At 42.3% G+C, this 110,185-nt stretch overlaps 3 protein-coding genes across 15 annotated transcripts; 1 reads left to right on the top strand and 2 right to left on the bottom strand.

The window, feature by feature from the left end:
• Nucleotides 1-2,245: 2,245 nt before the first annotated feature.
• On the bottom strand, nt 2,246-79,373 carry LOC120405725 (alcohol dehydrogenase 1A-like). 7 transcript variants are annotated; one of them, XM_039539435.1, is made up of 12 exons: nt 70,896-71,015; nt 68,562-68,610; nt 43,880-44,041; nt 35,908-35,992; nt 24,854-24,955; nt 24,195-24,333; nt 11,237-11,324; nt 10,430-10,649; nt 9,229-9,492; nt 7,974-8,109; nt 5,398-5,536; nt 2,246-2,879 (listed from the first exon to the last, which is right to left on the bottom strand). In XM_039539435.1, exons 3-12 carry the CDS (start codon nt 44,023-44,025, stop codon nt 2,855-2,857), a joined length of 1,344 nt encoding a protein of 447 aa, XP_039395369.1. In that variant the 5' UTR covers nt 44,026-44,041; nt 68,562-68,610; nt 70,896-71,015; the 3' UTR covers nt 2,246-2,854. The 7 variants fall into 7 exon arrangements, with proteins under 7 accessions (XP_039395369.1, XP_039395368.1, XP_039395371.1 ...); XM_039539434.1 differs by lacking the exon at nt 70,896-71,015 and adding an exon at nt 70,646-70,889; XM_039539437.1 differs by lacking the exon at nt 70,896-71,015 and adding an exon at nt 70,646-70,889 and having other exon boundaries at nt 35,908-35,989.
• C5H4orf17 (chromosome 5 C4orf17 homolog) lies at nt 61,878-103,361 on the top strand. Of its 3 annotated transcripts, XR_005598810.1 has the most exons (12): nt 61,878-62,188; nt 72,498-72,730; nt 83,477-83,689; nt 84,237-84,304; nt 85,443-85,607; nt 86,846-86,927; nt 89,367-89,538; nt 90,789-90,832; nt 98,914-99,033; nt 101,554-101,603; nt 102,694-102,795; nt 103,154-103,361. XR_005598810.1 is itself a non-coding variant. In XM_039539442.1 (9 exons), the coding sequence occupies exons 2-9, from the start codon at nt 72,577-72,579 to the stop codon at nt 92,105-92,107; spliced, it is 1,071 nt and encodes a 356-aa protein (XP_039395376.1). In that variant the 5' UTR covers nt 61,881-62,188; nt 72,498-72,576; the 3' UTR covers nt 92,108-93,981. The 3 variants fall into 3 exon arrangements, 1 of the variants encoding a protein (XP_039395376.1); XR_005598811.1 differs by lacking the exons at nt 98,914-99,033; nt 101,554-101,603; nt 102,694-102,795; nt 103,154-103,361 and adding exons at nt 90,281-90,337; nt 91,935-91,991 and having other exon boundaries at nt 61,880-62,188; XM_039539442.1 differs by lacking the exons at nt 98,914-99,033; nt 101,554-101,603; nt 102,694-102,795; nt 103,154-103,361 and adding an exon at nt 91,935-93,981 and having other exon boundaries at nt 61,881-62,188.
• TRMT10A (tRNA methyltransferase 10A) lies at nt 95,872-108,956 on the bottom strand. Of its 5 annotated transcripts, none has more exons than XM_039539444.1 (8): nt 108,825-108,956; nt 106,761-107,040; nt 105,493-105,655; nt 103,052-103,123; nt 102,483-102,557; nt 100,933-101,082; nt 100,123-100,228; nt 95,872-97,757 (listed from the first exon to the last, which is right to left on the bottom strand). In XM_039539444.1, the coding sequence occupies exons 2-8, from the start codon at nt 106,958-106,960 to the stop codon at nt 97,588-97,590; spliced, it is 936 nt and encodes a 311-aa protein (XP_039395378.1). In that variant the 5' UTR covers nt 106,961-107,040; nt 108,825-108,956; the 3' UTR covers nt 95,872-97,587. The 5 variants fall into 5 exon arrangements, with proteins under 5 accessions (XP_039395378.1, XP_039395379.1, XP_039395377.1 ...); XM_039539445.1 differs by having other exon boundaries at nt 108,707-108,841; XM_039539443.1 differs by lacking the exon at nt 108,825-108,956 and adding an exon at nt 108,321-108,535.
• Between the last annotated feature and the right edge of the window lie 1,229 nt (nt 108,957-110,185).

The raw sequence follows: 110,185 nt of genomic DNA, 5'->3' as shown, positions 1-110,185 counted from the left end.
ACACTAAATATGGTGAGCTCACAAAATTTTTTTTGCAAGAGTTGAATAGTGCTGTGAAAGCTGTTGTGCAACCCTTGCAAATAATCTTTTGGAACACTGACAATTTGTGATAAATGGCTGGAATGCCATAATTGTTTACAGACCAGTCTAAACAATTCTGGTTCTTGTCTGAAATGGCTTCTCAGTTATGTTTCTCCTTTCAAGAAAATATTTACCAGGTTACCTGAATCTGGTTTCTTCCTGTTGGGATGCATGCACCTGGCCCAAGGTTACGATTCAGGCTTTTCTTATTGCATTACTTTTACAACACTAAAAATGTGGTAGGTGGTTGAGCGCATTAGAAAGTCACAATCTCTGCTCGGGAGAGCTCACTCTTATTTTAGACATAATAAACATGATGTATCCATTATTGCCAGCTTTCACAATTTTGAGTCTCATCATATTTGGTGTTTTTCCTTGAAGCTCTCATTTCTGGAGTCGTGTGTTTATGTGAAAATCACAGCTTTCATTAATTTTTTTTAAAAGTACATTTCTAGCCCGAATGTTGTGGAGAAAAGCTTTAAAAGGTGATCAAATGTACCCTAAAAGGTTCAGAAAACAAGAAGTTTCACGACCCATAGAATAATTAGGTACACTTTCTGAGCAAAGTGCACAGTAAGCCTGAATAGCGATATGGTGGTAAACAAGTAAAGTCTAATTCTTCAATCTCAGAATAAGCTGGTTTTAATAAACCGTTACTGTTTAAAAATGTGAAATGTGTATATATTAACTCACCCACAAAAAATCATTAACTGAGAGTTGTCATTTCTCAAGGACATTTCGTATTGATAGAATCAATACAGATCAAGGACGTCATCAGTTAAGGCTAAATTAATATCCAGAGCAACCTCGGTTCACATGCTTTACAACTCAAATATCATAACATCCATTCTTAATGTGATCATTTTGAACGTCTACTTGCTTAAATAAGAAACAAAAATTCTTACAGATATTGACTGAAATTGAGTTCTCCTCTCATTGTTGCAAGTGGTAACAGATAATCCCATCCTTTCCAAGCTGCACAATCTCTTAGACTTCAGCCATATTCCACTGTCTGTTTTCCCTTTTTTCCCCTTTTTCCCCTTTTTTATTTTTTATAAAAAGGAGTAAAAATTCTCACACAATGCTGTATTTAAACAGTGCAAATAACTTTGCAGGGTTTGATAAAAACATTGTAATAATGCTAAATGATAACAATTTTCATGTAATTGCTTTAATTAATTTCCAAAGCTCTGGGCCCATGTACAAGTTTTCTGGATAAAAACAAACTGGAACAATGTCCAAAACTACATTCCTCCCAGATCAGCCCAACAACTAATTTAAACAAGCAGGAGTACAAGAGGCATATATATAGTCCTGATTTTTTTTTAAACATACATTGATTTCAGAGTTATGAAAGTTGAAAGTGCAAAATGAGCAATATATGCAATGGCATGAGCACCCTCATGTATCTAGATTTGTGACTTGGTTACATGTCATCTATTGGAGTTAACAATTCAAGCATTCGGTGTTTGGTTGTTGGCATTCTCAGTCATTACAAACCTCGCTACCTGAGTGACCATAGACAGATGGAGAGGGTTGGGAGTTCAAAGGAAGAAAAACAGAGAAATTAAAACACTTGTATTTGAACAAGCTTGGAAAGATTTTAGGACTCCAGTTGAGGGCACTGAGCATCTTGCAGGTTCAAGAGAATTTAAAAAGGCAAATGACAAGATATAATGACTGATGTTTAAAATATTATATACTTGAATCAGAAGTAGTAAATAAAAGAGTTCTCTAATATCCTGCTAACTAATGCCATATATTGCAATTTCTTTCACTATACCATTGAGTATTATGTAACATATTTAAAGATTTAAACACTAAAACAAGGGTTCTCAAATTTCATTGCACTGTGACTCCCTTTTGACAACAAAAATTACTACATGTCCCCAAGGGGGGGAACCCCAAAGACTGAGCCCACCCAAGCCCTGCTGCCCCCGACAGGGAGGCCATAGCCACTCCAGGGAGGGAAGCCCACAGGCTTTGATCCCAGGTGGTGGGGATTGGGCTTCAGCTTCGGACCCAGGCAGTGGGGCTCAAGCTTTGGCCACAGCAAATTTAATGCCAGCCCTGGTGACCCCATGAAAACGGAGTTATGACCCACTTTGGGGTCCCGACCCACAGTTTGAGAACTGCTGCACTGGAGTTACCAGTTCCTGGATTCTTTTTTTTTAAACCACCAATAACTTTCTTCTCTTGGGTATTCAGAAAACCAAATTATTTCAAGATGGATAAAGGACCATAATTGAGGAAAAATTAACACCTCACAGGATGCTAGACAAAGACCTAAAGAAACATCTCTCTCTCACCTCAGGTAGTACAGCAATTAAAAAAAAAGAATCAAGGCATTTCACAACATACTGGTTGTCAAGTACCGTAGATTTCATATGCTTATAATTGTACTAATTACACAGCGAGGATTCAGCACAGAAAGGGGCAACAGGGTAAAGGATTTAAAGAAATCACCAATAGAGGGTCCTTTGTAGGATACCCTGGTAGGAAGCAGATTCATTTCCTTCTTATATGCCTCTATTTAAAAGACCTCCAAACAACAGTTTGTATTTCAAATTCTGTGCTTAGAAAGATTCTTCCTTATTAATCAAAATCTGTCCAGATGACTCCAGCTTTTGTTTGGCCCATTTTACTCAGCTATTAGTTGCAAAGAACCATCCAAGACTTTCCACACTTTGTTTTATGATTTCACGATATAGATATTGCAGGGAGGAGATTTTGGAAGAGATGTGTCATGCTGTTGATAACCCCCATGCCGATCCTAAAACACCAGAACAGTGCGGATACTGAAATAGAAAAAAAGTCAGGTTAATGACTGATGTTCCAAACATCAGTATGTAACTGCTAACATTTCACAAGATTCAGGATAACCTCATCCTCTGTTATACCCCTACCAACACGCTATTGGCTGAACTATAAAATAAGTGATTGCAAATTTAGCTGAATAGAAATGCATAAGGAAACACTCCTTTCTCACGTAACATTTGTGTCCTTCAGATATTGTTGTGCCATATAGTTCACTCATGAGCCCATCTCTGCTTTGGCCATTAATCACAGAATTTAGAGATGGAAAAGCCCCATGGGGTCATTTAGTCATTCCCTTTCCAGTTCACGACAGTTCCCAAGAGTAAATTTCTTAGTGCTGCAGCCCTTATGCATACCTTATTTTGAATATGTGGCTTCCTTTAAGAGGAACTGTTTTGTCATTATTGAAGACCTCCCTAACGAAATCCTGAGATGCAATCCTCTTGTTTTCATGTCAGGAATGTATATTATCCTACCATGTAAACATTTCACTAGATTACTGAAAGGTTCTCTCCCTTCCAGAGAGGGTAAGTTTTAATTTCTCTATCACTTATCAAATTGAAATCCAGCTTCTGCTGGTTCTACACTACATGCTTTCTGTAAAGCAGGCTCTCCCAAACTGTGGGGCACATCCCCCTGGGAGAGCCTGCTCTTCCGTCTCAGCTTTCATTTAGAAACAGTGAGTCTCTAGCTGTTACGGTTGTGAAGTACACCTTCAAAACATGAGCATAACCAATGCAGAGATGCCTGCCTGAGTTTGCAGAGAGCCAAAAACAGTAGCTCTGAGGTTTGAGCTGCTCTGTTCATTTCAACAGATGGTAACTATTTCACTGATCCCCAAAAGACGTAAGAAAGGAGGAGAAGAATCATATTATGAAGGGATGCAGCAGTATCTCCTAAAGGGTGAGGAGGGGGCATGGAAGACGTACAGATTAAGATATATAGGCATTTAACAACAACATAGTTGTTGGCAGGCATGAGAGATGCAGGCACAATTGGTTTCATTTTCCTGAAGCAGGGCTCAGCTTTCAAAAGTGTGGGAAGCACTACAATAAGAGCAAGGGACATTTCTAGTGGTGGGAAAAGAATACCCAGACGGGTGCAGCGAGATACGGAAAGAATTCCAATTAGTAGGTGAAGATAAGATTATCATTCTAATTGAACTTTGGCAAAAATAGCCCTAACACATTTGGGGAAGGAACAATATAGCCAGTGTTAGGACTATTATCCTGTTTCTGGCTCCCATTTATGTTTTGTAAAGATAAGTTGCTCACTGTAATAATTCAGCATCCTGTTAATAACTAACAATTTGAACATAATTTAATAACTACTCAGCTGAACCACACCGCTTTCTGAAAATGCCTGTCAAAATTCAGTGAGCCTAACTTTATTATTAACGCGTCACTCTTATTTCTCCCACCACACTAGGATGTAGAATTTGAAAACAAGCACAAAAATGAGAGCCTGCCTCAGCCCCACTGAGCCATGGGGCTTGCAATCCTGCGGGCTGGATCCAAAGCCCTGACGGGCTGGATCCAACTTGTAGTTTGCCCACCCCGAACTAGAAGCTCCTTTGAATAAAGCTAAAATGTGAAAGGGACAAATTCTTTTTCTCTGTTACACAGGTGTAAGTCCAGAGTAACTCCACGCACTTCAGTGGAGCTAGAAGGGACTCGCATCACATATGAGCAGAATTTAGACCTAATTCTCGAAATGTGTATGATTTGCAGACATACCTTAATGCTTGAAAAAGGGGAGGCTCCACTCATATTAAAATGTGAATGTTACCAAGTTTGTTCCTCTCCCCCCTACCAATGGTTATTTCCATCAGGTGCAGCTCACCAAAGCCAGTGATTCTGATTACATCTCCCATGAAAACACAGCCTGAGTTTACATTAACTATATTAGAACCCATAAAGTCTCACTTTGGAAATAAAAAAAAAAAAAGAGGTTTTGTTGCTGCTGTTCTTCTTTCCAAGACCCCTTGAAGCCAGCAGGAGCCTCATATATGCTTACAAGGACAGAATTTTAAATGAATACAGTGATTTAAATTCTCTTCCAGGGAAAGAGTTTTGTTTGTTACTTTGTAATGTTAAGGAACAAAGATGGATCATGACCTCTTCTTTTGGAGAACATAAAATACTTGCTGGAACATCATAAGTCACTTACCAAAAAATTGAGGGCCTCCAATAATACAGCATGATTTAAAAAGTTAAAATGACCTCTGATGAGCATTTTTTGCCATGAATGGAAATGTACAGAATACGGAAGACAACTTGAGGTGCAATTCCAGGATCAAGAACCTGGGATTAGCATTTGTCTTTTGACTGTACAGTACAGTGGTGCTAACCTCAATTTTTGGGGGTGGAGGAATGTAATGGAGCAGGGTTAAATTCTTAGAGTCCACTCTTGTCAGTGCTCGGTTTTTTATTGCATTGTGTTATAGTGAATTTTTCACTGAAATGGTATTTACAAGATGAATAAATAAATGACTCTCACCTCTTCCCTGCCCGCAGTAGTTCAAATCCTTCGTTGATTTTATCGAAAGGCATAGTGTGGGTTATTAATGCATCCAGGTTGAATTTTTTCCCCATGTAGTCTGCAACTAGTTTAGGGACAGAATCTTTGCTCTTCCAGCCTGAAAGACAGAAGATGATCCATTATCTAGCAACATACTGTCACTGAAATAATAAATGTGAAAAATAATTAAATGTTGGTGAATATTATAGCCCTGAAGACTTAAATTAAGAGGTAAGCTCTTTGGCAGAGCAATGCATCAATCGAGACTTTGTTGGGACTTATCAATGTATATGTATTTACCCATAGAACACCATGTGCAAACAAAAAACATTGTTAAAAAGGAGTCCTACTAAGATATTAAGTTGAAAGTATGTTTCAGTGGAATCAAGCTGGCACCCTAAAAACAATTTAAACACTTTCTTTATAAGAATTCTACAGTTTTTAAACAAATTCAAAATTTCAAATGTCTGCAAATTAAACTTTATAGAATCCAGCCAGTTTCTTTCCTGCCGTACAATCCTTTCCCACTCAATATCACTCCATTTGACTTACACTGGCTACGCAAACTAACCGTGTACCCCTAACATTTGCAAGCATACAGACAAAGCTCAGTGTGGAAGTGATTCCTTAAACAGAAAACTGGATTTTATAATTTCCTACAGGCATCACTGAAGTGGGATGTATCAGAGCTACAGGGCCCCCATCAAGAGGCACCAAATAACCTATGGACTCTAACGTATTTCAGAACCTCAGAGTGTACTTAGAATTCACAGCGTGCCATTTAGTTACAAATTCTTTTTTCACATATCTTTTAAATACGCTGGAAGAAATGGAAGATGGGGGGAAAAGCCAGTGTTGTCATTTGAAATTGGTGATAAAAGTTCTAACAATTTACTCTACACTTCAATTCATTTTAACCTGGGTCACTCCAAATAGGTTATTTTTTTCTGATAACTTAGAACTAATGTTTAATTTTCTAAATTACTTTCTATAAGAGTTATTTCAATCATGGAGGCCTAAATTAGGGACCCAACACCCAGATCCTCAAGGTATTTAGGTGCCTAATTTCCACTGGGGATCTGGGCTCAACTCAGTATTTAGGCAACCTGAATCTTATTTCCATTGGTATGATTTTTAGATGTACCAAAAAAATCTCATGGTCAGAAGTGTTTTGAAATAAATAACCAAGTTATAAAATGAGAATTAGAGTCTGGTGGCTCCCTCTGATGTTTGACTGTAAACAGACAATAAAACTGTTACTTCAGGGTTTGAGAGAGAACAAACTATGAGCCTGGTGGAAAACACATGCCAAAAAGAAGACTAAGAAAGTGTGTTCCAATGGATCACAACTAAATGAGTGGTTTGGATGAGTTCATTGTTATCTGGGGATGGGTGGGCTGGACGAAGCAAGCTTTACCATGACGACTGGTACTCCCCCCACATCTCCTGGGGCCCTGGGCTCCACCGTGACACTGTTGGGCCTTCATATCCTGATCTGATAAGGCCAGGCCAGGCCAGGCCAGAGAGAAGGAACCAGATGACATTGCCACCTTCACAGTCTTCAGCTAAATCCTGAAGAACACCTGGAATGTGAGCCAGGGGTTCTTGCATTGACCCCCTCCCTTATCTTTTGTTTTCATTCCCCACCTTATTTCTCCTCTTTCCTAGCTCTCCGATTTTGCTTCCTGTCCAGTAAGTCTGGCTTATCTACCACCTTAACTCCACCTTAGCGCAGCTGTGATCCTGTGACCAGAGGCAAATAAAAGCAACACCTTTTAATAGCCTGACGCTGGTAAAACTTTGCCAGGTCTTAAAACAGCTCATAAACAATGTGTGTTGCAGACTTTTTCTCCGGCAGCAAGACAACACATGAAAGACAGCACCAGCCCACCAAAGCTACATTAAAAAAAAAAAAAAAAAAGCTTTGCTAGCCTTTTCTTCCCCCATTTTGTGTGTGTGTCTTGTTTTGTCTTAAGAAAAAAGGATTGGACTTCAACAGCATCTCTAGACCATATAACATTCCCCTCCCCACCCCCCCAAAAAAAGGACAGTTAATACCACGTTTAATGCTATCAGAAAGACTATTAAGCAGGGTTTCTACCTATAAAAGCCAGCTACACAGAGAGGGAATAAGGGACATTGTTCAAATGAAAGCTTTACTTAATACTTTATCTTTCAAAAGCTTTAATAGTTTTTCCTTTCTCTTCTGTGTGTCTTTAATAAAAGTGTAAAAGGTTTTTAACAGTGGTTGTTACAGTGGGAGTAAGCCAGTGATAACTTGACATGAAACCTCAAATCACATTTACATAACTGCTTAATGCGGTAAAAATGAACAAGGGTTTCATTAACATCTTTATCCCGTCTTGGGCCCAAGATACTCTCTGATCAGCAGAACAGTGCTCAACATCTCTGAAAAGCCAGACCCTTTAGTCGGGAGTCTAAATACGGATTTAGACACCTAATTATGGCACCCAAATTTGAAAATAATTGGTCCAAGAATCTGTGAATTTCATAAGCACACAACAGTGTTTAGTCACTTCTTCTCATGTGCATACCTCCAAAAATAGACCCCTTCCAGGTGCGTCCAGTGAAGAGAAGCATAGCAGGGTAGGTGATCTGTGACGCTGATGGAGGCACTCCTACAATCACACTCATTCCGTAATTCATGTGGCAGGATGCCAGGGCAGCTGTCTGATTTAAAACAAAGGAACACTCTATAATCAGATAAAGGCAGTTATCTACTAGCAACATTATGAAATCATCTTCCACTCCAGGCTGCTTATTGGTTGTGTGACTGAAAATATAAAGTCCTTTTGATATCAACAAGAAATAAAATAAATATTGTGGCCCGTATCGGCCCATCTGCCATTGTGAGGTGAGGAGGGACAAAAAGCCTGATATTGAACCAAATATTGATAGGTGAGGGGAGCCAAAGAGGGTAGTGCTGCCTCCTTAGCATCATTCCTCACCATTACCACCCAACCTGCAAAGGCCTCTCCATGAAGGATCTGGGTGGACTGGGATCCACGGGTAGGCAGGAGTCTATCTACCTGCTCTTTGAGGCACTGTCCCCTCCTCAAAGTTTTGGGGGCTGTAAAGGGTAAGTTAATGCTGACACTGATCCTTTCAGCATTATTCTACCTACTTTAATGCTCTGTGCTCCTGAACCCCTTCTGTAAGGGGGTTTCTGGATAACAAGGGCTTTCTCTGGCAGCATGGCTCCTGGCTTCCAGGTGCCACTGTGGTGGTACAGGGTTTTTGTGCAGATGTTTTCATGTTTCTGCAGATTGGAAAGAGTTGCTGGATTGGGGATGAACCCCAATGCTGCTGCCTTGGGTAAGGGGGAAAACCACTGCACTCATACCAAACAGAGGAAAGCAAAGGAATCTCTGTAAATGCAATCCTCCACTCAGTTATACCAGTTTTATACTAGTGTAACTCAATTAATTTCAGTAGAGATCAATGGAGTTACATGCCATAAAACTGGAGTCATAAGGCCCTCAGAGTTTTCTGCCTCCTTGCTGAACATGGCCAGCATAGGGGATGGTATAATTTCTTTTTCAAAGTTTCTACAAAGTTCCCCCTCCCCACCTTGCTCCTGCCATTCCAGAATATCAGTGTGAGGGCGAGGCATGTGGATTCCATGATTTTGAATTTCCACTTAACGCCTTGCAGGAGGCACTCAGCACCTCAGACTGGGTCCTTAGTGCATCAAGACACAAGATACGCAACTCTTAGCTGATTAATTTTGCATTAGCCTCTGGACAAAAGTTGATGAACATCATTATTGTACATCTTTTGAACACATACCATGGTATCAGTGCGTCCAATGACTTCAAAGGAATAGTCCACACCATTACCACCAGTCAGCTCCTTCAGCACATCTTCAACGGGCTTTGTGAAGTCCTGAGGGTTGATGCACTCGGTGGCTCCTAACTCTTTAGCCTTGGCAAATTTGTCTTTGTTGATGTCAACCCCAATGATCCGGGAAGCACCAGCAGCTTTACAGCCCATAACAACAGAGAGGCCAACTCCTCCCAGACCAAAGACAGCACAGGTAGAACCACGTTCCACCTGCATAATCATAAAAACATCAGACTCTTAGAACACAAGTGATGTATAGTGATTCCACTGCATGAGTTATCTCGCAAATCTCTTCATTTTAGGCTCCGTTTGTATTGGATACTACACTTGTAAATGGGATGAAAGCATTTTTGCTATTCAAAGTACAGGTTCCCATTATTGGATTACAACGGGATAAAACCTACCACAGCATACATTTGAGAATAGGTTTGTATTAGAGATGTTCCCAAGTCACAAACTGTGCTTTTAGATCCAGATTTCTCATGCCCTCCTGTGTTTGGGGGTGTTCAGGTTAGGGCTTTGGGCTCAGCCCATTCTGGAGATGAGGCCAGCTGTAAAATCAGATACTCATGTGGATTTGGATTCGTAACCCTCCATATAAACGTGGGGCTCTTCACATCTATGGCATTGGTTGGAGCCTCTTTCTACTTTTCATTAAGTATAGCCAAAAAAGAAACCTGAACTGGGCCAATTTTGCAGCATGAAAGCTGTTGCCACAGAAAAAACTGTCAAGCCCTGAAGAACTCCATGCTTACAGGGAACCAGTGATTTCATAGAAGGGCTTTATTTATTTAATATACATTAAAGGAAACCTTTCTGCAATTCAGTAAATGCAAGATTATTTACTCCTAAAAATGAGCCATAAGATAAATAAATAAAAACTAACATACTAACAGAGAAAACCCTACATGCTATAATAATACTTAGCTTTTGTATGTGGCTTTTCATCTGTAGAACTCAAAGAGTCTCACAGATGGGGAAAGTGAGGGAGGCACAAAGAGGTGATATTTCTTGGCCACGGTCAAACAGCAGCAAAGCCAGTTCTCCTGACTCATCAGGCTGATGCCCTCTTTACTAGACCCACACAAACAATCAGCACTATCCCAACAACAGAGCTTGTCCTTTAAATGCACATGCTAATCCTCACCTTGGCAGTATTGAGGGCAGCCCCATAACCAGTGGAAAATCCACAGCCGATCAGACAGACTTTTTCTAGAGGAGCACCTGCATCAATCTTGACAACTGCTGTCTCATGCACCACTGTATATTCAGTGAAGGTGCTTGTACTAACAAACTGATGAATCTGTTTTCCTTTGCAGGTAAACCTAGTGGTGCCATCCTTCATTAAGCCGCGAACTGCACCAAGGCTATTCAAAAAGACAACCAAAAATAAGGGTAAATTCGATATTTTAAAGGTGGGTCAGTTTTGCATGAATGATATCAAATTACTTAGGATAATTAAGGCTGCAAGTCTTCCATGGAAGCATGGAGCAGCTGGGCACCGGCCAGTGCTCGTGTAGCCCCGGGGCCAGGCGCACCAGCCGCTGCGCAGCCGGTCTGAGGCTGCCCCGGAGCAGCGGAGGAGCACCAAGCTGCCACCCCCCAGCAGTGTTGGCAGGGCCCCGGGCCACCCCCTGCCTGGAGCAGCAGTGGTAGTGAGGCCCCGGGCCACCCCCTACCCCGAGCATCAGCATGGGCCTGGAGCTCCCCCTCCCCTTCCTACCCCCCCATCATCATCGGGGCTCCGGAGCACCCCCCACACCCCCAGGAACAGCAACATCTGCGGGAGTGCCCTAGCCAGCACCTAAGATTTAGTTGGGGGTATTTTTAGTAGAAGTCATGGACAGGTCAGGGATGTGACTTTTTGTTTATTGCCCGTGACCTATCCATGACTTCTACTAAAAATACCCGTGACTAAATCATAGCCTGAATAATAATAATCAATGAAACTCACTCATTTGTAGCGCACAGATTGCCCTTGGAGCTTACACAAGAGCTACACTCTCCACACTGTGGAACAAAGAGCGGGATGACTTTGTCTCCTAGAAATCGAGCAGAGCAGTTATGAAAATTTCAGTCAAGCAGATAGATAACACTGAAGAGCACACATGTAAAAGATTGTAGTGGGTACAGTTATTACACAAACACATTTGCAGGAAGAGTACAATGCAGACTTGAGTTCTCACCACAACCATTTCAAACAGAGTAGCTAGTAAGTACCTAAATGTTTTTGCTCACCAAGACTCAAAATTCACTGCAAAAATATATTAGTACCAAGTTCTGACTGGGAATTCTAACACAAAAAATCATTAGGAAATTCAAACAGATGGTATCTATCAGCTGCTGTGGATGTGCTGGAGAGATGGTATGTGACAAAGCTTTGTTGCCTGTTCATAATTTGTGATGCTGTTTCTGAAAAATTTAATGACTCATCTACCACACTTCTCCTTTCTCATGGGGCAGAGGGAGGAAAGGGGGAAATGAAGAACTGTTAGCGTGAAGCATGAATTTAAAACCTGGGAGTGACAAAAAGGTTTTCAGTGGGTCATAACCATCCTTCCTTTCTTTACCGATAGATAGTAGGACGATCACAAAACTTTTTGTTGTTGTTGAAAACCGTTTTATTAAGGCAAAGTTACAACAGAACATTAACATACATCACACACTGAATATTGATGCTAAACAAGTAAAGAATCCGGCTAAAGATTCTGGCTGGCTGGCTGGGGAGCCCTCCTCCTCTGAGTACACTAGGAAGAGCGACCACATTTCTAAATATCTATCTTCTTTGTGTCTCTACTCTTGTGTACATATGTGGTGCGAAAGCTTTTCCATTACAAAGACAGTCCATATTTTACTATGCCAAAATTCCAGAGAAGGAGTCACATATCCAATAATGTGCAATATAAAGTCCAGCTGCTAACACATAAAAAAATAATTTGTTGTTTTTGTTTAAAATGAAAACCCTTTACTGGAGCACTAAACACACGTTAGGGGATATCCAGAAAGCCAACATTTTGTCATCAGATGAATCTTTATTAATTCCCTCCCAAAACTGTTTAATTCCTATATGCAACCATTACATTCTGTTGTAACATGAGTCATGGTATGGAAAAGGTTGAGAACTACTTGTTGGGGACTTAGAGGTGCTAAATTAAATAGGCCTTATAGGTTCTTTTGTAACTCCATATGAAAGACCTGCATTAACAGGAAACAAAGCATTCATTGACCGTCACTCTTGTGCCTTGAGTCTCTGTCCCATATCTAGTCATGCTGCTGCAACATGGGGATGCAGACAGGTAAGCAACTCCCCAGAAGATCACAGGAGGAGAATTTGCATGTGAGTGAGTTTACCAGCTCTTTGATTCTCTCTGCCTTCTCCCATGCAGTCCACTACATTTGAAACCGATTCTCCCTAACCCAATATGATTTCTTCCCTCCAGACTCTGCTTCAGGCACTTCCTACATAAGCGTCTAGTCTCTCCTCATTGAGGAGTTAGCAAGCCAGATGGTGTAAACTCTTCTTTTTAAAAAACAGTAACGCTCACAAGAAGTGCAGAACTTCAGTGCTCAAAACACATTGATTTCTGTCCAATCCTCATCTCCTTCTTGCATTATTTCTTTGTGTATAGTCTGTAAATTCTTCAGGGCAAGACCCTGGTCTTCATACCTATAGAACAGGGGTAGGCAATCTATGGCCTTCAGCACACGAGCTGATTTTCAGTGGCACTCACACTGCCTGGGTCCTGGCCAATGGTCCGGGGGGCTCTGCATTTTAATTTAATTTTAAATGAAGCTTAAATGAAGCTTCTTAAACATTTTAAAAACCTTATTTATTTTACATACAACAATAGTTTAGTTATATGTTATAGACTTATAGAAAGAGATCTTCTAAAAATGTTAAAATGTATTACTGGCACGCAAAACCTTAAATCAGAGTGACTAAAAGAAGACTGGGCACACCACTTCTGAAAGGTTGCCGACCCCTGCTAAAGAATGTACAGAACCTAGCACAATGTTGGTATTTTATAAATAATATCAACTGTTCCACCATTACTGCAACCAAGAATAGATGGGGCAACAGGCCCTTTGGACATTCTCTGAAGCTCTGGGACAGCCAGGGTTGGATGATATACAAGTACATACATACAGGGCTGTCCCTAGATGGGGTGCAGGGCGAGGGACATAGGCGCCGAGTTCCTAATCTGCCAGGTGATGCTCCCCCCGGCTCTGCCCCCACTCCACCCCTTCCCCCAAGGCCCCACCTTGCCATGCTTCTTCCCCCCCGTTCCACCCCAGCCATCCCCCTTCTTGTCATACCTCTTCCCTGCCCAGTTCCACCCCCTCCCCTGAGCATGCTGCACCCTCGCTCTTCTCCCCTCCCCACCCCCCATCGCCTCCTGACGCCATGAAATATCTGATCCGTGGGAGGCGGGAGGCGCTGAGAGGGAGATGTTGGTAGGGGAGCTGCTGGTGAACGCTGCTCACCTTCTAAACCCCCTGCCCACCTGCTGCTCTCCTCCTTGCTGTCTGCCCACCCCTTCACCCCTCTCCCCCTGCCTGATGCTCACCTTCTCACCCCGCTCATCCACCCGCCTCACCTCCCCACCCCCTCATGATTTTATCAAAGCGCTGGGCGCCCCAAAGCACAAGGCCCGGGGTGGTCACCCCAATTCGCCATACCCAAGGGACGGCTCTGGATACATATATACACATACCAATCAGTTGCACACATAAAAATAGGAAATGACTGCCTAGGAAGGAGTACTGCAGAAAGGGATCTGGGGGTCATAGTCGATCCCAAGCTAAATATGAGTCAACAGTGTAACACTATTGTAAAAAAAGTGAACACTATTCTGGAATGTATTAGCAGGAGTGTTGTAAGCAAGATTCAAGAAGTAATTCTTTCGCTCTACTCCGCACTGATTAGGCCTCAACTGGAGTATTGTGTCCTGTTTTGGGCGCCACATTTCAGGAAAGATGTGGACAAAAATTGGAGAAAGTCCAGAGAAGAGCAAAAAAAAAAAAAAAACCATTTAAAGGTCTAGAAAACATGATCTATGAGGGAAGATTGGGAAAAAAATTGGGTTTGTTTAGTCTAGAGAAGAGAAGACTGAGAGGGGACAAGATAACAGTTTTCAAGTACATAAAAGGTTGTTACAAGGAGGAGGGAGAAAAAATGTTTTCGTTAACCTCTGAGGATAGGACAAGAAGCAATGGGCTTAAATTGCATCAAGGGGGGTTCAGGTTGGACATTAGGAAAAATTTTGTGTCATTATGGCTAAGCACTGGAATAAATTCCCTAGGGAGGTTGTGGAATCTCCATCATTGTCTAACTTGCTCTTAAAAATCTCCAAACACCTGTCAGGAACGGTCTAGCTAATACTTAGTCCTGCCTTGAGTGCAGGGAACTGGACTACAAAACCTCCTGAGGTCCCTTCCAGTTCTACGATTCTATGATAATCCAATTTGGAAGTACAGCTATTTCCTCTTAACTAGGCCCTCCACATCCAACTATTATACATATCAGATTAATGGACTATTTGCCCATCACTACCACCCAATGTACAGGGAGTTGATGGAATCAAGATGAACATACCCACACAGATCAGCCCCTAGACCAATACTCCCTTTTGATAGCCGTTCTCTAACATTCCCTACCCATTTCCTGTTCCATCTTTAGTTTGTCTCATTACTTTGGTCAGACACATGGCAGTATATTCCAAAATTTCTAAAGGTAATCGACCTCCTCTTTTACCAAATTTCTGTAAGGCAAACTTCTTTAGATCATTTAATCACTCATCCTTTCTGCACCAGCTTTTGGGTATTTAAGCCAATTCATTTATTTACAGTTTATCTCCACTAAATATATATATTCACCAGACAATCTCAATTAGCAACCAAACAATTCACTCTCATATTATGTTTAAGTCAAAAGTTCTTGGGCAAACACCAGCAAAGAATATCTTAAATCTTACTGTGGTATTATTGAAGAAAAAGCATTCTGGACAATATTAGCTGCCTTTCCAGTAAGTCAGGAGGAAAGGCACTATCTTTAGATGAGCTAATTGATGAGCTGCTGCTACAGACAGCAAATATTCCATTATCATGCCACTTTTGTCAAAGGGGGGCCTTTAAAATGCATGAGATATATATGTGCCCATATTAAAAGTTAGCCTACCCAAGACCATGAACTGCACTTCCTGATCTAATCATTAACATTAATTTTACTTTTACATCTTAAAAAGTGCAATGCAAATGTTAACTAATCTTTGTGAGCAGCTGTCATTCAATTGCCAAAGAAGAATTAATTTTTAGCACCTATGGAGGTATGAAATTCAAATATTTTTCATGTTTCTAGTCTATATCATGGAACCCGTTACAAGAGCTTAATCTGACGATTCAAAAACAGGAGCACCTGCTACTTTGCGGGGATGTCTGCAGACCCACTCGAGAGTACATGAAAAGGGGAAAATCTACATGTGTCTCTCTGTAATTTTTAACATATAAAAACCTAATGCCTTAAAATTTTGGAAATATGTAATGAAGGCATTTTTAAATGGGCTACTTTCAATATAATCAAATGTTACCATCTTTTCCAGCAGCTCTACTTTTGCCAACTTTAATTCTGACTTATTATTGTTGAGCTATCTCTGTATAAAGACATTAATCATTTCTATTACCTTTGATAATTGATGAGTGATAGGTAAACAGTTTTTATATTCCACGGAATTGATTACAGTCTGTTTTGCCAAAACAAACTTTACAGGCCTGTTAAATTGTCTTGTAGTTATGTAATATGCTTACAAAGGAAAAAAAAACCACCCACCGCACAAAGAAAGCAGACCACTAGATAGATAGTGAAGACACTGCCAGAAAGAAATGCCCAAACACCCATTTTAACATATTATACACTTCTCAGAACTTCAGATTCAACAACCAATACAAACAATCCAAGATAAAACTAAGATTCTACTCCATTTTTCATTTTACTGAAACTTATTCCAGAACAAAAGATAACATGAATCTATCCCTGTCACAGTTAAAGTTCTTAATATCACCTTATCTATGCTACCATAGCACTGTAATAAGGGTAGTTAATTACATGTGGATTAGAACTCCTGGTTTCTTCTTTTTCCAGCTCAGGGAACCTTCTGTTATGCTTCAGGGATATTTGATGAGGGCATCTGTTTGTCTTTCTGATCAAACTAAATTCAGCAGCTTCAGAATGACCCACAAATTTGCCTTCAATACTTAAAAATGTTCTGCGGGTCTTTCTTAACTGTCTGGTAGGTTAGGAGCTCATGGTCTTAGTCATCAATAAGGGTAGTTAATTACATGAGGATCTGAATTCTTCGTCTTCTCTTTCCCAACCCAGTAAACATTCCCTTGAACAACAGAAATACTTGAAGGGTCTCTGTGTCATGTCACTATAATTCAACAGCTTCAGACCGGTGCACAAATTTGCCTTTGTCAATTAATAAAACCCTGTGCTATGCATTTACTTGTGCAATACATTTACTAGGAATCCTTGTTATGGAAGCAATGATATGTGCAAGTTTGGACATCAGTTATAATCATATCTTCATACTAAAGAAATGTGAGACCTCTGCAGAATAAAACCTTAACTTCTTAATGCACCTGTTAACTGCCACGGTACTATAATCCTGGCAAAGTCAAGTCAGAACCAGTAGCTGAATTGCTGACCTGGAGTGGCATGGGAATTCTTAAAAAAAAAATCTGCTAATTTTCTTTAATAAGGTAACACAAATCTAACTCAGTGGTGGAGAAATACACAATGGAACCCCAGCAAATAACATTAGGATAAGACACTATTTTACTGCAATGTCTGACAAAAGAATAAAAACTTTACCCCAGAATGACGGATTTTGGAAGACCACGGCTACCTTTCCTAGCCCAGTCTCAACGGGCAAACATCAAACGATTTCAGAGGATTATCTGGATAAACACATGCCGCACAATGCCTAACTTTAAATGGAAGCTGTCGGGGCTTTCTAGTGCCAGATTATCTAGGGCAGGGGTTCTCACGACAAATTTTTTGGTGGTCTCAGTGTGCGGCCATCAACTCTTACTGGTGGCTGCTCTGACAATTTTTTCCTAAAATATATAATTAACTTTAGGAGCAGGCTAGATGGAAAGAATGGAATGTGTGGCAACTAGTTATCAGTACCAATGATCTAACCTGGACATGCTAGCTAAGATCATGTATAAAGACAGAGAGCTGCTTGTCTGGGGTGTGCTGAGATCTCAAATAAACCCTGGTGTGTCTAATTTCACTGTTGCTGTAGCCTCAGGCCTTTTGTGTCGGCAACAGGAGAAACAAATAAATATGTATGTCAAAATCCTTGTAATTTATTTATTGCTAGCTAATAAGTCTGCTGCTGTGAAAAGTGATTTTTGTATGTTTGTTACTATCACTTTTCACAGCCTCCCAGCTAGCTAACAAGTTTCTGCTGTGAAAAGGGATATTAACACTTTTCACTGCAGACATACTCAGCCCTGGCAATCCTGGGGACAAATTAAGCCCTGGATGGGGAGGTGGATGGATAGGCAGCAGGAGCCAGGGGCGATGAGGGGTGGCAGTGGGGAGCCAGAGCCTGAAGCCTGAGGGATGGGGCATCAGGAAGGAGCTTGAAGCTCTGGGGCTGTAGCCTGAAGCCCTGCAGCCAGGAGATGGGGCCTTGCAGCCAGGGGTCAGGGCCAGAGCCTGAAGCCCCATGGCCGGAGCCTACCACTCCACCATCCCAGGGTGGAAGCCCAAGCCCCACCACCCCTGGGAAGGTGGGGAACTCACAGGCTGCCGCTCCTCTGTGGTTCTGCCCCAGGTGTCTCCGGGGGGGCCCAACCAGGGCTGGCTCCAGACCCCAGCGCGCCAAGCGTGCGCTTGGGGCGGCGTCCCGCGGGAGGGCGGCAGGCGGCTCCGGTGGACCTCCCGCAGGCATGGCTGCGGAGGGTCCGCTGGTCCTGCGGCTCCGGTGGAGCATCTGCAGGCATGGCTGTGGGAGGTCCACCGGAGCCGCGGGACCAGCGGACCCTCTGCAGGCACGTCTGCAGGAGGTCCACCGGAGCCGCGGGACCGGCGACCTAGAGCCGCCCCTGGGCCCAACCCCTGCTGGCAGCCCCAGCAACCAACACCAAGATGGCATATCCAGAAGCAACAGGGAGGGGCAGCTGCTTTGCCCTCACCAGTCACTGCTCAGGAGGCTGTGGCCACAAGAAAATCCCCCAGTGGCCACACTTGAGAAATGCTGATTTAGGGAAATAAATCATAGGGAATTAGAAGCTGGAGAAGACAGAAAGCAACCAATTTTAGATAACTGTGACCTGGACTTAGTAATAAGGCTGCTGAAAGAAACCTTCCAGTTTTTGTTGTTACAACCTGATGGAACAGGAGATTGATAGATCTCATTGCCAACTGCCCTCTGAACTGCAGTTAGCACAGACACTTCCCTTCTTCCTTTGTCTCACGGGCCACACCAAAGGTCTGTGCGCCCAAAGCAACAACAGAATTCCAAAGTAAAAAGCTGTTCCGATGATTTGCCCAAAAGTACAGCCTGACCCCACTGAAATTACATGGTAGTTACTTTTAATTCTATTATGTTTATATCAGTTCTCTGGACCAAATGATTGTCACACACTCTATGCCAGGCTCAAAAGAAAAAGTGTTTCTTTGCAGCCAAAACTTGTCCAACAGTTTGCATGCTTATCTGAAGCTTATCCAATGCAATTTGATCTGGAAATCTGACGGGAATAAGCTCTCTCCGAAGATTTCCAGTCCTTTCTAATTCCAGTAAGAATAGAATAGATGCTTTTACATTACTGAAGCACTTACATTGCCAGAATAGCCAGGAGGTAGAGAGACATGGGGGGGGGGGGGGAGTAGCTAAATATTTTAATCTTTAAAAAATGGTTTGGATTCAGTTCAAGATTCAGATACCGATTTGGTTCATTTAATATTTCACCTTAAACACTCTGCGCAGCCCTCCTCATAGTTCAGAGTTACCGGGAAAAGAGTACAGGCATTGGTGTCCCATCTTGCAGTGTGCAGAGGAAGATGAAAACTTCCTCCTGGGGCTTGATATTTACCAGCTCTATTGCACAGAGAATATGGTCCAGAAAGAAGCAATAAACAACGAAACGGTGTTCTCTGAGAGAACAGGCACAGGAACAAAATCTTTTGTCTGGCAGATGAATTAAGTACATGAATTAAGATACTTTCTGTGCTAGTGTCACTTGAATGCTAAGCGTGAAACTGAGGCCTGGTCTACACTAGTCTGTTATTTCAGAATTAGCTGAGTTAATTCGGAAAAAAAAATGATTCCGTCCACATGACCAAACTGGCTTTTTCAATTTAAAGAGCTCTTTAAATCGATTTCTGTACTCCACCTCGGCAAGTTCAGTAGTGCTTAAATCGAGATCGCAATCCCGGGTTAAAGGTATTGTGGCCTCCAGGAGCTATCCCAGAATGCTCCCTTGTGACTGCTCTGGACAACACTCAACTCTGATGCACTAGCCAGGTGGGCAGGAAAAGCCCTGGGAACTTCTGAATTTCATTTCCTGTTTGGTCACCATCAGCACAGGTCACCGTCAGCACAGTGCACCATCATAGGCGACCATGCAGAGTCCACCATCACAAGAGATCACACAGTCCCGGATTTGCAGAGGAGCTTCAGCATGGTCTGAACGGGAGGTACTGGATCTCATCGCATGTTGGGGAGACGAGTCTGTTATGGCAGAACTACGTTCCAAAAAAAGGAACGCAAATACGCACGCTAAAGTCTCCAGGGCCATGACGGAAAGAGGCTACTCCAGGGACACAGAGCAGTGTCATACAAAAATCAAGGAGCTCAGGCAAGCATACCAAAAAGTCAGGGAGGCAAACAGGTGCTCTGGGTCACAGACCCATACATTCCACTTCTACCCTGAACTCCATGCAATTATGGGGGGGTGACACCACCACTACCCCACCACTGTCCATGGACACCTGCAAGGGGGGAGTTGCACGGAGCGAGGAGGAAGAGTCATTGGAGGACGAAGAGGAGAAGGAGAGGGACGGTGCACAGATGGCAAGTGAGGAATCCGTTTTCCCCCCTGGCCAGGAACTATTCTTGATGCTGTAGCCAATAGCCTCCCCCCACTCCCAGTGGGGGCTCCCGGACCATGACCCTGGAGAAGGTACTTCCGGTGAGTGAGAGCCTGATCGGAGCCATGCAGTGGTGGGCGGTGGGGAACCCAGCCGTGCTGGGCTGTTTGCTTTAGTTTAAAGGGCTCATCCCTGCTCAGAGCCTCATTGGAGCCACGTGGTGGGTGCGAAGTGGGGGAGGGGGTGTTGTGTGAAGTGATCATCCCAGAGAGCCCGCAGGCCCTCCTTTATGGCAAACCCGCCAGGCATTGCTTGCTATGGGAAAGGGGGCCCAGCAGTCTGAAAGCATTGAAATGAATGTAAAAGAAGCAGAACCCTGTGTGCCCCTAGGCTGCCTGCAAGCTGAATTCTGTTGCCTGGCTGTGTGTGTGATGGCTTACTCACACCAAAGTGTCCCCTTTGTTCTCTGAAATCTATCTTTTAAAATAGTATTCTCCCTTTTTCTCCTACTGCAGGTGCAAATGTTTCAACACGGCCCCTACCTACTCTGTCCCAGAGGCTGGTCCAGATTAGAAGGCAGAAAACACAAACTCGGGATGACATGTTCGCCTAGCTCATGCAGTCCTCCTGCACTGATAGGGCCCAGCTGAATGCATGGAGGCAAACAATTGCGGAGTCCCGTAAAGCAGTACAGGAACATGAAGAGAGGAGGGACGCGCGCAGTGAGAGCAGGCAGGACGCTATGGTCCTCATGGGGGAGCAAACTGACATGCTCCGCTGTATGGTGGATCTAATGCGGGAAAGGCAGCAAGACCACAGACTGCTGCTGCAGCCCCTGTATAACCGCCCTCCCTCCTCCCCAAGTTCCACAGCCTCCTCACCCAGACGCCCAAGAACACGAGAGGGGAGGCTATGGGGACCCACACACTCAACCCCAGAGGATCGCCCAAGCAGCAGAAAGCTGGCATATGCAAACTTTTGATTTGGTTTCTTGACTTGTCCTTCCCTCCTCCTCCACTTTCCTAACCCAAGCCCCCAACCCGGTCTGCCTTCTGATTTCTCTCAATGTGTTGTGCAACAAATAACAAAGAACAGCTTTTAAACAATTTAGACCTTATTTCCTTTCATATATAAAGGGGGTGGGTAACTTCAAGAGAAACAAACACAACTGTCACGAAACTGGCTTTCAAAGCTTCTCTGATGCGCAGCACGCCCTGCTGTGCTCTTCTAATCGCCCTGTTGTGTGGCTGTGCGAAATTGGCCGCCAGGCGAGTTGTCTCAACCTCCCACCCTGCCATAAATGTCTCCCCGTTACTCTCACAGAGATTGTGGAGCACACAACAAGCAGTAATTACAGTTGGAATATTGGTTGTGCTGAGATCTAACTGAGGCAGTAAACTGTGCCAGCGCACTTTCAAACATCCAAAAGCACATTCTACCACCATTCTGCTCTTGCTCAGCCTATAGTTGAACTGCTCCTTACTACTGTCCAGGCTGCCTGTGTACGGCTTCATGAGCCATGGCATTAAGGGGTAGGCTGGGTCCCCGAGGATAACTATAGGCGTTTCCACATCCCCAACAGTAATTTTCTGGTCTGGGAAGTAAGTCCCTTCCTGCAGCTGTTCAAACAGACCAGAGTTCCTGAAGATGCGAGCGTCATGCACCTTTCCCGGCCATCCCACGCTGATGTCGGTGAAACGTCCCTTGTGATCCACCAGTGCTTGCAGCATCATGGAAAAGTACCCCTTGCGGTTTATGTACTGGCCGCCCCGGTGTGCCGGGGCCAAGATAGGGATATACGTTCCATCTATCGCCCCGCCGCAGTTAGGGAACCCCAGCACATTAAAGCCATCCACAATGGTCTGCAGACCAGCACATTAAAGCCATCCCAGAGTCTACCCTTGATAGCAGCTGGTCAATAATTGCATTGGCTACTTGCAGCACAGCAGCCCCCACAGTAGATTTGCCCACTCCAAACTGATTCCCAACTGACCGGTAGCTGTCCAGCGTTGCAAGCTTCCACAGGGCTATGGCCACTCACGTCTCAACTTTGAGGGCTGCTCTCATTTTGGTGCCTTTGCGCTTCAGGGCAGGGGACAGCAAGTCACAAAGTTCTATCAAAGTGGCCCTACGCATATGAAAGTTTCGCAACCACTAGGAATCATCCCAGACCTGCAACACTTATGTGGTCCCACCAGTCTGTGCTTGTTTCCCGGGCCCAGGATCGGCGTTCCACAGCATGAACCAGGCCCAATGCCACCATGATCTCCCAATGGCCACATGCTGTGCTTCTAGGAATGTCTGTGTCCATGTCCTCATCAGTATAGTAATCGCATTGTTGTCGCTTCCTCACCTGGTTTTGCAGATACTGCACATAGTGCTGGATAATGCGTGAGGTATTTACAATGTTCAAAACTGCAGTGGAGATCTGAGAGGGCTCCATGCTTGCTACGCTATGGCACCTGCACGGGTAATCCTGGAAAAAGGGTGTGAAACGAGCTGTTCGGTTCAAGATGGCCGATAGAAGGCGGTAAATGGTTGTCTTCTGTAGCTTTCACGGAGTCGGGATGCTCATTAGAGCTGCAAGAGTGGGAGAGCGGAGTTTGCGGCAGAAACGTGAGCAGAGTTTGCGGCGGAAACTGCGGCTCTGCTCACGATGGCCAAAAAATGGCGGGGACTTGTTGCCTTCTGTAGCTTCCAAGGGATCCCATGACCAACAACATGGAAAAAGCAGCGGAAGCTGTGTGGCTCTGTTCATGGTAGCCAAAAAAAGGCAGGAAATAGTCAGATGAAAGAGTAGACAGAAAGATGAGAGGACATGCGAGATGGATTCATAGTACCAGGAGACAGGTGGTGCACCGTGCTGCACTATCTGCTGGTAGTATGGCATCTGCTGTAGCTTTCACAGAGGGAGGAGTGAGTGACGGCACACAACCAGAAACACCTGCGAGAATGTTTTTTTCCCCCCCATCATGCACTGGGAGCTTAATCCACAATTCCAATGGGCGGCAGAGACTGCGGGAACTTGGGATAGCTACCACAGTGTACCGCTCCGACATTCGATGCTAGTCTCGGTTCTGTGGATGCACTCCACCGAATTCACGCGCTTTAGTGGGGAACACAACACCCAATGTATAAAATCGCTTCCGAAAACTCAAATAAAATAAGTTCGAATTAATTTTGTACTGTAGACATACCCAAAGTGTGAATTTCAGTACCATCAAAGTCTGATGACCTGGGCCCTGATTTAGCAAGGTATCTGAGCACATGCCTAACAAAGTAGTCACATTGAAGTAAATGGGACTATTTATATGCACAAAGCTAGGCACATATTCAAATTCCTTGCTGAACGGAAACCATAACGAGGGTCTGAACTCAAGATGGTAGCTCACCTTTGGTTCCCTTTGAGTGAAATACAAATAAGCACCTCTTTTGACTGCTGGGGAAGGGGAGAGCACTTTACAGTCACATAAAACTAGAAGAGCAGCAAAGAGTCCTGTGACATCTTATAAACTAACAGATGTATTGGAGCATGAGCTTTCGTGGGTGAATACCCACTTCGTCGGATGCATGAACAGGCAAAAACTTTTGAAATATGAAAGATCACTTGGGAGTATAGCAAGAAAGACAAACAACATATTTCTGCTCCAAAATATCCTTGACAAGGCCCTGTGAAGATTGAATGTTGGATTACTTGTTTCCTCTGCAATAAAGGAGTTCATACATGTAGGTTTTTTGATATTGGAACAGGGTATGTGAATGCTAGGTGAGAACTACTTATCATTGGTTAGAGCTTGATGCTTTCTTATACCTGGTTTCACACAAGTCACCCCTTCTCCAACGCTCTCTACAATACCAGCTGCTTCGTGGCCAAGAATTATTGGAAAAGGCACAGTTAATGCACCACTCATAACATGGTCATCCGAGCGACAGATCCCTGTGGCCAAAATCTGTAGGGAAAGCAAAGAATATTTCAATATGTAAGGAACCAATTTTTCAGATTTTACCTGTCTGATATGATATAGAAGTGAAGATGTATTTTGTATCCAGAGAAGCGAGCATAACCATAATAAACCTAAGACATGATCCCTAAGACTGCTTATTTATCACAGCCATGACTCATGACAGAGACATAACTTTTAGTGTTTTTGCAAAGCAAGTTATGGCCTTTGTCATCTGCCACACAAGACACTTCCATAAATGTTTACTCTTTCTCAGGTCCGTGTAGCTTGAAAGCTTGTGTCTTTCACCAACAGAAGTTGGTCCAATAGATATATTACCTCACCCAGCTTCTCTAATATTCTGGAACCAACACAGCAGTTTTAAATAGCTTGCGTAATTCAATACGAGTTCATCCAATAGTAACCACTCTGGTGGCAATATTTGTAAGATCGAGCCCTACATTTCTAGAGCACGAACATAACTGGCACCACTATAGTATGCAATTTACAAAGTTCATCTTTTTCCTACCTTAATGCGAACTTCGTGTGCCTTTGGGGGGGCAACTTCCACCTCCTCAATGGAAAATGGTTTCTTAGGCTCCCAGGCAATAGCTGCTTTGCATTTAATGACCTATGAAAACAGCAAGGAAAACAAAATGGCATTTGTGTATGTAGCACCTTCCCCAAGGTGTGGCGCAAGCCTCCTCCCTGGTGCTTTGTACTTAAGATTTGCTTCTCCCCTCTATTCACCAGGGTTGGGTCTTGGGTTCTTTTTCTGACACCTGGTGCCTTCACCCAAGGTGACTCTTCACCTTGTCCCTTGGGAAAATGAATTATGCTAACTCTGCTGGTAAGCAGTATAAAACCTATGTAACCCCTTCGGATTTAGAGAGTGTGGCTGCTTTAAAACCTTGTCCTGAGGCAGAGGAAGTGCTATTGTTCCAAGAAGAGGAAGTGCTGATTGTCCAAGGGAGAGGGGATTGAAAGAGAGGACAGGGACGTGTGGGTATCTGTACAGCAAGCAGACCCCCACATAACGAAGCAGCTGAGAACCAGCCTGACGCCTGCGAGAGACACAACTGCTGACTTGGGACACCCCAGAATAGGAGCCAGGAGGAGCACCATGCCAGTAAGGAATCACCTCAGAAGGACAAAACAAAGCTGTACCTAGTATCACTGTCACTCAGACAGATTGTATAGGACCGTGAGAACTGAGGCGTATGATTACACTGAGAATATGGAGAAAGGTTGTAACCAGTTAAGTGGGAGGGTTGTCACTCTGTGGAGAGAGGGAGAAAAGGACACTGGAGGGGTTGTTGGGGAAAGTTTACTGGTGCTGAAGATGACCAGGAACACTCAAGATTCACTGCTGGACTGGAACTCTGCCAAGTATTCTTGAGCCCTGAGTCTGGATGCAGTGCTCAGCATCTGTCCTTTTTACTGTAATAGCACCGGGCTCCTGGATTTTTGCATTGGATGTAATCATTTTACTTCTCCCCCTATATTTTCCTTTGTTTTTCCTCCATTTATCCTTCTGTAAATAAATTTGCCTTTCCTATATTCATTGTACTATTCCACTGTGTGTGCACGCGTGTGTTTAGTGCATGTAGGGGGAGGGGAGAGAGGAGAAGGGTAGAACAAGTATTTCTGGGGTGGAAGGGAGTTTCCCTGCTGCATTCCTGCAAGGGCCTGTTCTTGGCCAGAGCCTGCCCCACAAAGCAGACTCTGTCTGCGCCTCGAGGACACTACAGTTATGCCCAGTACGCAATAAACAACACATTTCAGGAAAGGAATGACACACCCAAAAACAACAATACAAAAGGGGACTTTATTTGGAGCTGGAAAATAGGATCTGGGGAAGAAAAAAAGTTAGGGTTAACTAAGTATTAAAACATAGCAAATCAACCAATTCTCCACCTACCAACACTCAAATCTTCACCATCCCTAACTCCCTTCCTGGCACCTTCCCCAGCAGATGGTATGCTAGAGACGAGTCTGGGGAAATGTGCAGCAGCACTGTGAACATTGGCTGGCTGAAACAAAAAGGGTCCTCTTGTGTCTTCATGCTGGGTCAGGCAGGCTCCTCGGTCAGAGTCCTACACTATCACACTGTCTTTTAAGTTCAGTACAGTTAAGGGTCTCTGAATCATGCTGGTTTTCTAAATTATATGACCCAAAGGCATAACTACTTTGTCATCTGTCTGTCCATTAGTTGCAATGAGTAGCTGTGGTGGGTTTGGAATTTTTGAGTCATCTTCTGCATCCACCATCTGTAGAGTTCTCTCTGTTGATTGTTCTTTCTGAGGAACAAACTGCAGACGTTGATGGGTTATGCTGAACTCTCCCCTGTCAGTCTTGATCACATATGATCTTGGTACTGAATTCCTTTTCTTTAGGACAGCTGCAGTTGTCCATCCTTTTTCTCCATCCAATTTGATATAAACATAGTCACCAAGTTCTAGACCCAGCAATTTTCTAATTGAGCGACATTTGTTCTAGCAATGTTCATAAGCTCTTTTGGCCTTTTCATCCAATCTGGCTACTCTCGAGCGAGGAATGGCTCTTCCTGCTGTAGGATTTTCTTGGCTGTCTACACAGATCTCTCAGTCTTTCTATCTGCTTGTGGATAATGCAGGCTGCTAGTAATAGGATCAAAATTATATTTTGTTTGGAACAACTTAAATTCTGCTGCAGTGAATTGTGGTTTGTTGTCCATCACTAGTTGCCCTGGAATAACAAAGTGAGCAAAAGTGAACTTCAGTTTCTCGATAACACTGTGACGTGATATATATGTCTTTCAAGTACATTATTTCTATATACATGGAAAAAATAGTCCACGATGACCAGGTAATGTCGTCCTCTGAATTTGCATAAAACTGCAGCTTGTCTCTTCCAACATCTGCCTGGTAAAGGTCGTGTTATTAAAGGTTCTTTGTCTCATGTTGGTCTGTTAGTTCTGCAGTGTTCACATACAGATGCTTTATTCTTTAAGTCCTTGCTGATGCCCAGCCGTCACACTGACTGGTTGGCCAGTTCACAACATTTAGTTATTCCTTGATGTCCTTCATGGATGAGGTTTAGGATTTCTCCTTTCATTTCATTTGGAATTGCAATTCCCTTTAATTTTCAGTCCACTTGACTCACTTACTTATACATGCACCGCAAAGTAGTCTCCTGTTACTTCCCCAGTGTCCTTTAGATACTTGAGTCAGTTGCCCCTAATGTAACTTAGAACTTCCTGAAGTTGTGCGTCTGTCGAGATTGCTTTTTGTAGCTTGAGTAGTCTCTCTTCTGACACTGGCCTATGTGTGTCCACAGCATCCACGAATGCTTCTACATCATCTTCGAGCTCATAGGCAGTCGAATGTGACTCCATGGGCTCCATGACTTAGTGTCTGCTGCTACCAAATTTTTCCCAGAAAACACTTAGCTATTAGGTTAAATCTCATTAACCTTAGCAACAGATGGCATTTCAGCAGTGCTTGATCCAGGTATTTTCCATTAACGAGTGTTATAAGTGGTTTATTGTCTTATCAGCATAAAGAAATCATGTTTGTACAGAGATCTGTAAAAGTTCTCATATGCTTGCGCATATCAATCTGCACATATCATTTTTCTGCTTCTGTGAGTGTGCAAGAGCAAAATGCAACTGGTTTCCACTCAGAGCCATGTTGTTGCAACAATTCACCACCTAGGCCATAGCTGCTTGTATACACACTGAACACTGTGGGTTTGTTAACACTGTTGTACTTGAGAATGGGAGCTGTTGAAGTCTTTTTTTTCTTTTTGAAGGCTTTTTCTCGATTTGGCCCCGTGATGGGGAATACCTGCCCCACTGGAGGGGGTTAATCCCATGCTATGGGCTGAGGTAGCCATGACCCTTCACACCTGTTGGTCATGCTCTGACTGGAACCTCAGTATAAGAGGGAGCAGCTCAGCTCAGTCTGGGCTGACTGCTGATGAGGGTAGAAGTGCACTACAGGCTCCTTCTGGGAGAGTGCCAGAGCCAACAGACGCCAATGCCAGCCAAGTTGGTGCCTCTACTGAACCCCAGTTGACTGCTGAGGTTGATAGAGAGAAGGTAGTTATTGCCGAGGGATCCCCCTGCACTGGGAGAAGGGGTAAGAAGCAACCTAGGGAATGGGATGGTAGGAACAGGTGACCAACACTGAGCAGCGAGGTATCAGTTCCCTAAGGCCCTGGTTTGGATGGAACCCGGTGGAGAAGGGAAGGTCCCGGTCTCCCTCCCCATCTAACACACCACGGACACCACCACCATACAGGGAGGTGAATTGGGCCAGTGAAGGCCATTACTTAGACTTTGGCCACGAGACCTTACTTCCTGAACCCCGGGACAGCCCTATTGACTCTGGCCATTGGGTCATGCTGTCCTGGGAAGGAGAGCAGCTACCTAGACATTAGCCACCAAGCCTATGGTCCTGAAGCCCAGGCCTGCCTTAAGGAACTGGGGCCACAGGGCCATACTGCCCTAAGGGGCTGATGGGGTATATCTGCCCCTTAACAGGCCACCATAGCCAATTTCAGTGGTTTTGTCACTGTAGAAAGGTTTTGTAGGTATTGACCAAGGTAATTTACCATCCCCAATACACTCTCAGTTCTGGTATATTAGTTGGTGCATTCAATTCTCTAATTGCTTGTACTTTCTCAGGGCTAGGACTGATTTCATCTTTTTTTGTCTGTCCCAAAAAACTTGATTTGGGGTAGGTGAAAAATGCATTTTTCACTGTTGAGTTTTAATCCAGACAGACTGATCAGGCTTAGGACTTTGAGGGTTTTGTGTTCTTCCATCGAAGATCCATGCGTTGTCCATGAAAACTACAACCCTATTTGTGTTAGTTACCAATTCTGCCATCTTTCTTTGGAAATGTTCAGGTGCACTGGTGATCCCAAAAGGTAATCTTTGGAAGTAAAGTCTCCCAAAGGATGTGATAAAGAGAGTCAGTTTAGCATTTTCTTGGCTAAAGGAATTTGCCAGAATCTGCTCAAAGTATCCAGCTTGGAGAATTCTGTAGCTCCCTTCACTTTGGGGAGGAAGTCATCCAGTGGTGGGAGGATACATTTTTTTTTCTTGCAGCTGCTTCATTAAGTCATTTATTTTAATAACTGGTATTATTGGAACACAATATGCTGTTGGCTCAGAGATTTTCCCAATTATGCCAATCCATTCCATTCTCTTTAATTCAGTTTCCACTTTATGGTGTGGTGAGGCATGTGCATGCTGCATGGGTCAGCACTGGCTCTTGAGGTTATTTGTACTGGAGATCCTTTCTAAAGTCCAATATTTCCAAATATTCCATCGAGTTCCTGCACCTGTCTCACTTGGCCCATCATGGCTGCTGGCACGCAACCTGTGGATCACATACATTCTGAATGCATAACTTTTGTCTTGGGGCTAGTCAGAGCTGGGTCAGGTGACTTCAGCTCTGGGAGGGGTTGAAGGTGATTGGTTCAAGAGAAACAGAAGGAAAGAACAAAAACAATTGAGGATAATGGCAACCAATCTACCAAGTGGCACCTAGAAGGGGGGAATAATTAATTAATACCCTGCCCCTCCCTCCACTCTTTGCAGAGATGTGGGATGGCACATCCCAAGATTACAGCATCCTGGCTCAATCTTTCAGGGAGGGTTCATGTTTCTCTTGCACTGTGCTGAGTGGCAGCTGGCACATGCCAAGCACTGCCTACTCAGCAGCTGAGCTCAGAGGCTGGAAGCAGCAGCACAATGAAAGGTATCTTTGTATTCACTCCTAATGATTCTCATGAACTTTCTGCAGACACTTATTGCATAGGCTTTAATGAAGGGATTTAAAAGGAATAAGATTTCTCCTCCCACACCCTTCCACCCCAGCTAGAGCACAACTTTCTGCATAAATGGAACGTGCCACTGGTGGCAAGTAGCAGAGCAGGGAGGAAAGGTATCCCTGAAGAAGGGCTTCTTCTGTTCTGGGCACCTACAGTTGTAACCTGTGGATTCCTTTTGTGAAATGCAAGAAATACCCAAGTTACTAGGGCATTGAAGTACTGTGCAAAAGGATGCCTCAGGGCTGCTCTCAAACTTCATACATGAAGTAGGACTTTAGTGCACAGAATCACTGTTTATTTTCATTATAGAAAGTTCCAGGCTATTTTAAATAAAACTTAATGTCCCTTATAGTGTTCCTCATTTCAAGGTGTGTTGTCCCTCATTTTGAAGGTCACTGTCCCTCATTTTAGAGTCTGCAGCTTCAGAGGCAAGAGTTTGGCACCCCAGGAGCTGGCAAACTCCAGTCTGGGTTTACAAGTGTGTACAATTATTGACACTGGGTCAGATCCTGAATTCCCTTTTTTGCAATCAAATCTCCCAGTGAAGTCTTGAGTGTATTGGTTTTGGGATTACTACCAGGAACTCAGGATCGAGTCATTCTGCATAAGTGAGAGGCTACACTGAAAGAAGATATCGTATAACAATTTTTCTAGCTTATAGTGCTCCTTTTTTTTAAGCAGCTTTTTGTCTCAGCCTTCATAAAGAAGATTTCTGAACATCTCCCAGTTTTATAGCGTACACAAGATAGCGATTTTTCTCTCACCTCCCCCTAGTAAGTAGTCTGATATATGGTATCTTGTTTGGCGGGAGGTATTTTCCCCACGACTGTGATGTCATGGTGGGCAGGCAAGGTCAAAATGCAGTAGCTTTTGCATTTTGTGACAAAGATGCTGAGGTCATCAGGGTATCACCAAAGAATGAATTCCAGATTCAGAGTCAGTTGCTGAGAAAGCTTTGTCTTCTGTACAGACATATTTCATGCTTGAGGCTTTGCTCTATTCCTCCAATATCCATATTCATGCAGCCTACAAATCCCACTCTTCTCTCTAAAAAATTGTATCCAAAAATACACACACACCCCTACCTAACAAAACCCATGGTAAGTATAACTACATACAATTAAATACATACAATTAAATTGTATGTTGCCCTCCTTTCTCCCATATTTTGTTTATATTTTAATTCTTTGGAAGGGACCTTGCAAAACATATTTGCAAAATACTATGCAAGTAAGTTAAAAACAAATTTAGAACAAATTTTGTTGGCAAAATTATTCAGTAGGAGAAATTCAGATACAGTTTCAGGATTCTAACTGTTGAACCCAGCCAAAATACCCCATTTTTAGAGCCTATCCCTCTACTCCTTTTCATCATTTAAGAAATCAGGAACTTTATCCCCTGTTTGGGAGGAGGCTCTGCCTCCAGCCCCTTATTTATAATAGGAGGATGTTAAAGGTTTTGATTTCTAATCCCTGATTGTGGCTCATTGGTATACAATATGCATGCACTTGAGCTAGTCCTTTGCAAATGCAAATATTTGCACCCACATTAGAGCAATTACAACACCTGGATCAGCAAACCAGGAACCAAATTCAGCCCCTAAATGTAGATCAATTGATGCAAAACCATTGTTGCAACTCCCTCAGGCCTTGTTCTTGTGGTTTCTTCTCTCTCACTGAGGGGGGCTCTTCCTCACTTCTGTACTCCTAGTTTTTTGTTTGCTCACTATCTTCCCCACTTTTTTCTGTGTGTGTTGTTCTATCCTACCCTCTTAAAAGGCCACACCTCTGCTGCTGCTCTGCACATAGACCAGGGACTAGAAACTAGAGCAAAAGGGGTTAACTCTGCTCCTGGCTGCTCTTGCAGGACAAGAACACTGAGCAAGGGCAGCATCTAGCTCCTCCCCTTGTGCTTGGGAGGATTTGTCCTTAGGGGAATTTCTAAAATGAAAAGTGGCATGAGAAAAATATGGAATTCTTCCATCAACTTCCGACCTTTATTAAATGAGGGGCAGACAGAAAAATCTTGAAGTTAAATCCAGGATTCTTGCTGCATGAAATATATTTAAATATTTTAAATTAACTGCACTGAAAGGGGTCAATGAGTTACTTCTCTGCTGGCATTTCCAGAATCACATTTCTGTAAATGATGAAAATTCATTTGAAAGAGAGTAGACTTGACAAAAAAAAAAAACCCAAAACTTTTTTAAAATTTAAATACCATTGTCTCTTGTTGGACTTTTAAAGTGTGACTACTCCACTTTTAAAAGTTCATTCCACTGTAAAAGATTCTACTTGTAGGCGTGACTTTTAAAATGGGAAATGCCACTGGAACCAAGCATCTCTCTCAAAATATTAGCTGGTTAAAAAAGGAAAAAAAAACTAGTTTAATTAACATTTTCAAAGTTTCAAACCTGTTTTAATTTGAAAGGTTTGGAAATGGATTCTTTGTTTTTAATAATCTGTCAATTTTTTTAAAATTTCTGAAGTGTTTATGTAAAGCATTATTCAAATCATCAAAAAGGTTATGGACATTTATTGTTTACTGAAATTGTTTTCAGCAAATGAAAATTTTTGACTATTTTGACACTTTCTATTAAAAATTCTAAATATTAGAAAGACATGACATTTTTAGTGAAAAAAGAACATCTGTCAAAAGATTGCATGGCATTTTTTTTAAAAAACCTTTTCAATGAAAAACTTGGTTACTAGCGCCACTAAAATTAAAATGGACGTTTTAAGCATGGCCACTATAAAAGCTAGCTAGCGTAATTATAGAAAACACCACAACATTCAAAAATAAGCAACTTCAGCCTTGATCGCGCAAAGATTTAAGCACGTGCTTAACTTTACACACTGTGACTGGTCTCATTGAGTGCACTAGGATGACTCACATGGCACAATATTGCCATTGACATCAGTGGCAGCAGGATCAAGCCCACAGTCCACCAAGTTAAGCACATGTATGTGTTTTTGCAGGACTGGGCCTTTATATATAATGCTGCCAAGCTCATGCCAAGGCCTCTAGGCCTCCCCCAACCCTCACAAATGCACAGCTGAAAACCAGGCTGGCTCAGCTGTGTGTTAGTGTTGTTAAAAGAGATGGTAAATTTATAAGAATGTCTTTAGACCTGATGAAATGTTTGTAGGATGAACTGATCTCACTTATAACCTCCATATCCCATGGCATAAAGTTATATTGAGTGTTTACATGTAAATCTCTAACTGCATAACTCAAACAGGAACGAAGCATCAATTAACGTAAAGTGCTGGTCCTTCACACAAGAAGGGCCATTAAAACCAAATAAGCCACTGTGAATCATTAAAAGGCCAGAGACTTTGTTGATTGTGTTCCCCCCTCTCAAACGCCCACCCATGAAGAAGAGATGGACACAAACACTTGTCCCATGAGTTTGAACTCAGGGAGAAAGATATAAAAATCCCTGATCAGAAGGAACTGCATCACTATGGTACTTGGCATTCAGAGAGGGCAATATTTCTTAACATAAGCAAGGGATCCTCAGGCTGCTTAGCTCGGATTAGCTCTTAAGAACATGGAATGCTTGCATATCGCAGCAGCGTCTATTACCTTTTGGAACCTAAGATGGTAACTCATTTGTTCACCTGCTTTAACCTTGTAAATAACTTTTTTTTTTAGTTAATAAACCTTTAGTTCATTTATTATAGGATTGGCTACAAGTATTGTCTTTTGGTGCGAGATCGAAGGTGCAATTGACCTGGGGTAAGTGACTGGTCCTTTGGGACTGGGAGTACCCTGAATATTGCTTGTGATTTTTTTTTTTTTAGTGTAAGGGACCATCTATCACAAAAGGCAAGTTTGCCCGAGTGGCAATACAGACTGGGTTACGCCAGGAGACTATCTGTAACTCCATGGTTAGGTTGCTATAGCGCTTGGAGTTCACACTTCTTGGTTGGTGAAATCTAAGTGTAGAACTCCCAACCAATTTGGGGTTTGAGCCCTGCTTCATCACAGTCTGCCCTGAGGTTGTCACTCATGCTTGTCAGCTACTCCAGACAGCTTCACAAATGCAAAAGGATTTTATCATCAGAGCGGTGAGAAAATACCAATTTTTGTTTAACAAAAATACAGAATAAGAAACATTTCCAATTAGTAATAAATCCTATTATCTGAACAAAAAAAATTGAGTTCTACAAAATAATAGCAGAGTGCAACAAAATAGTACAGCCCCAGCACACTGACTCAAGATGGGAATGACTGTAATCCGTGAGAGAGACAGACCTAATAAAAATGCTCCATGAGGTCTGCAAGTTCACATGTCAGATGTAAGGACGTCCAACATCAATTTACAGCTGAGGTCAAAGATCACATTTTAAATAGAGATATAGGGTACAAGTGGCGGGGGAAAAAAAGCTTGTACACTTTGGTCTTGCATAATATTTCATTTACCAAGTGGCGATGTGGATTTCACAACCTGCAAAGGGCAAAGTTCCTGCACAGTTTATGAATAGAAGTGTAGCCAAAACCTCCAAACTCTGAATTACAAATTCCTAACACAAACAAATATATTTGAACCCAATTCTTTCTGAATAAGTACATAAGGCTCCCTCTGAAGAAGTCCCACTGAGTTCAGAGGGAGCCCTAGGCATGTGTTCACCCATTGGATTATTGTAGGAACCATTAGTGTCTGGCAGCATGAGTTGGGGGTCACACAGTCAGAGGCTTCAGAACATCTCTGACTTTCTGCAACAGAAATTTAGCCCCAAGACTTGTAATGTAGTAACCCTTCTTTATACACAATCTGACTGTATGTACAACAAACAATATAGTCTCAACAGAACTTTCTTAATGAGTCTTTCAGTGATGTATCTTCTTCCTTTAGGTGTTCCATCTGGCAGGGCCCATGTTCATCTATCAAAATCCATTATTCTTATATCAAGGTTTTTTAGTACCTTTTACTAAATGTAGGAAACCAAATCTATCAATGCCATCTACAGCAGCATGGAAACTACAGAGCCTAGTAGAGGTTTAAATACTCATTCATTTATCTTTGGTGAAATTATAAATTTTACAAATTTAATATTGAACAGGAAAATATTCAATAAATGATTTTGATCAGTAGATAATATTTACACATTAAGTTTCTCAAAGCAACCATAATTTAGCCCTATTTTGCAGTAGTTGTTCATTGTTTATTTAAGATCGTATTCAACATGGTTAAGTTACAAGTGCTGTGTGAACTTTGGTTCTGAATGGACATTTCTACAGTTACATTTGCAAACTTAAGACTATATAAACTTAGTCTTGATTTTTTTGTATTTAATTATTTTTAAAGGAAGATAAAATAGAAAAACACTATCCCTATGCCCACAGCTTAAAGCGCGTTCTGATCTTTCAGGACAAAGGTGCTACACTGCATAAATGTATAATTTAATTAGGGCTTAATAAAAAATGAACCTGAAATGTATTCAGCTAAACAATCAGATATGAAAATAAATGCACAAACAACAGGGTTTCATTTTGATTTTGCTGCTATGTCTTGACAGGGTGTGTTTGAAAAGCAAAGTTCTGCATTTAAACTTTGTTGCTCATTCTCAGCATAGTGCTTATTTTCTTGGGCAGCGCAGCAAACGCTCCATACCATGTTTATTCCAACCATTATTTAAGAGTTTTCTAAATTATTAAAATATTAAGAGTCACAAATTTAAAAACAACAATTCTGTACCAGTTTCTTTATCACCTGCAATGAGGAGAACTTTCTTAAATGAATTGCTTACTTACTTTGCCTGAAGTGCTCATGCTGTCTGTCTCTTTCTTGCTAACTCTGGTTTCTTGCTTGCTCTGATTTCTCTTGCTGATTGTCCTGCTGGATAAATAGATTCGAAGCTGTTCCTGCAATTTGCTGCTATGAATACGTGACTTGGGGCCTTTTAACCAAGCCTATTTGTTCCTTAACCCCACCCCTCAAACATCCAATGCACTGAACAGAAAAACTAAACCACTCCTCCACTGAACTTTTGTAACATTAAACAATTAGAATTGGCCTGAAACGGTGTCTACTGTATTATTACAGTGCATTTATACAGTGCCACAAACATACATGGCATTATACAATAAATAGGGTATGCCAGATAAAGCACAGTGTGCTTGTCCTTATGAGTGGGAGGCAGATGTAAGCCCAGTGAAGTACAAGGTGTACAGCTCCACAGGGGAATTCAGACCTCTAGCACCTCTCTCAGCCCCTGGTCTAGCAAAGGATTTGATGGGCGCCAATGAGGCAACACACATCTCCTTACAGAGATGCAGTGAACTGGGAAAAGGAAAGCAGGGATTGCTCTGAGGCAACCCAGTCTGACTCTCAGGATGATACTGAGAAGTACCAAAGGGATCATCACCAGCCCTTCTCAGCCAGGAGGGGGACACACCAGTATTGCAAGTGGCTGATAAAGGGGATCAATTTGGGGAAGGCTTAGAATTCCTCCTCAGCAGCCTCAGAGAGGCACATATCCTCCAGGCCAGGAGGTTTGTTTGCTCATTTTGTTTTGACGTGAGCTATTTTATTGTCGGGGTTCGGAAGTCAGGAGCTGAGTGAGAGAAGATGCCTAGATGGAATTTTCTCAGAAAAAGAGCTGTCTGCAGGTAGGAATATCTTGCTGATGCTTATTAGGTGGCAATTCAGTTTAGAGGAATTCTTCCTGGAGACATCTGTGCTGGACGGAGATCCTGCCCTGTCGAAATTGTGCCATTTAGTAAAATTGTATTGAGTCAGTTTTTCTTTACCACTTGCCTTGGACGAGTTTGACCTGACCTGCAGAAGTCAAGTCCTGTGGAGAAAAGTGTAGCCCTGAGGATTAATCTGTTGGTCTGTATAAAATGTCTTTTTGATAAAAGTGTGTAGGCTGCATAGATTAATAGAATTTGCAATAAGCTGTAATGCAAGATACCTAGAAGCTTCTAGGCCAGACATCCTGGCCTATTTCCTCTGTGATGCTGAAAGCAACCTTTAAGACCCTTACTCAGAAAAGTAACAATAGGAGACAAACCTACGCAAATTGTCTAGGGACTTTTGAATATCTGCTAACCTTTCACCTAGTTAGGTGCAAAGTGGGGGTTTTTTGCCCACAAATTTCACACATATACCCGCAGATGCGTCATTTAATACGTACACAAAAGGTCAGCCTATGAAAACAGGTACCCTCACCTTTCCATGGGGGAAAGACAAATTTGGGCATAGGAGGAAGGATTTCTCCCTATAAAAAGGGTGACAATCCTCCATTAGGGCAGGCGATACATCCAGCTATCTTCCATCGTCTCACCCCGTCTCCCCTTTGAAGGCTGTCAACTATTGATGGTATTTCTTTTCACAGCTGTAAGTATAAAGTTCTAAGTTCTGCTTTGCCTTTGAAGCATCTAATTTTATAGACTTATACTCAGTCTTTTTATTATTTCCTTTTAAAATAACACCTACATTCAGAGTGAATTAGAACTGTGTATTATCATAGATTTATATCTCTTAAAGAACTGTGATATTTTGTAACTTTGTAATCTCATACTGCTTTTAACATTTTACATTTACTTCTTGTTTCATTGATTTTAAATAGAAGGTCTTGTTTGACTAATTCTGTCTCAGTATAGTTTTTCTGTCACATACCCCAATCTCCTTGTATAAATTCTGTGAAGCCTGATTCAAGACGAACTTTATCTTCTGATCACACATATTGGCGAGCCATATCCATATTATTAATATTTATCAATTATTATTAACATTCTTAATTAATTAGAAAATTAATTATTAAATAAAACTAAATTAAGTGGATAAATTCCACTGTCCCTACTAACCCTCCCCAAATCAGGCTACAGGCTGGTGAGCCGGCAGGAGGAGATTTAAGGAGTGTGTGACAGGAATCCAGGGAATTTCAGACATTTCTGGACCCTTTAGAGAATTTTTCTTTGAACCGTAAGTAAATGGTTAAAATTTCAGTAAAACTCTGAAATCTCTCTCTTAAAGCTAGTCAGAACTTCCTGTGATTATTGCTGCTGGCAGTACGCCCAGTATTTCCGTTTTGTATTGTGGTTAAGCATCCTAAGGTTTTTTCTACTTTCACTTTAGCCTAGGACTAGTTTTATATTGATAACTGAATATTAAAGTAATAAAGTTTAAAAGTGATATATGCGCACAGAAAGGGGTTTTTTATATGTTGAAGAAGTTAATGAATGGTACCAATAAAATATTTGCAGTAGCACGGAATTCAGTGACCCACACTAGTGGTGGCGGGGAGTTAATAAAGCAAGGTATTCATAGCCGCCAGAAAGGCCGCAATCAGTCAGAACTTGAACAGTTCAAAGATACCTTATCTTAGTCCCATTAACTCTTCCGGACTGCACCTCTGATCCGTCTGCCTCAGTATTCCCCCAATATTTGGCAGGTCCCGACAGAGGGGAAAGACCTCTCGATCTGCTATAAGCCATCGAGAGAAGAGAGGGAACGTATCCCCACTCCCTCTATTTACTTGGGACTTTTATGATATAGTGTTAAAACCGGTTAAGGGGTATTATCCTGTTGTTTCTGTAAAAGGGACGCCTTTTTGGATCAGAATTAAATCAACAGAGGATTGATTCTAGTGAATATACTAGACTATACTAGATTCTAGTGAATATACTAGAAGAAGAAAGAGATGAATTCTCTATTTCGTATTAAGAGTGTTAAAAGTGAAGATAGAACAGGAGTGGAGTGTGTTGGAATTTCTAGCAGTCTGGCTTTGGAAAACTTTGCTAGGAAATATATTCAGGAACATGGTGGAGGTTTGGAGCAGCTGAGAAATAGTGGAATGATTTCTGAGCAGAGAAACCCCTGGGGTTTTGTGAGTAATGTATTTGAGGAAGAAACAGAGCAGAAAAAGAAAAGAGCAAAAGTGGTGAAGGGAATAGCTGTTGAATGCTTGCTTGTAGCTTGTAGTTCATTGGGAAAGAAATTGGATAAAAAGATGGAGTTACTCAGGGAAGTTCAGCAGATGCTGGTAACCTATAGAGTAGACTGTGGTCGGTTGTTGGAAAAGATTAAAGAACTAGAAAAGGAAGAAAATATAGCAGAGGAGGTTGAAGAATTGATTCCCATCCCTATTGGTATGGTGGAACCGACAGAGGTAGAAAATCCTATTGGACCAGTGACTAGAAGTAAAACAAGAGAATTAGCTCAAGCAAACACAGTACCTTCAGAAGCAGAGTTGCAGATTGAATCTGTGGAGTCAGAGGAGGAAATTGGCAGTGCAGAAGTAACTGACAGTCTGCCGATAAGAGACGGAAGTTCTGAAGTGACAGTTCAGGAGGCGGAGACAAGTGTCACAGTCAGTGAAGCAGTTAGTGACACAAACAGAGAAGCAGGGAAAGAGGAAAAGATCTCTACTTCTGTAGAGACAGCTTCTGTGAGTGAAGAAGCAGTGCCTTTAGAATCGGTCATTGTTCAAGGATTAGAAGAGGCCGTATCACAGGTAACACTTGTGGCTAATGCATGTGATGTAGTGATCTCTAAGTTACAAAGAGAGCTACAACAACAAGCAGAAAATAGAATTCCTGCTCCTCCACCCAATTTTACATTAGCACCATATAGAGTAGAAGATCCAGTCCCTTTGGGTGGACATTTATTAGCATTCGGGCAATCAACATTGCCTAGACCCCAGGAATTTTGTGGGTCCTCTACACCCCCATGGTATATGCTGGTATCACCTAGTATATCGGTAGAACGCCCTACCACACCAGATTTCAGTGGACTAAGGGATGTCCTGCATCAGTGTGGAGATGCTTTGAATGTAAGCCATAGACATTTCATGGAAAATTATCCTAGATACCCAGGATTATCTCCAGTGGAAAGTTTTGATGGTTCAGATGAGGAAAATGTGAATCCAGGTAGAAGGAGGCAAGGAATAGAAATTGTGGATTTAAGCTCAAATGAAAGCTCAGATTCAGATCCAGAAGAAGGAATTGCAGGTTCCAATTCTGATTGTCCTGTAGCAGTTGTTACAGATATTAAAACCTTAGACCTGGTAGCTAAGCAAGTAGGAATGATGGAGGATTCTTCAGTTGCTATGCATGCATGCACAACGTGTGCAGGAGACAGCAAAAGTGTTTGGCTTACCAAGGGAAGATTGGGTTAAAATCTTACAACTCACAGTGAATCGAGCATTGTGGAGTACTTTGCCACTTAAGTTTAGGGTAGGAGAGAAAACTTTTGAAGAGACAGTAGCCCTATTGGAACATAACCAGCACCCAGGGCAAGCTGGAGTAGCAATTCTGTCTAACTTAAAGCAGAAACCTAATGAAACTCCACATCAGTTTCATTTGCGGTTAAGTGCAGCTTGGCGGAGTCATATCAAAGAAGAAACAGATGAACTGCCATACATCAGTTTGCTTGTTAATAATTCCCTTCCTCAGTTAAGAGAAATGGTTAATATGCATATCACTGATGATATTTCTTTAAAAAGAACATTAGCCTTATTGGCTAAAGCATATGCACAGGGAGGCTCCAAATTAGGTCGGCGTGGAGCCCCGGCTGCAGTACTTCAGAAACCACAAACTAATCCTACGGTGAGGATTGAGGGACCTCGACCTCAGCCAGGATTAGGACGAGGAGTTCCTAAATTCCCTAAGTATCAACGTTGGCAAAATGACCCTAACCCACGTAATAACCCTGGACCTTCGAGTGGCCAGGCCCCTCGACAAGGTTATGCGTTTGGATCCTATGCAGGAGCCCGGGATCGTGTTCCTTTCTTTTCAGATGCTGCACAGAACAGTTCACGTCTGCAGAGACCTAAATCACCGCCTTTGCAAAAAAACTGAGGACTCAGTTGTGAAAATGTTTAGGACAGTGCAACAGACGCTTGAAGCTCAACGACGGGATATCCGAGAACTTCATGCCCGTGTGAATGAGCTGATGATGATGGAAGGCCAAGGCTCAGCAACCTTGAACCGTCCAGTGGCCTCCGTCGATCCATCCCCTTTTCCCCAGTGGACAGCCACTCCTCCAGAATTGGCTGCCTCTGAGGAGATAGAGGAAGAACCCCTTGATTATCTGACAGCATATGCTGCATGACTACAAACAACCCTGAGTGTAGTCATAACCCCTTTAGGCAGAGATACAAGTGGAAGACCCACAATATCTGCAGTGATAGAGGGACTAGACAGGAATCTCATTATAGATACTGGAGCAGCAATCAGTATTCTTCATGTCGAGGATCCTAGATCCTCTCCTCTATCATCAGGATGTACCAAGACACTTGCAACCTTTGCAAATAATCAGGTTACTACCACACTTTCTACACCCCTTGAAGTACAAATAGGTCACCTAAGAAAGAATCATACTTTTGCATTAATGAAGTTAGCAGACCCAAAGAATTCCTTATTGGGAACTGATTTCTTATACAAACAGGGATGTGTTCTTGATTTGTGTAACCAATTATTGTGTCTTTCAGTAGAACAGGAAAAGGATGACTCTCCAGTAGTCATACCTGAGTGTGGCATGGTATCTCCAGTGGAGGACTTTGAACCTGAAGGGTATGATTTGGACGAAATAGTGGCTAAACATGCAGACCAACCTGAGTTACAGGCATTACTGTACAAACATGCAGATGCCTTTGCTAAACACAAACATGACTGTGGATGCATGGCCGGCACTATTGTTGTGGAAGGAGGAGAAATTTCAGCCCCAAAACAGTATCCTTACCCAGAACAAGCAAATCCATATATAGAAAAGACTATTAAGTCTTTACTGTCCAATAGGGTAAAAGATGGGCAAGTTTCAAATGCTCGCCTTGCTCACTGGGCATTATTACTGCAAGGAAAAGATATTGCAGTCAAACCTATTAGGACACCATCCTTGTTACCAACCGCTCTATTGTATCAGGGAGAGCCACACAAGTGTCCCAACTTTGATCAATTGGATCTAAGGGGGGAGGAAAAACAAAAGCTCTTTCAACCTTTAATCCAGGAGACAGATCCCATTAATAGGTATAAATTCTTTGTTGATGGTTCTAGTTATTACCATCAAGGCAAACCCTATACTGGGTTCGGAATCTATGCAGTTCCCCCTGAGGGGAAAGGAGAGCCTTGGGAAAAGGCATATTCATGCACTCCACATTCGGCTCAATATGCAGAATTAGCTGCAGTGGCTTGTGTGTTGGAATACTGTGTGCAGTTCTCCATCACCACCACATACCAAGATATCTGTCTGTTTTCAGACTCTGCATGGATATGCAATTCTCTCACAGAGTTCCTACCATATTGGGAAACGAATGGTTTTACATCTTCTGATGGCACACCTATTAGGTATGCATCATTGATGAGATATATCCATTGGTTAACAGTAATAGTTACTGTTTCAGAGCGGCCAATCAAAATTAAAAAAGTAAAAGCTCACTGGAAATTAGACCCCTATGCTATGGATGCATGCACAACGTGTATTGCAAGTGGCTGATAAAGGGGATCAATTTGGGGAAGGCTTAGAATTCCTCCTCAGCAGCCTCAGAGAGGCACATATCCTCCAGGCCAGGAGGTTTGTTTGCTCATTTTGTTTTGACGTGAGCTATTTTATTGTCGGGGTTCGGAAGTCAGGAGCTGAGTGAGAGAAGATGCCTAGATGGAATTTTCTCAGAAAAAGAGCTGTCTGCAGGTAGGAATATCTTGCTGATGCTTATTAGGTGGCAATTCAGTTTAGAGGAATTCTTCCTGGAGACATCTGTGCTGGACAGAGATCCTGCCCTGTCGAAATTGTGCCATTTAGTAAAATTGTATTGAGTCAGTTTTTCTTTACCACTTGCCTTGGACGAGTTTGACCTGACCTGCAGAAGTCAAGTCCTGTGGAGAAAAGGGATGTCTACAAAACTCTAGATAATGGCTAAAGCAGCAGTCGTAGCACTCCTGCTGCCATTACAAAATATCATCTGATTGTTTCACTGTTATCTTGTTCTCCCTCTTGCTGTCTCATGTCATATGCAAATCCCATATGATCTTTGGGGCAGGAACTGTCTATCACGTATGTATGCTTCTTAACACAATGGGGCTCTGATCCCTGATTGGGGCCTGTCGGTACCATTGTGACACCAACAATAATCCTTCACTATACATGTGGTGGGTCCCTTACCGGAGCAGACCTACTCCCTGCTTTGTAAACCATAGTTGCTGTTGCTGTCCAGCAGCAGAAAGTGGACTTCTTAAAGTCCAAACTGAAAGTTATCAAATTACCCAGGGTTTAAAGTGTTCCTACCCCTAAAGGCTCCTGGCCAACCCACTAAGATGTCAGTTAGTTGTGATATTTGTCATAGATTGCTGTCTACCTTCTACGAAGAGAGTGCTGTGTATAAAGGATATGGGGGCAGAATTAAGATTGTTTGGAGTTCCTTAATGAAGCTGTGTGAATAACAGATTTTTTGGTTTACTGACAATTTCTCAGGTTGAACAAATTCTGTTTGAACCAAAAAAAAAGTGTTTTGTTTTCAGTTTTGACCATTTTTAAAATAAAAGGAAATTTCAAAACAAAAAAGTTATTTCAAGCCAAATATTGAAATGTTTACATATTTGGATGTTTGTTTGGGTTATTTTATGTGAACAATTTGGCATTAATTTGTAAAGTGTTTCAGTGTCACTAAATCTGCATTTTTCCTGGAAAAAAAAAATCCGCCAAAAAATTTCACCGAGCACTACTCCTTAACTCTGCATTTACTTAATCATACACACCAGTAGCTACATAATCAGTCCTCCTCACCTGTTTTTGTGGGTGTGCCCCTTGGCATGAGTATACCTGTGTCCCCAGCTGCCATCGTCTTTCTTGTCTTGTTGTTTACTTCCTGTGTATTTCTGTCTCTCTTTTGATTCCCCCTCACCATATTTTTCTTCCTTCTCCTCCTGCATTCATGGCTGATCTGAACTTCATAGAAAACAGAGAAAAAAAATTGGCTTTCAGAATATAAAATCTGAGCCCAACAACTATGTCCTTGTAAACTTGCTCATGGGGCTTACATTATGGGGCCCAAGAGAAGCCAGGAAGAAAGAAGGTTTCAAGAGATTAGCTGCTGCTTCAATCCACAGCGGTAGAGGCATGCTCAGGATAGGAGCAGGCTGGACCTGGGTTCATGCAACTTTCCCTGTCCTGAATGTGCCTTTTTCCTGCCCCGTGGCTTCATTCAGCTGTTCTGATGCCTCACTGAGGTCCCATGCCGTAAATTAGGATAGACTGGCTTATGGGCTACTTAATGCATACCTATTGTTGGCCTACTAAAGTCAAACCGTGCCCTCTGCTGTCTCTCTGACATTCATTAACTTATGGAATGGCCTCTGAGTAAACAGCAGCAAAGTTCATTATCATGACGATAAACATAAGTCAATGATTTAGCCAAAAGTGCCTTGAACTGGTTGGACTTGCTAAACTACCCAAAAGTAATTCATAACGCTCAATAACTCTGTTCAGTAATCCCATAGTTTCTATCTTCACATTTCAGGAATAAACTTTGTGATACAAGTGAACAAGTGGAAAAGTTGGTTCCCTAATTTTTTAAAAAAAATATAGTCTAATCATACCCCAATGAGTTTGTGACAGAAGAAGTGGAGCTGCTTTGTAATATCTAAGAAGAACGAGCTGCAATAATCATAATCAATAACGCAACCTGATCAATGAAGGAAAGTAACTGTCTAATTATGACAGGTTTCAGAGTGGTAGCCGTGTTAGTCTGTATCAGAAAAAAAAAGGAGTCCTTTTGGCACCTCAAGACTAACAAATATATTAATTTGTCCACAAGGAAGCCTTGTTGTTTTTGTCTAATTATGGTGGTTTATTAGCATTTCCGATACACTACATCAGCCTAACTTAATAGTGGGCTATGGAAAGAGCAAACAAGAAAGCAACACAATAGGCCTAGATAAGAAGCGTCAAGCACAGACCGCTCCAGCATGTTGCAAGAACAGTTAAATACTCCTCAGGAGAAGAAGGGGAAGGTCACTCATCAGAAGCTGCCTAGGGAAACAGACTGACACAGAGAGACTCTGTGGAAGAAGCATAAAGAAGTTTGGCCTTCCCAGATCCAGACAATGGCTTAGAGAAAAATCTAGATATGTGTATAGTCTGTTTTATTGTTTTCAGATAAGTTCTCTTTTAAATATGTTTGTTCTAAATAAATAATACTTTGCTTTAAGAAAGCTGTTTGGTCACTGTATTGACCATTGTCATTACTCCTGGGGAGAACAGAACTGCAGGCAACAAAGATAAAATCAGGCCTGAGGAGCTAATCATGGGTTATTACAATGGAATGCAACCTAGGCCTGGTCTCAGTGAGAGAATCATGGGATTCCATCCCAAGAGATGTGACAGCCCAAAACCTGGGCCTGAAGGGAGGAGATTTTAAGAGACCAGGAGGGATGAGGGGCAGCAGTTAACCCAGCAGTGCTGTTAGTGCAGGGGTTCTCAGACTCAGGGGCGGCTCTAGGAATTTCGCCGCCCCAAACACGGTGGCACACCGCGGGGGGCGCTCTGGCGGTCGCCGGTCCCGCGGCTCCGGTGGACCTCCTGCAGGCGTGCCTGCGGGAGGTCCACCGGAGCTGCGGGACCAGCGGACCCTCCGCAGGCATGCCTGCGGGAGGTCCACCGGAGCTGCCTGCCGCCCTCACGCAGGACGCCACCCCAAGCACGCGCTTGGCGCGCTGGGGTCTGGAGCCGGCCCTGATTAAAAAGAAAGATAATCTGTAATGCACAGAGGTAAAGACCTGAGTGAACATGGACCCAAACTGGAGAAGACACTGGACCTGAAACTAAAGGACAGGACTAGAGCACCAGATCAAGGGATCAGATGAGGTCACAACTATCATGGAAGGACTTCCCAGTGCTTCAGAACATAGTAACTTGGGCCCATTTACCAGTTCCATCTTGTCTGTTAATGTCTGGAAGAAATTTGTGTCCAGCTGCTATCAGTGACAATAGTGGTCTGAAATTGTCTCAATTTTGGGTGAATCTTCACCTTATTTTAGTTCCCAGTTTTTACAGCCAACAGCATTGAGCCAAATCACTCATGAAAATGGCTTGTACAAATAAAGTTATTCAGTTGCATCTCATCGGTGCATGCTGTAGGTCCTGTGATCCCTTGGTTATTGTGGAGTTTTTTCTCTTGGGAGTACACCTGGCGAGTGATGGTTCCTGACACAGCCTTTTTCTATACATTAAATGTATAATTTGGGGGTGAAAGTTTGTTATCCAAGTCCCTTCTCTGCATTCATTTCCTGCAACATTTGTTTTGCACCTAGCCTGCCGGAGTTATCTTTAGCATAATATTGTAACCAGAGCTAAAAAGACTTAATTCTTTGTTGGTGAGAGTGTTATGTTCAGAAGCACAATTATGCACCACATTTTTTTAAAATGACAGATCATTCAAATATGCAAATATTAAAATATACATGGGACTCAGCCTCCAATCTGAGTAGGTTTTATTGTATTTTAGAATGTTTACTGGTTTCTCAGTGGTTTACCCACTTCCTGGGTTTATGCAGTTTACGTTTAATAAACTTGCATATTTCTTCCAAGACAGAAATTCTTGTGGCTCACTAAAGGTTAGCTCTTCAGTAATGGTTTTACGGATTTTTTTTTTTAAATCTGAGGAACAATGACCACACTCTACAAGGCAAGGACAGGAATCCTCAGACACGGGATGAGCCATAAATTGAAAGTGTGGCCTCTGTTCTTAAAGTCGGGTACTAACTTTCAATTATCTTCTCCTAAAACTTACTTAGGCCCAAAAAGTTCAGGTTTGGGTTCCCAAAGACAGTGATGGATAGATAAAACTCCAACAACTCTGAAGTTGACTGTAATGGGGCAAGACTCACCCCTGCAGCGTCCCCTGTTGGTCATCCTGGGAATTAGCTCTTTTGACCCAGAGCACCTCTGCAGGCTGGTGCCTCGCTGCCGCTGGCCCCCCATGTCCCTCCTGGACCCCGGTGCCCTTTCTGCCGGGGTTCTGCCCCCTGCAGCATCCCACGGTCTCTCTGGGTCTCCCCTCCCCAAAGAACCCCAAACCCCACCTCACCTCAGTGGCTACTGCTAGTCACCATCTAGCCCCCTTTCACTCGGGCTGACCGCGGTCTGTATAAGCCAATCATCACAGGCAAAGGGGGTGGGGGTTTGGACCAGCTGCCTGCGTCTACCCTGGGCTGCACCCTTGCATCTTTCTGACCTTTGACAAGGCCACAGCCTGGTGCTTTTCCAGGCGGGAGCCCCCAGCTCCCTTGCCCTGCTCCCCTCAGGTACTCTGTTCAGCTTCCCAGCAGCCAGGCCATTCTCCCTCTAGAGACAGGGTGAGGGACTGTCTGCTCCTAGCCCACTGCCATCATATAAGGGCCAGCTGGGCCCTGATTGGGGCATGGCCACAGCTGAGGCTGTTTCCCCAATCAGCCTTTCTCCAGCCACAGCCCTCCCCAGGGCTGCTTTTTAACCCCTCCGGACAAGAGCAGGGTGACTACCCCGCTACATTGACCCATGCTTAGTTTGAGGTTGTACATATGCTGGCTCCTTCCTACCTTTCACCTCTAATTGCACATGGCAATATGTTTGCTTATTAGAACGAAGCTCAGGGAAGAAATTAAGCAGAAGGTAGGCTTCAGGGCTTAAGCTGAACCCATGCCCAATTTAAGATTTTGTTTAAAATATGACAGGTTGAGTATGACAGATTATGCAAGTTTTGACAAGACAGTAGAGCTGAATTAAATAAACACGGAATGGTGAGCATTTACTTTGCGAACACAAACAAAATAGTAAACAATGTCTTAAAAAAGCCCAACTGTTCCTCTATGTACTATATACTTTATTAGCAGGTGGGAAGTTTATGACGGAAGCATTTTACTGCTTGTGAACTCCAAAAATCCGTTTTGTATTTTCCAAGTGAATCATTTTATTTTAAGAGGTCAGCTAATCAGAGGCAGGAACAAAGCGGATTGTACAAAAATAGCCACATTTATTTATATATCTATATATATATATATATATATATAGACACACAAAATAATTGAAATCATCTGGAGTGCATTGGACAGACAAACCACAGAAGGAAAACAAAGACTCTAAAGAGGGAAAGCAGTGATGAACGAAGCATGAAAGCCTTTAACTGAAGAATACTGTTGTGATGCTGGCAGGCCAGGTGTCAGCTCATGCAAGGTCCCTTGTCTCAACTGGACACTAACAGATATATAGCTGGACTCTGTTTGGGTCACTTGGTGGTTAATTAATAAAATGGGTATTAGAATTCTAAGAAATTGCTTAGAGTCTAGTGAAGGCTGGTGAGTTGCTACATGCATTGATTGTACTTGTAATATCGGTGTTCCATACTGCACTGTTATATTTGAATGGTTGTAGTATGAGCCTCTGTGATGGTATGAATCGCCATAGAAGTGAGGGACATTAGTGTGAAGAGCTGCTCTTCTGCAGAAATTGTTATGCCCCTCCCTCCCAAAAGAAGAGATCCATTGGTTCCATGTGGCTATGGTTGGATTTTACAATGGGAAACGCCCTACCTCTGCATGGAGAAACTGTCAACAAAAGAACTAAAGACTCATTAGTCTACTCTCCTCTTTGTGAAGATGAGTCATGCAAGAGGACTCCTCCCAGCAGCTGAATTTACAGCTCACAGCACATGGCAGGAGTGAGATAAAAATCCCAAACCAAAGGAACTAAGGATCATTTTGCTGCTTGGATTCGGGACAGAAAAGCAGCAAGATGTTTCAAGACATAAACAAGAGCCCCAGCGGCTTAGCCCTAGAGGACAATAGAGCTTGCTGATTGTAGAAGCCTATTTTACCTGTTGAAACTTAAGACTGTAACTTATTCAAGTGGCTATGTTTGCTTGCTTAAATCTTGTAAACAACATTCTAATTTCCTTTTCCTATTTAATAAATCTTCATAGAGATTACTATAGTATGAAACCTAAAGCCAAATTGACCTGGGGTAAGTGACTGATCTTTTGGGATTAGGAAAAACCTGAATATTGCTGTGATTCTTGATGCCAGGGGCCATCTATCACAGAGATATACTCACCGAGGTGAGAAGTCAGGCCTGGTTTACACTACGCATTTATACCGAATTTAGCAGTGTTAAACCGAATTAACCCTGCACCCATCCACACAACGAAACCCTTTATATTGATATAAAGGGCTCTTAATACCGATATCTGTAATCCTCCCCGACGAGGGGAGTAGTGCTGAAATCAGTTTTGCCATGTCAGATTAGGGTTAGTGTGGTCGCAATTCAACAATATTGGCCTCCGGGTGCTATCCCACAGTGCACCATTGTGATCGCTCTGGAAAGCCATCTGAACTCACATGCACTGGCCAGGTAGACAGGAAAAGCCCCGTGAACTTTTGAATTTCATTTCCTGTTTGCCCAGCATGGAGAGCTGATCAGCACAGGTGACCACGCACAGCTCATCAGCACAGGTAAGCATGCAGTCTGAGAATCGAAAAAGAGCTCCAGCATGGACCTTACGGGAGGTACTGGATCTGATCGCTATATGGGGAGATGATTGCGTGCTAACAGAACTCCATTCCAAAAGACAAAATGAAAAAACATTTGAAAAAATCTCCAAGGCCATGATGGAGAGAGGCCACACCAGGGACTCAGTACAGTGCCATGTGAAAGTTAAGGAGCTCAGACAAGCCTACCAGAAAACCAAAGAAGCAAACGGAAGGTCCGGGGAAAGGCCGCAAACATGCCACTTCTTCGCTGAGCTGCATGCAATTCTAGGGGGGTCTGCCACCACTACCCCACCCCTGTGGATTCTGAGGCGGGGGTGGTAATCTCAGCCATGCCTGAGGATTCTGCGGACGGGGAAGATGAGGAGGAGGAAGAGCTTGCAGAGAGCACACTGCACTCCGTTCTCCCCAACAGTCAGGAGCTTTTTCTGACCCAGACGGAATTACCCTCCCAGCCCTCCCAAGCCACTATCCCAGACAATGAAGCCATGGAAGGGACCTCTGGTGATTGTACCTTTGTAAATATAAAACATGGTTTAAAAGCAAGCATTTTTTAATGATTAATATGCCCTGAGGACTTGGGATGCATTCACGGCCAGTACAGTTACTGGAAGTCTGTTAACATGTCTGGGGATGGAGCAGAAATCCTCCAGGGACATCTCCATGAAGCTCTCCTGGAGGTACTCCAAAAGCCTTTGCAGAAGGTTTCTGGGCAGCACGGCCTTATTTCGTCCTCCATGGTAGGACACTTGACGACGCCATGCATGTAGCAAGTAATCTGGTATCATCGCATGACAAAGCCTAGCAGCATATGGTCCTGGTGTTTGCTGGCATTCAAGCAACATCCATTCTTTATCTCACTGTGTTAGCCTCAGGAGAGTGATATCATTCATGGTAACCTGGTTGAAATACGGGAATTTAATTAAGGGGACAGAGGTGGCCATTCTTACTAGGCTGTTTGCCTGTGGCTGAAAAAAAATCCTTCTCTGCAGTTAGCCAAGCAAGGGTGGTGGGGGTGATTGGTGCTGAGTGTTTTCACATTTGGCTAGCAGGGATCTTCCCTGATACCAGCCCCGCGGTGGTCGTGGGGGCAGCTAGCAGGGATCTTCCATACCACCAGCCCCGTGGGGGTAAAGCGATCATCCCAGAAAATTGGATGGGGGAGGGGAGTTTGGTTTCTGCTGCTGCACGTTAACAGGAAAGACACAGCGCTCAACGGGCTTTGCTTGGTATTTGGGAAAGGAGGACGCTGGATATATGAAGGCTGCAGAAACCGAAAGACAATGGCTTACCATGGCCGCATGCAAGCCGAATTCTGTTGCCCGGACCTGCGTCTGTGATCTCTCACACCAAAGCTGCAGGCACTCAATATTAAGATGCAAAATGCAACCTTGTACTGAAATCACATGTGCTATGTAAGGTGAATAGTGTTGTTCACTGTGAAAGAGTGTAACCATTGTTCTGTAAAATGTATTTTTTAAAATACTGCTCTCCCTTTTTTCCCCTCCCTCCTGCAGCTGCAAATTTTTCAAGCCTCCCTACTCCGTCCCGAAGGCTCTCTCAGATAAGGCGGTGGAAAAAAAAAAAAATGACATGAGACGAAATGTTCTCGGAAATCGTGGAAGTGACCCGCAGTGAAAGAGCTCATCTGAATGAGTGGAAGGACGTGGTATCGAAATACAGGAAAGATGCCAGTGACCGTGAGGACAGGAGGGACGAATGTGAGGAGAAGAGACGCTCGAGATGAGAGGTGGCGGCAGGAAGATCAGCGGTGGCGGGATGCAAGTCTGGGGCTGCTGCGTGATCAAACTGACATGCTCCGGCATCTGGTGGAGCTTCAGGAATGGCAGCAGGATCACAGAGTGCCGCTGCAGCCCCTGTGTAACCACCCTCCTCACCCACCAGAGGTGTAAGAACGCATTGGGGGAGGCTCCGTGCACCTGCCCACTCCACCCCAGTGGACAGCCCAACCAAAAGGCTGCCATTATTTTGAAATTTTTTTAGTGGCCTTTTCCTTCCCTCCTATCCTCCTCCCAAACCCCACCCGGGCTACCTTCTCAGTTTTTTCCCTCTTTTTATAATTAATTAATAAAGAACACATGATTTTTAAACAATAGTGACTTTATTTCCTTAGAAAGCAAGCTGCAATAGAAGGGGGAGGGTAGGTTGCTTACAGGGAATGAGTCAATCAGTGGGGTGGGTTTTCATCAAGGAGAAACACACAGTCACACCGTACCCTGGCCAGTGATTAAACTGGTTTTCAAAGCTTCTCTGATGCGCACCACTTCCTGGTGTGCTCTTCTAATCGCCCTGGTGTCTGGCTGAGCGTAATCAGTGGCAAGGTGATTTGCCTCAGCCTCCCACCCCGCCATAAAGGTCTCCCCCTTACTCTCACAGAGATTATGGAGCACACAGCAAGCAGCAATAACAATGGGCATATTGGTTTGGCTGAGGTCTAAGCGAGTCAGTAATGTGCGCCAGCGTCCCTTTAAACATCCAAATGCACATTCTATTACCATTCTGCACTTGCTCAGCCTGTAGTTGAACAGCTCCTGACCACTGTCCAGGCTGCCTGTGTATGGCTTCATGAGCCATGGCATCAAGGGGTAGGCTGGGTCCCCCAGGATAACTACAGGCATTTCAACATCCCCAACTGTTATTTTCTGGTCTGGGAAGTAATTCCGTTGCTGCAGCCGTTTAAACAGAGTAGTGTTCCTGAAGACGCGAGCGTCATGAACCCTTCCCGGCCATCCCACGTTGATGTTGGTGAAACGTCCCTTGTGATCCACCAGTGCTTGCAGCACCATTGAAAAGTACCCCTTGCGGTTTATGTAGTGGGTGCCCTGGTGCTCCGGTGCCAAGATAGGGATATGGGTTCCATCTATTGCCCCACCACAGTTAGGCAATACCATTGCAGCAAAGCCATCCACTATGACCTGCACATTTCCCAGAGTCACAACCTTTTGCAGCAGCAGCTCAGTGATTGCTTTGGCTACTTGTATCACAGCAGCCCCCACAGCAGATTTGCCCACTCCAAATTGATTCCTGACTGACCGGTAGCTGTCTGGCGTTGCAAGCTTCCAGAGGGCTATTGCCACTCGCTTCTCAACTGTGAGGGCTGCTCTCATCTTGGTATTCTGGCATTTCAGGGCAGGGGAAAGCAAGTCAAAGTTCCATGAAAGTGCCCTTACGCATGCGAAAGTTTCGCAGCCACTGGGAATCGTCCCACACCTGCAACACTATGTGGTCCCACCAGTCTGTTCAATGGCTAGAACCTGCCCCATTACCAGCATGATCTCCAATATGCCAGGGCCCATGGTTTGAGAGAATTCTGTGTCCATGTCCTCATCACTCTCGTCGCCACTCTGCCGTAGCCGCCTCCTCCTCCCCTGGTTTTGCAGGTCCTGGTTCAGCATAGACTGCACGAGAATGCGCGAGGTGTTTACAACATCCATGATTGCTGTCTTGAGCTGAGCAGGCTCCATGCTTGCCATGCTATGGCGTCTGCACAGTTCATCCAGGAAAAAAGGTGTGAAACGGTTGTCTGCCACTGCTTTCACGGAGGGAGGGGTGAGGCTGTACCTAGAACCACCAGCGACAATGTTTTTTGCCCCATCAGGCACGGGGGAGACTGTGGGAACTATGGGATAGCTACCCACAGTGCAACACTCCAGAAATCAACGCTAGCCTCGGTACATGGACGCACACCACCGAATTAATGTGCTTAGTGTGGCCGCGTGGTCTCGACCTTAAACAATTTGTTTTAAAAAATTGGTTTCTGTAAAATCGGAATAATCCTGGAGTGTAGACATACCCACAGATGTGAGTATTGGGACTCTGTGTTAACACTGTTAAAATACTTGAAGAGTTTGCCCTTGGTTGTGTGACAGATCAAAACCAGTACAGGAGTCTGGTAGAGGGCAAATATACTGGTCACTGGATGAGCAGTTTTCTGTTCCCTGAGTGACCAGAGCAGGGGCTGCACTAGAGTAATCAGGAACCTGCTAGAACCAATTAAGGCAGACAGGCTGATTAGAATAGCCTGCCTTGATTGGCTACAGGTGATCAGGGCACCTGGGTTTAAAAAGGAGCTCACTCCAGTCAGATGAGGGGGAACCAGAGGAGAGGAAGTGCGTGTGAGGAGCTGGGAGCAAGAGGCACAAGGAGCAGAGAGTGAGAGGCTGTGCTGCTGGAGGACTAAGGAATACAAGCATTATCAGACACCAGGAGGAAGGTCCTGCGGTGAGGATAAAGAAGGTGTTTGGAGGAGGCCATGAGGAAGTAGCCCAGGGAGTTGTAGCCGTCATGCAGCTGCTACAGGAGGCACTATAGGCAGCTGCAATCCACAGGGCCCTGGGCTGGAACCCAGAGTAGGCAGCGGGCCCGGGTTCCCCCCCAAACCTCCCAACTCCTGATCAGACACAGGAGAAGTTGACCCAGACTGTGGGGAAGATCACTGAGGTGAGCAAATCTGCCAATAAGCACAGGACCCACCAAGGTAGAGGAGGAACTTTGTCACAGTTGATAAAATTTACGTTTCAACACAACCCATTTGGGATTTGTGCCCTGGTTTTTAATTATGGTTGGAATTTCCTTCAAGACTTCTTTCCACTTGGCTTCCCAAGAACTCAGTTTGACTCCAGCCTTCCCTTACTTTGGTATTTTTATTTGGCAAGCTACAAAAATTGAACAAACAAACACAGGGAGAATGAACTCAGGGGACATCACAACTCCAAAGTTACACAGAATCCCTCTCCCTTTATATACATCTCATTGCATTTACTATGCATTGCGTCACACGTTTTTGGCTTGGCAACTTTGCAGGAACCAATCCCTATGCAGCATGCACTGTCCATAGTTTGACTTACTCTCTACCTCATCTCTACATTCCTAACTTATTTTGTCCCTTGGTATCTAGTTAAGTGGTTTTCAACTTGTTGTCTGCAGACCATGTCTCAGCTTTCCAAGAGGTCCCGCACCTCCATTTGAAATGTTTTAGGAATCTGAAAATGAAAAAAAGGTTGAAAGCCACTGGTCTAGTTCATAATAAATAGTTCCTTAGGTCTTCTCCCTCTTATGTTAGTTGACATTCTGTCCCTTTAGCCTACTGACCTTAGCACAAACTTTGTTTACCTCCCTATCGTCCAAGAAATGAGGCCTCCCTCCACATGTTAATTTTTCACGTCAGGCCAGGCCACAGCTACAACAGCCTTGAGGTTGGTACTTGTGCTCCAGCATCACCATTGGGAGCATCAATTATATTTATTTTACTTTAAGGGCTCTTAGCAACTTTCAGTGTCAGCCACAACATCCACAAGGAAAAAAAAAAGTCTAACTTACATTCTTTGAGATGAGAAGATGATGGAAAGGGATAGAAGTATGAGCTGGTATTTTTATTTGTTTCCAGTAGTGCCCACAGTGTGCTAGGTGCTATACTTTCAGAAGTTTCATTTTGCTACTATCCAGCTTCTTAGAGATATGAAGTTTATGGCTTGACCCTAGCAGGATTGTTTGGGGGCGGGGGGAGGATGGATTTGTTTAAAGTTTATCTCTACATTCCAATCGCTGTATAGTCCCCCACAAAAACACATGTACTTAACTCTAATTTGTCTAAAGATTCCCCTGTGGACATAAGCTGAGAATTTCTAGTAGTACAAGCCAACATCAAACTGAACAATAGAATCACATGATTTTAGTAAGGTTACCTAATGAGTTGCAGATTGGAGCTACCGCAAATCCCCAAGCGAAAAGCTTTGGTCATGAGGAGTTCAACAAGATTTTATCACTTCAGCCAAAAAATAAATTAAGAGGATGTTATAATTTTCTGAACACCCTCACAAATATTAAAACTTCCAAGGTAAGGTTGCACGTAACAAAAATCCCAATATATGTAAAAGCACCTTTAAAGGTCACCCATATCATCTTAACTCAGTCACCTATGTAGGACAAACCTGAGAACCAGAGCCTCTGAGACAACCTTATGTACCATCATTCAAGTTTCTCTCTCTCGATTAGAAAAATGAGAATATTACATTTTTAATCATGATGAATGTATGTGATAGCTACCAGAAACCTACCTCTTTGTGCATCCGGTCATGCACTCAACTAATGATGTTTATGATATACTTAATTTTACAATATGTGCATAATCATCCATCTAATGATATTTGCCTAATAACACCTTTAAGTAATTGCTACCTGATCTTCCTCAAAACCAGTGAAAGACATTTCTATTTGTTAAGCACTACAGGAGAGGTGACAGTCATAGGCTAAAGCTCTTTCAAAGAGGTGACAATGCCAATAAGTATTAGGAAAGTCTTTGAAAAAGTGAACAGGGATGTTTCTAAACCCAATGTCTGAGTTTTTGTAAAATTCTGCACACATTTTCCAGAAAAAAACCCTACCCTGGAAAGAGATGCTAGATGGCTAGGGAAATTTGAGGTAAGTTAGTTTGTGTTTAGAGAAGTTAAAAAGCAAGAGGTTGAAAAACAGCCTTACATTGCATCCCTGTGCCAATACTTCCACCACTCAATCACCCAAAACATCTGTTGCTCTTCTAGTCAATTGGAATGACAGATGCTCAGCACCTCCCAGAATCATGCTCAAGTTTTTTTTCCTGTTTCTCAGATTATAAACTTTCCCCTGCAGTTTATAGGTCTTTTTCCTGTACAGCACAGAGCACACCGTCAGCACTCAGCAAATACATACGTGCATATATAAAGGGCCTATGCTGTTATGCTATATATTTTATGCAGTTTCTTGAATATATAAAAATAAACTGTAAAGAATCTTCTAGAAACTGCGCTGAGAACTGCAGTCAGCTCATGTTGTTGATTAGCCTTTCAACTTGTAACTCAAGAGAGATTCTCCTGCTTTGGCCAAACCAAGGGGGATGGGAGTTTGAGGCTCTATTCTGCTATCACTATGAACGTAAATTCCTGGTAAATATTACCGTGAGCATCTACAGACTACCAGAGAAAACCCAATTATGTAATACCTCACAGAAAAAATTACAGTAAAAAAATGTCAAAAGAGTGAGCAAACGTATAGCACTTGCCCTAGATAGCTTTTGGAATAGGTTACAGCAGGGGTAGGCAACCTATGGCACATGTGCCAAAGGTGGCACGCAAGCTGATTTTCAGTGGCACTCACACTGCTCAGGTCCTGGCCATTGGTCCGGGGGGCTCTGCATTTTAAATTTAATTTTAAATGAAGCTTCTTAAACATTTAAAAAAATTTACTTTACATACAATAGTTTAGTTATATATTATAGAAAGAGATCTTCTAAAAACGTTAATGTATTACTGGTACGCAAAACCTTACATTAGAGTGACTAAATGAAGACTTGGCACACCACTTCTGAAAGGTTGCCGACCCCTGGGTTACAGTATTGTACAAACTGATTTATATAACCTTGCTAAAAACTAAGTGGGCAAGATCTTCATCCCCACTCCAGCTCTTTACACAGAGTAAAAAGGCTGGAGTATAGTACAGGAGCCCTAAAAACACATTTCCAGTCCTCTGAGATGTCTAAATTATGCCAGGAACCTCTCCAGCTCCTGGAGTAGCCCAGGATCAGAAGGGCTCAAAGGTGGCTTAAAGGTAGGGTGACCAGACAGCAAATGTGAAAAATCAGGAGGGGGGGGGGGAAATTGGATCCTATATAAGTAAAAGATCCAAAAATCAGGACTATCCCTATAAAATCGGGACATCTAGTCACCCTACTTAAAGCCTCCACCTTTTGAGCTAAGTCCCAACAAGTTCAACACATTCAAACAAGGAAGGGTTATAGATTTTTCCTCAAATGGCTTTTATCCATCATCTCTATTTGCTTTGTCATTGTGTGTACAGTGTACATATTTGTCAATTCGGTTACATAGCCGCTTACGTACACATAACATGCTTTAAGTCAGCAAACCATGAAAGTGATCCAGAAACAAGATATTTCCTTGAATGTGTAAAAGTAGTACGATTTTTGCTCCTTGGACTAGAGCCAGATGTTCTCTCTTTAACTCCCCTCGTGCATCTTTGTTCATGAACAGCCTCTCTCTCTGCCTAAGGGGTAAGGAGCAGGCTGTGCAGGGGCACACTCTACTGTCGGCATGGCTTGGAGCTCTGCTCACTGTGCCTCTCTCTACAGCACTAGTGACATAGGTCGGGGGTTATGGGGACCTTATGGACTCATCCATTTGTAGATCCAAAGGCCAATAGCCCCTGCACTGCATTCATGCTAGGGTTCTATTTAGCCCTATGACAATTCCATTTTTGTCCCTTTTTACTATGCTAACTTGGAACTGAAACAGTCTGCCTTCACCTATCATATCAGGCAAGAAACTTTTGGTCCCAACAGAACAATGAATTTGACTGCACCACATAATTAAAAAAAAAAAAAAGATCTGATCTTATAATGCTAAGTGTAGTGTACTTAAAATTTTTGCCAGGTTCATTTCCTATGACAAAAAAGCAAAAAGAGTTACTTAAAAAAATCCTTTTGGGGGGGGCATTAATGTGGTTGCAACAAAAATAGAGTTCAGTTTTTTCACTTGATAACCTATGATTTATTATAACAGCTTTACAGCAAACTAAGCAATAGCCAAGCTGAAGCTACAAAAGAGTTATAGTGGCCACCACTAAAAGCTTATATAGTATACTGTGTATATATATTGGAGCAAGACTGCAGTAAGATATTTTGTTGCAATTGTTTCCCTGAAGATTATATAGTATGTTGAAGAAATTTGAACCGAATAGTAATAAGGAATCATGCCACCTATTTGCCAGCCCATTGAACTATACTTTAATTCCTAGAATTTACTTGTAATGAAGATGTACATTCCTTGAGCCTACTCATTCATGTTCTCAGACACAGAGTTTATTTAAGTGAAAACCTACATTCTCATACCAATGTTGAAGCCTTTACCAAAAAAGATGAATAAAGTGTACATCCATAACATGCAGTACAGAAGATCTGCCTTTGAATCTCCTGGTGTAGTGACAATCTTAAGTAAGTCTACGCTACAGTGCTACACTGGTGCAGCTTCATGGTGCTACAGGACAGGGAGCCCTCTCCCATTGGCATCATTACTCCACTTCCACAAGAGGCAGAAACTACTGTTAGTGGGAGAGCATCTCCTGCTGACATAGCACTGATGTGAACAGTGCTTAAGTTGATGTAACATGCATCACTAAGGGGTGTGTGTGGGGGGGGTGTCTTTTTCACACCCCTGAGCAACGTAAGTTGGCATCAACTTAAACCACAATTCATCATCAGCCCATACCTCACATTTCCCACTTCCTTCCTCACAGCAGTCTCTTGCCTCAGAAGGCTTTTTCTGTGTAGAGAGGAACCCAGTGGAGATACTACCAATTCCCACCGATTTCTCTGTGACCACATTTGCTCTCACTCATGATGGTTCACTTTCATGTAGCTCTTGTTCTGTGGCACTGGTCACATATTAGTTCAGCTCTCCTCTGTCACATTTCTGAGGGGAGTTACTCAGCACTGTTGCTTAACACCAGGCAGTCTGTTCCATGTAGCCAACCTGCATCGATATATGATGGGTTCTTCCTGAAGAAGTGCAGTGATAAGTGAAGGGGAGGGAGGGTGGCTCCCTTTTATGGGCACCCAGCCAGCCAGCTAGCTATAAAATCCCTGTTAGTAGCTGTTCTCTACTTGCTTTACCTGTAAAGGGTTAAAAAGTCCATTGGTAAAAGGAAGGGAGCGGGCACCTGACTAAAAGAGCTAATGGGAAGGCTAGAACTTTTTAAAATTGGGGAAAAAAACCTTCCCTTTTGTCTGTCTGTGTTGTTCTCCCAGAGAGTAAAGACAGGGTTGGAACTACGCTGTAAAAAGCTTTGGGGCATGTATGAAAAATCATGAGATCACACCTAGAAACTACTCATTTAAAACCCCAGATATGTAAGTAGACTAGGAAGTGTCTAGGAAGACACAATTAGGTTTATTTCTTTATGGCTTGTGGATTCCTCTATGCTAATCCCAAATGCTTTTGTTTTGCTTGTAACCTTTAAGCTGGACCTCAAGAAAACCATTCTTGATAATTATTGTATTTGCTCTTCTTAAAATCTAGCAACAGCCTAACTTTTCAGATTTTTTTTTGTTTTTAATAAAATTTACCTCTAAGAGGTTTGTGCACATATTTAATTAGCTAGTGGCAACAGCTGAGTTCCTTTGTTTTCTTTCTCAGCTCAGAGGGGGTAAAAGGACTTGAGGGTACCCCATGGGAAGGAATTCCCAAGTGCACCTTTCTGTGTTCCCAAGTGTTTTTTTCACTTGGGTGGTGGCAGCATCTACCCATCCAAGGTCAGAGAGAAGCTGTAACCTTGAGAGTTTAATACAAGCCTGGAGTGGCCAATGTTAATTTTTAGAATCCTTGCGGGCCCTCACCTTCTGCACTCAAACTGCCAGAATGGGCAATCAGCCTAGACAAGTACTGTGGCTTATAACGGCCTTATAGGGAAATAGTAAGAGGCACTTTTGGGTAGCAGCAGGATACCCTTGAGCTCTCTTGGACAGCAATAGCACCAGCTCTAGTAAGTTCTATCCAGCCCTTTTCTTAGAGCTCATAGCTCACTGACTGACAAAAATCACAGTAAAAAGCCAGCATGGCTCTTGGTTTCTCCAGGAACAGTCTTTAAAAACAAAAAAAAAATCTTTAAGTCTTCTTTCCTCATTTCCTTCTCGGTTCTGGCATTCTTTATTATGTGTGTAGTATATAGGGTAACCAGACAGCAAGGATGAAAAACGAGAATGTGGGGGGGGGGCACAATAGGTGCCTATAGAAGAAAATGCCACAAATATCAGGACTGCTCCTATAAAATAGGGACATCTGGTACCCTAGTAGTATAGGAGCTATTTTCCAGGGAAGAAAGTATTGCAGAAAGATGAATTTCACTGCATTCAAGAATGAAAGAACCCATGTTTAATCTCCCCTGGAAGGGAGTTCTGCAGCTGTAAGCCAACTGCTGACAATCTGCCCTCAGGAGCCTCACTCTGTTTGCAGGCAATTCCACCAATCTATGTTCCCGATGAGCATAATTGTCACATCATAAAGAAAAGACAGGGAGATACAGAGAGGGAAAAGGGTGCTTGAGAGATACTGGATCCTTCCTGCTGAGGGCCTTGAAAATCAGTATAAGACCACTGAATCCAATCTAGTATTGGCTAGGGAGCCAATGCATTGGGCTGGTGTGTTCCTATCAAACAGAGTTCCTTAGGATGTGCAATGAACAATGATGAACCAGTTGGAGCTCCTTTAAGGCTGCTTTGATCATTCATAGGTACAATGCATCACAACAGTTGAGCCTGGATATCCCAAATGTATGTCATTGTGGTCAGTTCTATATCCAACAGAAGAGATCTCTTGGCTCACCGTAGACTAATAAAAGGTATTTCTAGCAGCCATTGCTATCTAGAAGTCTAACAGCAACAAGGAGTCAGACTTGGAGGTTGAGAGGACTATGAAAACCTCTAGAACCAAAGGCCTGTGACATCACTTTCTCACTGAAGTTTAAGGCGATTTGGAGTCATACATTAGGTATAGTAGTCAAGGAAACAGAAGACTTATTTTTTAAATCAGCAAAGTATCTCTGGAGACAGCCCAGGTAACAATCAATCAATCAATCACCACCTTCTATTATATCAATCCATTTTCTAGACACTTCTGTTCAGTAGTAATAACTATATTCCAGATGCCAATCCCCCAACTATATTTAAATGCCTAACTGGTCAATGCCCGGAAACATTTTATACCTGACCACCCCCATTAATTTCCCCTGGTGTTTCTGTGACATTTTTATGTCTAACAATTTAGATTCTACAAACAAATTTGTTGAAATTAACTGTGTAGCTAGGTCACTTGTGCTGTCACAACTGTCACGAGGGCATCTCTGATTTTATTTGTTTCCCATAACATTCACTTTGCATGCACATCATGAAATCACGGGGCTTTGAAAATCTAGCCCAAAGATATTGCTATGCATCATAACATGCTACGTTTCCAGTCTCTAAAGAAATCAGCTATTTCTGATTCAGAAGTAGGGTATGTCATTTCCCCCCCCCAATGGAAAAGATATAGCATAATGCTATATAATAGAAAAAGGACTTCCGAAGCACAGTAGCTTTCATCTCTGCTAATAGAAGGTACAGAATAACCACCTGGTGTATTCCTTACTTAGGGGACATTACAGCTGTGTGCAACTAGAAGATGTCATAAAAGATATACAGAACACTAGAGAGAAAAGATTCTAGAACTCAGACTTTCAGCAGGTCACAGGACACTTTTCCGCCTGTTACTAAGATGTTCAATGTACCATAACCACCAAGGAGCCAGGAAGGATAAAAGAGCAAAAGGAATAACAAGTTTGAGAGAATCAACTCAGATAAAAGGAACTATTTAAAAAAGATTGTACTGTCCGTTCAATTAAAATATTTAACCTAGAAAGGCAAAAATATCTAATACAACAGAAGAAAGCTTCACCTGCTGTAGAATAAAGGCAGGCTCTACTGACCTGGCATTTTGCTGAAAAAGCCATCTTCTTGCAAGATTTTGCTTGTCAGGTATTTTGAATTTCTTTATATTAAACCATTTTAGAAAATTTCAGATGTAGATGGTAAGTGTTTATTTAAAAAAAAAAGAAGTGATTTTAAATAAATGTCACTGACAAAGTACAGACATCAGAAACTTGTCCATGAAAACCTGTTGTTCTGAGAGGCATCCAGACAGAAAGTTACTGTTGGAGTAAATGTTATACATATGTACCCACTGTCACACCCAGTTCTCTCTAGACAAAGCTAGCTTTAAACATTGCAAAATATAAATAAAAGTTTGCAAACATTTATTTATGTAAAATAATTAATACTGAAGATTTTAATTATAAGATGTGATTTTAGGCTTCTTTTTGGGGGTGGGGGGTGTCTTTTGTTTGCCTCATCAAAAGAAAATATATATATTAAATGGCATCAAAAAACCTCTACATTACCCAGGGGTGGCCCTAGACTATCTGCCAGCACTTGGCACCCTAGGTGAACCATGCAATTGGTGCCCCCACCCCCAAACCCCAAGGGCAGATCTAGGCTGAGGTTTTTGGTAAACTGGGAAACATTCTGCCCCTTTTCTCTTTGAATGTTTAAGTGTTGTTTTTTTTAAAAAAACAAAACAAAACAGAGGCTTAATTATTTGGTTTGTCAGTCTGTCCGTCCAACCAATGTTTCTGAGATCAGAAAAACAGAGACACGAAATTTTCAGAATAGATTTGTACATGACAGCTAGATGATATTTCAGTCAGATTTCAAATAAAAATGCATTAAAAAAGTGTTATAATTTTTATTACTACAAATCCAAAAATCATCCATTACGCTATCCTGCTTTAACTGCCATTACCACCACATCCAATATAGAACAAAATAAGAAAACTCTTCAATGAACTTTAACCTGTATTTACAAAACACTCCAAATAAAAAACCACTCTGTGCTCTTAAAACATGACTTTTCTTGCTTTAAGTTTTGAAAATTCAGTCACTAGTTCTTTTAGATCCAGTTTTCCAGCTATTTCATGCTCTATTGACATTGTGGCAAGTCCAACAATTCTCTCTTGCACCATTGTTGAACGCAGATATGTTATCAATTTTAACTTTAAGCTACGTTCCCCACTAGCTACAGAAATTGGCAAAGTTAAAAGAATGCGTAGAGCTATAAAAATGTTTGTTTGAAAATAAACTCTCCAACAGTTTTCCAAACAAACTTCAGTACTTCTTCAGGAGTGGAATGTTTTTTAACCTCTTTGGCCCTATGTCAGTAAGTCTGTTAAACAAAAAGCAAGGTCCAAAAGTCCACTAGCTGAGGCAGCAAGCCACTTTTCTAACAAGTTTAAATATCCTTACTATAGAATAGGGCCTCCTTTATATTTAGCATATCTAAGAATGGTTCAGTTTGCTATGAGAGCAAAGAACTATTGGGCACCTTCCTGGTATCTCCCGAAATATTTCTGTACAGAAGCTTGTCAAATCTTCCAGGAGCACATCCTTTATGTTGGCAGAATTGTCACAAAGATTATTAGGATAACTCAACTATACATACTCAATTGCTGGAAAGAGTCCCATGTGCATAGCATAGTACAAACATTACTTAAGCACTCTAAATGCAGACCCAAGAGGACTTGTTTGATGCTCTAAATCTCTAGGACTGGCCAAGTATGCTTCAAAATCTTAGGGCCCCTTGTCTACTTCAGTGCCAGGGAATGTAACTAGAATGTGTAATCACAAATATTAAACATATTTGATCCCTGGCAATTAGCCATATTCCTGACATCCTGCAAGATCACAACTAGTCTTGCTTTAACACTTACTGAAGTCAGTCAGCTAGAGAATGACTTGGCATTGTGGCTCACCACACTAGCTTATGTTCTGGCGTTGGAACACAACTGCTGCTGTCTTGTTGCTTCTCCACTAAATGGAGTGGATAATGGCGACAGCCAAAGCAAGGCAAAAATATGCCCATGCACCTCTCTGTAGGACTGTATCTGGCACATGCTTGCTTAAAATCACAGATGGGAAGAAGCATCTACAGAGGATGTGGAAAAAGCTAATGTACTTAATGCTTTTTTGCCCCTGCATTCACGAACAAGGTCAGCTCCCAGACTACTGCACTGGGCAGCACAGCATGGGGAGGAAGTGACCAGCCCTCTGTGGAGAAAGAAGTGGTTCAGGACTATTTAGAAAAGCTGGACGAGCACAAGTCCATGGGGCCAGATGCACTGCAGCCAAGGGTGCTAAAGGAGTTGGTGGATGTGATTGCAGAGCCATTGGCCATTATCTTTGAAAACTCATGGCAATTGGGGGAGGTCCCGAATGACTGGAAAAAGGCTAATGTAGTGCCCATCTTTAAAAAAGGGAGGAGGATCTGGGGAATTACAGCCTCACCTCAGTCCCTGGAAAAAAAAATCATGGAACAGGTCCTCAAGGAATCAATTCTGAAGCACTTAGAGGAGAGGAAAGTGATCAAGACCAATCAGCATGGATTCACCAAGGCCAAGTCATGCCTGACTAACCTAATTGCCTTCTGTGATGAGATAACTGGCTCTGTGGATGAGGGGAAAGCAGTGGATGTGTTACTCCTTGACTTTAGCAAAACTTTTGATACGGTATCCCACAGTATTCTTGCCAGCAAGTTAAAGTAGTACAGGCTGGATAAATGGACTATAAGGTAGATAGAAAGCTGGGTAGATCGTCGGGCTCAGCGGGTAGTGATCAATGGCTCCATGTCTAGTTGGCAGCCTGTATCAAGTGGAGTGCCCCAAGGGTCAGTCTTGGGGCTGGATTTGTTCAATATCTTCATTAATGATCTGGAGGATGGTGTGGTTTGCACCCTCAGCAAGTTTGCAGATGACACTAAACTGGGAGGAGTGGTAGATACACTGGAGGGTAGGGACAGGATACAGAAGGACCTAGATAAATTAGAGGATTAGAGAATTCTTTCCTGGGTGCTGTCTAGTGAGTCTTGCCCACATACTCAGGGTTTAACTGATCGCCATATTTGGGGTCGGGAAGGAATTTTCCTCCAGGGAAGATTGGCAGAGGCCCTGGAGGTTTTTCGCCTTCCTCTGCAGCGTGGGGCATGGGTCACTTGCTGGAGGATTCTCTGCACCTTGAGGTCTTTAAACCACGATTTGAGGACTTCAATAACTCAGACATAGGTTAGGGGTTTGTTACAGGAGTGGGTGGGTGAGATTCTGTGGCCTGCATTGTGCAGGAGGTCAGACTAGATGACTATAGTGGTCCCTTCTGACCTTAAGTCTATGAAACTATGATTGGGCCAAAAGAAATCTGATGAGGTTCAACAAGGACAGGTGCAGAATCCTGCACTTAGGATGGAAGAATCCCATGCACTTCTACAGACTAGGGACCAAATGGCTAGGCAGCAGTTCTGCAGAAAAGGACCTAGGGGTTACAGTGGACGAGAAACTGGATATGAGTCGACAGTGTGCCCTTGTTGCCAAGAAGGCTAATGGCATTTTAGACTGTATAAGTAGGATCATTGCCAGCAGATTGAGGGAATGTGATCATTCCCTCTATTCAGCATTGGTGAGGCTTCATCTGGAGTACTGTGTCCAGTTTTGGGCCCCAAACACTACAAGAAGGATGTGGAAAAATTGGAAAGAGTCCAGTGGAGGGCAACAAAAATTATTAGGGAGCTGGAGCTCATGACTTGTGAGGAGAGGCTGAGGGAATTGGGATTGTTTAGTCTGCAGAAGAGAAGAATGAGGGGGGATTTGATAGCTGCTTTCAACTACCTGAAAGGGGGTTCCAAAGAAGATGGATCTAGACTGTTCTCAGTGGTAGCAGATGACAGAACAAGGAGTAATGGTCTCAACTTGCAGAGGGGGAGGTTTAGGTTGGATATTAGGAAAAACTTTTTCACTAGGAGGGTGGTGAAACACTGGAATGGGTTACCTAGAGAAGTGGTGGAATCTACTTCCTTAGAGGTTTAAGGTCATGCTTAACAAAGCCCTGGCTGGGATGATTTAGTAGGGGATTGGACTAGATGACCTCCTGAGGTCCCTTCCAACCCTGATATTCTAGGATTCTTAAGTTGTCTTGAAAAAGCCTGAAGCTCACTACACAAATCTGTAGCATCAATGTCTTTTGAATTTTCATGAGTCAGTGCTGACTCCAGCTTTATACAAAAATTCTCTTATCATATAGAAAGCCAAATACTGACTCTACTGGCTGCATCTGTTTGAAATCTTTCATCAACCGAGTGACTAGCAGGATCAAGGACTGCAAAGTAAAAATTCACTTTGAACCTTTGTTTTGGGTTCTGAATGGGTGTGTCTCATCCTTCATATGAAAACTGCTGTTTCTTTTGCCAAATGTGAACTGACTCTGGTTCAAATTCTGTCGGAATTTCAGGAAAAAAATACAAATAAAATAACAAAGATGTCATTATTTCAATTCCTGTGTGCGTACAGAGGGAATAGGAATTATAATTCATTTCTCTACATTTCTGAGAATTTATTAATGTCACATATTTTATTTACTGCAAAAATAAATAATATTTTAGTGAATTTTTTTCAATTTGCAACGTAGGGTCAAGATGACCCACTCCGCAATTTTGATAAGCAATAACTCATCCACAATGAAACAAATCTGCCAGCAGCAAATGCTGCAATACTAGTGACACACAAGGTCACGTAGCTGGAAATTCATGTAGAGCGGAGATATTGCGAGTTGATACCTGTCAAACAGTCATTTAACACACATCACGGGTAGATGGTTAAGAATCGAGCGAATACTGTGGAAAATTGTTTCTTGGTGCCAAAGAATAACGTCTTTCAGCATTACTCACGTGGGCTGTGGAGTTTTTATAGCATGGGTGGAGGGGAACCTTATAAAGCTTTCGGATTAAAAAGAAAGTCTAACGCAAAGTTACTAATTAATAAAACAACATTTCATTGACTAAAACGAAAGTACTCAATGCATTACAGTAATAAGATATTTGCATGATTTAAACCAGGCGTTCTCAACCTTTTTCTTTCTGAGGTTCCCCTCCACCCATGCTATAAAAACTCCACAGCCCACGTGTGCCACAACAACTAGTTTCCTGCATAGAAGTGACAGGGCCAGTGTTAGGGGGTAGCAAGCAGGGCAGTTGTCTGGGACCCCACGCTGTAGGTGTCCCCGCAATACGACATTGCTCAGGCTTCAGCACCTTCTGGGTGGCAGGGCTCCGGGCCCCAGGCTTCAGCCACATGCTGTGGGGCTTTGGCTTTCTACCCTGAGCCCCAGCAAGGGTAACGCTGGCCCTGCTTGGCGTCCCCCGTGAAAACAGCTCATGGCTCCCCATGGGGCCCCAGACCTCTGGCTGAGAATCACTGATTTAAGCTATTCTTCCCCTAGACTACTAAGAATTCATGATCCAAAATGATCAATCCATTCTACAAATCAAATCTTCAGGATTTTGAATAGATTACTTTATGATGAGAGAAAAAAGTCTTAAACTCCAGGAGCAGAGGAGGATGACTGTTGTAAAGCCTGTGCCAGAGCCACTGGACATTATTCTTTATCTATACTGGTAGGAAAAAATCCATAACTAGGCACTTCTGTAGTTCTAATGACTACTTTCCAGTTTGGTCATGGTATCTAATGGTCTCATTTTTAAATATATAGAACAATTAACTTTTCTGCTGCCCTATTGTGTTACCTGATTGCATTTAAAGTCAGAGGAGTTGAAAGCTAGGATGACACGCTATTATGATGTAGCCATGTGAACAAGCTCATTGGTATTTACAGAAGCCTTGTTCCCTTCTTGACAAAAGTTATTGGATAACAATATGCTTGGACAGATTACGTTCCAGTTGAGAAGGGCTTGTGTGGATTAGTATGCACTTAAGATAGAAAAATGCTCCATAGGGCATGCACGTTTGTATTTTTGTTCTTTTTATGATTTACTTGAGCAAAGAATTCAGTCACTAAGCCCTCACCCTATTATGGGAGAAGGGAAAACTGGACTTGGAAACCATTTCTAGCTCTGGAAAAAATACATATCAGATTAAGAACATGTGTAATCGTGTACTTGCATTATAGGATTCAGAGTAAAAGAAAAATCTTCCTTGGAATATATAAATTAGTAAACCACGAGGCTGCTTTGAATTGGTGCTATGCTACTAGATGTGCCATCACACAATTTTTCTGCAACTGGATTGCGTTTTTTTTAAATCTTCACATGGACATTAGCATCAAATCATACACTTAGACAAGTATAGTAAGCTATTCATCAGAGAGGACACTATGCATCACAGTGCAACACAGAAGGCTGCAGCTTCATATTTTATATAGTAATTTGAGGAAAAGCATTTCTTTAAAAATAGTGTGCAATTTTATAATTTTATAAATTATAATTTTTGCAAGAATAAAAATCATAGGGTCTACTTACCTCATTTAGATCAGGAGTAAATTAGTGGAATTACACCCGTGTGAAACTGCTGTAAAAGAAGATGAAAATCAGGCCCACAAAAGCTACATTAAAAGATTTCCGTGTTAATCTCAGCTGTTGGAGAAGATCACCATGGATCAGATATCTGTACAGTCAAATCTAAAAGAACACATTTTCAGTAATGCAATAATGAAGTTGATTTTAGGCCTGTGGATATGTGATGATAATCTGGATATGCGACTGATGTTAATTCACTGATAAATACTAGATTTTATTCCATTTATTCCATTATCCTTTTCCCCTCCCCTTTCTGCTTTTCTGTTATTTCTCTCCTTCACTTATTAGTTGTGGTCTCTACTGAGGCATTTTAGATAATTTTAGACATTTTACATGAAGAAAAATGTAAGTCATTTATGCATTTATAAAAATTATGCAGGGGTTTCTGCCCTGCATAATTTTAAAGATGGCATCTTTCCTAGCGCACCAACCTGGTAGTTCAGATCAGCTGGGACACTCAAGCTAACAATCCCTAGATTTGTTTGTCTGGGGAACAGGATGACCACCTTAGAAGGCCTTCAACTCTGGAATTCACTTTCCCTTGTTATCAGGCAGAACCCTGAGTTTGTTAATCCTCTGGGCATGTTGCAAAATCTATTTATTCACTCATTCTTTCCCCAAGAAGATAGGTAGAGTAGGAAAGCAACATTTCAACTGTTTAACGACTGCAGTTCAGCTGAGGGTGACCAGTGCTTAATTTGTAATGAAAGAGGTGCCAGGGTTCTAGCAAGTTTTTAATTTCATAACTTATTTGGCAAGCCCAGAAGTCCCGGGGCTATGAACTGCTAAGCCTAGGTGTGCCGGACTCAGCCCTGACACAAAAAAGCAGTGAGGGTGACCCCCTAAATCAGCACAAGCTAAGTACAGTTCTGATGCCCTTTACTCATACAATAAGGATACAACATTTAATTACCCCCAAAATAAATAATGTTTTCACCCTTCTAGCCAGGAGGCTGAGAAGTGCTTTGTAACCCAACATCAGCCAAAATTGATCATTTGGGCAACACATACGGTTGCTAACCCTCCAGGGGTGTCCTGGAGTCTCCAGGAATTAAAGAGTAATCTTTAATTAAAGACTATGTTATGTGATGAAACCTCCAGGAATACATCCAAACAAAATTGGCAACCCTAGCAACACAGTTCTGTTTGCTGGATACTGAGGCAGAGTAGGTGTGTTTAGGAAAATACAGTCTGGTCCTAAAGCCTTCCCCTGCCCTCCAATCTTCCCAGCTCTTGGGGGACAGCTCATTCAGATCTTCCTTACAAATCTGAATTTGAAATTATTAGGTTGGCCAACATCACGAAAATGACATTGTCATAAAAAGTAACAGCTGTGAAAGGAAGCTAGTTTTTGCTCATACTTCTCAAACCTATTATGCTTTTTCAGGTACAAGTATTTGATCATACACTGTATGTGCTTTTAAAGTGTGTATTAATGTTTCAATTTCAATTCAAATTTTCAACTGACTAAATCGGCAACAATGTTAAAAAACTAGTTTATTTGACCACTGTGTTCGGGGGCGACGGGGAAATTCAGGAGGGGTGTGTAGGTAAATCCCTGGCCAATTTGTTTTTCCCTTGCCTACCTCCCCTTCTCTGTGCTTAGTTTGTGAGTATTTTGTAGTGGGGACTGTGCCTTCTCATATATCTGGAAAATATTTACCCCACTGTAGTAGCACTGTGGGTGCTACTAGAAACAAATAGTTGTTGAAAGCAATGGGATTCCTGTGCTCAGAGGAGACACAAAGGTAAATAACCCATGCTTTAGTATGGGTAAGTAAAAACATTAATCCTTCCTTGAGGCAGTTTAATTAAAATGTAATTATTTTAAGTATCTTCCAGGGAACCCATCAAAAACCACCCTTCTACCGTACTAATCTGGATTAGCTATGAACTAGCCAACAGTTCATAATCCATAAATGGCAGCAGTGCTTTTTGTTTTACTTACTCAGTTAGCTGCTGACTAATTGGCAGGGCTGCCAGATCATGCCAAATTCTAATTAGGAAAGTACTTTTGTGCAACTTACCAGAGAACAGGTTTGACTAGCAAAGCCCACTGTAAACTGCTGCCCGGCCTCCACAGCCCAGGAAAGAACCAGTGACACCCCTGGGATCTTCAGACACTTTCTTCAGGGCACCACTTATTGGTGGCACCCAGAATCTCCAGTAACACCCCTTCCCACAAACAAAACCATTCAACATATAGCCAACAGCTGAACAACTCCCCTAACCCAGGCACTTCCTTGCTAAACCCTCCCTGCCCCTGGCAGCTCTTACCCCATCCTCCATAAGCAGTCAGCCAGCTTCCTCCAGCTGCTCTCTTCAACTGAGCTGTGTCAGCCTTGGTAGGAATCAAGTGCTCATCAGGCAATCATACAATCTACACCAGCTGGGTCTGAAAACCCCCTCTACCAAGCCCAAAGGCCTGTTTTTAAAGGGTCTCTGCCTCAGAACAGGCCAGGCTGGCTTTAGGCTGCCTAGCCCTTAAAGGGGCAGACCACCCTGCCATACCCACAACTGGCAGCATGTAGTGTTTACAAACAGGGATTTTCTGATGATGCCTTGATTTCATTTCCTTCTTTTCCTGGAAAGAGACTGAATTTGATTTACTAATGATTAGAGTCCTCTGAACTAGAGTTCTCTCTCAAATCAGCATTGAGGAGGTAGAAAGTTACAACCACCAGCACACCCTATGTGTGCTCATCTAGCTATTGAAATACTCATCTAGCTATTGAAATACAGACATGATGTGACATGCAGAATACCCCCAATGGGTGTATGGCTTATTGATTGTTCCCCGTTATATGATTAACCTTGTAACATAAATGCCAGTAATAAAGGGAAAGAATTAAATAGTCATGTTGGTTCAAGAGAAACCCCAGATCTGAAATTAGGTGGCAAGACTGTTACATCTGACTTCTGAAAGGGTACAACAGCTTTCATCTTTTCTTATGAATTTTCAATGTCATGCAAAACAACTTGGAAATCTACAAAAGAAAAATTAGTCAAGATCAGCCAAGCAAGTATGACTGAACAGAAAAACTTCCATGTTTTACTCCTCTGGCAACACACACATGGGAAAAATAATTACTTTTGATACATATTGAAAGAGGTATAAGTGAGAGAGGTTTTTCTGATGTAAGTATAGAGATGGCATAAAACAATTCAAATATTCTTAGGATGCTGCATTAGGGCTGGTGGCCTCAAATATATCCTATCCAAGGTGATAAATTCAGGGCTGAGAGAGACAGTGTGAGAGTATTATTATGGGGGTTGGGGGGAGGAAGAAACGAGCTGAAGGTAGTGAGTCTTAAAGATATCTAAAGCTACGTAGTGAGTTGTAAATATATCTACTACATTATCTGAGTTTTAGGCAACAGCAAACTGTAGAATGGTATTTTATCATCCAATCACAATACCAGCTAGTATTGATAAAAATATCAACATCCTAAGGAAAGGTAGCATTTCTGCCCCACCTCTTCCTCACCCATTACTGCCTGCCCTCTTCTTCCCACACAACTCAACAACAAATCCAGTCTCCCCTTTCTGTCATTTCCTCCTACGAAGAGGTGTCCATGTTTCTGCTCAGTTGTGTGCAGCAATGAATGGTGGACCATGTGGGCAGAGACTTTGCATGTATAGAAGAGCAGTTCAGGGCTGGCTGGCGGTAATTGACCAATAGTCCCAAGACTGTTATGCCATCCCCTAGAAGTGAAGCCTTAGACAGACTCCTGCTGAGCCTGTGCCTGGTTAAGGCTGCCCCAGAAGGAATATTGAAGAGACAGTAACAAAATGTAAAACAGTCACAAGAAAAACAAGTAGCAATTCAAGTGTTCTGCTCCCTTCGTGTCCATGACTATTGTTATTCTGTACTTCCAGCATTTGGCCGCTGCTGATGAGACACTGTCAGGACCCACTACCCCAAGAGTCGCTGTGGGGAGAATAGCAAAGTTACATCATGAATATCAATTTCAAACAACAGCCTGAGCCTGAGTTCAACTACAAAGTAATAACACAGAGAAGTCCGAGTGATTCTTCTTTTGGAAGATCAAGTGGAACTTATTTTCTCTCCAGACACATCCCACATCCCAAGACAGTCTGCCATATTCAAGGTAAAGCATCCTCCTAGAGACACATAACTAGGTTGCACATCCAGCCTGATTCTCCTGAAAAGAAATGTGTGTGTTTTAGGTCTTAAAAAAAAAAATTACTCAGCAGCACTCATGAAAAATCCTTCACGTGTTCATTTCCAGTTTCACAAAAAAAAAAATGTATCCAAAGTGTAACTCTAGGTACCAGAATGAGAGGAAAGGAGATGGAGAGCTAAGGAGATACTGAAAGACTGAGTCAGATAATCTAAAAAGTCTCAGACTGGGTTTGTGGGCCTGGCATTTAGAATTTGGCCCTGCGGTTGGAACTTAATTAACAAATCTGTGGATAATGATTCATGAACCATATTGGAACCTAACTCATTCTTCTATAGTACTCGAGAGACAATACAACTAACATGAGTTAGCTTTTCTTTTGTTTTTTAAAATCCCTACAATCAAGAGGATGGTGTGGTGTGACTCTGAATTAGAGCTGGTCAAGAAAATTTCAGCACAAATGATATATGTTTTTTAAATGTTGCAATGCTCCCTCACCTCATTTTCTGACCAGCTCCATTTTTGAACACACACCGGGAGCAAGAAGTTGTCATTTTTACATAATCCGTTCTTCAAAGTTAGCCTTGTTTAGCGTGAGAGTCTGTCATCAATTAACAAGGTACTAAACTGCTGAGTCACAACTGACATTCTAGGGCACCTGCTTCCCATTTGGAAAGTTACTAACTTTAACAAGTTGTAAGTTAAAGGTTAATTTAAGGGAGAGATTTTCAAAGGCACAAATGACAATTAGGTGCCTATCTCCCATTGTCCCTATTAACAAAATTGCTTCATCTGAATAGGGCAAAACCATCCAGGCCCCACTCCCCCTGCTGGAGAGGAATGTACCACTGCATGTTCATAGCACAGGTAGAAAAGCATTGAGGTCTCCTACTGTGCAGTAATGAAGACCTGAGCCCTTTTGGGATGCAGAATACAATCTACCCTATCTTGTCATGTTCAGAATCCTGTGATTCCTTCCTCCAGATACCTTAATACATGGAAATTGCTAAGTCTTCATTGTAGAGTTAACCCTGGGTTTTAGCCCAAACCCCTCTACTGTCCACACAGACAAAACCTTTTACCCAGACTTTTAGGTGTTATAAGCCAGGGTTAGTTTACCCAGCGAGGGTGAGGGGTACAGATTAGAGCCCAGGATCCACTTTAACTGATGGGGCCCACCAGTTTTGCAGTGAAGATGCAGGATAAATCACTTGAGAACTGACAGTCCTCCTTCTCCCACTCCCCCACCTCCAATCCCCACAAGACAGATGAGTTCTCTCACAACTGACTGGGAAACAATCCTAGAGCATCTCAGTACAAAGATGGGATTTGCCCCAGAAATCCTAGTGACACACATGTTGTGGGATGGGGGGGGTGGGGTGCAGCACCAGTGCGGATGCAGTAACTCAAGTATGGCTTAGCAGGGGGGATGCTCAAACCCAGGCTAGGCTAACCTGGGTGACAGTCTTGGTATGTCTATGCTGCAATAACAAAAGACCACCACCGCCACCACCCGCCCCCAAAACAGAGCAGTGAGTCTCATAGCCTGGGTCATCTTACACAGGCTTGTGCAATGGGGTGAAAAATAACAGTGTAGATATTCTGGTTAGGCTGGACCCTGGACTCCAAGACCCTCTCTCCTCATCAGGTTTCAGAGCGTGGGCTCCAGCTGGAGCAGAAACGACTGTGTTGTTTTATATTCAAGTAATCCGCTAGCCTTACTAATAATTCATAGCTGGTAATTTAACAACAGTCTTTATTAGATACATAGTTAACATATACACAGAGCATCTTAGCTCAGGTCAGCCTAATGTCTAACCTAAAACCCACAGCCTCCTCCACCTGTCAGCTCCCACACCTTGGAAATTCTAGTCACCCTCTTAAAGCCACACTAACATCACATCTCACTTCTTTTAATGATTTTTTTTTAGCACAAATGTATTTGTATATTTTGTATATATAACAATTTTCTAAATAGCTTTCTATAAATCTTTGAAAAGGTCTCCTTTGGCTTTATCACAGTCAGTAATAGGAGATCATATTGTGATGGGTATAAATGTTATCAGTGTAAGAAAGGGACTGTTAGAGGAGCCAGATCTAAATCTGGAAAAAGCAGTGAGAATTTGCCAGACTGCCTCCTCCAGCTGCCATTTCCCACACCCCGAAGATTCTATTCATTCCCTTAAAGCCACAGTAACACCACAACATCTATACTGCTATTTTGAGCCCCACAACGCAAGCCCTGAGAGCCCATCAGTTGACCCAGGTTCTGCTGCTGTGGCTTTTTTTTTTTTCTTCGCAGCATAGACATACCCTCACTGTGCAGCAAAGACCTACTCTGACTTTGAACATTCGCTGCTTCTGCTCCGTTCAGAGAACAAAAATTAAAAGGCATCTCCTGTAAACAGACCTGCATATGCAGACTAAGTGCCAATTTCTGCTCTCAGTTATACAGGTGTAAATCTGGAGTTAATTCCATTGTGTTTTGTAAAAGGCAAATTTACAACATTCAAATAGACAGCAGAGTTTGGACCTATTTCTCCTTCCTATTCTGTTTTACTATTCTCTCTGAAGGAGAGAACATTACAAACTACTTCATTTTTTAAAAACCAGTTCCCAAGCACAATTCAAATGTAAACGAACAGGCAACAATAAATGACAGCTGCGAGAACCCACTAGCAATAGGCTGGATGTAACATGATTACCGTGGAACAAGGTGAGACGTAGGCTCTGAGAAATCATACTTAGGCTACGTCTACACTACTGCGGTAAGTTGACCTAAACTACGCAACTCCAGCTACGTTATTCACATATGCAGTCGACATAGCTTAGGTCGACTTACTGCAGGGTCCACACTACACTGGATTGACGGGAGGCACTCTCCCGTTGAGTTACCTTACTGTTCTCATTTGGGGTAGAGTCCTGCGGTCAACTGGGGAGTGATCCGCAGTCGATTTAGTGGACCTGCTACATCAACCCCGGACCGTCGATCTGTAGGGTAGTGTAGACATAGCCTTAGGAAGCCCATCTCCTCCCACCTTGTATTTGGCACAGCCCTGCACAGCATATTGAGAAAAAATCCCCTTATACAACTACCAACATGTCCTAGCTACCTGCCATCACTTAAATAACGCTCACCCTTCCCCAATAGCAGCCATACATTTCAATATAGTTTGTAATGCCTGCTCAATGGTCTAGAGCTAGTGTGCTACTCACTGACACATGAGCCCAGGGTGCGATCATCATTCCTACTCCTTTCTTTCCTGAATCAGCAGATACAAGGAGGGAAGCCCCCAAAGGCCCTGAGAAAGGAAGGGCTCCATGTCACTTAACAAATTAACAAAATGGTCCTGTGCTGCAAATCTTGGGTCCAGATACAAAACTTCCTTAAAGTTCAGGGGCAGCTGTTTCTGGGCTTTTTGTTTACAGTCCTTAACCATTTGCTGGGCTCTGGAGGGAAATATAGTGGTGGGTGCAGGGCTCCCCTGTGGTGGGTGCCGGGGGATGCTGCGTGCGCCTCCTCCCCTGCTGTTGCCCCTGACTGTAGCCTCACTGGGGGGTGAGGGATGGGGATGCCTCCTTGCTCAGCATGGGACAGGAGCAGTGACTGCGGGTGGGGGTGGGGGCTGGTGGAGGGTCCCATTGGAAAATGAAAGGGTCTGAGGGGGAAGGGCAGGCTCAGAGTCAGTCTGCCCTGGAAGTCAAGATGGGGGGCACTAGGACCCCATGGCAGCAGTTGCTGCAGGGAGGCAGCATGGAGCTGCAGGGGAGAGACAGGGACTCTCTGCTCTAGGGCCCGGATGGTGGGGAAGGAAGTCGGGGCCGGGGATACTCGGGAGGCACGGGGGGCTGGGTGGGGAGATCACCCGGGGTTATGAATATCACCGTGCCAGCAGCTTTTTTTTTCCTCCACCACTTTCTGCGCCCCTCGGCTTTGTGCGCCCAAGGCAAGTGCCTCACTCGCCTTTGGTACGGCACTGGCGGCAGGCATACCACACCGCCAGGGAGGGCAACAATTGATTTGGTGCTGAGCCGCAGACCTGTCACTTTTATGAGCAGCATGCCATACTTAGCGGAGACCCCACCTGCACCCCACAGACCACTCTGGATACCTCTCAGGAGCTTGAGACAGACACACCTGCCATGAACGGGAAGGAAGAGGGAGATGCGGTAGGGGGTTCCAGCCATGACCTATTTGAGACTCCACCACAATCTAGTCAATTCCACCAGCTGAGTACAGATGAGCCCGATGAAAGGGAAGGGACCTCGGGTAAGCATCTGCATGGCTTTTTCCTTTTAACATTTAAAGATTGCGCTCAGCCAGCCCATCCCCAAGCGCTCAAGACACAGATATCAACATTTCATAGATCCATAATTATTACAGCACATTAGTCACAACAGCATTCTTAAAATTCACACCAGGAGCAGGATTTTCCCCCATATATGATGCGCACATACCACAAATTGTATTTTAAAATATATTCTGAGGTTGGTTTGTTTTTTTTAAATCAGTATTTCTGAGTCTATTCGTGGTGCCTGCCACGGTTCCTTTGCTTTTGTGCAGCACTGCTGCTGATCTCTATCATACTCCTTTCCCCTATGCAATTTTTTCATAGATGTCCCTGTTACTGAAAAGTGCAGTGGTGTTGCCAGCAGCACAGGCATCCAGTTTCTAGAAAAATGAAACCTGTCCTGTTCTTTCCTTGTGCATTGTCAGCACCTAAAGGATTGGGGCGAACGTATAGGGCATGCTCCAATTCCTCCTGCAATTCACTGTGATCACTTTAATAAGTTTGAGTTTAGTGCAGCAACAGCCATTCTGTTCTGACTCAGGGGCAATGAAAGGGTTAACCAGGAACCATCCAGTCTTCGGAAAGCAAAGTATGTAGTCAGAGGAAAAGGATGATACAGAAAACATACCATAAAACAATAAACAGCTTCCATGCCCACTCCCAAGTAACACCTATCAACCACACACAACCCTGGTAGGTTTCCAGATCTTTTAAACCCTTCTAGGTCAAAGTGTCCTATTAGTTCTTGCATCAAGTGAGAGTGAACCCTCCTTTATATCAGGCTGGGCATTTTATACAATTCTCAGTTCTGTTTGCTGGGCCTCTAATCCCCCCCAGGGTGTGTTACTTCTCCAGACATGTTTATCTGTCTAGAGATTTACAATAAAACCACTGAGGTTAATTTAATTCCTGATAGTTCATTCATGCTAGATGATTTCCCCACAGTCATTTGTCTAGTTTTGTCTTTGTTTGTCTGGTTTCAATAAAAACAACAAAACAATCCATTCACATCTGGGGGGGTAACCATACAAAGGCAGAAGTGGGGGAAAGGGAAACAAACAGTCACACATTTTTCATAAGAAAATAAATCAGAAGTTCCCAGTTTTCAACAAAATAAATCCATTGTTTTTGCTGTAACCTTGATAAAAACTGTGCTTACTTTTTAAATTTATTTTTACTATGAAAAAATATTTTTCATTCTTGGATTATTAAAAACCTAGCTGAAGGGACTTGCACCTACATTTACCTGACAGTCACCTCCTGTCAGGGAACAAACATCGAAAATTTCAGCCCAAAAGACACACATTTTGGAATGTTGTAAGTTTAACACATGGAGTTATAATGGAAACTGCTCTGAAGCCCTAAACTTATAAGGCTCCGATCCTGAAAATAAGTACAGACTTGTTCAGCTTTAATCACACGCATAGTCCTAGTGAAGTCAACTTTGAAGCATGCATGTAAGTGTTTAAAAGATTGGGGGAACAGCTGCATTAGGGACACACATGAGGATGACAATAAGACTAGAGTGGTCTTGATCTCCCAGTTACCTTATGCAGCCATGACTCCACATTCCCAGTCCTGAATTTCCCCCAAACTGTCTGACCTGAGGGGTCCAGCCTTCTTTTGAAACACTCAGAGAAATAATAAGGTTTGTTTACTCCTTTAAAGAGACAAAAGCATATTGCAGCTTATTGGGGGCAGGGATACCTCAGTGAATTGAGCATTGGCCTGCTAAACCCAGGGTTGAGAGTTCAATCCTTAAGGGGGGCATTTAGGGATCTGGGGCAAAAATCTGTCTGGGGATTAGTCCTGCTTTGAGCCGGGGGTTGGACTAGATGACCTCCTGAGGTCCCTTCCAACCCTGATAGTCTATGAATAATTTTACTGGGATAAAAATACACACTCAAGCACAGCACTGAGTTGGTTTATTGGAAAGATAAAACATTTATTAACAAAAGGGCACAGGGTTAAGTGATACCAAGTAGAAGGAATGAAGTTAGAAAGGGTTACAAAGAAAAGTAAAAATACACATTCTAATGGCTGAGGCCTAACTTAATAAGCTACAATCTTTGTTCAAGGTCCTTACCACTCCTTCCCTTCCCGGAGACACCCCATGGTTGAAGGACTATCTTTCTCAGCTTGCAAAAGCTCTGGCCCCTTGTGTCTGTCCAATAATAGATGCCAAGATGACTTCTCCTCTCTCCATACATCTTCCCAAACTTACTGTTTTGTTCCAAGGCTCAGGATGACCTCATGCTGTTCTTCTCTTCCTGTGGACTTCCCATCCCTCTGCTGAGTTGTAGAAAATGAGGCTTCCCCTTGCTTAATTTAATTGGAGACAGGTAGATAGGATTTCTCCCAGACAGGAAGGAAGGCAGCTGTTTCTCCCTGTGTTTGGTCACAGACGTTAAAGCATGAGATCACTGAATATCCATATTTCCTCATATAGTGTTAATACATACATTTCAGAATGATATTAATCACCAGTATGTCATTAGCTTTCAGAAGAGGCCTTACCTGATATACTTCTATAATACAGTATATTATATACAATCAGTTAATTCAATTACTTACTTGAGGTTCAGACCCAGCCTTTATTGCCAAGAGAAAATTTCTCTCTCTTGCTGGGGAGTAAATGCCATGGTGTCTTTTCTCTCACTGGATAGCTTTGTTTACCTTATATATGTAGATGGACTCTCATTGTCTCTGCCTGATGCCCAGGCTGGACAGACAGACAAATACATTCCTTTGTCTAGGGCAGACTGGACTTATGGATGGCTTGCCAAACACATTTTAAGAACATAATTCTAGCACATATTCATAAGTCTTTGTACACACCCTGTGCAGACATCTTGCAAGAATATTAATGATCAGTGAGTTATGAGTTTTCCATTGGCATCTTACATGCTACCCTTTAGACGCAGATAATGACAACAGTGTGCTAAGTGTAGTGAGTATGTCAGGCCTGAGAAGAGCTGCTAACACAGAGTAGTGAACCACAAATGGGCCTCTATGTCACACCCATCAACTACATTTTGTCCTCTTTTGCAACACATCCAGGGTCCAAATTCAGGGGGAGGGAGGGATGGGGAGGAGAGGAAAGAGGCCCAAAATGATAGGCCAGTGTCTTCCTCCTACCTGTGTTGAGGGGGCACTGACCCCTGCATAGCTGCGCCCTCTGCCCTAGCACCACAACCTGCAACCCCCGTCCAGTACAGAGGGGAGGGAGGTCCTGCACTCACCTCACAGCAGGGCCCCTGTCCTGCAGCGCCAGGCCCAGCTCCCCCTAGGACAGAAGGCAATGCTGAAGGGTAACTGTGGGATGGGCTTGCTCTCCAATCATCCCCACCTCCCCTTCAAACTGGTCATGTGACCCATCTAGAACCCAGTGAGAGACACCAGTGTAGGCCAATTCCTAGATGGAGATGGTAAAATTGTTAATTATGCAGAAAAAGTGGAAGTATTCAATAAACATTTCTGTTGTTTTTGGAAGGAAGCAGGCTGATGTACTCCTATCACGTGATTCTGATTATGAAGAGCTTTCCAGTCTAATAGCAAATGAAAAGGATGTTAGACAACAGCTACTAAGGATAAACATTTTAAAAGCAGCAGGGCTGAAAAACTTGGCCAAAAACATCCCAGTTGGCTGAGGAGATAACTGGCCCACTGATGTTAATTTTTAATAAATCTTGGAATACTGGGGAAATTCCAGAAGACTGGAAGAGTACTAACATTGTGCCAATATTCCAAAAGGGCAAATGGGATGGCCCAAGTAACTATAGGCTGGTTAACCTGATATCAATCCTGGGCATAATAATAGAAAAGATGATATGGGAGTCAACTGATAAAGAATATAATTAATGCAAACCAACATGGTTTTATGGAAAAGGCCTTGTCAAGCAAACCTTATTTCATTTGATGAGGTTACAAGTTTGGTTGATAATGGTAACTGCATAGATGTAAGAGACATTGACTTTTGTAAGATGTTTGACTTAGTACCACAGAACATTCTGATTAAAAGATTAGCACTATACAATAGCAATAAAGCACAAGTTAAATGGATTAAGGTCTGGCTAACCAACAGATCTCAAAAAGTAGTTGTCAATAGGGAATTATAATTGAATGCAGGTGTTTCTAGCAGGGTTCTGTACTAGGACTGATACTACTCATCATTTTCATCAATGATCTGAAAGTAAATATAAAATCACTCCTGATAATATCTGTGGATGACACAAAGATTGGGGGAAACAGTCAACAACGAGGACAAAGCAGCCATACAGTGATCTAGGTTGTTTGGGAAGCTGAGACCATTCAAACAAAATGTGTTTTAATACAGGCAGATGGAAAAAGTTATACACCTAGGAACAAGGAATGCAGACCAGCCCTTCGGAATGGGGGCCTGTATGCTGGAAAACAGTGACCCTGAAAAGAATTTAGTGGTCACAGTGAACATGGAACTCACAATGAGCTCCCAGGGCAATGCTGTGTCAAAAAAGGCTAATGCAGTCCTGGGTTGTATAGGAGGGAGGCAGTAGGGAGGTTATTATGGCATTGGCGAGACTGATATGAAATAATGCATACAGTTACGGTAACCACCTTTTAAAAAGGATGTTGAAAAATTGGAGCGGAAAGGCTTAAAGAGCTCCGTCTGTTTAGTTAATCAAAAAACAGACTGCAAGGTGATTAGATTACAGTGTATAAGTACCTTCATAGGGAAAAAATACCAGGCACTAAAGAGCTCTTTAATCTAGCTGAGAAAGACATAACAAGAACCAATGACCAGAAGTTGATGCCAGACAAATTCAAACAACAAATTAGGCACAATTTTTTTTTAAGAGTGACAGTGATTAACCATTGGAACACACCTCCAAGGGAAGTGGCAGTGTCTCCATTTCTTGCTATCTTCAGATCAAGGCTGGATACCTTTCTAGAAGATACAATTTAGCCGAACAAGTTACTGAGTTCAATGCAGGGATAACTGGGTGAAATGTAATGGCCTGTGATATACAGGAGGCCAGACTAGATGATCTAATGGCCCTTCTGGCCCTGAACTCTCTGAATCTGCACAGAGATAAGAAGGACACACAAGTTATTAAAGTAAGTTTATAAAAGCAAAACACATGTGCCTGATGGTATCTGAAAGACAAAAATTAGAAAGCCTTACACTGTAACTGTTGCATCCCTTATCCAAGGAGAGGAGGCCTGCAGGCAGGTCCATGGTTAATACTTAGCAGTCTATTAGCATTTTCTATCTATTAACCCCTGTTAAGTAAATTTGTATTGCTCTATCGGGCAGCTGTCCCAAGGGGGAAAAAAGGAAAGCAGTTAGGACATCATCATCACTAGATTACCAGGTGACTACAAACAGGCCAGTGATCTATGTTACTCTGCCCTCTACTGGAATAGATCATACCTATTATTCAAATGTTTAACAGTTAGTTCCCTCTGCCAACTGTGCTAGCAGTGGCGCCTTTAGCTACATAAGCAGAGACTTGGTGTTTGTATGGTCACAAGCAGAACTGTGGAAAACCTGCTGATTTAATTTTGTCTGTTTTGAGGGAACTATAACAGTTGGTTTCTGATTACCCAGGTGTGGCCTCGAAGGGCTACACTTGGGGTTTTGGTTCCATACCAATTTAAAAACATACGGGAATCTAGAGCAAATCTCAGTGGGTTGTAAGGCCTTGTCTACATGAAGGAAAAAGTCTGCAATAGCTAGTGTGGAATACCCAGTGCATACTAGCCCCCTGCACTAGTTCACAGTGTGGACACACATTTCTCACCTTCATGCACAGTAGCTTTAGGAGTACATTAAGCTAAGCCACTCAAGAGCACTCTTTTAGTGTGCTTTACATTCGCACCCTAGCTTACTGTGCACTAACTTTCCCATGCAGACAAGCCCCAAGAGCGGCCTGCTAAGAGAAGAAGCTCAGAGCAACACACAGAACTATTTGAGATGCAGAGGAAACTTGCACAGAACCTGCCAATCCTGCCAGCATATATATATCAAGCAATATAAATAAAAATACCTCCTTTCTCCACCTAGAAAGAGCTGGATGCAGAACTTGTCAAAGCATCTCTCTTCAAGGTATCCACTCCCCACAAGGGCTGTGCACACACCTTCTGCAGCATTCTTGGTCTCTGCCAGAACAGGTTACGAGGGGCCAAGCAGACGACCCAGAGTCATGATTAAGGCCTATTGGATTAGCATAAGAGTCACGGAGACGCTGGCACTCTCCTTTCTGTGCGGCACATATTCTGGTACTGTATACATTCTCCTTTTTACAGGCACTAAATTCACGCCACACAAAAATCAATGAGTTTTGATAGCTGCAGCCTCCACCCATCCAGCAGAGGTCCTATCCCTGAGATGGTCTGTTTATGGTGATAAAGTTTGCATCTGTGTGCTCCTCTCCTCCAGGGTTAAATAACGCACCTGTCTGTGTTGTGAGAGATGCAGGGAGTTTTTCAAGACCATACCAGGCTGTCGGCAAAATCCTAATCCCACAGCGAGAATATGATCAGCAACATGGGCTAACTGGGCAAGGCATGGGCACGCCATCTCCTAGCAGCACTACACTAAGCCTCCAGGCTTATCCACACATTGGGAAAGGTCCATTGCGACCAGGTTCACGTGAGTAGCCACAATATTGCATAACCCCTGTGCCCGGAAGGGGGGCCAAGATACCGGCGAAAGAATAACACTCAGCCTGAGGGTAATAAGCAAGGCTTTACTGAAAGAAGGACTCCCCACGCAGCTTGGAGTGTGAGTCCCTGAGGCGCACGGAGCTGGCCGTCCGGGACAGCTGGCCAGGCAGGACTCCGCCAAGGGGAGTTTTTTGCGGTTATATCCCACACACTAATCTCAGGGTTATATGGGGTCAACAGCTGGCTACACTCATTACATTCATAAATTGTACATATTATATAAACTGACTTGTTTACAGACAAAAATATGCTGAACTGTACTAAACCATATCTTAGCAAGGTCAATCAGGCAAAGTTCACTGAATGGCCTGCATCTTCCGCCCACATTCAATTACATACTCGGTCTGCCACTTAGCTCCTCGCCAATCTTCCGCAACCTTGCCCCGACAACCCCACAGACCGTTAAAATTAAATTTTATTGTCTTGATTTCAACATAAGCTAACGGAAAACACATTTCTGTATTAATTTCCAGAGCCTGGAAGAGAAGAAACGGCTGAGTTCTCTAAAAGGTCAAAAGACTCGCTTGTTTTACTGAGAAAGGTAAAGAGAGATTTGCAGTTATTCATAGCAGCTCTATGCCTCAGCACCTAGGTCCTGTACATTCACTTGGAGCTCTCACACTGCCAGGGAGAGCAACTGTGCAACACACACTGAACCCTTTAAAATATTACAAGGACCCAAAATGAGGGATCATAAACATCAAGCAAGTAGAGGAGGGAGCTTTGAAATGATGTGGTTTCATCTCTAAACGTATAAACATTGTCTAACTTTTCATTCTTCAGCATTTTCATGTCAATAATTTAAACTAATTAAGAGTCTGAGCGTGTGCTGCATTATATACAAGAGGACAGTTTTTCTTTTATAGCCATGCTCAGTAATCTGCTATAGTTAACAATTCAATTAGTTATACTTTGCACTTAGAGCACCTTTCTTCTAAGATCCCCAAAGCATTTTACAAACACAACATCCTGTTAAGGGCAATATCATACCCATTTTTTCACCGATTGGTAAACTGAGGTACAGAGAAATTAAGTGACTCACGCAACACTATATAGTGTCAGTGCTGGGAACGGAACCCAGGAGTCCCGATCCCCTGGCACCAGTTTGCATAGAGTGTTTTTCCAACTCCCTGCTTTTTTGGGGGTTTATAACTCTCCCATAACAGGGGTTTGAAGGCAAACCTTTGCCTACAATGACTCACATCCACAGAGATTTTCTTTTTTAATATGAAAAATCCAGATTTAAGGATTATGACCCAGATCCACAAAGCTCTTTAGGTGTCTAAACCACAGTTTTAGGCACCTAAGTCCCAATTTTAGGTACCTTTGTGATCCACAAAATCCCTGTTTGGCTGCCTCCTAACTCTGTAGGTGCCTAAACTAACTCAACAAAGTCCCTTTGTGGATCTGGGTCTATGGCACCAACATGTGGGCATATTGGGGCATTGCACCGGTTGTGACCAGTGATTGGAGACTAAATTATGAAGTGTATTTCTCCCTTTTTCTGGCCCTGTTGCATGGAATCTCTAACAGTTTTAGTAATGATTTCTACTCCCACTGAAGCCAATGGTAAAATAATCATTAGCTTCTAGGGACGCAAGATTGGGTACTTCTTCATTTAGCCTTTAATTGTGTAACTGGTATCTGCTGAATCCTTTCATACCTTACTTTCCACTTAGGAAGATCCTTTGAAAAAACAACCAGCTCGTCCTCTGACTGCAGTTGGCCATGAGATCCATCCTTCTCTTACCCGTCCCTCTTCTCCAGCCCGTTTTATGCATTACAAGCCAGAAGTCAGAGAGAATATGAACTATGTTCCAAACTATCTGGATCAGGAAATAAAAGTAAGTGGTAACCTTTTGTGTTATGTTTCCATTTCCCAGAAGAGGGCGCATGGAGGTTTCAGTTCTTGTGGCCTGGATCTAGCTGACCTGTTAATTTGTATTCAGAAGTTATTTTGGGAGTTCCTAGGGAGCTGCCCCTGCCAAACTGGAAGCCTCATAAAGTATTCCTATTGGAAATGTTAGAAATGGACAGAGCAGAATAGTAGTTACCTGAGCTGCAATCAGTACTCTCTGCAATGCTGTGTACATGGCATACTCCCCAAAAGCTCCAGTTCCGCTGCATAGATAGTGCTCTCCTCATTGCATGGTATGTCTGTCTGTCTGTCTACTAGGGTGGTACAAAACTAATTTTTTTTTTAAAGGCAATTTCATTCTGGGCAGTTTGTACAACTGTAACATTTTGCACACTCAATTTCACAAAATTGGGGCTGAACTGAAACAGGCAAAAATTGTAAACGGTTTAGTGCTATAAAGTAGGGCTGTCAACTAATTGCAGTTAACACACGCGATTAACACAAAACAAATTAACTAGATTAAAAATAGTTGTGATTAATTGCAGTGTTAATCACACTTTTAAACAACAGAATACCAATTTAAATGTATTATAAATATTTTTGGGTGCTTTTCTACATTTTCAAATATATTTATTTCAATTACAACACAATACAAAGCGTAGAGTGCTCACTTATTAATAATCAAAATAATATAATTTGCACTGTAAAAAAAGAAAATAGTATTTTTCAGTTCACCTCATACAAGTACTATAGTGCCATCTCTTTATTGTGAAAGTGCAACTTACAAACGTAGAATTTTTTTTTTTTTAAAACATAACTGCATTCAAAAACAAAACAATATCAAACTTTAGACCCTAGAATTCAAAGCATGAAGGGGCATATGAATGTTTAGCATATCAGGCATGTAAATACCTTGCAATGCTGGCTACAACAGTGCCACATGAACGCCTGTTTTCACTTTCAGGTGATACTGTAAAGAAAGAGTGGGAAGTATTATCTCCCATACACGTAAACTTGTTTGTCTTAGCGATTTGCTGAAAAAAGTAGGACTGGGTGAACTTGTAAATTGGTATTCTATTATTAACAGTGTGATTAAAACTGCAATGAACGTAGACTTTTTTAAATCTCACATAAAAAAACCCAATCATTTGGCTGCCCTACTATAAATCTGTCTGGCATATTTGCACCCCCTTTGTAGTCATTATTGTACTGCCCTTCTTCCAGGTCTTGGAAAAACTCCGTGACATTCTACAGACAGACTCCCTTGCAGAGATCCAAGAGTGGCTGGCAAGGGCAAGTATAAGAGGTAAAATGAGCGTTTGTTAAAATAATAGTAGACTTGTCACAGTTACCTAGCTAGCTGCACTACTATCTTTTCTCACGGTCTCACCAAATGCAACCCCACAGGTGTCAGGTCTTTACAACTTGTGGGTGGAACTCCACAATCCACACACTCTCAGACCAGGACTTGGGTTACAGCTCCCTGGTTTCTAACTGTGACTAATTCAGCAGCTCCATCTGGATTTCTCTTTGGGAGCATAAGACAGCACACATTTGCAATGAGACACAGGGGCGGCTCCAGGCACCAGCACGCCAAGCGCATGCCTGGGACGGCAAGCCACGGGGGGCGCTCTGCCGGTCGCCGCGAGGGCAGGCAGGCAGGTTGCCTTCGGCAGCATGCCTGCGGAGGGTCTGCTGGTCCCGCGGCTCCGGCAGACCTCCCACAGGCGTGCCGCCGAATCCGCGGGACCAGGGACCTCCTGCAGGCAAGCCGCCGAAGGCAGCCTGCCTCCCGTGCTTGCGGCGGCAAAATACCTAGAGCCGCCCCTGATGAGACAGACACAGCTTCTTCAAAACAGAACATCATTTCTTTTGCCTAAAAGGTACACAGTGCTTAGAGAAACAGATTTAAAACAACAAAGACCTACATCCATTTTCCCTTCCTTAAGCTTAGCCACTCTATCCATAGTGGAGGTGTGTCTGGCTTACTTCCCCTCTTACATGGGAGAAACACCCTAACCTGCTTGTGGCCTTCTCCCTCTGGCTCTGAGTGGATCCTCCCAGCTTTTCCACTGACACATACATCCCAGCCAGCTTCCATCAGCTCACGTCCCCCAAAAAACTTTTCTGCCAGGGGAACTTTTTTTAACCAGTGAGGGTCTGTTGATCTGAGGCTTAGCCTTGGGAAGAGTAAAACATCCGAGCCTGAATTTAGCCAGCCAGGCAATTCATCACCAACTGGTAGTCCAGTCATTGTTATTTTCACTCCCTTGAAGCTGGGTACGTGAGAGACTTATTTGTGTCATTGTTTCATTTCTGTTCAGTTCTACAACAACCCCTTTACAGCCTCATTTGATTTAGCTCTATGCAGTCAGTAAGTAAGCAATAGAAAATTGAACAGGGAAACTGAGTCACACATTATAAATAACACACACATTTCCCCAGTTAACCACAAGGCCATTTTCTGCATTCCCTTACACTCGTGCAATACCTTTGGAGTTCCCATTGAATTGAATTTGTGAGCCTGCAAAGATGAAAATGAGGGCAGAATCTGGTCGTGTGTGGTTGGACTAGGGGTAGTAGTTTTGATTACTAGGGTATCATTGACAGCATGTCCTTCCCACAGCAGCCTTGGTTGAATTATTCTTTTTGAAAGGTACATCTTCTGTAAGAAGGATCATATCTCAATGATGGCAGTAGAAGCTGATCCGTAAATTGGAAAGGCCCCTGAAACACACTGCTCAAAGAAAAAAAACACCACAGGAAAGTGTGTATATTACACCGCTGCAGTACCAATTCACAAGTGCTCCAAGCACTCATTCTTTGGCTTTAGCCTCAGCACCTGCTTAATGCACACTGTTATGCCAGCACAATGTCTGCCAGTCATGTGTTATTACCTACTCGTGGGTAGTTACACTGCCCCGGATGATCATACCAGCCAACTTCTTTATTTAGCCAACCCTGCTATAAATTGATTTCATTCTGCTTTTAGGGACTTACCTGGAAGTGTCCATGCAGGGAACTTGGCTAGGGCTGCTAGCTAGACATAGGCCTGAACCAGAGGTGCAAACTTTTTGGTAGAAAATTTAATTAATGAGCCTCCGTGGGCATGTATACATTTTCAGATCTATCCTGAGAAAGTTAAATCTTCAACAGGCATGCTACACTCAGCTCATCAGAGTCAGTGAGCCCTATGATGTTCCAAATTTAAGTTGAATGAGCTAGGTCCCAAAGGCTATTGGAAGAGAGAGAGAGAGAGAGAGACTCTCTCCTCCCCCACCCCCACTTCAGAATATCACAGTCTACATCTCATAGAAAGGGGATGTCAGTAAGCTATGGGTTTAAAGAAACAAAATAGCAAGTGGTATAGTTTTTCAACTCTACTAAACATTTCTGCTCACTTCATGTTTTTGTAGAAAAATTCTACCCAACCAATTTGGAGGCAGATATGACTAACACTCTAGGGAGAAGGGGCTGGGCAAAGTTGGATATACAATAGAAACCTGTGGTTAATATTGTTAGAGCAACTACTGTCATTGTTTAACTGGAAATTCCTTTCCAGCTTTTTTAAACTGCAACAATTATAGTTTGTTAATAAGAACAGTCTAGCACTCATGAACTATACATGCTGTGCATATTTACATACAATTCAGATTTAATACAGCATTTTCCATTTTCCTCAATTTATTTTTTAAAGCAACCTCGTTCAAAGAATATTTTTTTTTGATGATTTTTGGTGTTTCAGAGAAAGAGTTTGTATCAAATTTGATCCGCTCAGAAATGACTAGCAGGGACTTGCTGAATTATCGGCAAAATACGCCAAAAGGAAGTACCGTGGAGAACTGGAATGTGCATGATACCATGAAGCCTTCCCATGCCCCTTGGACAGAACCAAGGGAAGAAGTGAACAAGTTCAGGTAAAGTCTGCTTTAATATTGGTAGGATCAGGAATTTGTTAAAATCAAAAGGTTAGGAGTTCATGTTCATTGTAGAAGAAGGATTCAAATTTTGAACGATTTTCTGAAACTTACCTAAAGCGCTGATGTCTGCAAACTTAAGCTGCAAATCTTGAGAGAAATTGTTCTCTCTCTTCCTCCTGATTTCAGGTGCTTCTCTACTTCCAGTCCTGGCAGAAATATTGCCAAGAACAGAAGCACTGAAATATTACCACAGAGGCTGATTCTGTGTTAGAAACAAAAGCCCAGGCCTGCACTTACGCATGTGCTTAAAATGTATGCATTTGGGTAGCTCCATTGAAGGCAGACTGCTCACAGGTGAAGTTACTTTTGTGCCCATTTGTGTACATTTGCAGGATAAGGGCCTAAAATAGTACACAAAAAGAACTCTCAATTAGTCAGGCTTTTCACAACTGCCCTAACACATTCAGTTTGAATTTAGCTCACTCCATGCTAATTAAGATGGAGAAAACACGTTTTCATATTGAGCAGAGTTTTTTGGTTTTGTTTTTTAAAAAAGCTTAATAGGTTTTGCAACTTTTTCATGCTTTGGCAAGGTACTATATGAAGCTCTGCAAGAGATATTTGAAATTGTACATGTTCCTATTTCAAAACTCCCCCAAATCCTGATCATTTATGTGGGGCAAAGGATTATTCTGTTTCTAGATCCTGAAAGTTGTTTTTTTCTCATCGTTGCCCACAGTCATCAATAACACATAAATGACGTGTTGGGGAAGAGATTCGCCTTTTACTATCAGAGGTGAGCCTGGGCTACAAATCTTCAGTGTGTAATATGTTCTGTACATCTGTTGCTGACTATGCCTGTAGACCTAGGAGCTGTTTTGTTTGTATTATTCAATTGTTCTTTAAAGAAATTAACTCACCCAGTCAGACTGCTTTTTGGAAGGAAACTTTTCATGCAGAAAAGTCAGAGAATTTAGAATAGAAATGAAGAATGGAATTAAGTTTAAAAATGTCAGTGGTGAAAGTGTTGGTTTTGTGATTGAAGCTTGTCAGCTAGAGCTTGAATTGAAAATATGTTGCTAGGTAGGAGAGATTCCATTATTGGGTACAAAGTTATGCAAGTGGAACAGTGCCAAGGTTTACAGGCACCAAAGAACCCTTTAAGCCATTGCTGTATATATCAGCTTACGCAAAATGCCTGCTGTTTCTTTTTTTATGGCTTTATAAGCTCTCCCTGTTCTATTCAGGCCTTCAAGTAAAGCATCAGAAGCAAGTAAAGGAATGGAACAAGGTAGGTGATGGAAATTCTAAGACACTATACAGCTAGAAATGTATCCAATGCCATAGTGTAGACATATTGCACTTAAGGTTTTGTATGTAAGATCCTTGAAAATTTTAAACAGTTTAGAGTTTATTTTTACACTGGGATGAAGAGAATTCAATGGCAGTATGAAAAATACAGCAGTATGTCAAGTTAATTGGGAGTTAGATTTCTGAGAATCTGCGCTTTATTACCACCACTGATTCAGCCTCCTTAGAAAGAACATTCATGCATCACTTTCCCCAGTGACTGCACCTCATTAACAAAGCAGTGCAAAGTATACTTATTTGCAGCTGCTGACAATCTTACTTCAACCACCATTAGGTTTGACCTTTCTGTAAATTCTCCTGATTTCTTCCTCCACACAGTCAAAACCTCCTGCTATTCCTCAGACATGTGCCCAAACTCTTCCTGTCAACTAGCTTTTGGATTCCACCTTGCCTTGCACCATCAACCAGCACACCTCCCTCATCCTCTAAATAAAACATGCTTTCCTAGTCAGTCTCCCTCAGCTACCAAAGACACATTTGCAGCCCCTACCCAGACAGTTTCACCTCCCTCAGATCACCACCTTCCAGGTGTTATACATCTGAAGTGCAGTAAAGGTTAACAAAGCAGCACATGGGGAAAAAAAAAAAAAAGAGACTACCCCTTCTACAAGAAAGTGGTAGTCTGAGTTGTTTACATGATCATGAGACTGTGCTAGCAGTAACCTGTATTAGCACACCAGGATATAGTGAGTTTGACCCTCCACCCAAAAAGGGGGGTACACTCTATTTACACTGGTTCAAAAGTACTACTATCATTCTATAGTGAGTGAAAGTATAGTTTAGAATACCTGTGGGTGGAGACTTTACATGGGAAGGATGAGAAAGGAAACCAGAGAAGGAATTTTGTAATTTCTCAGAGACCAACAATTTTCTCTTCTCAAAGAGTCATGCAGTTGGAGATCCTCCATGCTACTATTTTCATAATACTACCAGAAACGCATGCTAAAAGCCAAACAAACATTGAAAAACAAAGCCTAAGCTTAATGTGGTATAAAGCTTTATTGTTCAAAAATCTTTTCCAGAAAGGGAGAGAGATGGTCATTTGTCCACAAGAGGGGAGAGACTTACAATCCCAATTTCTGAAAACGTACACAGAGGAAGGTGCCACAGTCCTTCCTTAGCGCTCCGACAGAAGCCCCACCTCCGCTACAGCAAGTTACCCACTGATCAGAGAGATCTTACTGCCAGAGAATAACTTCCTCTTTAAAGCTTCTGAAACAGCACAACTGTTCCCTTCAAGTATTACCATATGTACTATTAGCAGCAATAATTACAAACATACCTAACGCTGGCTTCCCCTTTAAAAACAAAAACTTGTGTTAATTTCATTTAGTCCGTAAGTGTTTCACCAAAGACCACTGAAGAGTATATACAGAATGACTTCTCCAGAAACTTTTGGATATTTCATTCAAAATGCCTATACAAGTAAGATTAAGAGAACTGTAAATAAAAGATGTTTCATCTACCCTGCAAGACTCTTAACACAGGCATTTTATCTTTAAGGAAACCTAAATTTGCTATTAACTTGGAACATCAAGTGAAGAGAGTATCCACTGCTGTTATGCTTTCTAGCCTCTCTGAAATGATGCACTGTACAGCAACTGGGCAGTACTATATTACACCTTGATTACAACTTTAGCTGTGGGTGGAGTTGTAACCACAGAACTAATCTTTTTCTCTGCATTCTAGAGTATATTATATGACACCATAAGAGAGAGTCGCAACTTGATCAAAAAAACCTCAGGCAACACATTTAAAAGCTCTGTTAGTCTATAAGGTGCCACAGGATTCTTTGCTGCATTTAAAAGCTTGGCAGCTGACTTGCCCCCTAACACGTATGTGCATATATACACGTTTGTGCACAGGGGTCAGGCCCACAAATGGATACATTGTGTGTGGATATGCCAACTGCTCATGTAATTATAGAGATACATGGGCACATGTATGTTTTGCAAGGTGCAAGTCACACACCAGTTTTTGAAAAGCTGACCCTAAATTTTCAATCCTAGCTCACTAGAAAAAGCATGACTACAGGCAGAATGACATGCTCTCTGCAAAAAGAGTAAGCGATTATCTAGATCAATCCCTCTCATAATAGCTGAGAAGTGTCACATATTTAACACTGGGGGTGAGGTGGGGGGGGGAAGGGGAATGAGGGGAAAGAAAGGGAGGACAAAAAGCCCCAACAAAACCAACTAAATAAGCCCGAGATCACAGAAATGGTGGCAAGCGCAGCCTATTTAAAACTGGAACCATTTATTGAAACCCTACCTTAACCCACCCTTTTGGGCATGTTTGGATAAGAGAAGTCACACCTCTGTTTTTGGTTCACTAAAAGATCTAGGCCAGAGATTCTCAACCTTTGGTCTGCGGCTCCCTGGTTAACAAAACAACAGAATGGTTACATGATGCTATCACACCTTGTTTGCACCTAAGTCACATTGAAAAGAAAGGAAACAATTTGAAATCTTTTAAATTAATACTAATTTTCCATGTAAGCAATTGCTATTGTTGCTCCAGGAGTAAAGGACAACAGGGAAAGTTAAGGATGAAGAGAAAACAACTGAAATCTCTTGGTTGAGTTGATATTTTATTTCATTACTTACCTTTGTTCTTTAAAGTAAATAATAAAAAGTCAGCTTCAAGAACAGTAGAACAAGCCCAATCTAACAGAGTATGAGAGAGTCATTACTGAACAATTGATGGCAACAATGCTAATGTGTCCTTTCAGTAGCATGCTTAACTTTCCTCTGAAGCTGCTTGTGGTCCTGGTAGGTTATTGAGCAAATATATTAGAGTGAGAAGTGTATTGGTTTACAAAGACAACTACAATCAACAACATTTTATAAGTTTTTTTTTCCAATACCGTCTGTACTTATTTGCATAAGAACATAAAGCTAGTCCCCCGCCAAATCTGCCTCATTGAAGATAAGTTGTAAGATATGTACACTCACACATGTGGCAAAAGTGCTTCAATAAATATATTTAACAGGTTAAATAGTCCTTTAACATATTAGTGACAACCCATTGTACTTAATCCAATTTTTGACTGATCCTAATAAAAATGCTTCATGATGAAGTTTTCTTAAGCTAAAGAAAGTGTGCATGTCCTCCTTTCACTCCATGCCCTTGAGCATCTGCTCTTTCAGTTACGTAGCTTCCCTTCAAAAAGACAGTATGTAGCAATGATGGACACTCCCATAAGACTATTCTTGAGAGGTAGTCACATTTCATCCTACTATAATAAAATGAGATGGCCTATCTTCAAACTATCACTGTCCCTGACACTAATAGCCGAGTCTGCAGGATCCTATCTACTGTGATTGAAAAGGCTCAATTTTAAAATTTTATTAAAGCTAAAGTTAAACAAATTATATAATACATAGGTTAAGAAAAGCGTGTCTGTACATCTGGGTATAGTGTTTAGATCATCCACAAATACAAAGTTTGTTTTAAAAAGTCATGATACATAGAGTACATAATCAGCAATAACCCAGCTTTAGGTGAATAGATTTAACAATATAGTTTAGATATTAGAATCCAAATACTCAGCTACATCACTCATGAAAAGTTGTACAGAGATTTGGTTGTGGAAAGCAAAATATATCAATGAGTGGAGATTGTCCCTCAGTAATTGAGAATTTTGCTACACTAGTTTAAAACACTCCACCTCAAGCATTTTTAAACACTTCATGAAGTGCTCAGGTTGCAATCCAATATTCCTCAGAGTATTTATACTCCATTGCTCTTGGAAGCTATTCCCATGTTATTGGCGATTGGGCTGATTTAGTAAGTGTACAATCTTTGCGATGCACAATAAACAAATAGCGATGAGTTATATACCCTTTACAGTCCTTACTAAAGGACAAGTTTTCAAGAGCTTCACTCTTCATAAAAGTGAGCACAGAGCACTGCTGGCTGGGTAGAAGTTCAAAGTAATTTCAATAAGCAGTTAAAAGGGAAGCAGATAAAAGAGTAACAAATAAGTAGGAATAATGTTGAATACTATTTAGTTGACTAATTCACTGTTTATAAAGTTAAACTTGATGTCAAAATGAACGTGGGAGGTATAGTGTCCTGTGATAAACACCACCTAAATATCTGGAGAAGAAGGGGGGGAAAAAGACTGATTACCTTTTGTCACCCACTCTTGATATTGCCTCAGAGAGGCATCAGGATTGCACAGCTCAATTGATGTTGCTTATGGTTTATCAACAACAATATACTCAGCCTTGGAAAAGAAATAAAACTAAGATGTCCCTGCCCCAAAGTGCATGTCATTTAAAATACTGACAAAGGAGAAGAGGATGCATTGGGAGAGAGAGAAATGAGTCAAGTTAAACTGATCTGGCTCATGTATGGACCTTGGTGCCTTACAATTGCCAACTGAGCTGAAAAAAAATGATGTTGCTTGTCTTAAAAAGTGCAAATTTGAAGTTAGTAGAAAGCTTTAAGTGAGGTCACATCTCCTCCAAAATGAATCACTTTGCCCATGACAGAAGTCCTGAATGTTTCATTGCAAGTAGGAGACTCTTGATCAAACGATTGATTTTCACATTATGCAACTCATTATTTTAAAAATAGTAATGATGAGCACTCTACAACCACTTTCAAATCATTATATTTGACACAATAAGACGTAAGACATGGTGATATGTTAGTACAAATGAAAAAAAAGAGAAACCAAAAACTTGAGGCAGAAGCCAAATGAGAGAGGCAGTGGCTAACACACAGTAGAGAGGAAAACGTAAGAAAGAAATTGTTTTAAATAGTGTGTAATATGTTGAAACAAAGACATGAATATATTTCAAAGTTATCTGCAGAAGATGTTGTAAAGTGTCCATTTCAGAGCTTCTTTGGGTTAAAAAGAAATTAATTCTTGCTTAATATGTAAATCACACCAGTGAAGAGACAAGAGAATATATTTTGTTGTAAAAAAAAAAAAAAAAAAAAAATGTAACTTCCACCATACCAAAAAAAAGTCTGGTCAATACAACAATGCAGAAGAACTACCTTTTAGAGTTGTAGAATTAATTCCACATGAATAAATTGTAGCATTTAACTTTAATGTGCTCAAATCTGAGAAGGAAACAAGACACGTGGCAGAATTAGAAAATTTTAACTGAAACATCAAATGCTTAGATCAGATTTAATGAATACTATGTGCAGCAGTATGCAATACCTCAACTGTAAAATGTACACTTTGTACCTTTGCCATTTTACACATTTGTTTATTAACAAAGGAAACTGGTACTGGCAAGTGCTTTACTTTGTTTATGCTGTACATTTCTTTGGCTCTTCAAACAAAACAAGACAATGCTTTTGTCCAAAAGTTTCTCCAGGTTCAGAGACAAAATGTAACATATTTCTCTGTGGCATATCTACACAATGAACCCACCACAGCATTTCATTTGAGCAACAAACTGTTGCCAACGACCTCAGGCAGATGAATCTTCACTGTAGTTTATCAGATGGCTGCCTAATGAGTTCTCAAAATTAATTTATATTAAAAAAAGAAAGCACAACAATGATCACACTGAACATGTCCAATCATAATTGGCTTGTTGCCAACCCTGTAAAACTATAGGCCACATGTAAATCTACACATATTCCAGTTCAATTCCCAGTCTGAAAGTGGTGACAGTGGAAGGAGGACTGGAGCTGGGTACAGAGCCAGTCACATCTATGGCCCCTGTTCAAAACCCGCCCACGTCACAAGTGCCCAGAAGCTGCTATCATCCAAATGCTCTTTGGGAGTCTATTGATGATTGCAGACTTGCTCTCGGTAGGTACTTGTCCACATCCCAAAAGCTACACTACAACTGGCTACCTTCTCGATAGCCCCTGCAGAAAGGGATGAGAGAATGGCCTCACAGGTGTGAAAGGGCACCTTCTGCCCCCAAGGCTGTCTTCTGGCCTGCTTCAGGAGTACTGAAATGGCTATTTTAAAAATTTAGTTAGAACAGAAAGCTTCAGTTCAGGAGGCAAGAAGAGTAACTTTTTTTGAAATATTCACCCTGCCAGAGAAGGAGGATACTCATTCTATAGGCAGGTCTGCTGTGACAGATGATATTTTTTAAAAAATTATGTTTTAAAGTGTCCAAAGCAGAGTTCCTGGCTCCCAATGTTTTTTTCAGAGACCACAAGACTGTTCTTTGCTCAGAAAACCCCCCCACTGATGATGAGAGGTTATACACACTTTGCAACAGACAATGCCAGAAGGAGCTTTCAGATTCATTAACCTTTGACACTCATTGCTTTTAAGACATAATATATGATAGGGGTGAATAGGGAAGAATAATAAAATATCAAGGGTACATACACAAAACAGGGACAGTTACAAACACATTAATTATTAGGTTTCATCACAAGCTTCAGGAAAAATAAAATAATACCGCTCTGTATGTATCAAATAAAATATTTTAAAAGAAAATAAATATTAACTTCCATAACAAAATAAGTTCTGCATTTGCCATTAATTTATAAAAAGCTCCAAAAATGAAGTATTTTCAAGGTAAAAATAACATTAATCTTTACAATGTCATTCCAAGTGTAGCCACTTAAACAAATACCACTAGTGAGATAGATTGTTCTCAAATGTTTCATCTAACTCATGTCTTATTTCTATCCTTTGTGCCACATGCACTTCTCATTCCTGCCCTCTTCCACAGTTGCCTAGTCGCTGTCCGAGCTATTATCTTCACCAGCCTCTTTTTCATGCAGCTCACATTTGGAGGAGTCATTGGCTTCGCCCAGAGGACTGGCCCCTTTCCGTGGTGGCAAGACACTGAAAAATGCTTCCTTCCAGTTTCTCTTCTCCAGATAAGAGAGGATTATCTCAAACACTGCAACCAAGAGAGACCACCAGCTCTTCAATAGTGAAGTAACTGAATTTCTGACAGGAACAGAGACTAATTCTTAAAGAACACACGTTTAAAAACATAAGCCAACTGTTGCAAGGATCTTACCTCTTCCCCCAACACCACAAAATAATGCAAGCCCTTTGGATTAAACAGAAAATCCAGTACTACTGCAGCAGTCAATTCTTGTTCTTGTATGAGCTTTCCCTCTGCTCCCAAAATAAGTATGCTTTGAAAATTATTTAGAACAGCCTTACAGAGTCATGGATGATACACCCAACCCAGGCACAAAATGTACTTGCTTCCTTTTACTATGCTAAAGAATGGTGCAGAAAAGATAATTACCCAAACAAAAACAGTCATCTCTTCCTCCTACCCACCGCACTCTGACATGTTACACTTGTGCCACGCTGATTTCGCTGTATTTGTTTTTAAATAAAAGGACACAAGTTAATGTACACCCTAAATTTGACCTGCCTTGTTATAATATTTTGTAATTACTCTATGTAGAATGCTTAATCTTCTTAGTGCTTTATAATCACTTAGATCCTCACAATGATCCTCAAACAGACAAATAAATATCTACATTTTACAGATAGGGAAATGGAGGAAAGTTGCTTAACCTCTCTGCCTAATGCTGAGAGGGACTCAGAATCCAAGCTAGCAGTTTCTAGCTCACAGTCTTGATAGACAGAGTGGCCTCAAAATAGCAGCCAGAACTAGAAAGAATGTTCAGAGGTGGAGGGAAATTTTAAACAACATTTTCCAATACAGTAACTCCTCATTTAACATTGTCCCGCTTAACCTTGTTCCAATGTTATGTCCCTGCTCAATTAGGGAACATGCTGTTGGCCCAATTCTGCCATCCTTATTCATGTCAAGTTGTACTTCGCATCAAAGTATTCCTATTGAAATTGGGCCAAATAATATTAAGGTTACAATATATGCAAGGGATTGAATTACAATAGTTAAAGGCACCTTACGTTTTGAATTTCCTGTCTTTTGTGCCTAAAGTCCTCAACAAGGATATTGCATTAACATGAGATTTTAATAGACGTACTTTACATGTTTATTGCTTTTCAATTATCGTTCTCAAAATGCTTTACAATGGCAGATAAACATAAAAAATCCCATTTTACAGATAGATTCAGAGAGGCTAAGAGACTTGCCCAAAATACACAGTGGATCAGCAGAAGAGTCAGGCACAGAACTGTGATCTGACTCCCAGCCTAGAAGATAGCACCCAGAAATGATACTAGAGGTCAGTATACGACTGTTGCAGGAGAACTACTAAAATGGCCCCAGCTAATATCCTGCAGTTTTAAAATGGATAATATGTGGAACCCTGTTCCCTACCTTGTGATACAATATTTAAAGCTACAGCTGTGTGTGTGTGTGAAATGCTTCCAATATATGCGTTTTGGTAATACTTAAGTCACTAGTTAATGATTAAGCTTAAGTAATCAAAGTTATAGCTGATTCTCTGCTAAATTTATGATGTACATCCACTGGTAATTTTGAGACTGGATGAGCATGCCATTGCACACATCATCAACATTTGATGATAATTAAGATAATAAATACTTTTAGCAGCAACAATAAGAGGACATTTTCAATAAAATAAGAGATGGTAGAGGAAATTCAAATGGTGAAAACTAAAGACACACAAAATAGTAAAACCAAATTAAAAAAAAAAAGTTGAGCAGCAACCATATTGCATATGCTTATATTTAAATCTAACTAATCACTTAAAGGTCTCAGGTGTCAAAACTGAAAGGACTAAGGGCTTTTTTAAAAAAAGAAAAAGACAGATTAGGTAGAGAGTGTGGTTGTATACCTCAACCTATCAGATGCCGAAATCCAAGTACATGCATTCTGGGATCTTGCTGAATGCCAATGCAAGAGAATCAGGGAGAGAAAACAGAACATTGCTAAAAGCCAGTTGAATAAATTGTGCAACTATCCACCACATAATCAATGCACACCAAAACTGTGAAACAAGGCCCGTTTTTCATCTCTTGCATTTATCTTTTAAAGGGAATAGAAACACAATGGCAAATCCTAATATTCTTGTCCTTTAACTGTTTTCAAGGAAGAAATTTAGCCACCGTGGGTAGGATTTTCCAGAGTGCCATGTTTCCATAGGAACTTAAGTCCCATTGAGTTGTCCTAAGTCATTCAGGCACAATTGGAAAAAAACCTCACTTTTATAAAGATTAAAGGCACCCAGCCACTACTGAAATAAGAATTAGGTCTTTATGCTCTGATGTACTTTTGAAGATTCATATAACTTGATATTGCTGACACATTCTGCACATTTTCATTTTTATTTTGCAAACTCATGACTTACCATGATTAACTGCCAATACTTTCCGGCTGTTCATTTTCACAAAATTTCCAAGTGGAAGCTGTGCATGACCAATTCCCTGTTCCAGTGCCTTTTTGTAAGTAATCCCCTGCAGCAAAGATAACCCCCCAAAAAAGTTAACCAAAAATCACGATTTCTGATAAGACTGTACAATATAATGAGCTTTCTACCACTAGGAAAGAAAGACAAAACGAGTAAGATAATTACTGTTTTCAGGCAGGGGTTTTGCAAGCAGTGTTATACTGTCGCAACTCAAGACAAAGTGCGAAGTACAGTCTGTTTTAAGGTAGTATGTGTGTTGAACACTAAGAATTAATATAAATTATTCAGAATTGTATCTTATTTAGCAAATATTAAAACTCAAGGTTACCTGAGCTGTTTATTATTATTATTTTTTTAAAAGAGAGAGTAGTGTTTTTAGTTTGTTATTTTAAATTCTAGTATTCCTTTAACACTTATGAAAAATTAAGAAATTGGTACTGCAGTGACTACATTCTGCAGGCCAACAGAGCCCCATTTAGCTCTCTAGCTTTGACAGTAGTTCAACCCGCTTTGTTCTGAAGAATCATTTGCCAAGACAAAATTTATCCTCCAATTTTTTTAATGACACATGAACTACAAAAAGTCACTACATACAACCACCTCCACTTTTGGCTCTTAAGAGTTTTACTGCACAAAATCAACCAATATGTTATTTTAAAAGTATCTGTTTTTGCTGATTTGCATGTGTTCAGTAAGAACACCAAATTAGATGCTGAAAGAGCAGCTTTAAAGAACGTAGTATCTGTCTACCTTGTGGTGATTGTGATCCACCAGACCTCCAATTACATAGGCTTTAGTCTCATCTACTTCATTCAGCACATCAGGGGAGTCTGATGTAAGATACACAAGGTCTTCCTTCTTCATTAGCTCATTATAATGCTCTGATGAAATATGGATATCCTTTGAGATACAAAGAAGTTCAAAGGTTACTCACACTATTGAATAATGCTTGGCCAGGCTAAACACCAACAGAAGTACCAATGGAGCAGTGTGACCATGCTGTCTATGCCAAGTCAAATACAGTTTTGTCCCATATCCACTGTACTGCTTTCTAGGTACCTATCCCACAGTTCCCAGCACAGCTCTCAGAAGCAGTGGCTTGTGAAAAGTTTAAGGCCTTCTGCAATTCCTCTGGACTCTCAGAAGAGGCCAAACCCTTGTGACTCCCTTAAAAAGTCCCTGTGGACCTAAATCACTTCCAAGATCTTTTTTCGAAAGGGAAGCCAGGATAAATGCTCAACTATTGCTTGGCAAGAAAGATTTCTGCTACTGCTTTTTAAAAGCAGTCACCGGGACTTGTGTGATGGAACTGCTCTATAACTTATTAATATAGTTTGTTGACCAGGTTATTGTATGAATATATTGGTTTAGTTAATAGGTGCTGTAAGAAAAATCAAGCAGGAAGGACAGAATAGCTCAAGGTATGCCACTTCTCTACAAACACTCAAGTGTCGTTAGGAAAGAAACTAAGTACAGATCTATCACAGGGTTTAAAAATGATCACTCTCAAGAAGGGAGTAGTTGTGTGGACGAATCAGAACCAACAGACTAGACAGACACCCACTGGGGTTATCTGAAGAAGTTAGGGCCACCCAGACTACCATCAGGGGACGGTAAGCCCCTAGGTAAGAGACATACATGTAGATCATATGTTATTTAAAATCACTTTATAGCCCCACACTAACAGGCCAGCCACGGGTGTTTTAGTGCAGCATAGACGTACCGAAAGAGATTTGCTCAAGGTCACACAACATTTGATAGAACTGAGTAAGGAACTCTGACCTCCTCCTAGGCAATGCTTCCTCATGCAAACAATTAAAATAATGTGGGAACATTATTAAATAAAAGGAGTTACAAGAAACCCAGTATGTCAGCAGTCTTACTGAATGTGCCATTCTTGACAGTACTGGTGTCATTTTCTGGAGCCAGGCAAGATAGTATGGGTCAGCTCACTAACACTTCACCTCTGGAAACCAGAATCTAGTCTAGATCAAGGCATAACAGATGTATTTCGCTTCATGGTTAGTCAATACAATCTGAGATAAAAAGCCATGAATAGCAAGAATCAAGGAGTGGGAACATTACAAGTCAGAACAGAGATGCATCAGTAATATTAACTGAAGAAATGCCTACTGATACAAAGCTAGCCTTAAGTCAGGGCAGTCACTGTTAGTTTGTGTCTTGATAAAATACAGTACATGGAAAAGATACAAACCAAAGTAACTGTAGCAATCCTTGAATGAATATTAAGATAGAAATTTCCCACTGAGTCACCGAATTACTTAATTATCTGTCATTACCTTCCAGTTGACCCATCCTTTGTCATTTTCATTCATGTTGTTCTTCAACTGGCCTCCATGGCTGGTCAAGTAAAACTTAGAGGGATACAAAAAAAAAAAAAAAGTGTATAATATCCAAATTCAAGATGCTGATTTGTCTCCACACATGCTTTATCAGACAAGCTTTTTTTCTGAAGTGTTAACTAAAACTCACTTTCATTATTTACTAAAGGAATCTGGCACTAAGAACATTTTTGAATCGTCAGTACAAAGGGTTAAGGACGAAGCATTTTTTGCCTTATGTGCTGCGGAAAGAAAAGTGGACATCCAAAAGGTATTTTGGACTGGCAGCTTTTATATTGGCATTCACATGCCTTTTTATCTATGTAGGTATTTTTATGGTGCTCACTATCAGGAAGGTAGTGTTAGTATTCCTTTAATAGAGGAATGACAGAAATATGATCAAACTAAGTTTTTTTTTAATTTTACTAAAACTGTACCCTCTTTTGGGCAAGGACTGCCTCTTCTGCATGCTCCGTACATCAGTAAGCATGACCAGTGCTCAAATATAGACAGCTGTTGTAACATACCTGTACAGGATGTAATGCTTTACGGTTTTCTGCATAACATCTCTGAATTTGCTTGTGAAGCTTCTTGACATCCTGTATATAACACAATTTGTTTTTATACAGTCCTTCAGACAGATCACCACAAAATGCTTTACCAAGAGTCAGTCAGAAGCTAGAGAGAGAGAAAGGAAGCTTTTAACCAGCAAAATAGATTCCTGAGTGGGACGGCATTAGACCTTCCGAGAGAAAAGGAGAACGACAGCTGTGAGGGAATTATGTACACACACACACAAAAATATATGCATCTCCCATAGAGTACATATTTAACCACTATTACGCAAATTGTGACTTGATTCACATTGTTCTATATAATTATATGTCAACGACTGAATAATACACATACTACTATTGAGTTACAGATTGTGTAACTACTTCCAGGAATAGAATAGATTCCTTTATCATCATGTATCGAGGGTAGCCGTGTTAGTCTGTATCCACAAAAACAACAAGGAATCCAGACTCCTCGTTGTTTTTATCATCATGCATATTTTAGTTATAAAAACACCCTTTCCCACACACACAAAAGACCTCATGCAAATTATACTTTTTTTTTTTTAATTTCAAACAAGTCATGGATATGAAGTTCATCAATACCATGTTTTTATTTCAGTTACATAAAAACAAATGTTTAGATTATTCAGCAAAGGACAGAAAAATAAAAACAAATAATGGCCTTCCTCTAACCAGCCGTACCATGAAACAATCAAAGTCTCCAGACCCTCCACCTCTAATCCCTCAGCCTTCATAAATACCTGAGAAAAGCTGTCGTCTTTGCACACAAAAGAAGGAAGTGCATTCTAGAGTCAAGAAACTTTTATGGAAAATGCCCTACCAGCAGCTCCTTCTCATGTATCTCAGAGGAGCACCTCTGATCTCAGTTGTGACAGTACAGCATAAAGAGAAATGCCTCAGGTAACTGGGTTCCAACCCATTTAGGACTTTAAATAGGTTCAGAAAAATCACTTTGAACTCTACCCAGAAACCTACTGGAAATAGTGCCACTGAGTACTAGTGTTATATGCTCCCTGTATTACACTCTAGCTGCCAGTGTATTCTGTGCTAGTTTGAGTGTTTCAGTGTGCAGCCTCACACAGAGTGCAATACGGTAGTCTAGTTTTGAGGCATTTCTCAGACTTTAAAATCTTCAGGGTAGAGACCGTCTTTGGGGTTTGTATTTGTACAGCACCTACCACAACAGGATCCTGGTCCATGACAAGGGCTCCTAAGTGCTACAATAATAAAGACAGATGATGGTAGAAAGGCTTGCATCAAAAAAGAAAAGGGCACACTCTTCTAGCCAGATGTAGGTGAAAAAAATGCCTTTTTGGCTATAGCTGTTTAGTCAACAAGAAGTACAGTAAAACTAAGATGGCACCAGGACCGTCCCTATAGGGGTGCAGGGCCAGGGACATAGAAACTCGGTGCCTGTCTGCCAGGGGGGTGCCCTCCCACAGAACTCACCCGCATTCCACCCCTTCCCCCACAGCCCCACCCAGTTTCGCCCCTCCCCCAAGCGTGCTGCACCCTTGCTCCCCCCACACCCCCAGGAGCCGAACCAGTGGTAGGCACTGGGAGGGTGGGGGAGGTGGTGATCGGCAGGGCCCACAGGTGAGCAGGAGGTGCTGGGGGGAAAGGGAGGTTGGTAGGTGGGCTCCTCCTCCCCCTCCTGCCTCCTCACGAAGCGCAAAGTCTGCCAAAGTGCAGGTCCCGGGGCAGTTGCCCTGATTTGCTATATCCTAGGGATGGCTCTGGATGCCACCTGGCTTACAAATGGTGAAAAAACTTCCTTAGAGTACAGGGGGGCCCTTTCTGATTCTCCCTATTCTGTACCCCTACCCACCAAAATCACTCCAATCTTTTCTTTATTACCCAGAAGCCAGTTCAACTTCATCTATCCTGAGATTTCATTAAAACTCTAGATTACTTTCTCTACTAGACCATCCAGCTCTGAGGTGACTGAAACAGAGCTGAGTATCACCATAATACTGAACACGCAGTATTCCATGTGTTCTCACTAACTCTGCTAGGGGCCTCAAACATACCTGGAACAGTAAAGGGGGTCAGGGAGAGGAAAGACCTCTGCCGTACCCCTCAGCAGAGTGCTCTTGGAGCATGAGAGCGTTTAATGGCTGATATCAGGGACAAGGTTCTACTTTCTATTCTGGAATCAAATCAATTTTCAAGAACAGATCTCCAGAAAGATGACTGCTATTTTTAGCAAGTTTACATAGAGGTAATCTTTTGAAATCTGACAAATTTAAGAAGCCAACATATAAGCTATCCCTCATGCACCAAGACAAAGATTATTTCATTTTCATCTGACCATAAATTCTTCCATTCTCAGATCACGCCATATTAGCATCAGAGAATACATTTGCTTCCAATAGCAAAATTTCATTTACCTTTAATACCATCAAGTTGTCAAAACTGCAGTCTATAATAAGGCGAAGAGTACTAGGAATAACATCTCTACGTATACGCTTCCTGTCACTCCCTTCATTGTTAGATTCCAACTGATACTGACGCTCCAGTTTTCTTTTCTGGCGTTTCTCTTTTCGTCTCTGCCTAAAAAAATATAAAAAGTTAAAAAATAAGGATTGCCAGGTTTGTACAGTTGGTTAGATGTTCTGCATGGTGCAGATGGTTAGGAGATAAACATATGCTTTATTGAAAAGTTCAAATAAGCGATAGTGTGAGGCTGCCCCAGTTTCTTGGGTAATACTGTAGCAATGGAGACAAGTTCAGAAACAACCCAAAGCTCATCTTTCTCGGTTTGTAGAATAGTGAGAAAACCTATAACACTATATGTCTGATCCAGAGCTAACTAACATTGCCGGAAAGAATCCCATCCATTTCAACGGGACTTGGATCAGGTCATAAACTAGTAACAAACCACTATGGACAAAAGGGCCAGTTAGGGGGTCTCAGTGAAACAATATATTTTCTACTCCAGATTCTAACAGGTATCTTTTCAGTAGCTAAGGAAGTATACTACAGTGTGAGACATGGGAAGGGTCAGCCCAAGATCAAGGCAGGAAACTGAGGCTCAAAAAGTTCATTCTGAATAGCCACTGTCTTGGGAAGGTGCCAATTGGTGTATCGCCATGGTTCAGCTTGACCTAGAAGAGCCCATGCTTTGATACCCCTTTCTTTACCCCAAAATAAATTTCTACCATCACGTCATCCTAAAAGATAATGAGCCACTCTGATTGTGACAGCATCCTGTATTATCAAAAAGAGGAGACTCTCACTGATTCCTGGTTCTAGCCTCGCTCATCAGGCTACCAGGGCTGGCAGTGATACCAGGGGCAGCACACTCAGCCAGTTCAGAAAGTAGAAATAATACCTCTCGTTGCTCAGCAACAACCATTTTGACCAATTAGTGCAGAGTATTTGCAGGTTTGCCCTCCTGATATCCTCAATCTGCTGAGAAACAGTTGCTGAATCACAGACCATTGAGGAGGACATTCATCTAAAATAAGTTCTCCCTGATGCTCTGACACAGAAGCCCAGAATGTTTCTCATACTCCACATTTGAACCAACACTGGCTTTAATTTTAATGATTATGTATGTGAATGGAATGTGTACATAAACTTCATGCACAGCAAAAAAAGAGAATTAAATACTGGATTGGAATCAGCAACATCGGAGACATAATTCAAATCAGACCTGCGTAAATCTCTTTGCTCTTCCCATTGTTTCTGCTTCATTAGCTTCTTCATTTGCCTCTTTGACATAACTCCAGTGCTCTCTGTCTTGTCTGATCCTGGCTCCCCTTTCTTGCCTTGATTGTCATTTGAATTAATCTTTTCTTCCACATCAGGAATATCTGTGGGTAACAGATTTTCTGCTGGCATTTCTGACGACATTTGCTTTCCGATGGCTTTAGTGGATCTTGCCTAAAGAAGCTTGAATTTGTAAACTAAGTCTTTTTTCCCCAAGACTGTTTCTGCAATAAGCAGAAGACAGAACAGTTCAGAAATACCGCAAGAGGTCTAATTTAGATTAGTATCACTTTAAAGCTAATGTAAAGGGGGGAGGAGGGGAGAGAGAGACAAACAAGAACTGTAGACAGGCTTTTCCCCCATTCTAAGTCTTGGTCTGTGCCTCAACAAGCAACTAATGCACAAGAGCAAATAGTAATACATATAACTGTTGTATTCAATACTTTTCTAGAAAATCACCTCTTAGCTACAGATAGCATACCACCTATTTAATGGTTTATTTTAAACCCAGAACGGGACAGCCTATGCTGTGTTATGACTAGACACATTTAAATTCTGTGACCACCCAAGTCAAAATTGAGTTCAAAATCATCCCCAAATGTATGTGCTGGAGAAAGAATACCAGGAGGACAGAATTCCAAAAGTATGGCTCAGATATTTGTTTGTTTTTAAATAAAGTTCGTTGCTGTTTAGACAGCCTGTTTACTGCAAATTTCCTAAAGCTATCACTTTCAATAAACAGTTTTACCCTTTCATTTTTTTCAAGAATTATATGTAGTTGCATAAAGTTCTTAGTTGGAAGTCTCATAATTTGTTGGTTTTCCAATCACATTATCCTATTTTTAAGTGTTTTTCTTTTCCCCTACCCTGTTGCTGTGTAAATAAATGCTGAGACAAATAGGGGGCTATGCCAGACCAACTGTATAGGGGAAAGAGTTAAATTAACTACCATGCATACACAGTCCCTGAAAGGCACAAAGTAAAACACAGCAAAGCAGAGCACGTTTCGCTACCCTTTCAGTTATAGTAATGTTAGAGATGAATTATAACAACAGAAGTTCAAATTAATTCAGACAGAAGTTTGATTTTAAGAGGCGGGGGGGGGAAAGAGCGATTTTAAGAAGACAGAAAATCTCTGTTAGGCTCTGGAAAGGGCACTGTCTGCTCAATGCAGGGACGAGCCAGAGCCAGACAGACGCTCCTGCAGCCCCAGCTGTTTCGGATTTACGCCGGAGCCCTGGTGCCGGGGCAGCTGAGCCCCCGGAGCGCGCCGCAGCGCCAGGGGAAAGGCCTCGCCGAGCTCCTGCAACCCGACTGCGGCCAGTCGCTGTTCTTCCAGCCGCGGGGACCAGGGAGCCCCCGCACCCGGCTGCGGAGAGCGCGCGGCCCCGGCTCCCGGGGCTGATGACTCGTGACGGGGGAGCCCCGTCCCCAGGCTCAGCGCAGGCGGCTCGCGGCAGCGCTGACTCCGCGCACGCGCTGGGGCCGGGCGCACCGCACTTACCGGCGCGCGGCAGCGCCCACCCGCAACGGGCAGAACCACCACAACGCTTCCAACGCCCCCTCAGCGGCGGCCCCCGCGACTCAGGCAGCGACCGGAACTGCGTCGCCTGTCTGACGTCATCGGCCCGTGCCACTGCCTTTGGGTCTTCGCAGGCGGGCGGCTCCGGGGCGGAGGCGGCTCGGGACTGGCTGGCCGCGGCGTCAGAGGGGCGGGAAGGTGCCGCCCAGCCGGTCTCCTCGTGTACACACAGCGAGCACCCCGCCCCCCTCCCCCCGCAGCCAGGTGCCTCAGAGGGCAGTGACCCCGCGCCGCCGGCCCCCTGCCAACAGCGCCGTGTAGCCTGGCTCAGGGGCCGGAGTCAGGCCTGAGGCACGTGTGCAGCCTACCTGCGGCAGGCAGCCTGTGCGGGGTGGCGGCCCAACGCCTGTAACAGCACAAACCAGGCTGATCCATCTACAGGGGAACAAGCCCGATAGTTATCCACAGTGTCACGCCTGGACTCACAGAAAGCTCCCAAATACAGTTAAGGACAGAGGTGAAAGTAAGCCGAGCCAGTACACCATGCCCGACCGCCTCAACTGCCACAGCAGGGATTTAAAGGGCTCTGGGCTGCCTGCAGCTGGGCAGCCCACAGGCCTTTGAATCCCGGCCACAGCTCTGGCAGCCGGGCTGGGGCCAGGATTTAAAGGGCTCTGGGCTCCCCTCAGTGGCAGGAGCTCTTGGCCCTTTAAATCCCTGCCCCAGCCCCCCAACGCTCGTGATTCCCCCAGGTGGCCAGAGCCCCGGGCCCTTTAATGTGCCCCTGAGCCCAGTGGGGCTCCCAGCCACCTCTACAGCTGGGAGCCCCTGGTTGATTTAAAGGCCCTGGGGCTCCCAGCCACAGCTGGTTCCCCAGGGCCTTTAAATCTTGAGGCCACGCCTCTTCTGGATGAGGCTACGCCCCCCTCAGGACTCTGGCAGTACTGCTAAATCCTGTAAATTACTTTCACCCCTGGTTAGGGAGGATGTGAGGCACTTTACTCAGGTGCATCATGGTACCTGGCCTAAAGCACCAGGGTATTCCTGGATAACAGTACAGCTACAGGACAACATTTATGTACACTGTTATGATGGAGGTTGTGTTTGATAGATCTAATTTTTATTTATGGTCATGCATCCCACTATTTTTAGATTTCACTGTTCCTTGGGTTAATTTCCCTTGGTCTCACAGAGTAAGTTTTCTTGACCAGAGTGTTTCTGAAACTCTTTATGAAACTCATGTCTCTCATGACTACGCTATATGGGGGGAGAAAAGTCTATCATGCCATTGTTATTGGCAAAATTTGAAAATATATATATTTAAAATGACAGTTGGCAGCATAAGGAGAGATACAGTATGTATTCACCATTCAGCTTGTTATGTACACTGGGACTATTACATAAATTAACGTGTTTTACAATACCACTCTTCCTAATGTTGAAAAAGCCTTAATCATTTTTCCTCAAAAGGAGTGGGGTCTCTTGATTCAGGGGCTTAGTAACTGGACAGGAAGCCTTTCACATTTACTATATAGGTCACATTTTAATCTGGTATAAAAATAGCAAACAACAACTAAAACCACCCATCAGCCATTAGAAGGTAAAAGTGTAATACAGCCTTGGGGAACTTGATTCTGCCACTGTCTAGCCTGTAACTGTTTTGTGGATTTTTGGAGGTTTTCAAATGACAGTTTTGTCACTGACATTTCCTGCATGCTAGTCATATGAAATGTGCTGCTGCTCTAAGAAGTAAACTATTCCACATGGCCCCCCTGCCTAACTCTAGAGGAGAATGAAAAGATAGCGACTCTCAGTTATACCACTACCACTAGCAAATTACTAAAAAG

This window comes from Mauremys reevesii, linkage group 5 (assembly GCF_016161935.1).
Source record: "Mauremys reevesii isolate NIE-2019 linkage group 5, ASM1616193v1, whole genome shotgun sequence".
Classification (NCBI taxonomy): domain Eukaryota; kingdom Metazoa; phylum Chordata; order Testudines; family Geoemydidae; genus Mauremys; species Mauremys reevesii.
Note: the sequence above shows the minus strand (reverse complement) of the source record. Positions and strands in the feature narration are given on the sequence as shown.

Excerpts from the sequence above, each read along its gene's own strand:
- LOC120405725 (XM_039539435.1), bottom strand. The coding sequence starts at position 44,025 with ATGCAGGAGGAGAAGGAAGAAAAATATGGTGAGGGGGAATCAAAAGAG. Across the intron at positions 9,493-10,429 it reads CTGCCCTCAATACTGCCAAG|GTGGAACGTGGTTCTACCTG; the intron begins GTGAGGATTAGC and ends ATGATTATGCAG. Across the intron at positions 2,880-5,397 it reads CTACTGCGGGCAGGGAAGAG|TATCCGCACTGTTCTGGTGT; the intron begins GTGAGAGTCATT and ends TTTCTATTTCAG.
- C5H4orf17 (XM_039539442.1), top strand. The coding sequence starts at position 72,577 with ATGAATATCAATTTCAAACAACAGCCTGAGCCTGAGTTCAACTACAAA. Across the intron at positions 85,608-86,845 it reads ATCTGGATCAGGAAATAAAA|GTCTTGGAAAAACTCCGTGA; the intron begins GTAAGTGGTAAC and ends CCCTTCTTCCAG. Across the intron at positions 90,833-91,934 it reads AAGTAAAGGAATGGAACAAG|AAAGGGAGAGAGATGGTCAT; the intron begins GTAGGTGATGGA and ends AATCTTTTCCAG.
- TRMT10A (XM_039539444.1), bottom strand. The coding sequence starts at position 106,960 with ATGTCGTCAGAAATGCCAGCAGAAAATCTGTTACCCACAGATATTCCT. Across the intron at positions 102,558-103,051 it reads AAGCATTACATCCTGTACAG|TTTTACTTGACCAGCCATGG; the intron begins GTATGTTACAAC and ends TATCCCTCTAAG. Across the intron at positions 97,758-100,122 it reads AGTATTGGCAGTTAATCATG|TGTTTGAGATAATCCTCTCT; the intron begins GTAAGTCATGAG and ends TCTTGGTTGCAG.